A 121,896-nucleotide genomic window follows, 5' to 3' on the forward strand; every position below is an offset into this window, starting at 1 on the left:
TAATTGATGACGGGCTGTTTATTAGAAAATAACCCAATGTAATGCTTCGCTTCATGCTGTTACACCACTGATGTGCATTATTTTTAAATAATTTAAATGATTGGAGTCAATTATTCACCTTATACCACGGTTACTACAGACATTGCTCTGGTGTGCATTTATCGAAAAATAAGAAGTATCATTACACAAGCAGCATCAGGAAATGCACATCCAAAGTGGTAATGCGGTACGATGTCAAGTGGAATTACACTGCGGGTGAGCATTATTTTCAAATAATTCATGGGATCGGGGTCAATTATTCCACTTATACCACAGACATAAGGTGGATAAACATATTTATATCACTGTTATTCAAACCTTTTAAGATATTTTCATGATAATTAAGAATATGTATAATGATTATGTTTGATGGATGAGTGTTGCTTTTTTAAATGCATGTTATAAACGACTCAAATTCACAGTTATTGTTATACCCGTTGTTGCTTACTCAAATGATCATTACACACATAGAGTTTGGAGTTGTTTTTTAATATGAAACTGCTGCAGAGTGCAATATTCCCCTTTAAAATTCTCCTACATTTCAATTAAGATGTTTACGTGATAGTAAAGCACTTTCCGTCTGTTTGCTGAACAATAGGACGTGATGCTTGTGTTTCTCAGAGTGACAGTTTTCTGAAGATACCATAACCACAGCCCAGAGAAAAAAGATTGATCGACTTTACCATTCCTGTCCTCGCTGCTTTCTACCAACTGAATAAGAAGAAACAGTAAAAGGCTCGTGAAGAGATGTGTTAAATCAACAATAGACTAGAAAACAGTAGCTGACAAGAAAGCAGTGAAAAAAACTTAAAGCTGGAGATACATCAGAGCTGCTTTACTTCAACACTGGCATAATGACCAATCACACGTCAGTATTTAAAGAGATTTTAAAAAATTACCAATCAGTGTGCAGTGCACATATAAAAATGATGTCATCGGTTTAGGGGATCTCTGATGATAGTGTACCAGCATCTTCTTCAAAGTATATGATCATTTGACACAAATATCTGTCATGCAGTTAAATGGTTCATAATAATACAATATTCTGGCCAATATTTGTCCTATGCTTTCATTTGAGCATTTAAAATGGTCTGTATTCTCTACAGTCTGTCAAGCATCATTTAACATGTTAAATGTGCATATTGTGTAACGTTTAGGAGGATTTCTTGACAGAAATGCAATATCATCTACATAACTATAATATCAGTGGTGTATAATGTTAGATTAGGTCTCCGCACCACAGATAAAATAATAAACGATCCAGCCCAGACGCCAGATCATAAGTTTACTTGTTTAACAGGCATCAGTCAGTTAAGAGGTGGATCAATCGTTGAAGAGCACAAGCAGAGGACATGAGACGAAGGTTTAGATGATAAAATAGAACATAGTTTTATTGGTGGACATTTTCAGTTGCATATGTCTCAATGTTCAAACCTCGTTCAACCCATATCCAACAAGCATAAATTCAACATGCACTGTTATAGCAAAATACTTAATAGCAACATCCCACAAACCATGAGCTTCCCTAAACATTCTCTTTATCTCTGTTTATAGAGAGACAGGACAGCTCATGAGACTTCACAAATGTGAGACAACTATAAGAGTGAACATTAATGAAATCAATAAGACAAATGAAATATAGAAATATAATGAATGAATGAATGAATGAATAAACAATTATATAATGATAATAATGAAATTGATAATAATAAAAATTATATTAAATAATCAAATAAACAATTATAAGGATAACTAATGATTATAAAATGATTATGTAAATAAATGAGCCAAATAATAATAATATATATATATTTTCCGTGGCCCTGCTACGGACTTTCTTTTCCGTGGCATTCTCATGGATTGGTTACTCAACTGTTTTGTCGTATTTTGTTACCATTGTCGCTTCGGTTTAGGGTTAGATTTACATAAAATTACATCCCTACCCAAACACAACCCCAAAGCCAGGCGACAATTGATTAAAGTTTAGAAAATATAAAAGAATACATCAGAAAAAATAGTATAAACCAATACTTAAAGTGACATCCTAACGCAAACACCAAATCTAACCCTAAACTGAAGCGACAATGGTTTGGAAATAGGAAAAAGCAGTTGAGTAACCAATCCGTGAGAATGCCACGGAAGAGAAAGTCCGTAGCAGGGCCACAGAAAAATACGGAGATCCGTGAGAATGCCACGGAAAAATGAGCAAAAAATTCCGTGACCATACCACGGAACTTTGTGAGATGATGTTGCTATAAGACCTATATGCATCAATGTTTGCGTGCACATATGCGCATGCATCTATATGCACCCCCCCACACACATGCGCGTTCCATAACCACTGCGGTGAATTGGTGATTTCTGATTGCGGTGGTAAATAAAACTCCTCACAGCCAGCATTAATCATCATCTTTTCTCATTATTAATATGACCATGCTGGTTTCTATGGTACATAAGTGTGCTGTTGCCAGTTTACACGGCAAAGTAATCTAATGGCTGTCTCAAGACCTTTTAGGTTGAAATAAAACCTGTTTTCATTACATTACAATGCCTAATATATCTATTTAATGGTTGCGGGTGCAAGGCGGGTTGTAAAAATAGAAACAGTGGTGCAGGGCGGGCCAAATAATTTCATAAAAGCAGGACCTGCAGGTTGGAAAAAACCCTGACCCGCGCATCTCTAGCAGCTAGCATATGTGTTTTGAAATTGAGGGGTGATCTGTTGGTTGCATTTCAAAATGACACACCACCTTTTACACTAATAACAATTTAAACATACCAATAAGCATGATAGATAGAGCATGATAAAGACAATTTTGATTCTGTGTTGGGATACTTCTTGTTGTCCACTATAGAATCTGAGTCTAAGTCATCTGAGCACTGATGTATAGTAATTTACAGCAATATTATGATTGATAAGAGTAAGGAAGACAGGAAACACACATCTCCTGACTTCTCTCTGTGACTCTGGGATTGTCCTTAAGGTATGTAATGAGGTAAAATACTGACATGGCATTACATAACCGATGATGATCTGTCTGATGACAGGGATATCTACAGACAGTGTTGTAAACTGTATGGCCAGGCTAATACATTGCTTCACAAATGTGTTATGTGCACATGATCTGAGAAGACTAGACTATTTAAAGTATATTGTACCCCAATGTATACTGCCCATCTGTGTCGGCAGTACAGTAAGAGAAGCATGCAGAGGCTTAATGTGGCATGCTATTCCTGCTTAAGGTGCAACAATGGAGCAGTGCAAGCCAAATGTTGTCAGTGCTGTTGTGCCAACCTGCGCTGCTGTGATGCGTAATCTCATGTACAGATGTATGTGTAGCTTATCAGAATCTGTTTGTAGTATCATTTTAACATTGATGAACCTGGCATGTGGAATCATGGGCATTTTACTGCAAATGTACAAAGGTGATTGTGGAGTACTGTATGTCCGTCCGTCCGTGTGTGTGTGTGTGTGTGTGTGTGTGTGTGTGTGTGTGTGTGTGTGTGTGTGTGTGTGTGTGTGAGTATTTGTTTGTTACCATTGCTGTGTTATTCTGCTTTGGACCAACAGTGTCCTAATAAATTTTGACTCATTTCTAGGCATAGGCAAACCAGACAGTCGCCTAGGGCACCACCAGCTGCAGGGGGCACCAAAGAGCTCATATACATGTTGATTTCTGCTATACTGACTTCAATAGGTGAAAAAAGAGCACTGCAACAAAATAAAAGATATACTCTGAATGTCACATGTTGAAAACAGAATGGACAGCAATATATTTCACCAGCATCAGACTGAATGTGGTATGTGTGATTTGCTAAAAAGTATTGCAGTTTTTCAGCTTTCCTCTGTTTTTAACACATATGTAATAAGTATCAAGCATTGCATTTAATAGAGCCTGATAAATTAATGCAAGAAAACATGTCAGACGCACTTAAAGGGTTTTTGCATCTGAACTCTTCATGTATTTACAGGTATAAAGTAGACAGAGAAGTGTAGCGTCCTCTGCTGGTAATATGAGCTTAAACATGCTCTTGAACTTATTTACAGCAGGTTACCAGAACTAATCTCACAGCAAATGTAAGACTGCGACATTAGCAGCAGAGATCTCAAAGGACCATGCGTACATCTTAAAATGACTGCATAAACACTGTAAGTGAATGACTAGAGTTTTCAATATTGTTGAGACATGCTTCTTCTAAACTGCTTATGTTATGATTTATATAACTATCATCTCAGTCTCATGTGACCTGTACTGGCAAAATCAGTCAGAACTCAGAATGACATTCTCTATTAAAACAACTCTAAAACAATGTATGATTTGTTGGAATCTAACAAGATCTACACGTGTTTGAAGTTGATCGAGTCAGCAAAGTCATTTAAGAGAAAAATCCAGTTAAAGATTTTTAAAGGTTCAAAAGCAAAATCACCACATTTATACCTCAAAATGACTGTAAAACTAATAGATTTAGTACACAAAGTCAAAATCAATATCTATAGGAAAAATAGATTTTTCTTTCTTTTATTGTTTGATTGACATTGAGAGACAGACAGCTTTAAGTTTTACTGTAATGCAAGGATGTAATATAATCTTACACATCAGATATTTTTACCCAACAGTTAACCAAACATTCACTTAAGACATAACACATTATATCTGTGTGAATTCTTCTCAAAACAGATATTTATAAAACTGTATTTCTGTGTAGATGTGCACATATCGGGCTCGCGTTTCTGTGCACTGGTTGGATCTGTCAGTCAGCGTGAGGAAGATAGTTTTCATGTCTTATCACTCTTAAAAACTCTTTAAACAATCAAACAATCAGGTCCTGAACTTTATCTCTCTTAATAACTGTTTTAACATTAAGCAGTCCTGCACTTTATTTTCTAATTCTTGCATGTTTTAAAACCAAAATGTCAGACGCGTATGTGGATGGAGACACATCTTTGTATTAAATTAAGCATTTACACCTCTCGGAAAACATACAAATAAAGATCTTTTTAGATGTTTAATGACTATTTATAAAACGGTTAGTTCCAATCCTTGATTCTGATTGGTCAATAGCTGTGATTTATTCACGATAAAACACGGCTATGACCGCTTCACCCGATGGTTCTATTTATCACTGCGCCCTTAACAACACCAAGATCAGTTTGATGTTTTTATTTGAGCTTTCATGCATATTACACATTGGAACGTTATTGTTCACAGTCAGGGACTATTTTTTCTAGCGGAAGGAATGCTTTTATTAATTTAACTTCATAAATGTTGCACTTATAAATTTGTGTGGTATTGTGTGGTAACCATTTTATAAAAGCAATAAGGTACTCGAGGCAATAAGTATACTCCGCTTCGCGTCATGCCTAACAACGCCCTTCAGCCGTACTTATTCACGATACTGCACAGCTTCTCGTACCTTATTGCTTACTTAGAGCAGTGGTTCTCAAACTGGGGTCCGGGGGCCCCCAGGGGGGTTGCGAGATGGTGGAAGGGGGGCCCCAGTTTTATGACATTTTATAAAATACATTATTTATCATGAATTCTGTGAAAAAATTAAACCTAAAAAAATAAGGCAGCACTACTTTGTATAAGTTAATGTTTTGTTTAATTAAAATGTGACGTTTTAGAACATTTTTTCTTTGGGGGGGCCGCGAAGGAATGCATCGTACACAAAGTGGGCCGCACGCTGAAAAAGTTTGAGAACCACTGACTTAGAGCATAGAGATCGCTAGACGAGGGTTTAATCTACTTATATTTTATAAAAACCTCAATTTCCACAAAAATCTACATTTATATTTTCTTATGCCTGTAGATCAAAATCAGAGCGAGCACATTCAGACTCATTTAGCCAGCACAGCACTGCACATTTGTTTCTGCTACACTTTCTTTGCACTGTTACTCATTTTGCATGTCATCCTGTATGATTTAATAATATTACCTAGAGACTACTTAATCTATAAATCTTGACAGATTCAAAATATTCCTTGTGTTGAAAATACTAATTTAGACATTTCCTCGACACGAGGCTGAGCAAATAAAAAGAGTTTCTCTGTGAATGTGGTGCAACAGGAGCAGATGGCAGGAGATGCTGAGATCTTAGGAGACCTTTGTAGGCATCGCAGCAGGAGGCAAACATCTGTGCCAGTTTTCAATGAAAAAAATCTTTATTTCTTTGTCCTCCAACAGCCCTGATATCTTAGATGAAACTTTAGGAGACTTTAAAAACTCCCTGTACGAGGATTTCATCTTCCTGTCTCATTATGATGTAAAACAAACTCCGGCCTCATTTGATCTACACGTGCTTCTAAACTAAATTTCCTGTCTGGGTAATAAAATCAACTCTTTCTCTTTATTAAAGACTTCGGGTCCGGGTTTCAGTAAGGTTTGATCTTGACCGGCTGCACTTTTGTCTGTAGTTGATCAATTAACATTCTGATGATGTTGTGACAGATGCAATATTTCAGAGAGTTTTATCGAGTTACCTTTAATTCTGCATATTTAAGCCGTATGTGTCAGGTTGGTTTACTTGTTTATCTCATTTCTTTTCAGTCTGATGCTCCGCCATGACAGTAGTTCATCTGAATGATGAAAATGATTCATGACTACAAATGACTGTAGCGCCAATTCAAACTCAACAATTTTCACTGACGTGTTTTATATTAATTCATTTAAAAAATATAAAAATCAATGACAACACACACAAAAAAATAATAATCATTGATGTAAAAATTTTGTACAACGTCAACAATTATAAAATAAAGCAGTGGGCCCCAAGAGGCGGTGGGTTGCCGGTGCATTTTATAGCGGCTAGGGGGCGTTGTTAGGCACGACGCGAAGCGGAGTGCCTAAAACCCCCTTAGCCGTTATAAAATGCACTGGTAACCCACTGCTTCGCGGGGCTTATTGCGTTTATAAAACGGTTGCTTCAAATTATGTATAGCAGGATTTCATATAATAAAACACAGCAAATAAGTTGTAATTATATTAGTACAGATATTAGTCTTCCGCCAAACAAAGTAGTTCCTCAGACTCAAGTGTGTCTGCAACAGAGCGGTTCCCAAGCAAACCAGACGGAGCAAAGACACAATGAAAATATGATTCATTAAGACTGCGGTGTTTATTTTCATAAATCAACATTCATCTAATTTATACATTAACATTTATACCGTGCAACTGTTGACGTGTGGATCAAATATGCTTGGAAGCATGCTTAACACTTTCCCTGCCAGCGTTTTTTAAAAGAGTTGCCACCCAGCTTTAGTTAAACATTAATGCCTTCCAGAAAAATGTTCTTCTTTAGATATATAAACATACAATATATCAAATGAAAGAACAGACCCTCTGCTTTCAAACAACAAAATAAAAACGTTTCACCCTACCTTCAATTGTTCTTTTATCCTCTCAAATTTTGAGCAAAATGTTGGGATAATTCCATTTCTGTGAATGACTTTTGTTAGAGATCCGATTCAGATCGCTGATCAAAAAATACACTTGAGTTTTAAAGTGTTGAGTGAAAGCATCAGTGTTTATGTTGTGTAAGATCGCCACCACTGATCAGTGATCGCCACCCAGTGGATAATATACGGTACAACTACTCCTCACGGAAGCATTAACAAGAAAACTCAACAATATTTATTGACACTTATCTGGATATCGCCATTAATTGTTCAATTGTTGAGGATTATAATTAATACAATATAATATAATTAGCCCACCCAATAAATCAAAATTGACAACAAAATCCGACATTTTGACAGTTATTTTCTACAGTACACAACAACAGTGGCGCAGTGATACAAGCTATGTAATACGGTTTGAGCCGTGGGTTTACTGGTGAGTTTTATCACAGCTGAGAACGCGTTTCAACCAATCAGAATGAAGAACCAGAACTGGCCGTTTTATAAAATATTATTTATTCTTCGCATAATATCATGTATAATCAGAGTTTACTGTTAAGGGAGTGTCTTGCGTGTATTTGGTGAACGTGAGCGTCTCTTTTATCATAAATGGTTTTGATGCGTGTGCAGCAGACACTTATTTTGACAAAACGCATGATGCACATGGTATTTTGAAAACATTAACCCACATGACACTCCAAACACTAATTTTAAATTAACGCCTCTCGGATGAGCACGAGCCGCCACTGCCGCGAAGTGATTGGAGAATTCATACAGAGTTAAAATTTCTCTCGTGGAACTTAATGACTTCATTCAACATGAATGTGTCTGGCGATAGCAAAAAATTAGGACAAAGTAATATTTTTAATTATTTTAATCATTGATTGCATTCTTTTTTTATTAAACCAAAAGGCTTGTTCGACTTCATATGTCGCCTGACAGAAAGATGAGATCACAGTATCGCGAGAGCTATTCGACAGCAGACTCTTCGAATGACTTATCAAATCGCTCTCGCTGTATTTTGATGTAATTCGTCTGTCGGTTCTTGCGACACCATATGAAGTCGAACAGAAGTTATAAAGAGTGATCATTCCAAACCAATAAGAAGAGAGAGATTCTCATTATTTCATTTGATTAAAAATAAAATCTTAGTGATGTGTGTCATGCTATATGTTTGAAAGCACGGATGATAAGACATTTATGCAGTACATGTAGTAAGTTCACTTACAATGCCTATAATTAATACAATGCCTCTTATTGTTTTATAATGTCGGGGTGAAATGATGTAGATGATCTTCCAGTCATGTATTGTGATATGAGTATTAGTCTCTCACTCCTCCAAACATGACTGTAGGATATAAAACTAATACAACATTTCATTGACATACATGATCTGCTTATATTTAATAGCTGAAGGATTAAACTAATGCTGGCATTCATATTTCTTTCCATTTTGGGAATTGTTTATTGATATCATGAAAGAAAAGAAATGAACTTTAACAAGACTATAAAAATGTCACTCCGTGAACATTCATCATGTTTTTTTTTCTTTATTCCCCCAGCCGGGTCAGTGTTCACCCCGTCCCACTGCTGATTTATAGACACATTACATCAAGCCAAAAACACTTAAATATCAGAACTTCCTAAGCCCTCAAACCATAAAATATGCATGTTTTAAAACACATGGTACTACAGTAAATGAGGCCCAGTGTGATATTTACACTTTTAATGGTGTAGGGTTCCTAAGACCACCCAACACAATCATTTTCCACACTGCATAAAGGAACGGTTTACCTACAGATATAAATTGAGTTTTTTACACTCCCTCGTGTCTCTCCAAACCATATGACTTTCATCATCTGCTGAACACAAACAGAGATTATTTCATGAAGTCTCTTGTGTGCTTTATTAAGACCGAAGTGAGTTATTGACTTTACATTGAATCCACCCAATTGGATTGCCATTAAATCATCATTTTGTGTTCTTAAGAAGAAATTCAAAAAGGTTTCCAGCAACATAAGGAGCAGTAACAGAACTTCTTAATCCTTTATTAACATGACTCTTCCCGGTTTCACAGACAAGTTTTGAAGCAAGTCTTATGTATAATCTCACCTAAAAATAACTTATACAGCTCTTAAAATATACCAGCACCATTGATTTCTGAAACCAGACGTACAGTATGTGTGATGTACACTAATGTGACGAATAAAGAGTGAACTGGATGCTCTGATCTGAGATCAGTACTTTTAACATATCTATTATGAATATCTAATGACATTCTATTCTCTTAAAGAAAAACTCCTTTGAGAATAATGTGGAATAAACTGTTGGAAAAGAGCTGAACGTTTCAAGAATGGGCTAAACTGTGAATGTCTGTGTGGGTTTATATCATATTATTCCTGAATTAACAAAATGTTGAACATATATTGTGACACTGAATATTGAATAAATGATTGCATGAAGTAGTTCAATTTCAATTTTTGTTTTAAAAGATTCACCACCCAACCAACCAATGTATTTATACTCAATCTTAACATTTCCTTGTGAAGATCTGAGATTTGTCTAAATGTTTATGGAAACACTTCTGTGGTCTGAAGATATTTCAAGACTTTTTAGTCAATGTTTTCTTTTGATCAACAGGGGTCAGTGTTTCTACATCTAAAGCAGTACATATCAACATTTTAAATCCCCCTTCATAATTTCTACCCAATTGGCATAACTACAAATTTAAACTGGATATAAAAATAACCAAAACTTGTTAGTTGTTATAGCTTCTTGTGATGCTTGGTTGTTTTATGTTAAATAGTCATTTTGTGTGAGTATGAGTTAACAAAGATAATCTCATCCATTTGATGGTTAAATATAAATATTTGGGTAACACTTTATTTTACGGTGCCTTTGTTACACATGTTACATATAATTATTATAGTAATAACAGTTAATTATGCATAATTACATGCAACTAATCCTAAACCAAACCCTATTCCTAACCCCAACCCTACAGTAAGTACATGTTGTTGATGATTATTACTTGGTACTTAAATATATAATTACAATGTAACAGTGACGCCTTAAAATAAAGTGTAACCAATATTTGTATGTTTTTGATGAATAAACTTGTTACACTGTTAAAATGTCTGTATAAATGACAGTATTACTTGTAGCTGTTTGCAACAGTTTGTTTAAAGTTAAACAGTTGTTAAATGAACATTTAAAAAGTTTTTATCCAACTAAAATAACAGCCTCACGCAAAACATTCTGGAACTAAAATCTGAAGGAAAAAACAGAAAAGGGTTTACGAGGATTTCTGGTTCCCAGATTTAAGATTTGTATATCATCTGAAAGCTGAATAACTCAAACTCTTCCCGACAGGGATTAGACTAGTCCTAGACTAAAATAAATGTAAAAGCTGTTGAAACTGAAAAACACTTGCACTGACATATCTTAAAATACTTTGTTTTGCCTCAAAATTCCCACAAGTAATGTTTTTAGCAAGGCATGTTTGTTATGTTTCAGTGCAGTTTTAAGGATAAGACAATATTTGTTTAAGATACATCTATATGAAAATCTGGAATCTGAGGGTGCAAAAAATCTAAATATTGAGAAAATCCCTTTAAAGATGTCCAAGTTCTTTGTAACACATATTACTAATTATAAATAATTTTTTGATATATTTACATTAGGAAATACACAATATTTTTATGGAATATAATCTTTACTGTATATCCTAATGATTTTGGCATACACAGATAAGCTACAGCTTACGACTGGTTTTGTGCTTACATATTTGTTGTAATTTAAATAGCAGATGTTGTTCTTCGTGAGACTTCTCATCTGTTCATTTATTTATCAACTCTGTTTTCTACAATTTTTTAAACAATGCTTTGAAGAAATAAATAAAGCAAAGCACTGAAATGAATGTGAACAGCTTAGCCCAGATCTTTGTGTTCCTGTGGATGAGCTCGAGTAGATACCATATGACATCAATCATTCTGTTTCAAAATTATTAAGGACTGAGATTCTAAAATACAAAGAATAACTCCAACCTCCAACAGTCCAAACCAATTATGAGGAAGTCAAATTGCTCTCATCTTCCACAAGACAAAATATAGTGTGGATAAAGCCTATCAGATTTCCCTGGAGAGACTATTGAAATATTCTTATATTAAATTATCTGCAGGAGTCAGTAGAGGGAAAGGCAATAATATGGACTACTTCTTGACCTCATGAAGAAGTTAATGTCACGCTACTGAAACCCTGAGATGTTTCTTCTCACTGTGTGGTGGAGCTCAGCTGGTGACCTTTAAGAAATGACTGTGTGATGATCTGAGACCAGCAGCTATGAAAACAACACCTTGTCTGAATGATCAGAGCATTTAAATGTGATCACGATCAAACCACAACTATTTTACATTTCTATTGTAACACTGACTATGAACTCCTCATGCATCTTAAAGGTGCCAAAGAATGCATTGTAATAATTTGTTCAATTGTTCTCTAATATCTACGTAGAAAGTTTGTGGCTTTATTAAGTGCAAAAATATCCGCTTATCTTGTAAAACAGGCTTTACATCAAGGGTCATGAATAATAATGTTGAGCTTTGCTCTGATTGGCTGTTTCTCCTTCAGTAGCTCTGTGTGTGTGTAAACAGATCTTATGTTTGAGTCTGTATCAGATAAAGATATCTGAAGAATAATCAATTGTTTGGAGATTGTTAATGGACGTTTCTGAGTGGTAAGTTTGTGTTTTTTTCAGTATGGACCTCACTGTCATCCGACTACCACTTCTTCTCCTTCTCTCCGCTGACTGATAGCGAAGCTATTAAGCTTCTCTCCATCCACCCCACCACTTTCCCCCTTGACCCAATCCCCTACCATTTGTTACAGGCCATTTCAGATATGCTCACACCAGCACTTGCACATATCATCAACACCTCCCTCCTTACCGGCACATTTCCATCCCCTTTCAAGCTTTAAAAAAGTCACATTAAACCCCTCTCTTACTGACAGTTACAGACCCGTCACGCTTCTTCCGTTCATTGCGAAATTGACTCGAGAGAGCTGTTTTTAACCAAGTATCCTCCTTTCTATCTTAGAATGACCTGCTTAATGACAAACAGTCAGGCTTCAAATGCAACCACTCCACAGAAACAGCGTTGTTAGATCAACAGCTCACCAGTTGGTCACTGGGGTTCCTCAGGGATCAGTGCTTGGTCCACTCCTTTTTTCCATCTACACAACATCCTTAGGACGTATGGCACATGGCTTCTCATACCACTGCTATGCTGATGACACACAGATCTTCTTCTCATTTCACCGTGATGATCCCACCATCGCAGCACATATTACAGCCTGCTTAGAAGACATCTCAGCTTGGATGAAGAAACACCAACTCCAGCTGAATCTCGCTAAGACAGAGTTGCTTATTTTTTCAGAACAACCCACACTACAGCACGACTTATCCATTCAACTTGGCAACACAAACATTTCTCCTTCCAAAATGGCAAGAATCCTCGGTGTAGTCTTTGATGACAAACTGTCCTTCTCTTATAACATTGTAAAGACCGTTTTTCTCTATACAATATTAGAAAGATACGGTCATATCTCACTGAGCAAGCGGCACAACTTCTGTTTCAGGCCCTTGTAATCTCCAGGCTGGACTATTACAAATCTCATCTTGCTGGCCTTCCTGTACAATCTATTAAAGCACTCCAATTAGTTCTGAACGCAGCAGCTCAGCTCATCTTCCAGGAGCCCAAAAGGGTTCATGTAACGCGCTCTTTGTAACAACATTGTACTTAATTTAATGTTGTGGTGTACATGTTGTGGTCTTACAGAGGAGGAGGAAACAATTGTGTTTGAAGATCATGATATCTCATTACAATGTCCACAACTCTTGTTATTCATCTAGGTCTACATAAATACAGTTTTACATTCTACTGCACCTTTAATGTGTCAAGTCAACTATAAGTAAGCATTTATGATGTTAATTCGAATACAATTTTGAGTGGTCTGTCCAACCAAGGACAATATTTCTTTATGTTTAATCATTTGTTACTAACCCACAAAACATTAGAGATGGTTAGGATGGTTATGGATCAAAGGTTTCAGATTAAACAAATCATTTCTTAATCCCGATTCGTTTCACTCAAATAGACTAAAACTAAACGTTCGACTCAAATTGTCCTATTTTTGATCGACTGTTTAGCTACTCCTGTGAGTGCATGTATATAGTGTTTCCAGAAAAGCTCTGGATGATCAGGTCGAGTTATTTAAATTGCCTTTCAGAGGCCAGGACCTGGAATGGAACAATATCTTCTGGCTTGGGCTCCCCGGCCCACTGCTTCTCATTTATTTTAATGTGGAGTTAGGACAGGGCTTTGGCATCTTTCCATGCTGAAGGTAGGCCAGAGGAGATCCAGCTCCTGAGAGCTTAAATGAATCAGTCCATTTCAGTTCAATAAAAGTGCACAATGCTTCTTTCTGCTGTACTTGGCCACATCAGGACACAGGCAGGGGGACACAAGAAAGACGCGGGTAACCGTGAACCAAGCAACTCATTTTTTGGTTGAGACAACAACATAATGAAATAATGAAAATGCTCTACTTAATGTATCGTAGATGCATTATAATCGCAGGTATGTCTCCATATATGTCTTTTTAAAAAGAACTCCACAGGGGAAATATATTGATACCTTAATCAAGATCTTGAATGAGCTCAGGTAAAGCTGACTGAAAGTTCTGTGCAGATTTTGAAAGTTTTAAAGCTTTATTGATATATACTTTGATAGGTGACCATTCACAATACTTTATGTCTTACATGTATGACAGTAGTGGTAGCGGGGCACAAACTAACACGGGGTTAATTGTAAGACGGCTACTTTACATATTTCTACAGGGCCGAACAATCTGTGCTTTTGTTTTTTTTCTCTTACTGTCAGAAGATCTCCTGTGAATGTATGAGATGTTTTGATGTGTTTTGGTGAAGATATTGAATAAAGAGTGTTTTGGAAGTAAATTTCTTCATCTTATGATTTTTTTTATTTCTGAGTTGGGTGTTTAAGTCACCAAATCCAACCCTATATTATTTTAAATGTCTGTCTTGTTACCTAAAACATAACAGCATTTTGAAGACATGTCAGCAAACTCCTAGTAACTGATAGCTGGGATTGAAAACATTTTTACAAAGTGGGGTTAGTTGTCACAGTGTTATAATGGAATAAAAACAATATAAATACTATTCATCAAAATGATAACTACTAATACAATCAGGGGAAATAACTCACTATATTTTTTGTCTTAATATGTAATAATAAAATCTATTTCTATGCATTGCTGCCAAATACAATGATGGTTAGATGAAGGATGATGGATGGATGAATGTGTGGATATCTATCTATTATGTGCAGATATATAAACAATATCCACATTTAGTATATAGACAGAATTTGATTGAATGATTTGTGTTTAAACTGTTAAGCGCCGCCGTCACGAATACGGGACACCTAAGTTTGCATTAATATTGTTGATGTAAATTTTAATCTATCACTACAAACTATATATAGTTGGAAAGGTCTAAGCTAGAGGTTTTCTCAGGTCCAAAGAAATGTACCCGACCCGAAATGACCCGAATCACTTCATACCCGAACCTGACGTGCATAAATAAAAAATTTTTAAAGAAAGACCCGACCCAAGACAAACCAGAGAAAATTAGACCCGAGTCCGACCCGAACTAGTGAAAATTTTTTTTTAACCCGACTGGAACCGAATGTAAACAGCACTGACGTGTGTGCATTCTGCAGACCCACGCGCAGCAGTCAGACAGAAAGAAACTCCGGTGGCCTTGCAACCAATTTGGGAGCTGCTCCATTCGTTTTACTTTGTTATCTGACGACAACACCAACGTAACCACTAAAATGTACATTTATAATTGACTGACATGTTTGTCTCAACGAAAATGAACCTTCCGACAACCACACAATGTCGCAAGCGCTCTTGGCAAACAGATGAGAGGTTTGAAAAGGACATTGACGCACATAGGCGAGAGAGTTCGGGTCTTCTCGGGTCCGTTCAGAAAAAAACAGCCCAGTCTCCTGAAAATGGTTATAAATAGCATGAAGTGTAAAACTCGTGCAATACATACGCCAAATTCCACTTTGGCGTGCATATGATACGCAAGTCCTTCCCATTCACTTAAACGGGACATCTTTTTTTGTCGTTTTATTTATTGGTTAATAAACCATTTTCGCTTGGGTTTAGGGTTAGAACAACTTTTTGTTATTTAAAAATGACATCCTAACCCAAACCCCAACTCTAACCACAACTCCAAGCGACCATGGCTTAAATATGGACAAAAACATTGAGAAACCTGTATATTAAATAACCTTATTAAGCAAATCTGAAATCTAACCCTAAACCCAAGCGAAAATGGTTTAAAAAACAGAAAAAATTGAGAAACCAAAAAAAGATGCACCGTTTAAGTGAATGGGAAGGACTTGCGTATCATATGCACGCCAAAGTGGAATTTGGCGTATGTATTGCATGAGTTTTACACTTCATGCTATTTATATGCAACCTCAGGAGACTGGGTAGCATAAATTACGTACGGATAGTAATTGATTCATTTATGAAGAGAGTGTGCCTCAAAAAATTTATTTTCTGCTAAATGTCACTGTCCCACCAGCAGGACGACTACATTTACTTCAATGTTTGCATATGAATTCTTATCTTACATTTGCACTTCTGTCACCTTCAGTGTAATTGTATGATAACGGTACATCACACAAACAAACTTTAAGTGTTCATTTGTAGGAGTGATCTGTGTGTTGATTGTGTAAAAAATGATTCATCTAACTTAAATATTTTTTAAATGACAGAGCCAAAGACAAACTTCATTATTTTGTGCCCCCTCTCCCCTACTAACTAAGAGTCTAAGTAGTTTTATAATGTTGTCAGATACATGAAAGTTAGATGACAGGTCAGTTTGCTCGTGTGTTTGTTCAGTTTTAAGTCCTCATTCTACAAAACAGAGATGATCAAAGTCTCTCACAGCTGTCAGGTAAACTGAATGAAACTAACATAAGTGAAGAAAGATGCTAAATGAGAATACACACATACATAATTTTAGTGAAGAAAAGCTTCTTAATGTTGAAATATCAGTCTGATAAGATGTGAATAAGTCAGTGAGTTTCAGTCATGAAATAACTGAAGTCTGAACGAACAGCTGGACACAGAAGATTCAGATCTATCTTACATTAGTTGGAGGTGAGCTGGATGTTTGTGAAACTCTTGGGTTTATGCACCTGGACATTATGAATGACTACAGAGATGAGATATGCAAACTAAAGACTAATCACTATCTCATCTTTTCTCTGGATGCTTGGTTTGCGGTAAATCATTTAAGATAGCGTTTATAACCAGTGTGTGTATGTTTTGTACTAGTTGTGAGTTTTGTATGACCCACAGCTCTTAGATGATCACACAAATCTCTACAGACTTCAGCTCATGTTGTGTGAGCTCTGATCAGACTCAACTTTAGTATTATGAGGATCCTTTATGTTTTTAAATGCTTTGATTCTTTATTTTTTCCTTGAACTGTTGTATTTTTCCACCAGATAGATTTCAAATACTTTAAAATGAAAAAGAATCTGTACATTTTATTACTAAACAGGTTGATTTTGTGTTTCAAACTCAATGTTTTATAGTACAGTAAAGTTTAAAGAACTGACAAATCTACTGTACACTGTAACATTTTGCTGATGTTATGCATCTGTTTCCCAGTAACTTACTGTAGATTTAAATTCATGTTATTTACAGTTTGTTTGAAGTTAAATGAGCATTAAACATTAAAGAGTCTTTCTTTACGGAATAAAACTATAAAGTAACTCATGCAAAGCATTCTGGGAACTAAAATCTGAAGGAAAAAACTGAAAAGGTTGATGAGGATTTCTGGTTTCTAGAATGCTTTGCATGAGGCTGTTATTTTAGTTTTATTTGTTAAAGATAAAGACTTGTTAATGTTTAATGATCATTTAAATTTGAACAAACTGTTGACAGTAAATAACATACATTTAAATCTACAGTAAGTTACTGGAAAACAGCTGACAGCAATACTGTCATTTCTACAGACATTTTTAACAGTGTATGTGGATTATTTCTGCGTCTCATTCATTTAGTGTGTACTTGATTTTTCTCATTTTCTAAAAACACAAAATCATCTCTTTGCTTAAATCTGTTATTTGTCCTGTTTATTTCTGTAGATAATAAGTTGATGTCTTTGCATGTTTCCTCTATGCTGTAAGTGTTTTTGATTGATTGGGGAGAGCTGATGGAAGTGATTAGTGTATGACAGCACTGTGTTTTGTTCGGCTGTTGTCATGGGCTAAATACATTTCTCTTGTCAAGAGTCTGTTGGGTCATTTTCATCTGAAAGAAGTTGAAGCATCTGTACGTCTGCAGTGTTGTTAACATCTCTCACAACATTTGTGTGTTGTCACATTAACCTTTACTCATATCTCTGAACAAGAAACATTTCATCACATTATCACCCAAAGCTTCTCTAATAATGTTATAGCTGTTTGTGCTCCTCAGATCTTGTATACATGTAAGATATACTAGTATCTACCCATGCTGTAAACATACATTTCACAAATATTTTGAGTGTTCAGGTGATTCTCACTGGCTGTCGTATGTATAGATGCACATACAGTAATTGTATGTATGAATAATATCTGAATGCTGTTAAATGTTTGTGTGTCACAGTGTCAGAGATGTACTGGGGCTAAAAAACAGCCCTGGACTTTCTCCCAAACAGGCCCATCATCCGGCCATTCGCCTTTAGCCGTGCGCAACAGACACAAGGATGTCCTGATACTATCCCACAATACTGTCAGACTATCAGACAAGGTTATTTAATATTTTGTCAATGTCATATTATACTTTGATTTATATTAAGGCTGTGAAATAATGAAAATGGCTATAGGCCCTATTAATATTGTCTGTAAAGCTTTCACAAACAACCACCAGGTCTTTCCCAATTCCACAATACTAAACACAAATATGAAAGACAAGGAAAAACTGAGTTCTGATGGAAAACAGACAGAAAGTGCAAGCTAGGATTATTTTGGTTAAACTAAAATCCGGTCAATTATTTAGCCCCCTTTCTTGTATATTAGCACGGTTAAACGGCTGTTATGGACTTTTCCAGAACGCACAGATTGCCAATCCGTTCCTGCACACTGCTGTTATGTTGATAAAGTGTTGTGTTGATATACAATAAACATTTGAGAAATAATGTAGTGATCTCAAATCTCCTGCAACGCAGATTGTTTCCACTGTAAGAAAACTTTCCTTTGCGTCTTTGTTTAATAAAGTTGAGTTTATTAGTACAGATGGCTGGCGGCTGATGGAAAACTGTGTGCTGCTGTTATAATCGCAGGTAATTGTGTTTAATGTGGCTGATAAATTCACACAGACTAAAACTCCTGAATTAATATTATACCCATTAAAAACACAAATCACAAGTCTCTCAACAGTGTGATAAACTCTCTGCTATAAACACTCAAACATTAGATTCAATGTTATGTGACAGACACAATGCAATGCAACAAAATCTTTATCTCATAGAAATGCTAAACAATAAGATTTAACTGCTTGCTAAGTTTTTACATTTTCAGATCAAAACTGCAGTGTTGTTTATGTTGTGGGTTCAGACGTTGTGTGTTATTATAAAAGAAAGAGTTTGACATCTGAACCACACGCTGACCTTGTTTCATATAGAGGTCAATTCAAATCCTGCAAATATATTATTACTGATCTGAATTAATTGTGAAGAGTCTCCATTGACCAGGCCGTCTGACCCCAAAATCATTTTAGAGTTTAATTTCAAGCGCTGCAAAGTCAATCTGGCCTCATATTAAATACACAGGAGTCACGCTAATGCGTCAGAGAGATAATTACTCAGATTTACTCTGTTTCTATTGGAACTGATTAATGAAGAAGAGAAGAAAGACAGAAATTTAGTTATTATTTTGTGCTTTGTCAATTTCTCAATGTTCCACACAAACTGATATAAATATTGACAAAATGGAGGAGTAAAGTCATCTGCAAATTTGTTTCAAACAGAGATTGCACCTTTAATTCATTTCAGAGATGGTATCTGTGAAAAATGACTTTTACTTAGTATTTTTGTCTTGTTTTCAGTTAAAATATCTAAAAATCTTAAATTAAGATGCTTCATGAGCAAAATTACTTAAGAAAATATTTTTTAAAAGAAAATAAAAATCAAATTTAAGTGAGTTTGTGCTTAAACAAACTAAAAAAAATTGTCCCGGTATGTGGGTGGAGGATGACGAGGATGACGAGGAGTAGAAAGAATGATAAACTTAAATAATTAATCATAACAGAGAACAGGCAGACTGGTAAAACTAACATGTAACATAAACCTATACAAAATGAGATCTAACCGAGACAAAGGCTTAAATACACAGAGATGATAACAAAGAACAGGTGAAGACAATAATTAAACACATGAGGAACAGGTGATGATGATGAAACTAAATCAAGTCCAGACTACCAATGGGGTAAAAATCTCGAAATAAGTTTACTTTTTCTTAAAAACTTAATTCAAGAAAAATTCAAGAAACATTTTCTTACCCCATTGGCAGATTTTTTTTAATGTTTTAAGCATAAATTCATTTAAATTTGATATTAAAACTAGACTTTGCTCATCAAGAAAATACTTCTTGATTTACATTTTTTTTTTTTTAGATATTTGTATGGAAAACAAGAGAAAAATACTAAGTTATGAAGTTTAATAAACTAAGTTTGGGAGGAGCGTGGTCATTTGATTCAACCAATCAGCATGAAGGGGTGGCTGTAAATAGATGTCCCTCATCTCTGTCCCATGACAGATTTTTGCCACTTTAACGGTCAGGGTGGTAAAATCTGAATTTTTCATAGATTCTGTGAAATCATAATTGAAATGCTGCACTGTAAAAACAAGTCATTTTAACTTACTATTATTTATTTTGACAAGAGGCAAGGTAATTAAATGGCTTGTAAATCTAAGTTGATTCAACCCAAAAATGTAGTGTAAGGCAGCAAATAATTTTTTACAGTGTTATTATTGAATAAATGAACATTTCTGCTATTGTTTTTTTTTCTGTATGGCTAAACACAGAACTGTCTGATGACTGTGATTGGTTGTTTTGTCATTCAGATTATCTTTCTGACGATGTGACTCTTGGTCAGGTTAGTGTCAGGTTACCTGGTCTCAGTCACGTGACCCGTGTGTCGGTCTATCAGTCATGCTCTTGTCTGTTCTGCAGGTGCATCGCATATATTTTTCTGTTATTTCTTTCACGGCACTTAAATAAAACCGTCATTCAGTTGAAAAATGTCAAGGTTTCTTCCTCATTCAATCAGACAGCTGAAATGGGCTCAGACTTTAGTGTAACCAGATGTGCAGGTTGTCAGGACCATCACTTCTTCTCATTTATTCTGAACAAATTGCTTTCATATGTCCAGAACGCTTTTGTCCCAGCAGCAGCATTCTGAGGAGGGTTTTTTTCAGATTTAGTATGAGGAAGATGATGGTTGTCAGTTTGATTTATTAGCATACCTTTGTGATGACTACAAAGACGACCTTTCATTGCTCAATGTCAGCAGACGTCGGTTCGTCGGTTACTTGCAAATTACTTCCAAAAGCGTCAGGTGGTTTCCAGCGAATGGTCAAATGTACCTGTAAAAGTCCAGTTCAAGTTTTGATCAGAAGTATGAGATCACATTTTCATTATTTGTGGTCAAAGGTTTATTTTACTGTCAGTTGTGTTTAAAATCATCGTGTTTTGTTAAAGATGTTACAGAACTTCATCCATTGATGTTGTTTGCTGTACATTAATATTCATCTCAGTATCAGTTACTCAGTCAGTGCAGAAATCAATCACAGCTTACTATGAAAAGACATTCAGCCTCATGCACGTCATCCCTGATAGATAATATAACTTATTTACATGTAACATGTTTTTCACCCTGTTGAAATAATCATCAACTAACTTTAGTTTGTTCATCATGACCACAGTCAAACACATCATAACTGCATTTGATTGGATAAAATGATGGATCCAGCAGTGAAAAGAGGAGTCAGTACCTATAAGACAGAAAAATCCCAGATGAAATCTCTTTATCTAGACATCAGTGAGATTAAATAGAAACTTTTACTGAAGTCTTCAGATATTTCTCCTGAGATAAAGCTCACAAACGTCTCTCTCAGAGTTTTAGAACAGATCTCGACAATCTGCACTGCAAAAAATGACTTTCTTAGTTAGTATTTTTGTCTTGTTTTCAGTAAAAATATCTAAAAAGTCTTAAATTAAGATGTATTTTCTTGATGAGCAAAATGACCCAAGAAAATAAGTCTAGTTTTTAGACAAAAAATTAGCCTTTAACCAAATTTGTGCTTAAAACAAGCTAAAAACTCCAATGGAATAAACATTTCTTGAATTAAGTGTTTATGAAAAATGTTAACTTATTTCAAGAAAAATTTTCTTATTCCATTGACAGATTTTTTTGCTTCTTTTAGGCACAAATTTATCGAGCCTCTAAGGTGACATTGGAGTAAAAAAATCTAAAGTTTAGTTTCACGTGCTTGCGTGAAACTTTCATGTGGTCACACAAAACCTTCATGTGCAGGTGTTTTTTATGAAGTTTAGTTTTAGTTTTATGAAGTTTAGTCACGTGAAACTATGAGGTGTGCACGTGAAACTAAACTTTATTTAATTTGTGCTCCATGTCCCCTTAGGGGCTCCATACTAATTCACTTAAATTGAATACTGTATATGTTTTTACTTTATTTTCTTAATACTTTTTTGATATTTGTACTGAAAACAAGACAAAAATTCTAAATAAGAAAGTCATTTTTTGCAGTGTATAAACATAATGAGGTTTACAGTAACACATGAATGTACAGTACATGTACAGTTGAAAGAAAAAGTATGTGAACCCTTTGGGCTTACTTCGATTTCTTCATAAATTGGTCATAAAATGTGTTCTGATCTTCCTCTAAGTCACAACAATAGAGAAACACAGTCTGCTTAAACTAATACCGCACGAACATTATACGTTTTCATGTTTTTATTGAACACAACATGTAAACATTTATAGTGCAGGGTGGAAAAAGTATGTGAACCTTTGGGTTTAATAACTGGTTGACCCTCCTTTGGCAGCAAAACCTCAACCAAACGTTTCCTATAGTTGCACAATGGTCAGGAGAAATTTTGGACCATTCCTCTTTACAAAAGTGTTTCAGTTCAGCAATATTCTTGGGATGTCTGGTGTGAATCGCTCTCTTGAGGTCATGCCACAGTATCTCAATTGGGTTGAGGTCAGGATTCTGACTGGGCCACTCCAGAACGCGTATTTTCTTCTGTTGAAGCCATTCTGTTGTTGATTTACTTCTATGCTTTGGGTCGTTGTCCTGTTGCATCGTCCATCCTCTGTTAAGCTTCAGTTGGCAGACAAATGGTCTTAAGTTTTCCTGCAAAATGTCTTGATAAACTTTGGAATTTATTTTTCCATCGATGACAGTAATCCGTCCAGGGCCTGAGGCAGCAAAGCAGCCCCAAACCATGATGCCCCTCCACCATATTTCACAGTTGGGATGAGGTTTTGATGTTGGTGTGCTGTGCCTTTTGTTCTCCACACATAGCGTTGTGTGTTCTTTCCAAACAACTCAATTTTGGTTTCATCTGTCCACAGAATGTTTTTTTCCAGTAGTGCTGTGGAACATCCAGGTGCTCTTTTGCAAACTTCAAACGTGCTGCAATGTTTTTTTTTGGACAGCAGTGGCTTCCTCCGTGGTGTCCTCCCATGAAGTCCATTCTTGTTTATTGTTTTCCTTATTGTAGATTATGTCAACAAAAATGTTAGCATGTGCCAGAGATTTCTGTAAGTCTTTAGCTGACACTCTAGGATTCTTCGTCACCTCATTGAGCATTCTGCGCTGTGCTCTTGCAGTCATCTTTACAGGACGACCATGGCTAGGGAGTGTAGCAACAGTGCTGAACTTTCTCCATTTGTAGACAGTCTGTCTTACCGTGGACACGTGGACATCAAGGCTTTTAGATATACTTTTGTAGCCCTTTCAAGCTTTATGTAAGTCAACAATTCTTGATCGTAGGTCTTCTGAGAGCTCTTTTGTGTGAGGCATGGTTCACATCAGACAATGCTTCTTCAGAACAGCAAACTCAAAACTGGTGTGTGTTTTTTATTGGACAGGGCAGCTTTAATCAACACATCCAATCTCATCACATTGATTGGACCCCAGGTTGGCTGATTCCTGGCTCCAATTAGCTCTTGGAGAAGTCATTAGCCTAAGGTTTCACATACTTTTTCCACCCTGCACTATGAATGTTTACATGTTGTGTTCAATAAAAACATGAAAACGTATAATGTTTGTGCGGTATTAGTTTAAGCAGACTGTGTTTCTCTATTGTTGTGACTTAGATGAAGATCAGAACACATTTTATGACCAATTTATGAAGAAATCCAAGTAAGCCCAAAGGGTTCACATACTTTTTCTTTCAACTGTATGAAGTGTTTACAGTTTCTTATGATCTCAGTTCTTGTGTACTGAATGAAGATGTTTCCTTTTAATACCTAAAAGTATCATGAGATGAATGAGATTTAAAGCTCTGGACTCAAGTCTTCAGTATTTTGTGTCTCATGAGACCTGGCTGTTGTCAAATCAATCTGTGGGACCTGTTGCTGAACACAAGCAGAGCTTCTTTCATCGGTGATGAGAGATGAAGTCTGCTAGAGTCATTACGATCTACTCATGTGTTGTAAATGTCAAAGTGTAAAGTGTAGTGAACTCAATGATTCATACAGTTCTAGTGAATCTGGGAGTCGTTGGTTTGACCATCATTTGGTAAAAATGGATAGCATGAGAAGTGATGTGTGTGTGCATTTTGATTGACATTCATTCATTTACTACTGTTAGTAAATCTAACAGTCTGGAGGCATTAGCTGCGTTTACATAGGTTATGTGTTGGCTGTGAGTATCTCGGCATTGCCGATCTTCTCAAATCATACACAACAAACTACTTCTTCTTCTTCATTTGTGGGTTTACTAGCCAAACTGCTTCTTCTTTGTCTGTTGCGCTGCTACTGTGGGTTACATGCGTAGATACTGCTGACTAGTGGTCTGCATGTGTAACTACACGTTGATGGGGACCGCCCCAGCTACGCCATAGGACCTACACACAACTATAATGAGCCCTGAAGTCACATATTTATTATTTAAAGATGACGCGGTATGAACTAAACCCTCTCAAAAACACCTCAATACATGTTTGCTCCAAAGTACAAGAAGCTTTCCTTGCCAATAATGTTTAGATAACAATCCTACACCTCATTCTGTTAAAATAATGGCTTAAAATAACCAACTTCTATCGGCATGATGTTTGGAATGACTTTTTGCGAAAGAAAAAACTATGTTTTAGTTTCATATCATCGGTTAGTGGAAACGGTGTCATTTCACAAAAGTTTTTATCTGCATTTAGAAAATATTGCATTAGTTTTGCGCAAATCTGTAATGGAAATGCAGCCACTGTTACTCTTGGAAAAATGTAGAATTTTACCTACAATTTAAAATGTTAAATTTGAATATCGAAAATAAAACCCTTAATGATTCAAGGTTCCTATGTTTGTATAATAAAACCTGTGGAGAGAGAGAGAGAGAGAGAGAGAGAGAGAGAGAGAGAGAGAGAGAGAGATTAAATAATCATCAGCATTATCATAAAGAAAATTCCCAAATCTCTTTATGTTCACTAAGCAGCTTCATTTTTACGAGCACTTCCGAGTCTGATTCCAGGAAAAGTTTTATTAGAATGTTTTGTCAGTCAATTTTCCTCCTGAAACTCATTTTATATTTCATTAAATGTATTGATATCAGCAGTAAGTTATGAGGAATTGGCAGCAGAAACACGACACATTTCTCTCTTAAAGTTGAAGTTGTTCATCGGGGAAAAGTTTTGTTCTGTGACATTCTCGCTGGTTTCTTTACAAGCTCAATGGGAAAGATAAAACCATGTTTGTGTAGATATGAAGGCTGAGAATAACACAACACAACCACTGAACTCTTAAAGAAATACTCACATGCAGTTAGGAGATTTTCTTTTACTGAAACTCCTTTATTGTAAGACTGAAACTCAAAAATGTCCAATCACAGGACTGACAGAACAGATTAAAGTAATGAAACATGTAGTATGAAAACTTTAAGCACTGAATTAACACTAATAAACATACATATACACACATTTACAAAAACACCACAATCTCTGAATCTCTGACAATCAATTTATCACTTGGTTTGTGGGTTTGTGGCTGTGGTTGTAACTGGTGTGGTTTGTGTTTTTAGACCAAAAGTAATAATAAAGCATTCAACAGCCCTGTAAATAGGATTTAATGGACACATAAACTACTGTATGTGCTGCAATGTGATCTCATGAGAATCTGTGTGTATTTTTACGTAAAGTATGCTTGTACCGCATGCACATTTACTTAAGCTTTAATACACACTAAAAACATAGAATATCAACACGTTCACAAGACTAATAAGTTAATTATTTGCATATTAATAGCTTTATTAATAGCTTTACAGCTGGATTAACATTCTGGTGGATTAATAACTTGAATATCTCTGTACTTCATTATTTTTAAACTTTTTGTATAAAAGGGTTTAGGGTGGTAACATTATCAATAAAATGATTAAATTAATTTATACAGTAATCTTAATGGTATGAAAGATTTGTAAAATTTGTAGCTGTAAAAATGTAATAATGCTACGATTGGTGTTTTGTCAACCATTTTTCTTAGCTGCTCTGGTTAACCCAAAACAATAGGAAAGCGAAAATACAGAAGATACAAATTAAAACGTAATGATCGGAGATTATCTCCTGTCCATACTTTAAATTTCTTTATATTCTATCTTTAAATCATGATCAGTATTGGGTTACAGTGTAATATTAGATTTGTACTGGAATTATATAGGACTGGAAGTCTGCTGGGACCAAGCAAACTAAGCCAGGGACATAACACATATAATAGCCCACATGAGCCAGAATAAACATTTTTTTAGGGTGAATTTAAGGCATGCTGGTTTTAATCTCATAACAAAGCACATTTACAGAGTTCTTCAGATTTGTCTTTATTTACTTTAATTATACACAGAGGACACAAAGAAACTCCCTCCTATCCTCCCCTCCAGTTTTAATCAAAAGAAAATTGGTTTCTTAAAATCTCAAAGCTCCAAACTAATGAAGAAAAACAAATATGATTCAGTAAACACAGAGAAAGTGGGAAATAAAAGAAAGGAAATCTGTTCGCCACAAGAGACGAAACGAATACAGTGGGAAATGATAAGCACCATAAAGAATTTACAAAACACATCTATAGAGAATATAACACAGACAATATCACTAATGTACATCTTCTCATTCTCATTTGCAATGACACCATATATTCTACATAATGACTTCATCATTGCTGTGTGCTTTATGATTTCTTTTTACTTATTTTGATACTATTTTATGTCTTGAGAATGACTTTTCTTTGCAACAATGCACAACATAGTGGGAAAAAATAAAATGTAAACCGTTTCTATAAATAAAAAACAAAACCAGTTAGCTTTCCTGAACATCTCTGAGGTGATCAATCAATCTTACATCGCTAAGACGGAGCTGCTTGTATTTCCGGCACAACCCACGCTCCAGCACGACATATCCATTCAACTTGGCAACACAACCATTTTTCCTTCCAAAACGGCAAAAACATTGGATGTAGTCTTTGATGATGAACTGTCATTCTCTTATAACATTGCAAATCAATCATGTCGATTTGAAAGATACAGCCATACCTACTCCTGATCCAGACCCTGGTAAGGTCTATCAAACCACTTCAACTGGTTCACAACACAGTATCTCATTAAGGGCCAGATTTACTAAACAGTGCAAATTATAGCGAGAGAGCACAATACTAAAAAAGCAAGGATGGGAGTTAATAATAATATCTGTGGGTTATTTACTAAAAAGGTGCAAACTAAATAACAGGCACAACAGCTGATTTCCATAAGGACCAACGCAGTCTAAGAGCAGCGCAAATTAATGAAGAGTTGCAAGTAAGCGGAGCTGATGAGGTGCAGGTGATCTACTAACACCTGATGAGCTTGAGTTCAGCACCACACACTAAAAACACCTGGTATTGTGTGACTTCTCCGGGTGACTCCTCTTTTATTTATTTTTTTATTATTATAATAGCATGGCTTGGCAAACAATATTTTTTAATAATTTGTTCATCTGGCAACTGTTACGTTTTAAACAACCCTTTGCCTTGGACCAGACGATCTCTGAAATGCACATTTCAAGCCCAAAATTATTTAAAGTGCTTCCTTGGTTGTAAATAATGGCACAAATACCAGTAATATCACACTAAACATTAGTAAATTACATTGCGTGAATCATTTAAATAATCTCCTCACATAAATTTTGCAACTGAAAGGGAAACTCCTAGAAACTAGATCACAGCTTTTCAGTGCTTATTCGCTGCTCATCTTTAGTAAATCCTGACAGTTGTTATTTAACGACAAAATGATGGTTTGTGCTGGCGCAAGCTGTCAGTAAATCTGGCCCTGACTCTCTCTTCCTCTCTCTATTGTTTCGATTTGGTGAAAACTTGTGTCTTGTTATAAGCACCTTTAATATCATTGCTATATCGCTTTATTGTTTCCTAATCTTCGTAAGTCGATCTATCCTTCTGATACAGAAATGGCTCATGATATTTACATGTGGAAAACCTCATGTGAAATGTGGTGATGTGTCATCACATTTGTTTTTCACATGTGCACAACATCACCACATTTCACATATGATCCCAAGGGATTCACACAGAAATGTTCTCAAATCATATTTCACATGTGATGACGTGTGTTTCTGTTCTACGTTGTGCAATGTCTGTTTTTGCTTTCCCACTAAAAACAGAAAATACTCTAAATCTAAATAATGTTGGCTTGTTTAACTCACAGTTAGGTCAAATATGGACAAACCCAACTGCTGGGTTATAAATAACTCTATTCTGGGTGGTTTTATACATAACACAGGATTTGGGTTGAAATGAACCCCACTGTTGGGTTTGTCCAAATTTGACCCAGCTTATGTCTTTAAGTTAAATGAAGGATTAAGATTTGGATTAAAGAGAGACAGAACATCTGTGTGAATTTAAGCAGCTGGCCGGTTTCTGTACCCATTTCTGCTAAAGATCTCATGTTTGGAATGAAGAAACATAACAGAGATCAAACATAATAAATCTCTTCTATTGTTCAACTCTTCTCATCCACAGTTTGTTGTCGCCAGAAAACTAAACTTGTTAATAAATGTTTAATGAATGTAATAATTCATCTTGGTTTGCTTTATTATAACTTCTTCAATGTGATGATTCCTTTGGATTTTTCTAAAGTTACAGAAGTTATAATGCAGAAGCTGTAAACGTTACTTAAAAATCAGAGCGCCGAGTTAATTGACTTTATCTGACGTCTAATCTGTCTTCCTGTGGGCACTTACATGCATGAATATTTTAAATAAGATGAGGAACTTCCTTAAAACATCAATCAACCTGCAGTCTATTCAATTAACTCATCTGTAGATCTGAGATGATGTCTTTGCCCTCGGCTGAAGATTTTAACCATGTGGCCTCACGAGGGAAACTTTTAAACGTCCGTGTGCTTAATTCAATTCAACATCTGAATGAAACTCTGTATTGTGCTGACTTCAGTAATATCTTTACTTCAGCAAAGCAACATTAAAGCCATAAAACTATAGTATAATATAGACAACGAACTACTGTAATGACAGTAAAACTAAGAGGTTTTTAAAACATTTCCAGTAAAGCATCAGTGTGTCCTAAACATTTTACAATGATGTCAGTCAATGGCCTCTCTCTGGACTGACACTACGCTACAGTATAGACTCATATATGCATCATTTCAGTGATTTCAAAGATGAATGAAAATAAATAATGAATGTAGACAGATATATTAGACTGTGAAACAGTGTTGGTTAAATTAGTTAAACAGTATGATGAGGATAACACGTGTGTCATGTTATGTGTACATGATGAAGAACAGGTGTTTGTTGTGATGGATGTTGTTTTGTAAAGCGTGTATCACATTATCCTGTAGTTAAAAGTTATAGGGCTTGAGAAATGATGGTTACAACAACTTTAGTCACTTTCAACCGTACGTCATCCATATTTTGTGTTTCACAACAGAGATCTGCCTCTTTAGTTCTGGTAAAGAAAAACAATCATGGCTTCGTTTTTGAAGCTTGTATAAAATTCCTCTACATTTCACTTTTTCATTTAAGCATTTAGCAGATGCTTTTGTCCAAAGTGACAAGTAATAAAAAAGATTTGTTTTTTAATGTTTGAAAGAATGCCGCTGACCAGACCAGTGTTTAAAATATATACGATCACAATACAATCCCCATGCATTACAGCAAGCTCTAGTGAAATTTTATAATATTATACCTCTATTTACATCACCAATTTTAAGACAATTTACAAAATACATTAATTTATCATAAATTCTGTGTAATTAAACCTCTACTAACCACTACTAAACAAACAGCATATGGGGGGGGCATGAAGGGATGCATCATACACAAGGGGGGCCCCATGCTGAAAATGTTTGAGAACCACTGGATTAACCAACCTATTCTCGCCATGAATATAGCCATAAGTGCTGTCTTGTTTCTCTTTCCCTGCCTTATTCTCAAACCCGAGCTATGTCTGTTTCTCTCTCAAGTGTTTTCCCCCCTTAAGGTTTTTCTCTCAGGAGTTTTCAACCCCTGGTCAATCAGCTGACATTGGCTTGACTTTGAACTCTTTTCAATTTGTTACATTATTACTACACTAGCTAGTACACAATCTTAGCCGCTGTATTTTCCTAGTATTGTTGTCCTCTGATATTTCTGTGTTTTTTTTCCTGCTTTTATTAATGTAAAGCTGATTTGAAACAATTAAACAATTATGAAAAGTGCTATATAAATAAAATTGAATTGAATATTAATGGCATGAAGAATAAATAAATAAAGAAGGAAGATTAAATCAGTTTCATCTCTTATTGACACAAACTTCACAATGACTAAAATATTTGTGCTTTAATTCCATCAACCTGAACTTACCATTGTCACTTGGGTTTGCGGTTTTTAGGGCAACGTTTTGTTACATAAATGACATCCTCCTAACCCAAAGGCCAAATCTAACCCCAACTCAATGAGACAATGGTTACAAAAACAGAAACAAATCGAAAAAACCAATACATAAAACAACACGAAAAGATGTGCTGGCGTATGTATTGCACACCTTTTCACACTGCATGCAGGGGCGATTCCAGGATTTTATAAATGGGGGGGCACAGGGGGGACCAAGAACCAGTCAGGGGGGGGGGGGCAATCAGAAAATTAAAATGAAAATAAATACTGGTTTAGAAAATATTAAGCATGGTTCTTGTGCAATGCCACGTGCTCTAATGTAGATGGTATTAATTTTTTTTGTATTTTGCATGGATTAGACAACACAGTTGTGTTCCAGAATAGTTCACTTTAAATAAATTGCCATAATTTACTCATCCTAAAGTTATTTCAAACCTGTATGAGTTTTTCTTCTGCTGAACACAAAATAAAATATTTAGAAGAATCTTAGTAGCCAGAAAGTTGATGAACCCCATTGACTGCATGTTATTTTGTTCCTACATATGAAGTCAATGGGATCAACCTCACCCCATGTCGTCAATATTTGACGACACTTGACCATTCGTCAATATGTGACGCGGAGGGTATACCTTTCACGTCATTTTTTGACGAACTGGGGACTTCAATACTATTACGTCCGTTGCATTATCTTCTCCTATTTTCTTACCATTTTCGCGTCGGTTTAGGGTTAGATTTACATAATGACATCCCTACCCAAACCTAACTCTAACCCCAACGCCAGGTGACAACTGTTTCTAACCCCAACGCCAGGTGACAACTGTTTAATTTCGCGTACACTGTTTAATTTCGCGTACACTGTTTAATTTTGCGTAATCTAACCCTAAACCGACGCGAAAATGGTAAGAAAATAGAAGAAGAGAATGCAACGGACGTAATAGTATTGAAGTCCCCAGTTCGTCAAAAAATGACGCGAAAGGTATACCCTCCGCGTCACACATTGACGAATGGTCAAGTGTCGTAAAAAATTGACGACATGGGGTGAGACTGTGTTAATGGGATCCATGATTTTGGTTACCAACATTCTTAACTCTTTTCTTTTTTGTGTTCAGCATAAGAAAGAAACTCATACATGTTTGAAACAAGTTTAGGTATATGACCATTTAACCATTTAAATTAAGTGAACTATTCCAAATTACACAGAGTTGCATGTAGCTGGTATTAGTTAACGTTATATCAGGACCATTTGGGAAAATATTACTTAAAAATGTGTTTTTCTACTCTGTCTGATCTGACTTTCATTGTTTATTATATTGTATTTTAACACAACTGAATGCTATTTTTACATAATATCTGTTTTGTTTTCAGACATAAAGAAAGAGTTTAAAATAGTGACTAAACACGACCCAATAACACCTCGTGTTTAATCCAACAACCCAGTCTCACGGCATTTCGTGATTTGGTCACGAAATTTAATCTATTTATTCGTGGCAGGAACACGTTTATTTCGTTATTTTCGTAATTCCAGCACGTTTTTTAAACTAATGTATTTCAATTGGATGGATCTTTCGTGCATATAGTACGATTTTTTCTGCCAGTCGGGCTGCAGTAGGGAAGCTAAACATTTATTCACAAGATCTTATCAAGACTGCAATATATAAGAATAAATAGGAATCGGCAACAATTAACGATCTATGCCAGCGCAAGTCAATATTTATCTGGTCATTTTCAACTGTTTTTTAATGTTAAAAGTCCCTCGCAGTCAACAGCTGTTTCCGGTGAGTTCTCAACTGCAGGATCAATAGCATTCAGCAGTGAGTTTAACAACGCTCAAATGTGGGTAAAATAACATTCAGAGAGGAGTTTTATTAAAACAGCGTTCAACTGCATGTAAGACAACCTTTTAGAGGTGAGTTTAACAACGCTCCACGGCGCGTGAGATTAAGTATTTTAAGCGTTTTCTGATCATGTATTGCTTATTAGACGTGATGCATGCTGGGTGTTAAATAATTTTTATCAAATGATCGTTGATGTTAATAAATATAGATCTAAATATACATTTTACTTGTGTTCGATTAATTAATAAGTTGTTTAATTATTAATTTGTTTATTTAAAGTCCTGTAATAACTGTGACGTCATCGAATGAGACGAAGGTCCATGGCTGTTTCAACTCGGAAGTTGAGATGAAGGTAATTCTTACATTTACAGAGCAAAACAATTTTAATCTTAACAATAAGTTGTGTTTGGAACATTATAATGTATACGGTAGCAATCTTAGGATGGTAAATAATAGAAGTCATTAAAAATAACTTCGTTGCACCACATATGCAGTAGGCTAATAGCAAAATAGCTATAATTCATTCTGTCGCAAATAAGGTAACTAATCATGCAAGATTCAGGGAAATGCAAGATTTCAGTAGTGATATGTTACCTATATTACACTAGCTCGCAACTATTAAGCCAATTTTAGCCAACATGATCAGACGAAGAACAGTGTTGCCAGATTGGTTTGTTTTCCAGCCCAGTAATTATTTAAAATCCACACAAAATTATACAATAAACGGTCAGATATGATCTATAATTAAACAATACAACTTAATTCATAACAGCACCTATTGGGAATCATGTTTTAATATGAAATTATGAATAATTTAATTGCTCTTTCAGAGATTACATAGGAGCCTACAATTTACATTGCAACTGTAAAATTATTTTCCATTTCTGTCCTCTCCCTAATAATTTAAAAATTCCACCTGCCCAAACCCTTTTTATTGCACATAGTAGCCTACAACCCAAAACCAACCAAATGGGTGCAAAACTTCCCGTTTTACCAGACTGATGAAGAATACTGGTGAAAATGTAATATGTATTAATCTAAAAAGTTTTTTTCTCTCTCATCAGGTCCTTTTAGTATGTTTACCTTTGTATTTGTTTTGTCTGGTCATCTTTGTCTATCTGTTTGTATTTGTGCATATTTAGTCATGACAAGGCCCATATCTGGTAAGCAGGAAAACTTTCCATGTCTGCTTTGCAAGCTTGTCCACTAAAAAAAGTCAGGTCACTGGATAGCCAGTGGGGGAAATCTGTCCTTAAAAGCAGAAATGCTGGGCGTATAATTAATTCTGCCTGTATTGCAGTAAGTGAAAGTGTTCATATTTTAAATGAAGTGCGCATGTTTTTCACATAATATAAGACTAGCACTAGGGATGCACCGATACCACTTTTTAGGAATATGAGTACGAGTATTTGCATTTTAGTACTTGCTGATACCGATACCGAGTACTTAATAATAATAAAAAAAAAAAAAACATGATTTAAATTTACAGGTAACAGCTTTAGTCATATACTTTAACAAAAAAACAAGGGACTAGTTTTACAGTTTGTTGTAAACTCTGCCTCTTTGGACAACACAAGAGGCATTAACCCCTTACACGCTGCTCAAACATAGACATTTCTCAGACCGTGGTATCGATCCATGGTATGGGGGGACTTTTAACGAGTACTTTAGAAAATGTGGTATTTAGGCCAATACCAGTATTGGTATCGGTGCATCCCTAACCAATATGGTCTGGCTTTTACAAACATAGGCTTATTTCATACATGGAAGAATCCATATTTAGCTAAATTGTGTTGAAGAGTATCAATAAGTTGTGTTCGCTGTCAAGTATTAAGAAGTTATAATGTCAATGGGAGAATGAGTCTGGAATTAACCATTGATTATATCCACCTTATTTTTGATGTAAATGTTTGTGCCGCCATCTTTATGGTATCGTATTGCAAGGGACACGAGTGTGCTGTTTTGACTGTCTTTTTAATGTTTATTATGAAATTCAGGAAGACCGGTATAATTTTTACAGTTAGGGGTTGCCATAATAGCTGATACAATATCCACACATCCATCCAGTAAAACCTTTCATAGTGCTAGTGAACAATAAACACAATAATTGTTCAAAAACAACTTCGAAAATAAGGTTACAGTTCAAAAGTCATATGTTTTATAAAAGAATCTTTTATGGTTACAGCTCATTTACTTTTTCATTTCAGGTGCGGAAACTTGAGGCTGTCGGATACAAGTCAATTGTATTTACTGGGAAACGGGATAAAAAGGACCTGCCGGAGAGCCTCGCCGTGGAGCTGCCAGAGAGCATCGTCATGGAACGGCCGGAGAATCTCAACAAGGAGTCTGAGGCTGTATTTGCATTAAATCTTGTTCCTCTGTCCTCTAGACTCTCTCCAACCTCTCTTGCTCCTATTACTTTTACAACTATTTTCCTCCACTTTCTTTCCCACCTCCTCTGACATGCTCACTATCACGTCTTTGCCTTTTCAAACTATACCATGGCTTCAAACTATACCATAAAGCAGGGTGCCCCGGGTCTGGCCCTGGAGGGCCGGAGCACTGCAGAGTTTGGCTCCAGCCCTGATCAAACACACCTGATCAAGGTCTTTATGATCACTAGAAAATCACAGGTGGGTAAAATTGCTCCGGCCCTCCGGGGTAGGATTTTGGGAACCCTGGAATAAAGGGTAACTTTTTTCCTATTACATCTTACTCCACAATTTGCTCCTAGTCAAATCTATCTTCATGTATATTGAATTCATTTACCTAACCAGGTAATTGTTAGCCAGTTCACAGTGTTTTAGAGGCCATTGTCCAAGGGCTGTGGTCAATATAAATTCCTGACTTAAGCTAAGAGGTCTTTGGGAATACCAACCCAATACATTTTGGTTGATTGACAAAAACAAGCACAAATTCATTTGACACTACTGGAAAGAACTGTATATCACTTGACATAAATAGGGACTCATGTGATTGTTACAAAGCATGGCATTCATGTCTTATTAAAATGTACTTTTTCTCTTCATCATTTCAGGTTGTCGATAAAATAACTGGGGAATTGATAAATAAGGTAAAATATTATTTATTAAGCTGAGTGCTGCTTGTCTCAGTGACTGATTCTGACCTTTCAAAGATAATGTCCAGTAATTGCTTAAAGAGTTAAAATTGTGTGTGTGTGTGTGTGTGTGTGTGTGTGTGTGTGTGTGTGTGTGTGTGTGTGTGTGTGTGGGTGTGTGTGTGTGAAAGCTGAATTGGAAGTTCACTGGTGACCGTGCTCTGTGTGGTAAGTTATGTGTTATTGTCTTGTTACGTTTATTCCATTGCAATGCAGATTAGTGTGGAATGTGGAATGCTTGAAAGACTATTCCAGAATTTTGTAGATAAATGAGAGATTGATCTACCTTATATCTATTTAGAATATTCTTTTAACATCTTGGAATTTGTGATTGAAGTGGATACACTCAGGGTTCTCACGGTTCATGGAATTTCTGGAATATTATGGAATTTTATAGGTCTTTTACAGACATTGAAAGTCAGTCATGGAATATCAGAGATTTTTGTTTGTTGCTTTAAATTTCAGTTTCCATTCATGAAAATGTACTTCGCTTGTTAACTTGTGACGTAAGGAATAACATTTTTCAGGTCCAAGCCTCAGCTGACTACAATTTAGTCTGATCATACATTTTGTTATTTATTAACCTAGCAGGACATCCACCCAATGCATTACAATAGTAGGAGTGATTAATAGGATCAAAATGCAGACACTATCCCGAACTGCCAGATCTGGAACACATGAAAACATGCAGTAATTGTTTAACTTACTCCACTTATATAAAATAGCTTAGTTACCTTAACAAATAGGATAATATCCTTAACTCACTAATGACAACTTAATAATTCAGTTATCAACCACATTTTTGGAGTCATCACTACATTTGGAGGTGCATCCCAGCAAGACCCACATATGTTTTGTTTTGGTGCTGGTTTGCTGGTGACCACCAGCATAAACCAGCATGGAAATGATGCTTGTCTATGCTGTTTTTTTTTCAGCAGTGATGGCTTTCAATATAAAAGAACTGTATGGATATTTTAATTAAAAGTAACTACTACTTTAACAACAGACACCAGAAAATGTGGAGAAAAATCTGCCAGTTAAGTACAAGTACCTCACATTTGTACTATGTGTTCTTATGACATTATCTGCACTTTGATATTACAGTGGCAAAACCTGGGATGACACATGGGAGACTGCCAGCGAATTCCAACACAAGTCCCACATCCCAACCAGCTTTCAGCATGACGGCCTACACCTTTTTATTATCAAGCACCTTTCAATTCTTTTTGATTGTCTTTGCTTGCTGTTCTTTATTAAAGTTTTTGCACAGTACCCAGTCTCTTTTAGTGTTTTTTGTTTTTATGTTTTGAATTTTGTATTTTAAAAACTCTGTATTTGTCATGAACTACACAGCAGACAAGAGGTGTCCCATGCAAGATCATAAGGTAGAGAGTTAGTGCTGTTTGTCATAATGAAATTCCCAAAGGCTTTATATTTAAAGAGTTTTGGAGTGCAGTTTTAGTACAGGTAAGTCTACTTGAACTATGATATGCCAGCCAGGAATAAGTACCACAAAAACTATTTTAAAAAGCTATTTAAATCCCCCTTAAATTTTGTAGTCCTGATTGAAATGTCTTATTAGATAAGAGTAACTTTAACATTTATAATTGTTATTAAAAATTTGTTATTTACTTACATTTATTCAGAGTAAAATAATAAAATTTAGTCATATTCAAACATATTTTATATTTGGCTATACAAAAAGCATCTTTTTTATATCAGCCTGCATGCTACAATAACTTAATTTTATTTTCTAAACAAACGTGAAACATTTTGAAATATTGTATTATTTATTTCATATACAGTATATAGATCTGCAACAATTATATCATATTATTTACCTTCAGGTTTATATCAATGAAACCAATTATTTGCTTAGATTACTGAGAAAACTTTTTGTTGTGTGTGTTTGTGCGTGTATAATAAATATACACATTCATAATCGTACCTACAGTGATTTACAGCCGTGCTGATCATTACATCCAGGAAGGACGTGCACGTGATTACCATATATAGACATGTGTGACGTTTCATTGGCGTTAGCAGTACACGCTGTGATTGGACTAACTATAATTCAAAATTAATAAGTGATCCGTTTTGCAAACTTTGTTTTGCTGTGGTTATGACGTTAGTTATACTGTCAGTTGTTGTTAGGTATTGCTATGTTAAAAGAGATTACCCGTTTATCGAGATCCCAACCCTAACCCTATAGTGTACTACACCCTTCTATGAACTACAATTTTCAGCGCCATGTTTCCCCGTCCCATCGATAGAATGACAATGGCTTATGGGCAATGTAGTTTAAACACGTTTAGTAATGAAACTAAATAAATGCAATCTTTAATGAACAAAATGGCATGTAAATGTGTTCATCATACAAACCCCTATGGCATATTTAAGAGTTAGAATGAAATTTGGTATTTTATTGTGATTACTTTTTAAAATGCTTTTTTAACAGCTTTCCATGCATGTCAGGAATCTCTGTTCAACATTATTTAGTAAACATATCAAAAAAAGTTGTCCTAACAACTTTTCTCTTTAATAAACTAATCAGACTTTGCTTTACAGCCATTTGAAATTTGCATAATTTTTACATTTCCATGGGCTGTTACTGGGCCCCTGGGAGAGGGAGGAAAGTAAAACCTACACAGATCTACCCTCTTCATCATGGATAACAATCTGTGCTGAGTAACATTTTTATCTGAACAATATTTTTATTTCCCACATTTTCCAAATTCATATCTTGATTGTGTTAACTTTTGCTGATAATGTCATTAACATAGGAATTGTTGTAACATCATGTGACAAAGATACATTTAATAAATAACACAGAAAGCAAATTTAATTCTAATTTTGAAAATAATGAGTCCATATCATAATGATTTTCAGGATGAAATTTTTATACAGCACACTACAGTTCAACCCAAACACACAACCCAAAAATATATACCTTGATAAAAGCTGTGAACAGTTGAAAACTCTTTTATAAATATTTATTTATAAAAAAAATAAATGTTTGAACATGACTTTGCATGCAGATGACTTAAATTATCAGCAAATTAGTCAATTCCTTTATTTCTCCCAATCAAATAGTTTCTTCCGAGGCATTTTGTTTATATCAATATTTTATAAGCTTTCGCATGTGAAGTTTTTCCCAATCTTAATGGCAGTGGAATATTAATAGAAAATCGGATGAGAAGAAATACCTAAAATCTCTAATGTAATACAGTGGTTGAGAGTTGGGGACATCCAAGCACTTTTGGCTTTATCATTTAAAAGATATTAAAAGTTAGATTAATCATTTCTTTGCACATTTAACACACACATCTCTTGTTACCCCATAGGTGGTGTTTATTTTATCAAACAGAGGGTTTGATGTAACACCTGCTAAAAATAGTTTAAACAAATAATAAAATACAATTCTGTCTATATACTAAAGGTGGATGTTGTTTATATATATGCCTATAATAGATGAATGTGTGGATATCTATCCATCCATGATCCTTCATCTAACCATAATTGTATTATGCATCAATGCAAATAGATTTTTTTTAAAAGGGCCGCACAATTAAGACAAAAATTATAATTGTGAGTTATTTCCCCTGATATTGTATTAACAGTTATCACTTTGATTTATAGTATTTACATTGTTTTCATTTAATTATCATTGTATACCTGACTTTGTTACAACTAACCCCGCTGTGTAAAAATGTTTTCAATCCCAGCTATCAGTTACTAGGAGTTGCTAAAATGTTTTAGTGATTCAAATAATATAAGGTTGGATTTGGTGACTTACACACCCAACTCAGAAATTGAAAAACCATAAAACACTTACTTCCATGCCTCCAAAACACTCTTTGTTCAATATATTAAACAAATTCATGTTCTGTTAGAAAAAGACCAGAAGCACAGATTGTCTGGCCCTGTATAAAAATATGTAACTGTGTTACAATCAATCCCATGTTTGTTTGTGCCCCGCTCACTTTAATTGTTGCACTTAATTTCCACCACTGACTAGTTGTAGAAGCATATTGTACATGTATACAGTACATGTCTATTATGTGAATAAAGAGGCTACATAAGGTTATGAAAAGTAGATTTTATTAATTGCTTTATATTGACAGTTAGAAATCTTTGTCCAGAATAATGGAAGGTATCACAGTCTTGTGGATTACAGACCATCACCAGAAATGTCAAAGTCACCGTCGTACTCATCAACTTCTATACAAGAAGTTGATGTTCTCGGCTCCCGACAAAACTTGTAGGTTACAGTCTCTTGCTTGGCGAATCTTAAAAGAGGAACACAATAACTTTAATCAGAAACTTAATAAACAGACATCATTGTTGTGTACAGTATATTTATTAGGGCTGCCCCTATAAGACAACAAAATGTTTGCTGGTCAGAAGAGTCATTGTTTGTCATCAATTAGACAATCACAGATAGCAAGAAACAAAAAACAAATGTTTAATGCACAGCTTCAAACACTGCTAACACACAATTTAAAACATCTAAAACAAACTCTACTGACCTCATTACCTTCTGATATCGGCGAGTATTTGAGATGGCTAAATTGTTAAACGTTTGCTGATGTCAGTGCATGGCCATGAGAGTCAGCATGTCTGCGCGTCCTGCAAACAGAAAATATGATGTCAACATATTCCCCCTATTTATTATATAACTAGTGGAGTATTACACCTGCTAGTGCAGTTGTTTTACCTGCTTTTGAAATGTGTTTTGTGGTCACTGGAATCCTAGAGAGGAAGGCATTGCACTGTTCCACCCCCTCTCCTAGTGTTAATCCAGTACCATCCTGATATGCCATACTCCATTTCACCTGGTTAAAATAAATAAAAAGATCCAGATGTTTGCCGATGTTTAATTAGTTTTCTATTGCATAGCAACGTTTTCTTACCTCACATTTAAAATCATGGGCTTTGGCATGAAATACTTCATGTTAAAGGAATGGCTTCATGTTAAAGGAACTTGGGGGGTGTGATTGCTCGCAGCACCTGAGAAGCCCCATGGTGAGGAGCAGCGAGTTCGCTCACCATACATTCACACGAGACAGAAGCGTTAACACTTGACGAAAAGCTTGTTTGAAACGTGGCCAAGACAATCACCGTGGCCGCAACACATGCTCCGGTCTACCATAAACTTAATTGGCTGGCTCTGCCTAGGATATTTGCATAAGACAATCTGATTGGCTGACGCACACTTTGCCGCTTGAAAAGTTGAGAAATGTTCAACTTCTACAGCGAGCATCGTCACCCATTAAAAGTGAATGGTAAGCGTTAACGCTTACGCCCTGTGTGAATGTAAAGTCAGATTGAGCTAATCACTCTGCCCAAGTAGCAGTGCTTCGTCTTCTGAGAATATAGTTCCCAGTATGAATATGGTTAAAAGAACGCTGTGTCTCATATGACCTTGTTATTTGTACACGCTGTAACTATACATATCACAACATATAAATAGGAAAACGTTGGCGATATTTTGTCACTTATTGGGAGCAGTATGCTAGCTGGAGCCATTTCCGTCCAGTCTTTGTGCTAAGCTAAGCTAGCGGTGGGTGCGTCAGACAGAGTTACAGCATGCACAGAAATGAAAAGGGTATGTATGGACTTATCTAACTCTGGGGGATACAGTGAATAATCTAAAATCCCAAAAAGTCTGTGTGTTCCTTTCAAAAAGTGCTGGAGCTCTGAACAGTTTTTTGCAACTCTTTGAAGGTAGGGCCAATATTTGCAGGTTACATCCATAAAAAAGTCATATGTCTTCTGGCAATCTTTTCTTGCAGGTATAGGGGATGGGCAAAAATCTCCACCCTGTACATATTTAAAGCACAGAGCAGCACTCCGTGCCAACATACCACAACTCCAATCCCTCCTCGTCTATCTTGCTTGCAGTTTTTGGGAGGTCTCTCTGGCTGCTGACCACTCCCCTCCACAAACACCTCTTCCACTGACCTACAATATGGAAAATGGTGAAAATAAGACTTTCCTACACAAACTATTCAATAAGAGGATATTGTAGTCCTATAGTGTAATTATCATCTACAATTTTACAAGTTTGGTAATATCCTCATCCTTAGCTATGAAGATGCCTTCAAAGATGTCCGGTTCCTCAGATCTAAAAAAAAAGGGGCAAAACAATTTATGATAGCTTATTGTCTAGGTTTACTTGATGCACATTAAAAAGCTAAGTAAGGTAACTATATACAGTAAGATTGTATTTGTTAACAATTAGTTAATGCATTAGCTAACATGAACTAACAATGAACAATCCTTCTACAGCATTTATTAATCTTTGTTCATGTTAATATCTGCATTTACAATACATTTATAAAATTAAAGGTAACTGTTAACATGAATTAATGCACCATGAACAAACATTAATAACTGTACTGACATAAACTAACATTAACAATAATTTTATTAACAATTAATACATGATGAAAAACGATACTGTTAATTGTTTGTTTATGTTAGTTAATGCATTTACTAATGTTTACTACTTTACTAATGTTTAATGTTTAAACTATTCAATAAGAGGATATTGTAGTCCTATAGTGTAATTATCATCTACAATTTTACAAGTTTGGTAATATCCTCATCCTTAGCTATGAAGATGCCTTCAAAGATGTCCGGTTCCTCAGATCTAAAAAAAAAGGGGCAAAACAATTTATGATAGCTTATTGTCTAGGTTTACTTGATGCACATTAAAAAGCTAAGTAAGGTAACTATATACAGTAAGATTGTATTTGTTAACAATTAGTTAATGCATTAGCTAACATGAACTAACAATGAACAATCCTTCTACAGCATTTATTAATCTTTGTTCATGTTAATATCTGCATTTACAATACATTTATAAAATTAAAGGTAACTGTTAACATGAATTAATGCACCATGAACAAACATTAATAACTGTACTGACATAAACTAACATTAACAATAATTTTATTAACAATTAATACATGATGAAAAACGATACTGTTAATTGTTTGTTTATGTTAGTTAATGCATTTACTAATGTTTACTAATACAACATTATTGTAAAGTGTTACTATTTACTTCTTAATACAAACACTGTTACAAAGTTTGGAGTACCTAACAGCATTCTTTAAACTATATTACTTGTGGTTTCCATCTACTGAAACAACAAGCATATCTGCGGTGCATGCAAATGAAGTCTCTTACTTGAATATATTGTCCACCTTGAATCGCAAAGCCAAAAAACGTTTCTGAAAACTGTCTGCTGAGATCTTGCCAGTCTATTAAAAATAAGGAAATCAACAGCTAATAATGTGCAATAAATACATTAGCACCAAGCAGCATTTCAACCTACAATTTTAATATATTATCAATACTGTAGGATAAATACTCACACAACCAAAGCAGACAGTTCGCTGATCCAGCAATCTTAAAAATGCTTGAAAGGACAGTCCTGGTGCCGCCATCTTCATTTCTTCAAATGAAAACAAGATATCTATTGCATAAATTGTGACAAAATGAAGGGTTGCCGGCCAGTAGCCATTTCTGTTTAGGTATTTTTTACCATTTATACATTACTTTCTACTCTTCATACATTACTAAAATGTTGAAATCAATTATAAAAAGATTTTTAAGATTCTACTATAACAGAACAAAACAAAGTTCTTCAGATTCTTACCATTAATTGTGACCACAGCAACTCTTTCCTGGACAGACCCTTAATGACTCTGGTGAACAACCACAGATTTTGTCAGACATTTTCACAGGTACAAGCCGCATTGAAAAACATCAGTGGAGGACAATTAAGATCATTTTTTTTTGACTGAGTAATATAAGATTGTAATGGTGGTGTAGCACATTGCTGAAAAAGTACATGAGATATGCTTAAAATGCTGAGTGAAACGGAGTATCCACATAAATTCAACACCAAACAATGAGACAAAAAGGTACAATTGAAATAGTAGCATTTTACTGTAGTTTAACTATTCTGAAAATGATATATGTTGTATATACAACAATATGTACATACACAAAACTTACCACAATGGGAAAGAGCCTTATCCACCACAACAGTTGTTGGAGGCAATGGCTGGAAGAATCCAGCAGTCATGGCATCTCTGCTATGGAGGACATGATGACGTCACATTCAGCACAGAAGAAGGGACGAGGTCGTCAGTCACAACACTGGATAACAGCTTGGGCTTCTCCCACACTCTGGCAGATGTGCTGCCACATTTTCTTGTGCCACAGCCGTGTTCAGCAGACGGGGTCTCTTTGTCCTCCACCTCTCTGAAAAGAGAATTTGTGTGTGCTCCAGTTTGAGGAAGCCTGAAGAGGATCTCTTGGGGTTCCAGGAGGTGATGCGTCATTACTTGAGAAATCGTTCAGTGAATACACTCTGTTAAAATAGTATAGAGTATACAAAAACAATACTTTTATATTTTCCTTTATGTTCATATATTTACAGCATTTAATTGTACTTCATGGAATGGCTTTGAGTGTAAAAGGTCCAGCATTCTATCAAATTTAAGAAAAGAAACGTATTTACCTTATAACCCACTGTCATATTCTGTAATTTAAACACATTGAAGTACACACCAACAGTCTCTGGAGCAAAGGCCACCTCACAATGAGTGTCAGGAGCATGGGGAGGATCATTGTTCCGAATGTGATCAGCTTTAGAGGATAAAAACATCACAAAGCAACATTTATCTGTAATATACAATAAAGTATACATACATACAAAATTCCAACTTGTCCCAAGGCTAGCGGCACAGTCTAGTTACCAGTCTGAAATGGTGCAAGCTCTTTGTTTAAATGTCTTGTTTTTACTGTGTTTTGAAGCTTTGATTGTGTTTACAGTGTGCAATATAACATTCAGTGTGTTTATGTTTCACATGTAAATAACATATAATATATTAATATATATATAAAAATATATATTTAAAATATAAACAATGCTTACCTTTCTTTTGTTGATTCCTGCTTGACCTTGGCCTTGCATAGACAATATTTCCATCAATGTCTCTTTTTCTCCAATGCACCCTCGGCTCAGGTGTCTTTATTGGTGCTGCTGCCTTTCTTGCAGTTCACCAAGAAAGTCATCAAGACTTTGGAGCTCATCCTTTAGTTCTTGACCATCAACCAACTTATCCACGATCAAGAGATGTTCTTGGAGTTCTGAATGGATGGACATGGTGATGAGCAGAAACACAAACATATAGAAACACTCAAGACAGAGAGCACTACAGAAAGACTGACAAGTACAGTTTAACAAGACAGACACAGACGTAAAATGTAAGTGTGTGCGTGTGTGTGCACCACTGATCTATATAAATGACTGGACCGCGCATAGAACGCTTAACGTAACAGCGTGAGGTGAAGCCAGCGCAGAGTTCGAGCCGCCATCCTGGTATACCCAACCGGCAGACGGCGTCATTGACTTCCATTTAAAATCATGTTTTAAATTCCCCCGCTTTACAGCGTATCAGTCACGCAAGATTATTTTTAGGATATGTGTACGTAAATTAACTGTTAATTCTGGTGTTATTTTCAATGTTTATGTTTTAATCGGGCAGGAAAATGGATTTATAAAAAACCGTTAAGGTGAGTGTGTCTGCTGCGTTCTGTTAATGACACGGGTATAAATAAAGTTTTTTCTGAAATTCAGCTACACGGTCAGCGTTAATTCTCTAAATAAGTTTAGGTAACGTGTAAGTTTAGATGACATAAAACCAGCAAATTATTGCATGAAAATACGGTACAAAGTATGATTATTTATATAGATTTCAGAATGAGCACGTTTGTCATTAATACTAAATGCTGCGGTCTGTCTGCTGATCTGATACTGTAATGAAGATGAATGTATAATAACTGATTAAAAACTAAAATGTACAACTTTCAGTAAATAACTATGTACACGCTTAGGACGTTTGTGTTGTAATAATGTACAGGGTAACTTCAGATATAAAGACGAAGACTTGTAAAGTGATGTTTTATCATTAAAATCTGATCGCGTCCATTGATTTTATGGAATGTTTGGGTATACCAACATGGCGGCGCGGTGGCTTCACAGTTGTGACGTCATGCGCAATCCAGTCATTTATATAGATCAGTGGTGTGCACATACATTTTACATCAGTATTCTTTTCATCTGTGTGGGAAAATTGAAAATTAAGCTCAAATCTATGTGACATTGATTTTAAACAGTTAAACTTGTATAATGTATACTGATCGTGTTGGCTAAAATTGGCTTTAATTATTTCATATTAAAACATGATGAGCCACAATAGGTGCTGTTATGAATTAAGTTGTATTGTTTAATTATAGATCATATCTGACCGTTTATTGTATAATTTTGTGTGGATTTTAAATAATTACTGGGCTGGAAAACAAACCAATCTGGCAACACTGTTCTTCGTCTGATCATGTTGGCTAAAATTGGCTTAATAGTTGCGAGCTAGTGTAATATAGGTAACATATCACTACTGAAATCTTGCATTTCCCTGAATCTTGCATGATTAGTTACCTTATTTGCGACAGAATGCATTATAGCTATTTTGCTATTAGCCTACTGCATATGTGGTGCAACGAAGTTATTTTTAATGACTTCTATTATTTACCATCCTAAGATTGCTACCGTATACATTATAATGTTCCAAACACAACTTATTGATACGATTAAAATTTTTTTGCTCTGTAAATGTAAGAATTACCTTCATCTCAACTTCCGAGTTGAAACAGCCATGGACCTTCGTCTCATTCGATGACGTCACAGTTATTACAGGACTTTAAATAAACAAATTAATAATTAAACAACTTATTAATTAATCGAACACAAGTAAAATGTATATTTAGATCTATATTTATTAACATCAACGATCATTTGATAAAAATTATTTAACACCCAGCATGCATCACGTCTAATAAGCAATACATGATCAGAAAACGCTTAAAATACTTAATCTCACGCGCCGTGGAGCGTTGTTAAACTCACCTCTAAAAGGTTGTCTTACATGCAGTTGAACGCTGTTTTAATAAAACTCCTCTCTGAATGTTATTTTACCCACATTTGAGCGTTGTTAAACTCACTGCTGAATGCTATTGATCCTGCAGTTGAGAACTCACCGGAAACAGCTGTTGACTGCGAGGGACTTTTAACATTAAAAAACAGTTGAAAATGACCAGATAAATAATAGGTGTGTTCGAGATCATCCGGCGCTGCGCAGACCGATCGGCGAGGTTTGCCGCTTGCAGTCGAGGGAGGAACTGAAGACGGAGCCGTCAAGCCGGACACCTGCTGCTTGCCGTAGTGACGTGTCTGCCGTGTTTCCTTGTTTATAATCGCAAATGAAGTGAATAAGATGCTGAATTTGATAAAAACTAACCTTTTAATAAAAAGTTGCAAAAAGAAACATTTTATATCGAATATTTTAATTGCTGCTTAAACTGTATACCCGAAAATAACGGGAAACAAGCCTATATTATTAAAATACCAATAAAGTTTGTTATTTTCATTTTTATTTTATTACACGACACAATATAACATATTTTAGGGTATTAAAGTGTTTTTTCCTGTTTTAAAACATGAATTTATAATGTTTATTAGTGAAACTAAAGGTTGGATTAAACTTGAAACGCACGTGATCGTTGTCATCAATGAGGCGACCAATCAAGTTAAGCTGTTACGTCATCACAACTCCGGGCAGCCGCTCTGGAGAAGCTGCACCGGCTGAGCCAGCCGGCTACTCTCGATACGCTCTCGCGGTACTTAAAAACCATATGACACAGTCACGTGCCTGCAGCGCCAGCTGAAGTCGGACAAAAGTACTTACCAAAATGCACTGATTCAAGTCAGCCGACGATCGGTCTGCGCAGCGCCGCATGAAGTCGAACACACCTAATGACTTGCGCTGGCATAGATCGTTAATTGTTGCCGATTCCTATTTATTCTTATATATTGCAGTCTTGATAAGATCTTGTGAATAAATGTTTAGCTTCCCTACTGCAGCCCGACTGGCAGAAAAAATCGTGCTATATGCACGAAAGATCCATCCAATTGAAATACATTAGTTTAAAAAACGTGCTGGAATTACGAAAATAACGAAATAAACGTGTTCCTGCCACGAATAAATAGATTAAATTTCGTGACCAAATCACGAAATGCCGTGAGACTGGGTTGAATCCAACCAGCTGTTACTTTATACTGCTAAAATACTGATTTAAATGCGACATTGTCTGATAAAATCATCATACATTTACATTGAAGAGCTGATACGAGGTGATTTCGGATTACCTGTGTGTCTCATGCAGTGCAGAGCTTTACTGATGCTCTTCTCTTGTCTTGTTTATGAGCGCTTTTAATTTTAAATGCGAGTGATAGTTTTATTGTAGATTGCGTACAGCGCAGACAATTCAGCGCAAATTCAAAAATATCAGAGGGGGGGGGGTGCCACCCCATGCCCCCTTCTAGACACGCCCCTGACTGCATGCCATTTATACGCAGAGAATGGGTTATCTTTACACAAAGCAAGCCAAAACTGTACTGTAGTGTATCACATGTCTTTGTCATATGGATTGTTATCATGGTGTTAATAAATTAATAACCATCTTCAACACAAACAAAAACACTCCAACAATCTGCTTTAATGTAATATTGTGTTCCACAGAGATCCATGAATATACAGTCAGGATATAAAAATGAGTTTATGATTACATGATTCATGTCATTTCTAAGAGAAACATCTTCCATCCACTAGACCTTACTGGCTTGACTTATCTTTCTGATAGTGTGTGATGTTCCTCATGAGATGGTGACCTCCCATACTGTGATGATCTGAGCTGGTGAAGCATCTGTGAAGTATTAAAGATTCAGAGCAATGCGGCGTTGGATCAAAAATCCTTTTTTTTTATATTCAGCTGTAAATTGAAAGATTCTGCTTGAAGACACAAAGTTTCAAGAGTCAGAGTTTCATCATCTTCCATGTGGTATGGTATCGGTGTCAAAGCCGACACATTTGAAGTGGAACATTCCAGAGTCGAGAGAGAGAGAGAAAACATCTGAAACATGTGCATCAAACCGCACAATAACTCACTCATTTATTTCTTCCCTCTTTTCTCTTAAACAGCTACGGATGAGCTGCCATGAGCAGAAGGTCATGGAGAAGCTAACGGTAAAACAATATATTAAGAAATGTAAAAGCAGCACATGTGATGTCTTCAGGACAACATTCATTAAAACATCATCATCTGGTTTCACTGGTCATAAAGCCTCTCACATAAACACTTACTGTAAGTTGACTAAAGCAAACAAATCAAACCTTATTTTAGTTCAATCATAAACTCTTCTCTGTCAACTCTGTCAAGTTTGAATTCACATGCATCTCTTCATCAAAATGATCTGCTGTATTCAAACACATTCTCATAATTAGTGTATAAATAGCACGCAGTGTGAAAAGTCATATAACGCATATGCTAAATTACAATTTTGCGTGCATATTATGCGCCAGTCCTTCCCGATCACTTAATACAGTGGTTCCCAAACTTTTTCAGTGTGCGGACCTCCTTGTGTACAGTGCATTTTTCGCGGCCCCCCCAAAGGAAAATTTATGACAAAAACAGTTTTAAACAAATTAAACAAAATATATAAAATTATACCTAGTAGTGCTGTTGGTTAGTTTGTTTAATTACACAGAATTCATGATAAATCAATGCATTTTATAAAACGTCATAAAACTGGGCACCATCTTGCGGCCCCCAGTTTGAAAACCACTGACTTAATACACCGCATCTTTTGTTTTTTAAACCATTGTCCCTGGGTTTGGTGTTAGATTTGGGATTTGCTTTAGGATGTCATTTAATATATAGGTTTTTGTCTATTTTTTTAAACCATTGTCGCTTGGAGTTGGGGTTAGAATTGAGGTTCGAGTTTGGGTTATGATGTCATAACAACATTTTTTTTAACCCCAAACCCAAGCAACAATGTTAAAAAAAAACAGAAAAAAAGAAAAGAGAAACCAATACATAAAACAACAGGAAAAGATGCAGCGTATTAAGTGAACGGGAAGGACTGGCGGACGTACTGTGTGCTATTTATACGCATTCATGAGAATAGACTGTAGAAACATCTGTAGCTGTCAAACAACTGCTGGATAAAAAAGACGAATATATCAAAATCATATCAGATATAATACAAATCGATTAAATAGATCCACCATGAGTACATATGTATTTATTTATTGAATATAAAAACGAATAGCTTTGATATGAAGCTTTGAATGTTGACTTGAATGAAAGTGTTTGTCAGATGAATAAATCTGTTTAGCGCTGCTGCTGGTGATTTACATGAACATGAGGTTAACAGGTGCAGCAGATTTTTAATCAGTCTGTAAGAGATTTGGTTGGATTATAAATGACTGAAGGTGTGAAGTGTCGGAGAGTTTTTGGCAGGTCAATCGTGAGCTGAACTTTTATGACCCGCAGTTTCTCATCTGCTCTCGGTTTCCTCTGGGAGTCTTAAATGAGTTCAGTTCTGATGTCTCCGAGTCTCAGAAGTCATTTCACAAAAACTTCAAGCGGTATGTTCATCACAAATAATTCATTATTTATGTTAAGGGAAATATCTGTGCTTCAGGTTTAGGACGGCGTGTTTTTGGTTCAGATGATTGACTCAAACAAAAGCAGGTGGGTTAAATCACAGGTGAAATTCTTCTCTGCTTTCCTCTCATGCTCAGCAGTAAAGAATGCGACGTTCAATTATTTGCCATTTAATGTTTTGTGCACTACAGAGCATGAGAACAGATCTGCATCCGGTCATTCCTGACAAGCACATTTTTAAATCTGCTTGTGTTGTAATGCAAGAAAATTCTGATTCATTTTAACCTAAAATAATACCACAACATATCACAGGATTCATTATATGCATCTCTTACTGAAGTCTGAGCTCCTGTTGCTGTTGTCTCACCAAAATGATGTCACTTCCTGGACGATGATCTGACCGTTTGTTGTTTTTGTCATTTAAACCGGATGGAATGTGATGCATGAATCTGATTAAAGGAATAAATCAACACACAAGAGAAATATTTCTTCATAATCTGATGAAGCTCCATAAGACGACCGATGAGAAATAATAACACCAACGTACAGTACAGTAGAGTATGTTTGTGTGATTAACAGTAATGAGATGTTGTGTTGCTGCTGTTGTATATCACAGGACACACTGCTGTGTGTGTTAATACAACACAATGTTTAGATTGAACAGCAATCTTTTCCATCAGTATAATTACAGCGTGTACTGTTGTTTTTCCTTTTCTCCTCAGCGGTTACAATCCACCATATTCTGGCATTGACAAATGCTGTCAATTATGGCATCCACATGTTTAAACATCCAATCGGCCATAAGCCATGCGTTTCATCTGCTAAGCATTAAACTATGACTGGCATTTTTATATCAGAGCACAAGAGCTGGAATTGGGAGCAGCGCAAGTGTGACTCTTCTTGGCCCGAAGGTCAAATCGGAAAATCCTGCAGCCGCTTTTAACATTGCATCATTTCTGTCCCGATTCATCGGCCACATCTTACTAACATCATACACATACAGTAAATATCAGTTCATAAACTACAGCTCTATGAGTGTAAACATAGTAACGCTTGAAAAATGAAAGAAGTTGATCATAATAACAAACAGAGAAATACACAGATTCAGATTACCTGTGACCTCACATCATCAGTAAACACATGAACTTTATTATTTCATCTGACTGAAGAATAAACCACTTGAGGTCGGATGTTAGGAAGGTAAGCAGACAATTTATTAATATCAGTATGTGTGTTTCCTCGGATCAAACCCATGACCTCTTGCGCTGCTAATGCAATAATCTACCAGTTAGTAGATCATTGCATTAGCAGCGCAAGAGGTCATTGATCCGAGGAAACACACATACTGATATTAATAATATGCACATTGTCTGCTAAATGCATAAATGAAACACAAGCACATCAGCACAAATCCAAAATAGAGATTTGCTGCATTCTCAAGATTGTTTCATTACTGTTGAATTCACAGTAAAAAATTGCTGTAGTTATGCAGCTGTTTGTCAGTAACTTACTGTAAATTTAAATGTTACTGGAAACAGTTTGTTTAAAGTAAAATAAATATTAAACATTAACAAGTCTTTGCCTTTACAAAATAAAACTTAAATAACATCCTCATGCAAAGCATTTTGGGAACCAGAAATCCTTAACAACCTTTTTCAGTTTTTTTCCTTCAGATTTTGATCCCCAGATTTTTTTGCATCAGGCTGTTATTTTAGTTTTATTTTGTAAAGATAAAGACTTGTTAATGTTGAATGTTTATTTAACTTTAAACAAATTGTTGCTAAATAACATAAATGTAAATCTACAGTAAGTTACTGGCAAACAGCTGACAGTAATAGGGGAGAACAGGGATGAAAGTAACAAAGTGTTTTTTTCCGGTCCCTGACTACATTTGCATTTCAAACTATGACAGCATCTTTAGCACTATTTTGTTATCATTTTGCGCATGTAGGTCCAGAAAGCTGTTTTTGACCATGGTTAGTAAGTCTTTTTTTGTGTTACAGTACTGATCAATCTACACGTTATTAAATGACCTAACACATCCTGAAGTTTGACTTCTCAGAGTTTTTCAATATAAAAGTAAATCAGGTTTAAATGTCAAGAGTTCCTGTCGGGATGAAAGTTTTTACTTTTGTCCCGCTGCTAATACTGTTGCATTATGTTGAAAATTTACATAATTTTTAAGTTGATTTGATTTGATTTTCATAGAGGCAGTTTCCCAGACAGTGATAGCTTAAACCAGGACTAGGCCTTAGTTTAATTAGGAAATATAACTAGTTTTAACAAACATATCTACTAAAAAGATTACTGGTGTGCATTTTGAGGCAAAATAAAGGGCACTGATGTATGTTAGTACATGATGTTTTCACTTTGGACAGCTCTTAAATATATTTTAGTCTAGGACTAGTCTAATCCCTGTTTGGGAAACTGCCCCATAGTGTTCAAACTGTTTTGTTAATTCTTAACAATTCAAGTTTTTACTGTTGAGTTGCTTTTGAAACATTTGATAAATCTGAAATTAATTTTTTTATTACCAATGTCATAGTCATGTTTATTCACAAAAAACAGTGTAACACAAAAATCCATCTTGTTTTGTTGTGTTTCTTTCGTCCCTGCTGTCGGGGTCAAAAGTAACAATGTGCTACTTATGTTCAAAGTGAAATTATACTGAAATCATTTTACATTTCATTCAAATTTCACCTGGTATTGATCGACTACACTTGTGAGTTATTGACCACAGCAAAAATATATCTCAGTCTAAAACATTAGCTTTTAAAATTATGCTTTTCCGAAAAATGGTACTTTCGCCCCTGCTCTCTCCTACTGTTATTTCTACAGACATTTTAAACAGTGAATGGTGTTAACCTCAGTTTGTCTTTCAGATCAGATCACTGTCATGGGGAAGAAATATTCTTATAATAAGATAAAAGTGATACGTTGCTAGTAACTTGTCTGTAGCTACCTGAAGGTTTGTTAGTATGGATGGATGTTTAACATGATCACAGACTTGTGTAAAGTATCTCTGATTGTAGTCATTGATTTTAAGAAGAAAGTCAGCGAGTGAGCGGCTCTGAACTCGTCTTCCAAAGAATTTCCATCTTGTTTTATTTAAGCTTTTCTCTTTCTAATTCAGCGAGTAAAGGAAGAAAACTCTCCGTGACAGAATTGATTACGTCTCTGGTATGGATCTGAGCAGAAGTCGACCCCGCGACCGACCGGCTCGCGTACCGGCAGCAGAGCTCCAACCCTTAGAGGTAAGATGACCTCTGACCCGACTTTAAGCTTCCGCGCTCGTCCTGCCCTGTGATTACAGAGCATCCCGTGTAACCCGATACACGACCATTCTTCTGGATCCTTTCCTAATTTCTTGACTTCCATTTTGCTCTGAGAAACAAACATAAACTGTTTCTAACAGTAGGACAATTGTACTTTAATCTCTGGAACAGAATGAGGAGTAAATGATGGCAATATTTCAGTCATCTGGCACATTAAACGTGAATGGTATTCAAATTCTTGCATGAGAACAGAGCTGGTTTATTTGCCTTTGATAAATGATTTTAGGGAAGATTAACTCTAATAAGCATGAAATGTTTACATACCTGCAATATTTCCAACAAGAAGAGGAAGTTTTTTTGGGAGGGGTTGGTTAAAGAGGTTTAGATGATAATGTGCTCTCAAGGGAAACTCTTCAAACACAAGCAAGCATTTCACTGAAAGCCTTATTGACCTCTGACCTGTAGGGTCATCAAATCTAAGCTGTTTTAATTTGACACAATGACCCTAAAGACCTGCAGTCACCATCTACATCAAGTTTCTTAGACTTTAGTGAGAAAAACTCATCAGAAATAGAGGAGAGTTGGGTAACAAGAGACAATTTTGACACATCTCTGCATGAGTCAAACAAAAACATTAACATTTATTTACGGATGTCAAATGAAATTATAAGAATGCCTTAATAAAAATGTGGCTTCTCAAAAAGAAGTGCTCTTGTGACTAAACTTGCAAGTTGATCAGTGTGAATGAGTAAACTCACCCACTGACTTGTTTAGTTTAAACCTGAACATAGTAAATAAATTATGTTTTTCTTTTAGTAATTTTAAACATAACTTCTTTTTATGCCTAATGAATAAATGACATGAATAAAATTGTAATGTCTTGGCATGACATGTTTTTCTAAAATGTTTAAAAATGAAATTAACTAACCAAATTCAGTGGTTTCAGTGCGTCATTGAACCGTTGGTTGAGTTTACCCACAGCATTTGGTTCAGACACCATTTTGTGAAAACTGCACTGTAAAAAATTCAGTAGAAATTACAGTGTTACTTGCAGCTGGTTGCCAGTAACTTACCGCAGATTTAAATTAATTGAACAACATTTACTAGTCTTTGGGCTCTATCATACACCCGGCGCTATACAGCGCAAAGCGCGACACATGTGTATTTTGTTAGTTTCGACCCGGCGCCATAATAATTTTCACGTATAGCGCCACTGTTTAAATAGCAAATGCATTTCCGCCCCCTTTTGCGCCCATGGGCGTTCTGATCTAAAAACGAGGTGTGTTCAGGCGCATTGTTGGCGTGTTGCTATTTTGAGGCAACTAAAATAGACTACGCCATTGACCAACAAAAACCTGGTCTAAAGTCTAAAGTCAATGGCGCAATATGTTTTTTGTTATTTAAAGAGCGCGTTAGAAATATGCACCTATAAACAGGATGACAACGCAGGTTTGCTTATCACATACATGAATGCGCAGCAGCACAAAAATGCTTTTAAATATAAAAGATTAAAGGATTGAAATGTAAAAGATTATTATTGAGCCTCTTGGGGGAAAACAAGGACAGATTATGAGACGTTAGAAAGCGTAAAGAGCTGCTTCATGTGCAGCCTGGTAAGTAAATAAATGTTTTGCTTTAAACAAATGCATCTATTTTTAAATGTTTTTAAATGCTATCTTACGGATTTATTGTATATGATGACTCTGTACCTGTGGATATGATGAGATGAGAAACATTTTTAAAAATCCCATATGGCGCTGTCCAAGTGCTGAAACACTTCGGCTCTCCGCGCGTTTGTAAATTCTTTATCTCTTCTTTGTTACAAATAAAGTATTTTTAGAGTACAAACCTTTTCTTGTATATTTGCAAATTATTTTATGAGATTACAATGATTATGCAGGATATCAATACATTTACAGCTATTAAAAGCCTGCTATTTGTACTTTTATGACTGAAAGAAAACAACTTTTAAAAGTTTTAATCCAAAAAATTTACATTTTCAATAAAAATTAAAACAACGAAATTTTTTACATTATTCTTAAACTGGTGGTCTTCTTCCACCGCTTAGTTTTTCAGTTTACAAAGTCCGTCATCTAAATAGGGATTAGGCCAACCTGATCTCACGAATTTCCGTGGCATAGTCACGGAATTTTGTGCTCATTTTTCCGTGGCATTCTCACGGATCTCCGCATTTTTCCGTGGCCCTGCTACGGACTGTCTTTTTCCGTGGCATTCTCATGGATTGGTTACTCAACTGTTTTGTCCTATTTTCTTACCATTTTGGCTTCGGTTTAGGGTTAGATTTACATGAAATGACATCCCTACCCAAACACAACTCTAACCCCAACGCCAGGCGACAATTGTTTAAAGTTTAGAAAATATAAAAGATTCAGATGTAAATTTGTGTGTATAATATGTACAGTATGAGTGTGACCTTATGAAATGTAGTTTTCACAGAGCTGTGTGTTTCTCTAGTTTTCTTGCTGAACAAACGAATTAATTGGTTTGTTTAGTTAATATTAACACAATTATCAGCACACTAAAGTTTAAAAAAAATATCCGGCCCTCACATCATGGCGTTATTTACCATCCGGCCCTCAGCCTAAAATGAGTTTGACACCCCTGATTTAGACCATACGCCGTGCGCTTTAGACAATGCGCTTAGATCGTTAAAATAGGGCCCAATGTCTTTACAAAGTCAAACTAAAATAACAGCATCAAGCAAAGCATTCTGGGAAACAAAATCTGAAGCAAAAAACAGAAAAGGTTGATGATGATTTCTAGTTCACAAAATGCTTTGCATGATGCTGTTATTTTAGTTTTACTCTGTAAAGACAAAGACTTGTAAATGTTTAATGTTCATTTTACTTTGAACAAAATGTTGAATAACATACATTTAAATCTACGGTAAGTTACCGGCAACCAGCTGCAAGTAACACCTGTAATTTCTACAGAATTTTTTTACAGTGTTCCTAGTTTTTAATAATTCAGAATAAAGTTTAGCTAAATTATTTACATGGTTTTATATATGAGCCTTTCACCAATATGAATGGTATAAATATTTAGACCCGGATAAATGCTTTGACATAACAGCCATTATACCTGACATGTATAAACTTTAATTTGATAGGATAAAAAATCATCCTCATCTCTTTAACATGCACTTCTCTTCACCACAGCTAAATAAAAAATGATGTTTGCTTCCTGGATTCGTGGTCACATGGCTAGAAATCTGTATGGTTGCCTAGATACAGAGGATGGGTTAACTTACCCATTGGCTCACTCTCCCCTATACTGTATATGAATGGAAATAAATCAGGAGAGTATGTGCCGCGTGATAAGAGATTTTAATGCTTCGGGCCAATTTAATCATCCGCCTGTTCAATATTTCATCATCTGTGGAGACTCCAAACAGACCTAGAACAGGATGTTATAAAATGTATGAAGGCTTAGAAAACATCACCATCACTTTTGCTTCAAGCTCTGGTTCATTTCTGTCATCAGGTGTGATTTGTTTCACAAAGACCTTCATGGTTTATCTCACACATAAACAGTTCAGTGAGACTTCAGTCCATATAAACCCAGCAGGTATTTTTCATTCAGTCAATGTTTATGGACGACTCTCTATTCCATTAATTTTGAAGGTTTCTGTTCATATGACAAAAGCTGATTTGAATTTTTCTCTTTATGAATATTTGTACTAGAACTGTGCCTGTGATGATATCATGAGCAAAGCTGTTTAAGTCAAGAGGATTAGTTTTATCATTTATTCTGTGTTTTTATAGCTTTCATACTTTTCAAACGATACTTGAGAGAATATCTCTGGCCGGCCGGAGGTTTTAAGACACAGCGGTGAGTTAGATCGTGTTATAAGTCAATGTGTTTGTGTGGTTTCACTTACATTCTTTCAATCCCATAGCAGGTTAGAGATAAATAGAGGTCAATGTGCACAGCATTAATAAATAAACACGAGTGAAAACAGAGAAACACCACAGAACCGCATCAGAAATCGCAATAAGCTTTCTGAACTTTACATTTAGAATAAAATCTGCTCATTACATTTTTCAATAGATTCAATTACTGCAGTGAAAACAGGATAGTTGTATTATTCCTATGGTGATTATTTGTATTATTTTAATCTATGCATACATGCATGTGTGCGCGCTAGAGATGAAACAGAGCAGCTATACGCTGACGCTCTGTTCTTCATTATAAACAGATGAAGTTTCTTGAGTCTAACCAGAAACACTCTCCAGTCCGTCTGTAAGAAGTTTAAATAAAAAACAAACTGTACAATCTGAAATTGCATTTCAAAGGAAAGATAAATTACAAAATAGGAATTACATGCTTTAATACAATTTTAAAGGGATTCTGGGAGATGCAATGGAATAAATAAAAATAAAATTGAATTAAAAGACAGAAAAACTAAAAACAAGGTGACAGATTTACTCAACGGGAGAACCAATATAAAAAAACGCAAATTAGTTCAGGATCAGAAATAATCAGAGCTGATGAGGTGCGGGTGATCTACCAACACCTGATGCGCTTGAGTTCAGCACCACACACATCTCAGCTAAACATTCAGGGTGTGAAATCCAAACTAACAAAGCCTTAAGACACTGAAAAGAACTGGAGGACAAAAAAATTAAAGTTTGTGCGTCAGTCACGAGATACAACAGAGAAACGCAAAACTAAAAGAGGTGGGATTATTTTATTACTTAAAAGTATGTACAGTATGGAAATAACACAAGACTATATGTACAATTCATGTTTTTACATTATGACTTTACAAGAAAAAATAAAAACACTGACCTGCCAATGCAGAAGAACAAACAAATAAACAAACACACAATACAAACAAATGAAGTGTTGAAATACACACACATAAATAAATATCAACATTCACTGACTGCACCACAACAAATATCTCTAGTGGAGAACATATAGACTTTACATCATTTCATTGAGTATTAATAAACACAACTGTTAATCTTTGCTAACGCTTTCATACCAAACAACAAACCTGAACTGAACGGCAAATTAAAGAAACTGGGAGAAAGCAAACAATCATTTGTCTGAAACAGAAATCATAACAGTGGTTCAATTGAAATGAGGTTGAATGAATCAGTTTGTTTTACATCAATCTCAATTCTCCAAATTCAGTTCCTGTACGACTCCAACAAGAGTCACACAAATCACTGAATCATCGTGACGTTTAACTTCATCCTCTACAGCGTTTAAGAGAATAAATTCACAAAGCAACCCGACTGTCTGAGATGATTTCTAAATCAATGAAGCTGAGATCTTTACAGTGTTGTCTCCATGATAAAACATCCATGTAAAGTTTTGATGCGTGACATGACGTGCTATCTTCAATGTTTCTCCACTGCAGATCTCTGATGGTTCTGCTTATGTCGAGCTTTCTGTGAGGAATAAAAACATCTTAAATCAATCTCAATATCGCACGAGAAGAATCATTCATTGATCTATAAATGAGTAACACGTTGTGTTTGCGTACTCTGTTGAAGTTGTGGTGGTTCGGGTGTCTGGAAGATCTTCATGGTTGCAGGTCCTTCACCTGCTGTAGTAATCACCTGTACTTCTAATCTGTAAAGCGATGCTGCTCTGAGGTTTGACACCACCAGGAAATTATGATCCTGAACACAAAATCACAAAACAAAAGCACAAAGTCAGTCTTACCGCATTTCTACCACTGACCTGCCCAGCAAAATATGTAATTAAAGGAGATGATGGAAGATCTTCAGCAGATGTTCTGACAGGCGTCTTTCATCATTTTTACTCCGTGTTTGTTATTAGTTCATTGGACGTGCGTGGTGCAGTTTTACTGAATAATCACAGAGGCATTTATAAACATGTCACAGAAATAATAAATGAATCCAATCTGATAATGATGACGCTGACTAACATTAAGCAAACAGGCTTTAATATCCTCTCACAGGAGATGAGTAAGGAAATGATCTGGCTGGACTCTGCGATGGAGTCTGATTTATCTCAGTCTGATTGGAGGTTCTGCCGCTGGACACAAAGATGTAAATAGAAAAACATTATAATGTGATTTTGGTTTCTGCTGTTGTAAATGGAGTGTGAGGACAGTCTGTTCTTGGAGGAGTGTTTGTGATGGACGACTTCTCCTGTGTGTTTGACAGCACTGATGTATGAACGGAGACCAGCTCCAGATTTCATCACAGACAGCAGGGAGATTACATTAATACCTCTAATACTCACAATAGCATCAGTGAAGATCCTAAGAGCAAACGCTGGACAACAGCGAGCTCAGCTGCTCAGGTCAATGATGATGCTCATGTGTTTGTGTAGTAACACACGCTCGCTTCAATATATGAGTGTCTTAGGACTCATTTGTGTCGTGTGTGGTGTCTGACTGATGAACAAAAACTAAAACTGCTCTTAGTTACTTTCTATCTTTAAATGGTTTTGTGTAAACTGAAGAATTACTGGAGTGACTGGAGTTGATCCTCAAACAGTATCTACTCAGAGAAAACTAGTGGACTAGTCAGTCTGTGAATCTGTTTACATCATATCTCACCCTGAACCACAAAACCAGTCATATGTAGCATGGGTATATTTGTAGCAATAACCAAAAGCGAGAGCTGTCAAAGAGTAATTGCGATTAATCAAAATACAAAATACAGCCCTATACTATTTTATGGGTCAAAATGATCATTTTAATAAGTCAAATTATTATTTTTATGCCAAAAATCATTAGGATATTAAATAAAGATCATGTTCCATGAAGATATTTTGTACATTTCCTACCATAAATATATAAAAATTGATTTATCATTAGTAATGTGTGTTGCTAAAAAATCTTAAGGACCATTTGGATTTCAATATTTAAATTTTTTGCACTCAGATTTTAGATTTTCAAGTAGTTGTATCTCAGCCAAGTATGTCAGCTTATTTATTTAGCTTTCAGGTGATGTATGAATCTTAATAAAAAAAAATTACCTTTGTGACTGGTTTTGTGGTACAGGGTCACATATAAATCAGACACTACACAGAGTGCTGCATCAGGGATCTGATTTGTGCAAGCACCGCAGTTTTTTGTGATGTAAAGTGAATCTCTAGTGAGTTTTAGTTATGCTGACTAAACTTTGTGAGAAAAGGACCATATTTCAAAGTTTTGGGCTGTTATTATTAGGGTTGGAAAATTCCAGAAATTTTCAAGGCTGGAAACTTCCCATGGGAATTAACTGGAAAATATGGAAATTAACAGGAATATGTGGGAATTAATGGGAATATATGGGAATTAACGGGAATATATGGGAATTAACTGGAATTACCTGGAATATATAGGAATCAATGGGACTATATGGGAATTAACAGAAATATATGGGAATTAACAAGAATATATGGGAATTAATTGAAATATATGGGAATTAACGGAAGTTAATGGGAATAAACTGAAAGTTGCCTACATCAACTTCAACTTTATTTGTATAGCACATTTAACATGTCAAGAGTCAAGTACTGCACAGATTCACATCAGCTAACACATAACAACACTGTCAAAATACCTCAACACTCAATTCACATTAAAAGCCAAAGAATAAAAATATATCTTGAGCAAAGTCTTTAAACACTTAAGCCTTTGGCTCTTTTTATATGAAATGGTAAACCATTCCATAATTTAGGTGCAGCTACTGAAAATGCTCAGTCTCCTCTATTCTTACGCCTAGACCGGGGAACATCAAGAAGCATCTGATTAGATGACCTCAATGATCTAGCCAGAGTATGGACATGTAGCAGTTCTGATAAATAAGAAGATGCCATACCATTAAAAATCTTAAACACAAACAGTAAAATTTTAAATTAAATTCTAAAACAAACCGGAAGTCAATGCAGCGAAGCCAAAACTGGGGTAATATGCTCCTGTTTCTTTGTCCTGGTTAAAAGCCAAGCCGCTGCATTTTCAACCAACTGCAAACGTTGAAGAGATTACTGATCTAAACCTACATAAAGTACATTACAGTTATCCGATCGAGGCATTATAAAAGCATGGATTACCTTCTCAAACTCTTTGTGTGCCAAGTAAGGCTTAACCTCTGCTAGCAATGTCAATTGAAAGAAACTAGATTTTACAACAGAACTTATCTGTTTCTCAAATTTAAAAACACTATCAAAAATCACCCCAAGGTTCTTTGTAAATGGACAAATATGTGAACTTAAGTCACCAAGTACATCAACACCAGCACCAAGGTGAACAGATTACTGTACCACCCAAAAGTTTGGACACATTACTATTTTTTTATGTTTTTAAAAGAAGGCTCTTATGCTCATCAAGCCTGCAATCATTAATATTAAAATGATTTCTGAAGGATTTTTGATCCAATAAATCCAGGCTTGATTAGTGTAAGTATCAGGATACTTCAGAGTTTGTATTACCTTGCATGCATGTCTGCTTATAACCAAACAAAATGTTTATGTATGTTTGAATAAGATATTTTATATAAATTTCCCAAAATGTCCAAATAATTCCAATAAATTACCATTAAATTCCAATTTGGAATATTTCCAAAATAAGCTACCATGGAAATTTACCAGAAACTTTCCACCCCTTTTTGTCATATGTTTTGAGATGACAGTGTTATATATTCTTATCTGTGAGACTTACAGGAGGCAGAATCTGAGACTGAGAGATGATGCTATTGGGCAGTCCGTCCTGTCGGCTCTCTGTGGTAACCTCTGCCCACGTGACCTGGAAACCTGTGATCGGTTGATGCGTCTGGGGACGCGACACCCTCCAAAGAAAATGAGCTGTGACGTTGCCGCCGCGGAAGGTGAAGGCCGCAGTCAGGTTTACAGGTTTAGCTAAAACCTTCGATGGTGCTAGAGGATCAAAACCAGAAAAACATGATGTCAAAACAAGAGAAAGTGAAACATGAAATGTCACTGTAATGAGAGATGCTGGTGCCAAGTGATCGTGCGTGTAAAACGAAACATTTATTTTGGCACAATGATTGAGTGTTAGATTCAATCCAGAATACAAATGCGATGAGGTCAGTTGATCAAAACACAAAAGGCTTTAAAATCAATCACAAGTGTCTGATCAGAGCATGAGACGTGAAGTTTGGCTTACTCGTGTCTCCGGGACAAGCGATGGGTTTGTGGCTTTTGCTCTGGAGCGTAGCACAGGAGGGTGTCAGGAAACTGATGCTCTCGTCTTTGGATCGTTTCTTAGCGTTCAGCGTGTGGACTGTGACTCTGTACTTACAGGAGAAGAGCAGGTTGGGAAGATTGATGTAGTTCTCCTGTGAGACAGACACATTCATCAAACACTCACAGAAATGCCAACAGATAGAGGTGGGCGGTACCACCAAAAATCCATTTCACGGAATGAGTCATATTATTTCACAGTAACGCTATATTTCACGGTTTCACTGTGTCTTAGGCCACCACCACCAGACTTGTTGTTTTAGAGATTTTAATGTCCATCCATATTTATTTTTCAATCTATTTCATTAAGATACAAACAGAAAATACAGAAAACATGTACAAAAAAAATTAAAAATTAATTTTCAGTAAATGTCTTCTTTAGGCATCGTCTGTGTTTAGTGTGACCTCTCTTGGCACTAAACACATCTTGAGCGTTTTCAAGCAGAATAAAGTAGCCTAAAAAGATTTTTAATTTAGATTTAAGAGATCCTGTAGTTTCCTGCTATTACTCAAGCGGAAGGGGAGTTTACCCTTAAAACTTCAGTTTTTTATTTTTATACAGTTTTTAATACTATATAGACATTTCCTGTATTTTCTGGATGTACTCTATAAAAAACAATTATATATGATCACTATAACATTGCAAAAACAACAAATCTAATTCTGGCATGGTGGCCTAAGATTTTGCACAGTTCTGTACGGTATTTTGTCAGCTTTATTGTTTATATTGTTTTTGAAATATAAAAAATTGCCATTCACTTATTAACTAAATGCTCACCCCAGTTTTAAAAGTATAATTAGTATTAAAGTAAAAATGCACTAAAGATAACAAAAGATAAGTCTTAATAGACACAATCTTGTTTTTAAACCAGTTATTTATTATAGGCTATTGAAGATATAGTATGCATTGTATTTTGTATTTATGCATACATTACATTAAAAAGTATGAATATGCACAAACCAGACAGGGAAATAGCTATACTGTACATGAGATCTTAAGATATGTTGTTTTATTCAAAAATGTCCAGAAGCAGTAACGCAGCTCTATCCAAATGCAAACACATCTATTAAACAGATGTCACTTTTGGTTAAATTGCACTAGTTTAACATCATTCCAGTTAACGACGAACTTGTTATGACGACGTCTGTCACGTGATGTATCAACATGGCGGATGTAGTACGTACAAATTCATTCATACTATCTATATTTGATACTATATAGTATCTACTGTATTAACAGTCGATGAGTAGATTTAAATGAGATTTAAGATGCAGCCTCAGTCCCACACTCACTTATTTACATTACGCAGAATGTACAGAATAGAAAAATCTGTTATGTCTCACATTTTATTTCACAGTAAAGTAATATACTCCCATACCAGCCCTACCAACAAGTCATGTGACCTGGAGGAGTTCAACTACAACTAGACTTTCACATTTTATATAGAAAATGATGCTATGGTGTTGCTTACTGGTCCAAGTCTCTGCTCTGTATAAGTGACTCTTTTGTGTTTTTGTAACATTTGTGTGTTTTATTGTCCAGTAAGAGTGGTAATGCTCACATTAAACATGATGTCTGTGAACAGAAGTGGGGCTGTGATGTCATGAGACTGACAGAATATCATAGATTTAGGTCACCACCCAAAACACCCTAGCAACCTCATATTTTCTGTAATTTAAAGAATGTCAATTGAAATAAAGCGTGAAGAAGTATAAAAGCATCCAAACTTTGACAAGCGTACGGAGACATTAGGACTGAAGTATAGAGGAACGCCTCTGGAATCTCTTGTGTTTCCCAGTCGTCTATTGAAGCAGTAATGAACGTGTGGACGCTCTGAGCTCCAGCGGACGGTCTGATGAATTTAATCTGCTTCCTGGAAATGTTGTTTTAACGCATGTGTTTTATTAGGCACCGGACCACATTTTCACCACATCATTTGAAACAACACTCCCTAATTTGCTTGCAGTAATGATGAGGAATAACTCTTTAAAGACTTTACAGAGCCAGAGGATCTTGGCTTATACAGCGGTGAACGTTAAAGACACATGGAGGATTTGTAGGATTTGGTGTATGACTGATGAAGGTTAACAATCTACCTGAGTGATGGATTTCTGGGTTTCTCTGCTCTGGTTGTGACTGCAGTGTTCAGGCGTCCATTGAACGTGATAACGCTTCACAAATGAATCTGGAAAAATCAAACATGAACAAACACTCAACACATCAGACATTTAGTCTGTAAAGTATTAAACGGCATCATTTACAGATATTTTCATGACAAACTTCTTCTTTTGTGTCCTGTTAAGTTTACAGCATCATACGGTACACAGCTCGAGTCTGTCTGTGTGTTATTATACAGTAGATCTGTTAATCAGTGCTGTTTATGCAGCGCTGTGAGTTTATTATTCATCACGCTGTGCCGCTTGGACGTGAAATGAAACTTTTCAAATTAATAATTAAGTTACGCTGGCTGATCAGAGAGACACGACTGCGGTCAGAGAGATAAAAGAGCCTTTGAAGACTCCGACCCGAAAGCTCACGAGCCTGGAAACACTTCTGGAAGAAGAAGAAAGGAATTGCAGCCGGAGAGAAGAAGGAAACTATACTGTCTAGAATAAACAAAGAGCTGCGTACCAAACCTAAACATGCTGACTTCTCAGGGCACATACAGGCTGGCATTCATGCAATATTAAGAGGGGGGGTAATGCTATTTCATGCATTCTGACTTATTAACACAGTTTAAGAGTTGTAATCCTCATGCTAAACAAATGCAAAGTGTTAAAAAGCAGTATTTCTGGGCAAAACTCACGCCTCCTCTTTCCTTTTCGGAAAGTTTTTTTTTAACATGGGTACTTGTTACGCATCAGTGACCCCATATTCCTTTTATGGGCACTTCCCCCGGAAAAGCACGCCCACATGTCAATCAGAGTGAGAGCAAGAACAACGAGAACGCTCAAACACTCATTAGCTTTGTTTTATATCAAGACTCAAAAATGACATGAAAAAAGAAGAAAAAAAGAAGTGTGTTTTTGGATGTAAGGAGAAAAAAGTCTTGTTCAGCTTTCCAAGTAAGTCAGCATTATGGAAACAATGGATATAGTTTGTTTATCCGGGGTAACAGCGGAGTTTTGCGTGTGTGTTTGTTTAACAGTCCCAACCGGGTCTTGAGTCGCAAGCGGTAAGTAAAACTGCATCAAATGTCTGTGTTTTGTTGGCAATCGGCTTATAAATGACACAAACATGAAGTGAATCATAAGTTATCCAGAAATAATGTTTTGTATGTCGCTCTTCCCGCTGGATGCCAACATTTGCTAGAGCTGATCTGTCTTTTATCAATCTGATAAAACTAAAAACTCTTTAAAGATATGAAGGATGTAATAATACCAACACAGTCTCAAGGCAAGTCGCGTTATAGTAACGAAAATTTTGATTAATTTATTCGTGTTTGATGACACGAATTTCCGCTGTTTTTCTTGTCTCTGGGGACAAATGTCTTTTTCGTCCTTCCCAGCATGAATTTCTATCAATGGCTGTTCGTGTCTGTGGCACGACTTTCTTTATCGTGTCATTTTATATTTTGTTTTCTCATTGTTCTTTTCTATTTTTAAATCATTGTCGCTTTATAAAATATAAAATGACACGATAAAGAAAGTCGTGCCACAGACACGAACAGCCATTGATAGAAAATCGTGCTGGGAAGGACGAAAAAGACATTCGTCTCCAGAGACACAAAAAACAGCGGAAATTTGTGTCATCAAACACGAATAAATTAATCAAAATTTTCGTTACTATAACACGACTTGCCTTGAGACTGGGCTGAATAATACTCTATATGTACTCAAGATTAACATGAGATGAGCAGAAACAGTGTGTCTTATGTGAGCTTTAAGATTCATTTAACAGGTTTGTTTGTTACATGTGTGCTTCAATGATATCCCACAAGTCTGTGCGTGCAGTTTAGCAATTAGTAACAAGAATAAAAATGAGATTAAAATATGCTAAACCACAGAATAATACATGAATACTAAGCCAGTTATTGGTTGAGAGTTATTGAAATCTGGACTTTATAAGCTCCAGTGTGCTGTATGATTTTAGGTCAGGTAAGGTGTGGTGTTTTGAAAGATGGTCTGAATATAGTTTAAATATGAAAATTCACTGTCATCATTCACTGGCGATCATGTTGTTTCAATAATGATGTAACTTCTGGTCTCTTTCTCACACAGCTGATGTTGGACTCAAGGGAAATATAGTGCACGCTCATGATTTCTCATTGTAAAGAAACGAGTGAGGAGAATTAAAAACATACGTGTGAGTACACGATGACTACATGTTCTTTTGAATGAAGCGTTTCTTTAAGATGAAGAACAGAAGTGAGATTACATCTCTGACATAGACGACTGTAACAGACCCAGTCAAAACTCCTCAATCAACAGAGCCAATCAGAAACCAGCACGAGCCACCACAAACCAGCAGTATCACACTGGGCTTTATGCATCACAGATTGTGAAAGTGCCACAGTAATTCACCGTTGATTACATGAATGTGAGACCAGCAGGATTTTCACGGCCCTGTCAAATTACATAAAGCTCTTATAAAAATAAACTTCAACACATGAACACATTAAGGATCAATGTTTGTGTATCTATGAAATGTGTTACAACATACTGTGTTTGATTTCTAGAAACATTAGATTATATACGCCCTTTTTATAGTCTGCCGCCATGTTGATTCCAAACTGAGGCAGTGAGGGATGGAGGTCCAGAGCGTTAACTTTAAACCTATTGTTTTGTATCACCCTTACGAAAATTAACCATGTTTTTTTTGTGGTAAAAGTGTAGTAACAATGGTTGTTTTTTGGTGTATTGATTACTATTAGCAAAATTATGGTTTTACTACTGTAACCATATTTTTTGTTTTAACTGTAGTAAAACCATGGTTAATTTTCATAAGGGCAGGATGCTGCTCATTCAGAAATACATCTACACATTTACAAATTTCCACAGGACAAAGAACCTTTAAAAAAATGTATGTTTTAAAGAAAAGTGTGCATGCTTACAACAATAGAAGTTAGAGATTAGCCAACAAAACAGTTATTATGCACACATTGCCCTGCTCTTCTCTCAAAATAAGGTCATATGTCCTTCCCATTTTAATAATCCATGATTCTGAGGTTCTTTGTCATGTGGAAATTTGTAAAATGGTGTATTTTCTGTGTTTTATTGGCTGAATGAGCAGCATCCTGATACAAAACAATAGGTTTAAAGTGCATGATTTGGACGTCCGTCCCTCACAGCCTTAATGATTATTAAACGGCGCTGTGGAGTTCTTCATACTTATTGGTCGGTGATAATATTCCGAATTGTATTATTCTGCTTCACATCCTGATCAGCCTGTTGGGATTGGCTCAACCTTATCCCTTACTTAAATGCCATAAAAATAAGAATTTATGAAATACACATGTATATTTAATATATGTTTGCTGCACATGGGTGTAGTGTTTTTACAGGTTTATATTTCTAGTACCTGCACGCTTCTTCCAGTAGATTCGTAGCTGTAGTTGTCCATCTTGATAATAAGGTGTGCCGACCTCCAGAGCACCTGCGACTCTCTTTCCCAAAACAGAACTGAGACCGGGAATCTTCCTCCCCTTAGACACGGGATCTACAGAAACATAATAAACGAAACATTAGTTTGTGTGTAAACTCTCAATCGATCTAATTCTCATTGCTTTAGTTTGTCTGTCTGTAGTGAATATTTAACACAAGCATCCTAAAGCTCCACTACAGCTGTGCAATCTATTATCATTATACATTTATGAACATTTTGATGAAAAAATGAAACATATTGCGATGATATTTCTGAGTGTATAAGTAATGAGATGATGATTTGATCGTACTGGAGCGGTTGTGTTCTTGTGGGCTGAAGCTGATGAATGCTTTAGGGCTCTTCAGTCGTATTTGACCCCAGTAAGTCACCGCCTGAATCTCTACATTATAACTGTGATTGGCCAGAAGTCCATCGAGTTCAACCGAGTGTTCAGCCTGAAATAAAGAAAGAGAGAGAAAAGAATCAAACACTGAACTTTAATATCACATTAAATCAGCTGTTAAATCTGAATCATCTGCAGGCTTGTATTTATACTTTAGCACTTTATTTCTAAAAAAAAAGAATGTATTTATAAATATAGTAAGTGTGAAATGGTTGCTATTAATTTAATTCATGTTATATTTTCTAGAGATGCACCGATATATCGGCCAATAATCGGTATCGGACATTAAAAGCAATTTTTCACACTATTGGCCGATAGTTTCTTTCTATCTCTCTTTCCTTTTAAACGCCATGCCAGCTTCTAAGGCTATATTCATTGTTAGAATAAAGTCTAATTATATAAAGTAAGACTAGAATAGATGTTTAAAATTCATTTTATCTAAAAATCCTAGAACTATGTTTGAATTAACTTGATTAAAACTTTCTCAAAAGTATCAACAGAATAAAAAAGGTTTCCCTGAAGCAAAAAAAATATTTATAAATATAGTAAGTGTGAAGTGATTGCTATAAATTTCATTCATTATATATTTTCTAGAGATGCAATGATATGTCAGTCTATAATCGGTATCGGCCGATAAAAGCAACTTTTCATACTATCGGTGATAGTCATGGCTGATATATTCTGTCAATCAAAAGAGAACAGAAAAATGCAATGAATTTAAGCTCTGTGTATAGAAAATTTAATGAAACATTACTTGTTTAATCATTAGTGTAATGTAAGAAATTAATATTCCTAATTCAGTTAATGCAAATTAATATAACCCCTAAACTATCGGTAACAGCATATATCCGTCTGGAATATCGGCTGTTGGTATTGGTAGAAATTTTTTTATTAGTGCATTTCTAATATTTTCATAACTTCTTAAGGTGTTTCACAGCATATAAAAGCAACAATATCTTATTATTATTATCTTTAAAACAAGTTCAACGTTTCAGTTTGTAGACATAAAGACTTTTTTATAAATCAAATTAGGATCAGACTTCAGAGTCTCAGCTAAAGTTCAAAATCAATGTCAGATAAGCGCATTGGAAACACATGTCTTCTCATCACATGAACTCATGATATCAGGCACCCAGCTTCTGTTTTTTGAGTTTCTATCTAAAGCACATTCCTCCAGCAGCGTGCCATTGATTTGATTTAGTTAGTATTACTCCAGCTAGTTTTGACATTCCAGCCTCTGCAGGTTACTAAAGTAAACCCTGAGGTGATGAAGTGAAAACCAGCGGTCTATGTGTCAACAGACAGATCGTGTGTCTGAGAGTTTATGAACACCTTCACTTTGGGTTTGGTTTGAAACTGCACGTGTCGCTGTCAACAATCTTCTCAACTACATGAAGTCATTATGTTAAACTGATCAGTAGTAGATGCTTTCATGGGTTCCTGCTGTGGGGTTTACGAAATAAAACACTGCCAGAACTTTCTACAGCAGCTCACAGTTCTCACAGGTGATGGGAAAAAACACTTTTGCCAAAACACAATCATAGTGTTGAATCTGACCTACAGAGAAATATAAAAAAATCTAGAATAAAAGTCTGGACACATTTATGCCTCAATCTCTACAAACGTACAAAGTCTGAAATGAGATAAGCACACAATAAATTGTCTATATGGGCCAATCCACTGAAGCGGTGACATTTGGGTTCCCAGTCAGGACATTATATGTATAAAACTAACTCTTAAATACATTTTATTAAGCAAAGTGTCCTGCATGTTAATCCAACACCAAATTTAAATGATACCATTTATTACATAGAAAAACAGCATTTTTATTTGCCCCTGCTCTCTCTCTATATACTTTACCTTTAAATATAAAGCATACAATTCATTAGATATCTGTATTTTTTTTTCATTTTTGTGTGGTTTCATATCCCATCTTTGCTTTAAATGTTTTTTCATTTTAAAAAATCATAATATTTTAGATAAAATGCACATTTTAGTTATGTCATCAGGATTTGACTCAGTCCTGTTATCTATCACGTTCCCCCCTCTAAAAACCTGTGAATATCCCACAAGTCACATTTTCAAGAGGAAGTGACATCATCTAGATCTTCTGAAGACCAAAAGTCACTTTCTCTTTTTTATTTACGTATATTTTATGATATTGATGCTGTGACTGGGAATATCAATCTTAATTCTTTAATGTTATTGGTTTATTTTAAAATAAAACATTTTGGTCAATCACAAGAATCTGCTCAGCATCGTCATGCTATTAGGAAATAGTCCTGTTACCAAAATGCCTTCATCCTCCATTAAGAAACCATGTTAAAAATAAACTAGTTAACTGAGATTGACCAATAGTAAAATATGTGTATTATTAGATATAGGGCCAGTTTTACTAAACGGGGCAAATTGCTGCGAGAGCACAATTCCAAAAAAAGCACCTATAGGAGTGGTAATATCTGCAGGTTATTTACTAAAAAGGCACAAATTAAATAACACAGACGTAACAGCTGATTTCCATAATGATCAACGCAATCTACTAAGAGCAGTGCAGATTAGTTCAGGGTTGGAAATAATCAGAGCTGATGACGTGCTGGTGATCTACTAACACCTGATGAGATTGAGTTCAGCACCACAGACATCACAGATAACAAAGACATAATATACTGAAAAGAACTGGAAGACAAAAAGATGAAGGTTTACAAGAGGTTTTGAAACACCTGCTATTGTTTGACTTCTCCTAGTGACTCATTTATTTACTTCAGCAAATAATACATGGCTTGGCAAACAATATTCCTGAATAAAATGTTCCTCTGGCATTCCAAATAAACTGTTACGTGTTAAAAAATCCTCTGCCTTGTATACCAGATGCTCTCTGATCTCTCTTATCAGTAACAATTGCAGCCATTTAAATCGCAAAATGATTTAAGACATGCTTTTTTGGTGTTAAATTATGGCGCAAATATCAGTAATATCACACGCGCAAACATAAGTAAATTGCATTGTTTGAATCATTCAAATAATCTCTTCCCATAAATGTTGCATCTGAAAGGGAAACTCCTAGAAATGCATATGCAATAAGATCATTTGCAAAATTAACCAGGCCACACCTTTTCAGCACTAATGATCCACTGCGCGTCTTTAGTAAATCCTTACAGTCGTAATTTAACAGCAAAATGATATTAGTAAATCTGGCCCTTAAGTGTTAAAAAAGATCTACTTCAGTAGCTGCAAATGGCACTGATTCGGTGAATTAAAGTATAATAAGTTCTATAATATTTTATATTTCATTCATTTATAGTTTGGTGACTTTTCTAGTGTTCTTAAATACTAATAGATATTGTGTGTCCAGACACTTACTGCTCGTGTAGGAAAACTTTGAGCAAAAATCTTCCAGTGTCTGTTTCACAAATGGCAGATATACAGCAGTTTACATCAGATGTCTCTCTGTGTGTTTATATCTCTGGTTGTGATTTGCTGTGTTGGATCGGCGGATCCTTCTGTCCTCATAACAGCCACCGGCCACACATTAGCAAACATTAGAAAACCACATTTACCCCATCTGTGGTCTTTCTTCTCTTTCTTTTAGACGGCACTGGTGACTTTCCAGGAACACTCCAACTCCAGAAGACTTTGAAGTGGTGGACAGGGATGTCAGACTCTGCAGGAAGAGTCCAGTTCAGTCGGACCGTCGTCAGGCCATCTTGGTTCACGGTGATGTTAGTTACTCTCAGTCCAGATGGAGTTGGAGGAGGAGATGGGTCTGATCACAACACAACATTTGACATCATCAGAAACTAAACATACAGATACATAATCCACACTATCAGCTGAAAGAGATCATCAGACCAGCGAGAACATTTCACAACAGATAAAAACACACCAAACCAATTACAGAACAAGCACAGGTCTTCTTGAGTCCAAAGAAATGTACCCGACCCGAAAGGACCCAAATCACTTTTTATCCGAACCCGATGTGCATAAATATATTTTTTAAAGAAAGATCTGACCCGAGTCCAACCCAACCCAACCCCTTGGCAATTTTTTGAACCCGGCTGAACCCGAATGTAAACAGCACCGATGTGTGTGCAGTCTGCAGCCATGCATGAACAAGTCAGACAGTTTGTAAACAATTTGGCCCACTGCTCCATTTATTTTCATTTGTTATCTGACGATGACACCACAAACCTCTTTGTGCATTCAAAATTGATTGACATGTCTGGCCATTCAGCAAAAGTGCATTTTTTTTTAATTACCCAAGACGCTATGCCGCTAATATTATACGCGACCCGTGTCCGAGGCAAACATGAAACTTTTAGACCAGAATCCACTCTGGTCTTGAGTCAGACCTCAGGTTTTTGGATCTATGTGAACCCGTGAACACACGGCGGCACACGGAAACAGACGGCGGCCGAGTAACACATCTGTTCTGCGCCTGCGTGAGATAAAATTACTTTCTGAAAAGCAGGTGGCAGTAGTTGGTGTTCAATACTCAAAACGGGAAATAGGAAGAGCAAGTGACCGCAGTGATTCACCACAAACAGATTCATGATATTTCTGTAATGTCTTATGAGCCGTATCTATTCACGTATTTAAATGAGATACCAAAATTTGTTTAACATTCAGTGCGTTCCCTCTCGACTTCATCATTTGGTTGTTTGTCACTATCTTATTATGCGCTGGTTGGCTATGCCGAACAGCCAATTAGAATGATCAAACTCCCAGACCAGTGCCACTGCCGATTCAACGGCCGATAAAGGCGAAGATGACCGACTTTAGCGAATGGTGCAGAGAAATGAAGTCAGATGATGCTCAAAACAACCATCGGCTTAGAGTTTACCGGGCTTAACGCGGTTTAAAATGACATGACAGGACAGAAGAGAACATTACACAATACACCAATGATACACTGGTAACAATTTAACTGACACTTTATTAAAAATTAATCTAGCTGTGCTGAAGGATATCCTGTTTTCATCATAGTAATCATGCCAGCATGAAATAAAAAACTGACTCTTTTTCCTTTCTTATTATGTTTCTGTTGTATAATGATGGCTAAGATCCTGACTGTCATTGAGAACACCAGACGGTTAAATGAATGGTGTACATCTGAGGGTTATGATGTCATTCAGTGTGCTATCCAATGGGATTTCAATATGAAAACAGTCCAGACAGACGACAAATCACTGCCTGTTATGCACCTGAGAGTCACATGATAGAACCAAAACAACAACTGAGCACTAATACAGAAATATTTTATACAAATGATGATTTAATCAACACAGAATCAGCTTTGTTACTCATATCAGATTGAGGTTATGACATCACAACCCCTTTCATTTCATATTCAACACCCACAACATACAACTGTTTTAAACCTAGACTTCTGAGTAGAGCTGTGACTAACGATTATTCTGTTTTCAATTAAACGACTAATAAAAAAAAACTAAATATTTACTCATTTAGATTTTTCACTTATAATAGCTAAATAAGGCACGTGTAGAAGTGTACTTTTAAAAATGTAAAAGCCACGCAGCGTTTTACTAGTCTGTTTGATTTTGATATTTTAAGCCCTAAAGACATTCTTCTTTAACAAAGCATTCACATAAAATGTCAAGTATATGTACTTATCCCGCAATAGCTAGTTTGTCCAGAACAAAGCATTCACATAACTCATCTGGGTAATATACTTATGCCGCAATAGTTAGCCTGTCTGGAACCGAGCGGATTTTAAACCACAATACTGTATAACCACATGCGAACGGCCCCTACGCTAATAGGCTGTTTTTCTCTCCCTGTCTCGTCCTCGACCCTGAGGACAATGAGACAAACAGACCCAGTTCTTGCTGCTTTGAAGGTCATCACACCACTGATCTATACTGGCTGCCCTTCACCGTGATGCCCAGCCGATACGCGATACCCATTTCCTATCCCTATCATGTTTATATATAAATTTATATTAATCTCTCTCAAGGGTTTTTGTCCTCCTAGGAGTTTTCCCACAGGATTTTTCTCCTAGGGGGGGTTTTTCATCCCTGGGAGAGTCAGCCAACATTGGCTTAACTTAGCACTTTCCTGTATACGTTACATTATTACTACGCTCGCTTGTACGGTTTATTATTAGCCGCTGTTCTCTTCATCTTATATTATCTATAGATTATTCTGTGTTTTTCCCTACATCTACTCATGTAAAGCTGCTTTGAAACAATTAACAACTGTGAAAAGCGCTATATAAATAAAATTGAATTGAATTGAATTGAATTGAATTAAAGGTGTTGAAGAATGTAAAACTGACTGTTGTTGAGTTAGCGCTATATGCTAGTTAATGCTATATGCACTTAATTAAAGGACGAAATTGCGCCTTTACTAACAAGCGCTCGTTTGTGCTTTTGCTTTTGTCATTGTCCTGTCAGGGTTGCCAGATCTGCATAACAAAACCATCCCAATGGCCATTCAAAATCTAGTGATTATTCACAGCAAAATACCAACAACTAATGAACCAAATCCTTTCATCTCTAACCCAAAGACAAACATCAACCTACAAAAAGCACAATTTAGAACCAAAAGACAGAGGACCTGGCAACACTGCTTTGCTTTTAACCTAGCTGGTCATGGAGTGAGAAGAATATGCGCCTGATAAACGTGCAGCTGGCGTTGTATGAAGCAAAAGTGCCTGACTTTAATTATACGGTAAGTGCACAGCTCGCGCTGTATGAAGCAGACGCGTGTCCGCTGTCTGACGGTGGTGCGGGAGCATGTGACGTCACAGACCAACTAATCGATAATGAAATTGGTTGTCATCGATTATTATCGATTAGTTGTTGCAGCCCTACTTCTCAGTGAAGAAAACATGTGATGCTGTCTCATGAGAAGTCATCTTAGATGCCCTACAATGTTGTCTACGTAGTCGGTTGACTGTGTAATGGAACAGAGCTATAATGAAACGCATACAGTCAGTAGAGATCTCATTTGTTCTCACCATATGAGCTTCTCAATGATGGCATAGATTTCACACAGTCTGGCTTTACCTCATTCCTCCTGGCAAGCAAACAGTCCTGACACGCTGTTTTACAGCCTCACACCAGTCAAGGTTACTTATACACCATGTGTGAGAGATTGTGCTCTTATTACTACTATTATTCTCATCTCAACAGCAGAAGTAAATCTCTGAGCGAAGAGCAATAAAAGGTTTATTAAAGGAATAGTTCAGCCAAAAACAAACATTTCTGAAAGAAAGAAAATGCAGTCCTTGACATTTCTGTCCTTGACTAAAACAGATCAAAGGTGCCACCTGTTTTAACTGTAAACTGTGGAGGGATATCAGGTGTCGGGCCACCAATGAAGAGACTCACCTCTGGATGAGCGGAAGTGTTTACTGGGAGCCGTGAACCCGCGGGTGCCGTGAACGTTGACCGCCGCCACGCGGAACTGATACCACCTGCTCGGTCTGATGTCGGACAATGTGACACGCTCTTCGGCAATCTGAGGGTCATAAAGGTCACAACCAGAGGTTAGGGGTCGCGTACATTTAGTGCTGAATATGAGCTTGGAATCGGATCTATTTTAAAACTTGAAAGAGAGGACGCTTATTAAAAGCTGAGGTGTTGCGAGAGACATTTCTGCATCCTCCTTGTGTTTCACGTGGTGTCGTTTGAAGGAACAGAAGGAGATCCTTTCTGGGTTTAGTACAATGGTAGCTCATTCTGACTCACAGTTAGTAAAGCATGAAAGGACAGATGGCTTGCTGATTATTCTCCACATGATGAAATACATAAAGATGAGAATTTCAGGCCAAGCTGGCTTTTATTGTCATTTCAACCATGTACAGCTAATACGCAGTGAAACAAAACAGTGTTTTCATCGAGGACCAAGGTTATACGCTACATACAACAACTCAAGACCTGGAGCAAAAGTGTAGGTGGTCTGCCAAAATCAAACATTTACAAACTATTGCAGGAGTCATGTTTTTATATCATCATCACTCTCTGGTATTGTGTCTCATGTCATGAGCACTGCATTTTTACTACTCTGTGTGAACGAGTTAATTTACTTGTGTATTATGTTGATCTAGCAGGTGATGATGATGACTGACCTGTGCCACATCCTGCCACTGGGTGCCATCATCTTCACTGGGGTGAATGCCAAAGTTCCACCGGCGCTGGAGAACATACAGAACCGGTTCTACTGAGATATTGAACCGAGATGACCAGCGTATCTCAAGTTCTCCTGACGGCTGCTCTTGGAACATCAACTCCTTCCTGGGCTTCAGAGGAGCTCCTGACAGACAGACAGACAGACATTTATTTCATGATATGTGTCCTAATACTCCACTGATGCCAGTATGCAGACATATCCATCCATTTCAAGAGAAAATAATTCAATGAGATATCTGTGTGAAGAATTAATCAAAAACAATTCAATTCAATTTTATTTATATAGCGCTTTTTACAATTGCTCAATTGTTCCAAAGCAAACATTAACAAAAACCAGAGAAAGCACAGAAAAATCAAAGGACAACAAAAATAGAAAAATACAGCAGCTAAGATTAAACCGTACAAGTGAGCATTAATGTAACGTATAGAAGAAAGATCTAAGTTAAGCCAATGATTTCAGCTGACTCCTCTGTGGGGAAAAAGTCCTAGGAAGAAAAAACAGATATTACCATTCTGGTTATGTAGAATATAAATAAAATCAGCGTTTCTGCTGTACATTAACAGACTCTGAAACCACATAAAACTTCTGCCTCCACATTCTGCTCACTTCAATTTAACCTTCAAAGCCATTATAAACTCCTCCATATGTCATAAATTAAAGATTTATTGAGTACAATGCTTTGGGAGAAAGGAGAGAATGTTCTGCCCTGTGATTGGTTACGGCTGTGACGAAGAGTTCACTGTTCTGCTCAGTGATTGGTTACGGCTGTGAAGAAGAGCTCACCGTTTTGCTCTGCAATTGGTTACGGCTGTGAAGAAGAGTTCACCGTTCTGCTCTGCGATTGGTTACGGCTGTGACGAAGAGTTCACCGTTCTGCTCAGTGATTGGTTACGGCTGTGAAGAAGAGTTCACCGTTCTGCTCTGCGATTGGTTACGGCTGTGACGAAGGATAGTTCACTGTTCTGCTCAGTGATTGGTTATGGCTGTGACAAAGAGTTCACTGTTCTGCTCAGTGATTGGTTACGGCTGTGAAGAAGAGTTCACCGTTCTGCTCTGCGATTGGTTACGGCTGTGAAGAAGAGTTCACCGTTTTGCTTAGTGATTGGTTATGGCTGTGACGAAGAGTTCACCGTTCTGCTCTGCGATTGGTTATGGCTGTGACAAAGAGTTCACTGTTCTGCTCAGCGATTGGTTACGGCTGTGAAGAAGAGTTCACCGTTCTGCTCTGCGATTGGTTACAGCTGTGAAGAAGAGTTCACCGTTCTGCTCTGCGATTGGTTACAGCTGTGAAGAAGAGTTCACCGTTTTGCTTAGTGATTGGTTATGGCTGTGACGAAGAGTTCACCGTTCTGCTCTGCGATTGGTTACGGCTGTGACAAAGAGTTCACTGTTCTGCTCAGCGATTGGTTACGGCTGTGAAGAAGAGTTCACCGTTCTGCTCTGCGATTGGTTACGGTTGTGACGAAGGAAAGTTCACTGTTCTGCTCAGTGATTGGTTACGGCTGTGAAGAAGAGTTCACCGTTCTGCTCTGCGATTGGTTACGGCTGTGAAGAAGAGTTCACCGTTTTGCTTAGTGATTGGTTACGGCTGTGAAGAAGAGTTCACCGTTCTGCTCTGCGATTGGTTACGGCTGTGACGAAGGAAAGTTCACTGTTCTGCTCAGTGATTGGTTATGGCTGTGACAAAGAGTTCACTGTTCTGCTCAGTGATTGGTTACGGCTGTGAAGAAGAGTTCACCGTTCTGCTCTGCGATTGGTTACGGCTGTGAAGAAGAGTTCACCGTTTTGCTTAGTGATTGGTTATGGCTGTGATGAAGAGTTCACCGTTCTGCTCTGCGATTGGTTATGGCTGTGACAAAGAGTTCACTGTTCTGCTCAGCGATTGGTTACGGCTGTGAAGAAGAGTTCACCGTTCTGCTCTGCGATTGGTTACAGCTGTGAAGAAGAGTTCACCGTTTTGCTTAGTGATTGGTTATGGCTGTGACGAAGAGTTCACTGTTCTGCTCTGCGATTGGTTACGGCTGTGACAAAGAGTTCACTGTTCTGCTCAGCGATTGGTTACGGCTGTGAAGAAGAGTTCACCGTTCTGCTCTGCGATTGGTTACGGCTGTGAAGAAGAGTTCACCGTTTTGCTTAGTGATTGGTTATGGCTGTGACGAAGAGTTCACCGTTCTGCTCTGCGATTGGTTATGGCTGTGACAAAGAGTTCACTGTTCTGCTCAGCGATTGGTTACGGCTGTGAAGAAGAGTTCACCGTTCTGCTCTGCGATTGGTTACAGCTGTGAAGAAGAGTTCACCGTTTTGCTTAGTGATTGGTTATGGCTGTGACGAAGAGTTCACCGTTCTGCTCTGCGATTGGTTACGGCTGTGACAAAGAGTTCACTGTTCTGCTCAGCGATTGGTTACGGCTGTGAAGAAGCGTTCACCGTTCTGCTCAGTGATTGGTTACGGCTGTGAAGAAGAGCTCACCGTTTTGCTCTGCGATTGGTTACGGCTGTGAAGAAGAGTTCACCGTTCTGCTCTGCGATTGGTTACGGCTGTGACGAAGGAAAGTTCACTGTTCTGCTCAGTGATTGGTTATGGCTGTGACGAAGAGTTCACCGTTCTGCGCTGCGATTGGTTATGGCTGTGATGAAGAGTTCACCGTTCTGCTCAGTGATTGGTTATGGCTGTGATGAAGAGTTCACCGTTCTGCTTAGTGATTGGTTACGGCTGTGACAAAGAGTTCACTGTTCTGCGCTGCGATTGATTACGGCTGTGACGAAGAGTGAAACCAGTCTACACACATACTGTGGTTGTACTTATGAAGAGCGGAACAGTGAAGTGTGCAGGTGTAAAGTGTGTAAAATATGTTTGTGGCCTGTGTGTGAATATAACAAGATCTGTTTGTGTGTGAACTGATCTCTGACATCTGAATACACTGACAAACGTGGATAAGTTTAAAAGAAGTCAATTCTCAACAGGGAATGATGGCTGCAGATACAACAGCTGTAGTGGATTGTGTTGTGGTTTCACATTTAGATCATGTGTGTGTGTTACGCCTGTTCAAACCCCAGACCTCTGTTACAATCCCAAATCACTCCTTCAGTAACCACCTTCAGTACTGGAAATAATAAACTCACTCCAATCACAACCATACACACATCTACAGATCAGGAGAAAGTGTTCATCATCTTCCAATAAACACACTTACGCACACACGTGCGCACACACACGCACGCGCGCACACACACAGGTGCAAATCATCTTCTCCAAAACAAACAGCAAAGGCTCTGCTGCTAAACTGACAGATCTGCCTGTGGAAAAGTATTTAAGACATCAGAAAAGCACTCTTAAATTGAGGGTTTGAAAAAATTTGGCCAAAAGAAGTTTTCTTAAAAGGCAAAACATGCTTTCACAAAGCTTCTCTGGACGCTCTTCAAGTCCTTTTCATTAATGTTTTAAAACATCTCTTCTCACTTAGTAGCCTACTGTGAATAATTCTGTGAGAACTATAATTCTTCAACAGACTCCTGATCTTCTGCAATCTTTAACTCAGTCGGAACAGAAACGATTCTTTCGTAACGCAAGGCCGTGGATGAAGAAACGCTGTCAGCGATGATCTTTGAACATTGAGAAATCAAGAGGCGCAGCTGTGTCACAAAGCTGCTCTGTATTTCAGATGAAATGAACGAAGCCCAGAGACGTCAGGGACCAATCCTCAACATCTGTCTCTCTGTCCTCGCATCTCACAGTAAAACGAAGGACAAACGGAAACGTGCAAAGTTACGACTGCCCACCTGCGAGAACATCTGAGAGCGATCGGAGCCGCGAGCGACCGTCGATGCTCAATTTCTCCTTTTAATAGCTTCCAGCATCATCAACGATCATCAACTCAATTGAATCTGGGCCTCACCGATGCAACAGCGAGAAACAATTACACTTTTGACACAGCGATCATAATACAAATTTTTCTCTCGAAGAGTGCTGATTGGGTTTGGATTTTAATAAAAGGCTTTGCCCGATGAAGAGAAACCAGCAAATCTGAGATTAATAAAGATTCCCAAAGACGAATCACAAAGTGTCCTTTATTTGACCGGCAATGTTAAGAAAGCAGAAAGCATTTCGGCTTATTGCACAATTATGCAAAACCTTTTGAAAAACAGATTGAAGTGGTTTAACTGGAGTCACTATAAGTGGTTAAGCACTGAATGCGGAGTTTGTACCTTTATAGAGATTCTTTGGCACCTGGCACGTGTGTCCACATCCATTAGGGCAGCATTTCTTCAGTGAAGAGCATTCAGCATCTGACTCACAGCTCTCCACGCATGCCGCTGCGAATCCGCTGGCACGATCTGGTGCCGGACAGTCGCCTTGTTTCTGAGTCTCTACAGAACGCAAAAACTCACAACTCGTGAGACACTCGTAGTGCTTCTTTGGAAAATGTGTCTGAAAAACAGAACAGAACAGATTGCGTTATTCAAACATACTGTATATAAGCACTGCTAGTCGCAGCACTTAACTTTGGGAACACAGCAGCTCATAAATCATCTGACGTTGTGTCTTTGAGATTTTCCATTGATGCAGAGGCTGCTGGGAAACACCGGTGACGTACCTCACACAGATCCTGACACTGGTTCTCCTGAATGTCCCATGATGCCATGCAAGGTTCCAGACACTAAGAGACAAATGAGAGGAGTCAGTCAGGCTCTTGGTTTATTAAAGGCGTTCTAAGCAAATCTGTGTGTTGATTTTTGAAATGTGTTTTCAAACAAACTGAGCGTAGTTAACTCCGCCCCGTCCCCCTCCCTTCCGTGCTTTCATGAACGCGCCCAAACCCAACACCAAAAATCCTTCTTGGCGTTTTTTGGTTAGTATACTTTGTTATGGTTTCTGGTGTAGGTTTGGCCAGTTTGTTATTATTGCAGTTTGTGGAGGCTGGGCTGTCTACAGAGATCGCGTTTTTTTACAGTTTGATCAGCGGACAGGAAGCAAGCAGATAGTGAGGAGATGTTTGCTGTATGTAACAAAAAATGTTTTATGGTCTAAAACACGTGAATTCGCTTAGAGCACCTTTAAACAGGGACAACATACAGGGTCATTCCTAATGATGTTTGGACGTTACATTTCTTCCAAGAAAGCCATTTGCTTATGTTGTTATTGCTGAAACCGTCTATAATATACAAAGTTTTCAAAGGACCTTTAAAGTAATGTTGCTCAGAGGTGGCACATGCATTTATACAGCATTCAGTTGCATTTGTATAATGTGTAATGAGATTTAAAACTCTAAAATGATGAATATTACACTTAAAAAAAATGTGTTCATTCAACTTAATTAAATCAAGGAAAACTCTTCCACGAAATTAGTTTAGGCTTGTACAACAAGAATATAATAAGTTTAATAAAAAAAAATATCTTTTGTTGCGCCAACTTAATAAATACTTTTTATGGTCATAAAATATCTTGTTCAATAAACGTAGTTCAGTTAAGGAAAACTTTTTCACGCAATTAGTTCTGGTCTGTTCAACAAGGAGAAAACAAGTTAATTCAAACAAAAAATGTCTTGTTAAACCAACTGTCAGTGTCTATATCATGCTAATTAGCATAAGCACATGTTAGCATGCTGCTAATAATAATAATAACATATGATAGATTAGATGAGCATCTGAGAATAGACTGATCTCCAGACAGTCATTAACACAGTAAGTATGTCACATCCACAACTTAACCACAATCACCACTCTTCTGCATTATGGTAACCAAACAATTAAAAAATATATAACACAAACTCTTCTAAATCAATAAGATAAATGACATTAAACACTATAAAGTCTTTCTCTTACCGAGCCCCTAAGATGATATTGGAGTAAAAAAATCTAAAGGTTAGTTTCATGTGCTCACGGGAAACCTTCATGTGCAGAATTTTATTTTTAAGTTTAGTTTCGCGTGCACACGTGAAACTATCGCGTGCGCACATGAAACTATGGCGTGCGCAGGTGAAACTAACGTGAAACTTAATTTTTGCTCCATGTCCCATTAGGGGCTCCATATTCTCTTTACCTAAAAATTTATAAAATAACACTTAATTCTAAAAATGACTCTCCAAAGGCAGTTGCCTGCAAAGCATGCTGGGAAATACAGATCCACGGCCCAGTTAATAATATCAACAAAAATCTTTCATGTGGTCCCAACATAAAATTATTAAGTTAATGTTATTTTTTATTTTAAATTTAAATTTGAGTTTCAACTTATGCCGTCGGGAAGACGTTACAGGCAACCACGAGTAATTAGGAAGGTTTACCAATTATCCTTTGTGCCAAATGCTGTCAAGATTTTAAATTGCAATGATTGATGTGTATTTTTTATATTCACCCTTTTTATTGTATTTTATGTGTTATGTGTTGTTGTATTGATGTATTGTGAAGCCAGAGACAAATTTCCAATATGTGGACAAGAAAGTAAAGGAAAGTAAAAGTTGATTGTACATGATAAAATTGTGACAAAAAATGTGTTGTATTAACTTGTTTCATTTAAGTAAATTGGGCAAAGTGTAAAAATATTTTTGAGTGTAATATTAATATTAATTAAAATATTATTTGGGCCTGGTTTTACAGACAAGGTTTAGCTAAAGCCAGGACTAGGCCTTAGTTCAAATAAGATGTTTAAGCATCTTTCATAAACATGCCTTAAAAAAGACGCCACCGGTGTGTATCTTGAGATAAATCAGTTGGACGGGTATATTTTAAGAGCCGTCAGCACAAGTTATTTTCAGTTGAGACAGCTCAAACATGTGTTTTAGTCTAGGACTAGCCTTAAAGGGTTAGTTTACCCCAAAATGAAAATGTTATCATAATTCACTTACCTCTGTGTCACCCAAGGAGGAGGACAAATTGTTGAATAAAATCATTTGTTTTGTTTTCTTTGAGCACAAAAGTGTTTTCGTCACTTCATTTTATTATTATTGAACTACTGATGGCACATGGACCTTTTGGGCGATGTCTTACTTTCTTTTATAGGCTTGATTGTGTAAATCAAACTGCAGTCTGTGGGACAAACATGGCTTATATCTAAAAATGTGTTCTGAAGACAATCAAAGGACGACACAGGGGTAATGATTTATGATCAAATTGTTATTTTTGGGGTGAATTAACCCTTAAGCCTTGTCTGTGAATTGATCCTCTTTATGACAGTATCCTCTATACTATAAGGTGGATCATTAACTTGGTCTGTTTTTTATGCAGCATCATTGAGACTTCAATGAAAGACTTTCTGAGACGTCTCTATAGTAACATGAACTTCTTCGTCCGGCTGACACACGACTACAGCATCTCATACTGAATTACACTCAAACACTTCACTGTCACTTAAAATCACCGCTCACCTTTCTCAGCCGAATAAAAACACGAGATTAGTTTGTTCTCTCTTGGAATTTGTGGCACAGATGTTGCGTATCATGACAAATCATTCCTTACAGATGCATTAATGTAAGAGAGAGCCGCAGAAAAACGTCCATCAGCGCACAGCTCGGTTTCTGTACCGCTGCTACTGGGTCGAACCCAAACCACACCGTCACAGCCAAACCAAAACCACTCAGACCTTTTCAATTTCAATCCGCTCATATATGAGAGATTCAGTGAGCGATGTAGCACATTAACTGCAGGACAGACGTTTATAAATGAAACCACATAATAGAGAAAAGAACCTGTGACACATGCCACGATAACAATGATTCGATGAATATTCACATGAAGAAATACAAATTAATTTACTCAATGTTACATGTAAGTGCAAAGCGGTGAAGAGCTATTGCTTGAGTTTCAATAAAAACACACATCAGCTGTTTGCAAGCATTTACATTCACGGTACAGAAGAAACATCTCACAATGTGTTTCACGAGAAGATGCAAACACTTGAGTCATCTGTGAAAACATTACTGATATAAAAACAAACGGATCTGACAGAAAGTGCTGATCCAGAGATTTGAGGACTTTATGAGATTATAATGAGATCATTAGGGAGTGTTATCAATATTCAGCCTTTGGCAGTCAAACATTTATTTGCTGTTAAATGAAGTGTAAGGACTCAACACATGTTGGGATCTCAACACATTCACTGCCGGTCTGTAACTAAAGCAGGTTAGTTTGAGAGCTTCTGGACTTCATTCTCTGAGTAAAATCATCTTTGTCACATCACAGACTACACAACAATACTATGCATTCTGAAGTGAAATCTTTACATATTGTAAAAGCGCAAAAGAACTGGTTAATAAAGGTTTAATTTCATCCTTTAATATAAGTGAATATGTATTTGTTTATTTGTTGTTGGGTTTTCAAAAAAATAGCATGATCCAGGTTTTTATTACAGTAACTACCACTTTCATATCATGGCTTATTTATTTTGAAAATAATGAATAATGTTAATTCTCATCAAGATCTAATGTTGAAGATGAAAATGACTTTATTAATCTGTTAATTTATTTTTATCCGATTAGTTGATTAATTGAAAAAAAATAGGCTGATTAATTCGATTATGAAAATAATCATTAGTTGCAGCCCTAATCCTATCTCATAGAATCTATTCTATCTATAAACATTTTTCACATATTACAGTAAAATGACTGACATGAAAGCGTATTATTTTTAAAAGCTAAAAGAGTTTACATTAGGGATGCACCAATGCATCAGCCCAGGTAATCAGGTCACAATATGTCCTGATAAGTTTTAGGATTTCACAACATAATAATTTAAAACAATAACTAAAAAGCAAAACTATCTGTATCAATCAATATCTGTAAGTAATTGAATATCTGTATCAGCGTTCGGCACAAACATTTTGTATCTGTACATCTCTAGTTGACATCATAAAGGTAAAAAACTATCCAGTAATATGATTATAAGGTATAAAATAAAGTTTATTTACCTAGAGAAACTAAAAGAAAAGGTGTTTTCTTGTTTAAACAGAATTGTTTTCATTGTAAGTAACAATAGATCAGACGTGAAGCCCACAAACATCACAACATTCAGTAGCAGAAACATCAACTCAAAACTCTCTGTATAACAAACAATACAATTAAAATCCCACAGACATTTAAATGTTTACCACATCTGAGTCTGGATTTGTATGGTTTAGGTTTTGTGTGAGATGTGTTTAAAACACCAGAACCACAGCAGCAGTAACAGATACACATCACCGATTAATAAACCTTTTCATTCATCACATCTGTCTCAAACACTGTGATGATTTATGCCTTCAATCTCAAATGTAAAAGATTTCAGTCCGACACAGAGATATTTAAATGTACAATATGGCTAAAAAGATGTTTCTATATTTACACAATATTAAAATGGCTTTTAAAATGCACTTTTCAATCATCAGTTTCAGGTTAGGGTTGTGGAAACATTGAGCTTTTAAAAATATGAAATGAATAATGTTTGTTTTTGTTCGATGTGTTTTTTCCTCTGTTGCCATGTGGCTGTTTTATTGGACTTATCTGACTTCAGATCAGACAGACATTTCAAAATGTGTGAACCTCAAGAAATGTTTTGTGAGAAACGAAAGGAATTGCCGAGCCTGATTGGTTTATTTTACAAAAACAGTTTGGTGTTGCTTTTCATGTAAGAGGAAGATTGTATAAATATGTGGTCAAATAAATATGAGGAAGGCGACAGCTGAGGTAACACAACCAAGAGAGAGAAAGTGTGTGTGGAAAAAACATCGCTTGAGTTAATGGAGCGTGAGACGCTGAAAATACTGCCTGAGGCGGCTTTATAATACAAAACTAGAGAATCAAACTCTGTCAGATGAATGAAAAGACAGAAAGACTCCAGGTGTGTTTACTCAATAGGGTGCGTGCGCTGTGAAGAAAGACATAAGACATTTTTAAGAAGTCTATTATCTCATAAGATTACACACATCACCATCTGTATTTTCACATTACTGTGTCTCTTCACTCTTAAATCACGTAAAGCAGTCCTGAGATCTCAGAAAGAGATTTACCACGGTAAAAACAGTAAGGGTGAGCAGGGCACAAACTAATGCGGGGTTAAGACGGCTACTTTACATATTTCTACAAGGCTGAGCAATCTGTGCTTTTTGGTCATTTTCTCTTATACAAGGATGTTTAGATGAAGGATGATGGATGGATGAATGTGTGGATATCTATCTATTATAAGCAGATATATAAACAATATCCACCTTTAGTATATAGACAGAATTTGATTGAATTATTTGTGTTTAAACTAAATTTTCTAGCAGGTGTTACAACAAACCCTCTGTTTGTTACAATGAAGCCCACCTATTGGTAACGTCTGCACTCCTGTCACTTTCAGTGTAATTGTATGATAACAGTGTCACCCAAACTTTAAGTGTTCATTTGTAGCAGAGATGTGTGTGTTGATTGTGTAAAAAATTATGAATCTAACTTAAATATTTTTTGAACGATAGAGACAAAGTCAAAAAGCGTTACTTTCTGCCCCGCTCTCTCCTACAACTGAATCTTAACCAGTTGGCACACAAGTTCAAGACAGTCAAAGGTTAGTCACACCCATTTAGTCTGACACAAAACACACAAACCCATCCATCATCACCAGTCTTGAATCGGTTTGACTTGACTTGCCAGCAAACTTCAAAGCAGTGTAGTTGGTTTGTGAGCGTGGTAATGTTTACACTGAAGTGTGGTGATGAGGTCATGGTGACTTCACAGAGCTCCAGCAGATCTCCTAATGATGATCACAGAGAAACTTTCTTCTGAAGAAACACGAGCCGGCTCTGCTTAGTGTTGCGTATGACTGAGCGCATATGTGTGTCATTGATCAGACTCTGAAGGATTTACACACGTGTTCGTATGCATATCAAACATGATCACGTCCACATATATACACATTTACCGCAAAATCATAAACTACCCACAATTTGAGAAGATGAATCTTAACATCAAACAGCCACTGTGCAGACGATGCTGAAGAATCAAATAATGTGGAGAACCTGAAGGATTTTTCTGAGGAACTCATGATACACAAAATATTGAACACAAATAGCATTTATCTTCTGCACTACAGCTGATATAGTGAACTAAGGTTGGGTGATAAACCGGTAGAAATTTGTCAAGCTGTAGAGATTTTGGACTATCGTCTTTATTGAGGTTACACGCTCACTTCACATTGCTGTGCATGTGGTCATGAAAACATAATGTTTGCATGCAAATTTAAGCACCGTAATTTTAAAACAAATGATTTTAGGCCATTGAAACACAAACAACTGTGCTACATGCGCGACGCGTGCTATTTATGCTGCCTACACACCAAACACAAAGCATCGCGTTCCTTGCACTCAATTACTCACGGGATTAAACTTTGTGTCATGCTAATTTTTTGCTCAAGTTAAAGGAGCGGTGAATCAAAAACTCAATTTTAACTTGATAATTTGTTATATAAGAGGTCATCATACTTGAATGAACATCCTGCAAGTTTCAGAACTGAAAACGTCTGTGCTACTGAAATATAACCGTTTTTGGCACCAAGCCAGCTAAACACTCCAGTCTAAAATTCGGAAATCTATGACGTCAAAGTAGAATTGGAACACCTCCCCATAACCAAAAGGACACGTCTACTTTTGTAGCCCCGCCCACAGCTTCGCGTGACACACGTGTGTCTCAGTAAGTAAACATGTCTTTAAAGATTGACAAATTTAACCAAAATGACTTTTTAAATACATTTTTTCTGAGCGACTTTTATTTTGACGCGGTGATCTGTTATGATACCATGGAAACGCATTTTCTGTTGTGGAAGAACCGCGTGGGAACAACACAGAAGCTAAATACTTCAATTCGGAGGCTTGGAACATAACATTAGCAATATGCGTGGATAAAGTTTGCTTTTGAAGAAGTTCCAGCTCGTGTGGGGAGCGTTTGTTAACGTTGTGTACACGGATTCATTTGTAAAGAAGTCGATGCTGGATTTGCAGAGAGACTGTGATTGAAGCACCACTTATATTGGATCTGACAACAATGACACAGCAGTATAATACACAGTAAGACATTTTACTTTATTTAAGTTACTGCGTTTCACTATTGCTTAAGAGATCGCTTGATATGTCCTGTTGTAACATCCGTGTCTAAACATGTTTGTTTGACTGTTTTAATTTACTAAAAACATTAAACGATTAATAAAGGTACAACACTTAACAATATGACTGTAATTTAAAGGTAGAAATATACAAAGGTAGTGATAAGGAAGGATTTATCAGCCGCAGTTTAGATTCTGATGCCCGTTGACTGTGTTGTATACGGTAATTTAGGCAAGTTCTGTTTGAAAGGTCAAACACTCAACAAAGCTTATTTTTTTATCATATAACTGTGGTATGTAACATTATGTGAATGTAAAAGCAACCTCACAAGCACAATAGAAATATACAAAGTTATTGATAAGGATTTATTAGCCGCAGTTTAGATTCTGATGCACGCTTACAGTGTTTTATACGGTAATTTAGTTACGTCGAGTTTTGTTTCTACTTTAATATACGCATTGTCATTTATGTGTATCATGTTTAGCACCCAGAATCTTTTGTGGCTCAAACATATTTGTGTTCGGCTGCTATTTTTATCACATTAATGTTTTTAAAACATTTCCCCACATGTAATGACTGGGAATGAAACTGTCCAATCATAGCAGTGGGTGTTTACGTTCAGGTCTTCAATGCGGCCCGCCCCTTCAAACGAACAATTTCTCCAGAGAGCCACTAATCCATGTTACAAAATAGCCTATTACTTATTGCTTTTGATGTTTTTGAATGTAAAAACCATGCGAACATCATAAGTAGACATCAGACAACAGTATAAAACAATAAAATCGACAAATTCACCGCCCCTTTAAATATTTCAACTTGCGCAAAGACGCGGTGGAGGCGAATACAGTAGCATGTAATTGCGCTACCCAATTTGTGTCATTTGGATCGCCCCGCACAAGTTCGCATCTATTTGTGTCTTTGCATTGACTTTGTATGTAATCTACTCGTGCAAATCGTTGAATTCGCGTTTGGTGTGTACGCCCCATTAGAAGAGCTCACAAACCACACATCCACTGCTCAATGACCTCGTGAGCATTTTTGTAACTTTATTGGCCCTAAATACGCCTCAAAATGCCCACCTTAGCAAGTATCCTCAGAAACACGACCTTTTAGGTCTTTGGTTTTAAAGAGCAAGTTACCTACTTTTGCTGAATAGTCTAGAGATGGAATTTGAGACCGAGTTTTATAGCATGTACTCATTATCCAAACACCATAAAAATCATTAGATTCAAATGTGTTATCATCAAATCTTCTGCAGCGATGTCTAGAGTCAAATCAAAGTGTAATATTGACTCCCAGCAGAGAGAGAAGAGACCCAGCAGAGAGATATTTAGTGAATTATTGATATAAATACACAACAAAAGAGTCATAGATGTGTCCATGCATTATACATGTGCTATACAAACACCAGCATGTTTAATTCATGAGCTGAAGAAAGACGGAGCGGATTGAGTTTTGTCTGCACTGGAATGTAACAGAGATCCACTTTAATACTTCATAACACGCTGACACACGTCACTATTAACATATGAAGAAAACCTAAGCCCATTCCTAAAATACTATACACGATTTTCTCACCAATGATTGTGTTTGATGAAGAAGAGGAAGATCTACTACAGACTAATAAATAAAGCAGTAATGTTAAATCATAATATTTCATATCATTCTCTCAGTCGTTCAGTTTGATGACTAAATATAAATATATATAATAGATAAAAGAGCATTATTTGTGTTCTGAAGACAATCGGAGGACTTGTTGGTTTAGAACGACACAGACGTACGTGATTTATGATCAAAATGTCATTTTGGGGTGAACTAACCCTTTAACTAAGCAGCAGTTGTACTGTGCATAGACTATGTTTGTATTTTTAATGATTTATTTAAATGAATTATTTCAAACATGTCAAATGAACTGGTGAAAAACACAGAAGAGAAACACAGATCAGCTAGGCAAAACTCTTGACGTTAAGAAAACATTCCCATCCACACACATCCATCACTGACTCAAACCCCTGTTAATAAGACGAGGGCTGATATTTTCGGCCTGAAACACAAAAGCTCAATTAATCTTCTTTCCACTCTGGGATCGGTTTACAATTCATGACACAACACCTCAACAGGATGTATCCATCAAAACAGGGTCAGATTTAAGATAAGGGTCCAGGCTTAGAGTCCCTGGGAAATGAAGGACCTATTTAGGGTGTCTCCTGTCGTCGGGCGATATATCTGATTTACTGTATATGAATACCCCTCTTAATGGACCCCAATATTTTAGAGGCGCTGACTGAGAAGACTGCTGACAGGTGCTGGGAAAACAGAAACCCTCTGGATTTCCCAAGATATGAAACAATGCTGAGTACAACAACACAATGTTTGCTTGAAGACTTTATGCCATGGGTTTTATTTAAATCAATCTTACAACCGGTTGGTAACCCATATTACTTTCCTAATCATGCAAAACAACTCATGAATGATTAGTAAAGACAAACACCTTTTGCAGGGCCTGATCATTTATTTCATACATTAGCTGGGTTTCCCTTTAAATTGCACAAATTGACATTGCAAATTGAAAATATGGACAAAACCTATATATCACAAAAAAGTTTTTACGCTTGTATGAGGTGGTTTTTCAGGCAATTCAGAAATGATGTACTTTACAAAACTGCAATGGAAACAGTTTATTGGCATTTTAAGGTCACTTGATGCAAGTAAGTCACATAATTATTATTTGAAGAAATCACGGTATGTACTAAAACCTCTCAGAAACACCTCAATACTAGGGGTCTAAATCAGTTCATTACTATATGAGATACAATATTGATTTTCTCCCCCAGCGGTGCAATATTTACCAATACATCAAACACTTCTTCAATGCGATTACGATTCGATGGACTTCTGTTAATTTGTCAATATTTTCATATTATGTGGCTAGTTAATCAGTTACACTTACTTAATGTAACCAAAATATATAACATGAACATTTAGGGGCGGTTTCCCGGAAAGAGTTAGACTAGTCCTAGACTAAAACATTTTTAAAAGCTGTCCAAAATGAAAACAACTTGCACTAACATATCTTAAAATACATCAGTGCCCTTTGTTTTGCATCAAAATGCACACAGGTAATGTTTTTAGTAAGGCATATTTGTTAAAACGAGTTATATTTCCTAATTAAACTAAAGCCTAGTCCTGGATTAAGCTAATCCCTGTCCGGGAAACCGCCCCTTAATTAAACTCTTTGAAAATGGCACAATTTACAGCAACAAACTACAACAAAAATCAATAAAGAATAAATTAAGAAAAAAAATATCACATAAAATCAAGCTTATGATGGCAACAGTCAAAATCTTTCAGTATTTTCTACCAAAATATGCAATAGTGACAATCACTGAGGTAGTTGTAGAAAAAAATAAACACTTGCTGACGCTAGCAAACGAAAATAAACGAAAATGTGCGCTATGGCAAAAATGCGTATATGGACGTTACATCAAGGAATGAGGATGCTGATAGAGTCAAAATAATACCTCATATTGATATTTTATGTGTGGCATCAAAGCATCATATCATTAGAATTTTGATGTTTTTAAGACATTTGAAAAGATAGGTGTGCGGTTTACAGAAAAATAATCAACACCCATAGAACATTTCTCAGCCAATCAGAACGCAGCATTCAACAGACCCGTGGTATAAGATTTAGTAAACCTACCAACATCATTTGATGTGATGTTTGGGATGACTTATCACGAAGAAGAAAAACGATGTCTCAGTCGCATATCATCAATTAATGGAAACCCCGTCATTTTGCAAAAAAATGTTGTCGACATTTAGAAAATAACGCTAACGTTTCGCGCAAATCTTTAATGGAAAAGCAGCTACTATAACCATAAGTTAGTACTCTAAATCACGTGACCCAGCAGAGATATGAGACCTGAGAGTTGATTCTTTACTCTGTGTAATGCTGTTTTTACACAGGATGGTCTGCTCTCGTGTTAAAGGGTTAGTTCACCCCAGAATAAACATTTTATTCTGAACACATTAATTACTCACCCTCATGTCGTCCAACACCTTCGTTCATCTTCAGAACACAAATTAAGATATTTTGTATACATAGATGCCTCATTTGAACACTCCATACATGCATCAGCCAAACAGCTAATACTGAGGCATCTATGCATACATATGTCTATGTTTAACACTTTCTTTACAGTACGTGTCAAAGACTTGCTGTCTATGGGTGTCTTGGATTTCATCAAACATTTCTTCATTTATGTTCTGACAGTGTGACCAAACTGAAATAATCAAGCAATTTAATTTGTTTAATCAGGTCTCTTGTTAACAAAAGCGACATTAATAAACAAACAGCAGACTTCTGTCTTACCCCGTCGAACAACACTTCTCTGTTTATTGCTTTGAGAAGATTGTACAAGCAGCTCTCATTATAATAATCCCTTAAGATAAATGAAGGAGCTGAGCTGCTATCTGACACTGAGGTCAAAACTGATCAGTCACAGTCATACAGACAATGAACTCAAGAAAAACTTTAACAAGCATAGCACATAATGTTATGGACATAAACCAAATGAATTTGATAATCTCTCAGGGGCAGTTTCCCAGACAGGGTTAAGATTAATCCAGGACTAAACCTTAGGACATTTTAGGACATGTAGGTAACCTACTTTTCAAAAACAACACTGGTGTGCATCTTGAGACAATGGCACTGATATATGTTAAGATATCTCAATGCAAGCTGTTTTCAATTAAGACCGCTCAAACATGCATTTTAGTCCTGGACTAGACTTAAGCCCTGTCTGGAAAACCACCCCAGTATGTTTAGTATATATTACCGCTGCAATAACAAAACTCCAAAGTAAAAACTTTTAAAATCTCCTTTATTTAACTTTGTTTAAATGTTTTCAAATCCTACTCCATCTACATTTCAGACAGTCCCAGCCTTTAAGTACGTGACTTTTCCTAAGTCGTGCTCCGTCCCGTACACTTCCTCAAGCGTGTGTGATATAACACCGTGTACGTCTGTGGACACATATTCTCTTCTTCACCCCATGCCTCCTTCTTCTGGCTGCTATGTTTGCCACCCACCATGATGAGTAATGAATGGAGCAGATAGCAGACAGAAGCTCAGGTCGCCCACCAGCACCCCTCCCCTCTATAGCCCATCAAAGTTAACAGGCATGTCCCATCAGAACATCACCCGCTGGGTTCTGACCGGCCCTCCACTGCAGATCGCTACCACACACATACAACAGCACTACGTCATATCAGGAAGCAAATAAATGCACTCATTTACTCACAACAGGAGAGCAGAGCGACCGTTTCTGCCCTGAGTCAAATGAGTGAATTGGAAAGTATTATCTAAAGTTTACAAGAACTTTCCAGAACGCTGATGTCTTTAACAGTTACGCCGAGTAAGGTGTTGCTAACTCATCTGGTTTACACGTCCACCAAAAGGGACTTTGAAGTTTTTCCTGGTGGACCCAATGTAAAACCAACACCAAACACTTGTGTGGACCCGAGAACATCTGAGATGAAGAACTGTAATGTGTGGATAAATGTTATCTTCATAGATATATTATTTAAAGAAATAGTTCACCCAAAAATGTTCTGTCATCATTTACACACCCTGTTGTTACAAACCTTTATACATTTCTTTGTTTTGCTGAAGACAAATAAAGTTATTTTAAACAATGTTTGTAATGTTTTTGAGCACCATTGACTTCCTGATTACAAACTATCTTCCTTTGTGTTCAACGAAACAAAGAAATTAATACAGGTTTGTAACAACTTGAGGATGCGTAAATGATGACAGGATTTAGATTTTTGGGCGCACACACATCATTTTCAAACAGCATGTGAGTAAATCGGTTTCGCGCCTTCTTGTGCATAAAAATGTAAATTGGCAATAAAGCATGTGAAATGATCGCTTGCGCCGAAGCAGCACTGCGTTTGAGATGATGGACTGACACGTCTACGCTGTTCCCACTCCAATTTCGAAGCTTAACCAGACGTGCACGCGGGTCGAAAGATGATTTGAGTTATAACGCTCACTTGTGATTGGCTATATTTTACTTTACTCAAATCTAAGTAACAAACCCAAAACATTGTACGTGTCCTCCATGTATTATATGCATATGCTTCACTATATACAATCTAGCCACATGTAGGTTAACTCTTAAAAGAGTTTATGTTCAAAAATATGGAAAAAACACAAACAAGGAAATGACTAGAAATATATCTCTGATATCAATCTGTTTCGACAGAAATAAAATACATAAAATAATAATGCAGAACTAGTTGTTATGTTCTCTATATGGTTGTTGATTTCCAGTCTTACATTTCATACATTTTATTTCTCTTTTTTTATCAGTTTTGTTAAAGAACACCTATTTCTTTGCCAAAAACAACATTATTTTGTTTATTTGGTGTAACACAAAGTTATGTTTTAAAACCTCATTATTTTCCACATACAGTACATTATTGTTGCTCCTCTGTGCCCTGCCTCCCTAAAACACATTGATATTGTAGAAAGCTCATCTTTCTAAAAAGCGTTGTGTCCTCTTATTGGCCAGCTAATCTGTACATTGTGATTGGCCTAAATACCTCTGACGTCAGCCATAAATCTGATGCCCCTTACCATGTTTGAATGATTAGCTCACAATGCAATACTATCAGGAGTTAATATCATCTTTACTACCTTATCAATACAAGCCAGTGATGTGTGGGTTGATCCAAAATGAGCTTGTGTGTGCAGTCACCCATGGTTACGAGTCATCCAAAAATATTTTCAATGATATCCGGGTCGCGGTCAGTCGGGTCGTTTGAAATAAAGATGGCAATTAAGTATTTAAAACAATTACTTCTTTTAAAAAATGCGGGCCAGGAAGCGGGTCGGGTACGGGTCGGGCAGAATTATGATAATGACCGTCGTGTCCACGTCAACAGGCTGAAGAAGTAAACTGTTGCCTACAATCCATGTGTTTGTTGTAGTCCATTGTTTACTTTGGGATTTGTACCTTTTGCATATTGTTAACATGTACTAATACACACCAAAAGGAAATGGGAGATAATAGATGCTCTTTATGCTCAATTTGGTGAAGTGCCGCCTATCTTACAGGCATAAAATGGCTGAAGTTGAACAATCGTTTCGTCCTAGATGTAAAAGCTCGGCTCGTTAGCGATTCGCATCGCTTTATCGCATCGCAGACAAACTGAAAGGGCCTTTTACACATGAAAGTACAGATTATAGATGATGTCCATTAAACTCCTGACTCAATCTGAACCTCTATGGAAAAACAACTGACCTGGAAAAGCACTTGATTCTCATGCCACTAAAGTCAGAGTCATTTAAGGGGGAGGTCTGGGAGCGGAGAATCACCACATCATTTTCCCATGAATGATTCCTGTAGTTCAAATCTTAATAAAGGCAACACATTCACAGGATTTAAAAAACTTTACTCACTAATTTTGATATGAAAAGAGATTTGTGCATATGCAACACTTACGAATCATTGCAATCTTTCTTTAAACACAGAAACACCAGCATTAAATCAATATTTAACAATGTGTTTATTCCGAAGACCTGAGCAGTCCTGTAAGTCGAGTCCATCTCTGAGAGTCCGTCTGCCGTTGATGCTTATTTGCAAAGCAAATCAACTCGACCTTTAGGGCTTCTTGGAAGTCTGACCCCTCTAAGCAACAGAAACTGCTTTTCAGCTCCTTGTTTTTCTCTTCAACACCCGCTTTCGCTTGAACAAGCACCCAGAAGTTGTCAAACTTTCCTGCCGTGTGAAGGCCGAGCTGAAGAAGTGCTCACAAGAGAGAAAGAAAGAGGAGACAAAAAGCCCTGACAAAGCCCAAACATTCAGGCCTCCTAGCGTGATGGTGTGTGAATGGAGGGTGATGGTTGTGCTATGGCATGCTAATGAAGTTCTAATACTCACAAATGCCCTCTCTCTTTCCTCCGGCAACAGGGTTAATTATCATAACAACGGGGTGCTGGAGAAACACTGGACGTTTCGCAGGAGAAACCAAGACCAAGAGCAAAACGCAGATGGATAAGAGAGGTCGCTCGCCCTGTCTCGGTTTAATGAGTACCATCGGCGGACGGAAACTACGGCATCGGTATGTTTCGCCGTGTCTCTGGAAGTAGGGGGCTTGTTTAAACCATCGCTTTCTTTGCTTTTGTTTGACTTCTGTGCTGACTCGCTTCAATCTTCAGTGAAAGAGCTATTCACGAACACAAAAACACACAAACTGTACAGGAGAACACTGCTGGGATACTCTTTATAAACCATCTCAGTGTGCTTCTTGCTTTGTAATGTAAAGACTTTACAAACAAATCACTTCATTAAGAGCGGATCACTGGCATGAAGATACACAAACTCTACCAGCAGAAACCTGCTTCAACAAAACACAGCCGCTAACATTACAAAAAAAACAAACAAGGTTGAATGATTTCACTACTTCAGTAATATTCATAGTGATAACTGTTGTCATGTGCCACTTTTTGCCAGAACCATGCTGTCGTATTTAATTTAATTCAATTCAATTTTATTTTATTTATATAACGCTTTTCACAATTTTTAATTGTTTCAAAGCAGCTTTACATGAGTAGATGTAGCGTAGTAATAATGTAACGTATACAGTAAAGTGCTAAGCCAAAGTTGGTTGACTCTTGAGGGGATGAAAACCCCCCCTAGGAAAAAAACCCAGCGGGAAAACTCCTAGAAGGACAAAAACCCTTGTGAGAGATTAATATATTTATATATATATATAAACATGGTAGAGATAGGATGCGGGTAAGCGGATAAAACTGGTTCAGCTGGTTCAGCCGGTGGTAAAGTTGTGATTGAATACTGAAAAGTGATTCCATGCATAAAAAATAAAGCTTTTACCAAATGTTTTTAACAAAATATGGATATCTCACGTGTCAATATATGGGGGTTTAAATAACAATGTGAAGTCTCTGTTTATTAAGTTGGATATTATTGCTTTTGCTTTGTGTATTTTTAATTCACAGAATTCTCACAAAATATAATAGCTGCGTCCGAAATCAAGCGCAGCTGACTTGTTGCCTGCTGCCTCATGAGGCTATAAGTGTTCTTGAGTTCATGCAACCCTGCGCAGACCGATCAGCGAGGTTTGCCACTTGCAGTCGAGGGAGGAGTTGAAGATGGAGCGGTCAAGTCGGACACCTGCTGCTTGTTGTAGTGACGTGTGTGCTGTGTTGCCTTTTTTAATCGCAAATTGTATGAAATTTGCAACCAGAAACCCTTTATATTTAATATTACCTAAAAATAACGGAAAACATAAACCTACATTATTAAAATACCTATGGGCGGTTTCCCAGGTAAGTCCCAGACTAAAATGCATGTCTGAACTGCTTTAATTTAAAAACACCTTGTCCAGTTTAATTTTAACATATTTTGTTGACATTGTTTTGTCTTAAGATGCACACCTGTAGAGTTGTTTGTAAGGTTTGTAAAAACTATTTAAATGACCTAATATTAATAAGGCCTAGTCCTGGATTAATCTAAACCCTGTCCGGGAAACCGCTCCATAAAGTTTGGTCTTTTACCTGTTATAAAAACATAAATTTATAATGTTTATTAGTGTAACTGGATATTGGATTAAACATGAAACGCATCGTTGCCATCAGTGAGGTGACCAATCACAGAGAGCTGTTTCATCACCAGAACTCCATGCACCTGCTCTGGAGAGGCCAGCCGGCTACTCTCGAAAAGCTCTTGTGGTACTTTGATACCATACGTCACAGTCATATGCCTTCAGCGCCAGCTCAAGTCGGACAACATGTCTAACCAGGATTCACTGCTTCAAGTCAGCCGCCAATCGGTCTGTGCAGCACCGCATAAAGTCAAACACACCCAATGACTTCAGCGGCATGAAGGCAGTTCCGGGAAACACATTCAGACAGCCTTCATAGGCAGCGTAATGTAATTGTGTTCGAAATATAAACAGAGAGCACCTTTGTGATAACTAATCCCATATTTGAAAAGGTGTACAAAATTATAAAACTTTATTTACATTAAATTTGTGATCCAGCCACTTTCTTGGCTGCCATTTTATTTTTTCAAACTCAACCAGGCTCGACCCATCACATTCCCCGCGCACACACATGCATAGAATTGTGGGACAAGACGATGAAGGTATCTCAAGAGACAAGAAGTAAACCAAACATTGGATTCGGACGTGCCTTGATGCCTTGGAATGTGGCCCCCAAACGCAGCTTTTGGCCGCAGCCACTGTCTCCATAAAGCTTGTGTCCTTATTTTTCATATCCATAACACGTTTATTTACAGAAAATATGAGTACAGACTGATATTTTTCTGAGGTCTGGACTCTCTTATAAAGGATTTAGAAAAATTAAAACAGATGGTTTTAGGGTTGCCAGATATTTAAAAATTATTGGAATATTGCAAATGTCACGTCACAATGTTTTGCAATAACTGAATGTTTTTAATTCTTGTAAAAGTTATGAGTTTTAGGTTGATACTGATGGCAGACAGATTGGTAAGACAAAGAGTGTGATGGTTTCTTTTTCTAGAAAAAATGTGAAACATGTATGCTGTTATATAATTTCAGTTATTTTATTCAAACTGATTTTACAAAATTAAAGATTATTGTATCATATACTAGTGCTGTGTTTAAAATAGCAATATGGAGATACATTGTCATGAACTCCTGATCAATACAGCACCTTCTGATGCACTTTTGAAGGTAGCATAATGGATCATAGTTGATCTGTGATCATACGAAAGAGACGCATGTGACACATGGAGAATTTTGAGTGATATTTAAAGGGTAAACCTTTCCCGCTGCACCTTTCCTTAATGCATACTCTCTCTCTTTATATGCAGATATCTTAACTTTTACTTTGCAACAGTTTAAGAAGCTTGTATTGGGATTCACACCGCACCATACCATAGCGTACTGTATACTGCATCATATAGCAAGCTGTCATATTTGTCCTTTCAATATGCAGCCCTAGATGGTTCAATATATTGGTAATAACATCATTCTCTGAGAAATTATATTTTTATTTTTGTCTGAAAATGTGACCATACTGCTGGAATTGCACAGATACTGCATCAGTCCAACGCTCAACACAGCCACACACACACATACACAAATCATGTTCTTGTGTTTAGTGAGAGCTAGACAAAGCAGAACTAATGGACAAGAACACATCTTTAAAAGCAGATTTATTTAACTTGACATGCTTTCTAAAGCGAGACGCTTGTGGTGAGAGATGATGAAAAACTAGCAAGACATAATGCGCTGACGTCCATCTGACACACATTTACACACACACACAGACACACACACACACCAACAATTAAAAAAAAAACTTCATCTAACAGCACATCTCCAATGACCATCATAAACACATGACCTTAGATTACATATGACACTAGAAACAGAAACACTGAACTGAACTCCATACATGGCACAACGCTCTTACAGGCATCAAGTCCTTTATAGTTTTTGATCCATACATGAAGAAGGCCAGTTTCAATGGGAACGCCCAACGTTCAGACACGCAAACAGCCAAATCCTTCTTTAACATAACAGCTCTTGATGGATGACTAGGGACAAGACCGTTGCCAGGAACCAATACTGGCCAACTTCACGGAAAAGGAAAAGAAAACAGGTCTTTTGTTGCATTTTAACACCAAAACAAAGCGTCTTTGCTTTTAAAGCACACTTTAGCTCTTCTTTGAAGCCCTGACATCCTCATTAACTCGCGTGAAGGAATATGAAGTTTTGTTTTTGCCCGGTTCTTCGTCTGCTCCGCTTGGCTGAACTTCACTCGACTGGTGCTGCACCAGCGTGACAGGCGTTCAGTTTTCATAATCGTACGACAGAAAGCTTCAAACATACAGTCCTCTAAAACATGCAGATAGCTGAATAACTTTACAGCAGTGCAATGTTTTACTTATTATTCAAATAAATCTATTACACATCATATAAACACGCTGCTCTAAAATCTATTATAGACCCAACTACATCATACACGAAGTCTAGATCTGCATTTGTACTGTTTTGTCATTGCTAAGACGTTCAATAAGAAGATAATAATAATAATAATAATTAACCAGAAAAACCATTGGGATGCAAGAGAGATATTTAAACGGGAAATTTCACAAGGCTTTTTTAAAATGTCAAATACATCTTTGGTGTCCCCAGAGTACACAAAATAGCTCAAAACACCCCACAAATAATTTATTATAACATGTTGTAGGTGTGAGCAAAAATGTGCCATTTTTGGGTGTGTCCTTTAATATGCAAAGGAGCTGAAATTTCAACAAGTTATTTTTTCACATGCTTGCAGAGATTGGTTTACCAAAACTAAGTTACTGGGTTGATCTTTTTACATTTTCTAGGTTGATAAAAGCTCTGGGGACCCAATTATAGCACTTAAACATAAAAAAAGTCAGATCCATGATTTTCATGACATGTCCCCTTTAAATGACCGGTTCACATCTGAGAGTTTAGGAGAAACGTGAATGAGTTTTACCTTTGAGCATTGCTTGTGATTCTGACACCAAACCAACGATCCATTACTCTGTGAACAGAAAGAGAAACAACATCACATCATGAAATGATGGTTAATCTGAAGTACACAGAAACATAGATTGGCCCAATACACTCAAATACAAGGTAAAATAGTCTTCTTTACTATTTACACTGAACTTTATCAACACTGTTTGGCGTTGCCTATTGTCGCTTTTCCATGGCTCAGGTCATGTCAGCTCACTTTACTTTGGCTCAATTAGCTCTTCCATTGAGTTTAGTACCACTTCAGAGTGGGAGGGATTTAGGCGCGTCGTTATATTTGCATATCATACAAATGTGGGAGCGAGCATCTTGTAATGCAATGTTTCCCATACATTCATTCATTTATTTGTCAGTCTGCCACAAAAACAAAATTGACCACCACAAATAGATGTTTGCACATCGCATTAATCACTACCTCTGACAGTTTCTGTACAAACATCCATGGCATCAGTCGACAAACTCCGCTGAGCCTCATTTAAAGGCGGAGTCCACGATGTTTGAAAGCCAATGTTGATATTTGAAATCACCTAAACAAACACGCCCCTACCCCAATAGAATCTGGACCTTCTGTTGATAGACCCGCCCCACACATACGCAACCCAGCAAGGATGTCGGTAAGTAGACACGCTCCTTACTGCTGATTGGCTATAAGTGTGTTTTGGTAGTCAACCCGTCTCCTTTCCCAAAGCGTTTTTCAAACATCGTGGACTCCGCCTTTAAGTCACAAAAATGCCGTGCATACATGTGGATGTGTGCCTCGTGGATGTGCCGCCGCAAAATGCAAGTCTGAAAAACACTGGTATGGTGTTTCTGATTGTCAGATTGTGAATGTATTTCACTGCTAAAGGGAACTTACAACTGGGTGTGCCAGCTGTGCCTCATAAGTCTTGAAAAGTGAAGCCGCTGGCTCTTTGATCGCCCCCTGGTGGCTGCCTGCAGCACAAGTCATAAACCCCACCCTCTCCATTCAAACGAATGGGACTCTGCAAAAAAAAACTATTTACACTTCCAATAAAAGTTTCCGAAAGATAGTTTTGGTCCTTTAAAATAGTTGATATCAAGCTGATATATTTTCAAGTGTTCATTTTTGTGATAAGTTTCATTTTAGCTAGTAATTTGATGCTATAGAAACGGGGCATGTTGTTATGATTGGCTTGATAGTTGAATTGGTCGTGTTTGGGCGGAAGTTTGATACCGTGTCTCCACCTCTGGCTCCACGGACGATTCCTTCTGCGCATGCCTTGGCGTCAAACTGACGTTTTTACGTAACATGGCGGCGACCATGGTCAAACATTTTTGGCTTCAATTCATTACAATGGAGGGAGGCGACGTCGCATCATCCATCTTTTTTTACAGTCTATGCTTACAAAAAAGCAGATATGACAACAGGTTTGCTCGAGTGCACGCACGAAGGTAAAGCTAATCTTGTGATGACGCTGGCAGTGACTATTCTCTCAGACCAATCAGTGATCTACAGTGTTTTCACCTCATAACACATCAGCTCAACTGGTACTAAAAAAACATTGGGTACTACATACTGTACCCAGTGGAAAAGCCTCCAAAAGTAACCAGAGCGGAGCTGACCCGACCCGTGGGGTACTATGTAATGGAAGAGTGCCATATGTAGACAGCTTACTAGGTTTAAGCACAGAGCCCACGAGTTACAGTTTTGGCCTTCATTTGTGTGCAAACATCACAATGAGAACTGACAGACTGCTTTTAGTAGAGAAAGATGCTTTAAGGACCCATCCAAATACTCCATTAACAACCGTTTCAAATTAAGAAATATAAAATGGACCTTTGTTTCGATTTCCAAGACATTTTGGAGTATTTGAACGGCTAAACTTTACGGGTCTAGGAAAGACCAAAAGTCTGCTTAAGTTCAATGTCAAGTTCAAAGGGTTCTGGAACAATGTTATCCAGTGGAAATTCCCAGCGAAACCTTGGGAAAAAACGTATCATTAAAGGACTTCATTTGCCATGCAGTACCACAGGGTGTTGTACATTTGATGTCAATGTTAATGGTCAAAGAGAGGAAGACAAGACAGCACACACAGTTTCTAATTCAAACACAAAATCATTCTTAAAAGCAAAGCCAGGAGATTTGAATGGTCTGGTTATGGGTTTATATATATAACACTCTTAACTAAAACTTATTTCAAAACTTTAACATTTAACCACCATAATCTCACACTTCATTTTGTACTAGAAATGTAGTGGACATGGTGCAGACGTGTTCTTTTTAAACATGAAACCTACATTGAACCTGTTTACTTTGTGCCCAATTCCTGATGTTTCAAATAAAAAAAATCATAAAAATAAAATGACTTCCCTTTTATAGCTATGATGTTACACACATCTTTACCAACTTGTTTACATATCACTAAAGTAAAAATAATTAAGAAGTGATTATATTATATGAAATGAAATGATTTAGTCATGATTATATTTATAATACAGCACAGCCTTCATTGCCAAATTGCATAAACATTTCTGCCTAAAGCAACATCACACAAAGTCATTTCATGACCCTGTCAGCATCCCCACAGAAGACTGCTGCTGTTCCTCCTCCTCATCATCATCATCATCACCATCACTGAACTCAGTAGCAGGGTATCCATCACACTGATTTTATGCGCATTTTGAAGTATCGCATAAGAAACGAGCGATGGAAATGGCGAATTTTGAATAAAAAACCCTTGATGGTTTTACGATGGTTTTACGCTGGCTTGAGGTGGTTTTTGATTTATGCAAAAAGAGTAAATGCGAATCATGTGAGATGGAAACGTATTTGCTGACGTAGCGAACATTAAACCCACGTGGCTGATCATCTAACTGTTTCAGGTGACATTGTCTTTATCATATATGGGGCTTGATGTCGTCGCAATGCCCTTGCATTACGAGAGTATTACGTTAGTGACTGCATCAAAAATGTTGCATTCCTTCTTCTGTGCACAGCATTTAGTTTAGTAATTACAAGCTGCAAGTTTATAACTTGCCTAATCATAACTAAATGCAGTCTTGTCTCCATTTCCTAAGCTTTCCTTGTTTTATTTACTGTTGGTTACTAGGTTACCAATACCAGCGTCATTGGCTTGAATAACTTGATGGAAACGCAGCTAATTCGCATTTCTCCGTTTTTCTTTTTTTTTGCGAATTTTGAAAAGATGTTTTGATGGAAGCCCAGCTAGTGAGTCCATTATAGATCAACTCTATACTCTCAGACTAACCTAACCCCTAACCCTTACACATGAGGAGCAGATGTAAAATATATAGAAAAAGGTACTACACATTTGTAAAATCAGTTACAGTAATATCTGTAAGCTGTGCTTTTGGCCCAGGTGATGTCTTTCTTTCTTCAAAGTTTCATTTCTCTGTCTTATATTTAAACTGCAAGCTTTGGTGGAAATGTTTAACACAACACTGAGGTCCGAACGCTTCACAAACTATGATAACTTATGTTTCAGAGATCTCCTTGTTTGTTTAAGGTTGTTTCATACATCTTACATTAGGTAGACATCACAGACACAAGAGCATCGTCCATTATTTTCAATCTTTCCAATTCTCTTTTGATACTGAAGCGCTCAATGCTTTTGGTGTTTGATGATCATAACACTCCTTAAATATCAGCACAAATTAGTTTTAGCTGGTTTAGCTGTGTTTTGGTTACCTAACTGGTCAACCTGGACTTAGCTGCTCTGGCTAGAAGACAAGCTGACCACCAGCTTTGCCAGGCTGGGAGAACCATCTTAAATCAGCTACTAACACCTTAAACCAGCTAAACCCAGCTAACTTCTTATCCTGGTCTTAACTGGATTTTTGAGTAGGGAAAGACTTCTTATCAACCGTACAGAAGGTGCAAAACATCTACAGCTGCCACATTCCTGAGATAAAGCGGCTGTAAAGTGTCACGGTCAATGAAAAAACTGGGATACCAAAGCTGTAGACGGATTTTAGGGGACGCAGGCAGATAGACTCCTTGTTTAAAGAGTTAGTATTGCTCAGTAGTTAAGATAAGTCTCATAACACACCCAACATTCAAACAACCCAACCATTATTATACAAGACAAAGGTGCAGAAATAACACAGTTTGTCATTCCCGTGAACTCATACATTATAAAAGATCACCAAATGACATGAATGTGAATGCACAGTTGTCAGATGGTTATTTTTCAAGCATCTAACAATGAAGTGTGTGACATCATTTTAATTAACAGAGAAAAATAATAGACTTCTACCAAATAATAAAAGCACAAAAGTAAAGCTCATATTTTTGAATAAAGACCATAAAGCAGTGGTTCACAAACTTTTCATTTTGCGACACACTCAAATAACTCTATAATAACAAATATAATCTATCCCAGCACACATCCAACATATTTTAAATGGAAATATGAGAAAAATACACATTTGACCTTTTTTAATAATTGAGTTGTTTTTATTTCCATTGTCATTTTATTAATAAAAACGTAAGTTTTATTGAAAAATCGAAATATCTATATTTATGGTATCAAAATCATTGTCATTGCAAGGACTAAACAGTTTTTTGTGTCATTCACCTAAAAAGCAAAGCGACTTTGCACGACCCTCCTCATCCCAATGTGCGACCCACAACTGAGTCCCAACCCACAGTTTGAAAACCTCTGCATTAAAGGAATGATTCAGAGAAAACCTGTCTATTATTTGACCTTAAATGTGTTTTCTGAAGTAATAATCCAGTGTCATGATCGCTTCAGACAATATCTCAGTACTGGTTTTGAGTTTAGACGCTTTGACAGACACAGTAATGTTTTAACGGCACCACAGAGCCACAGTGTTTACACTTTGGCATTTGTAAGTAAACCTTTTATAATCAGACTAACAAATGGCTTTTTATAGCCGTCTACATAGACAAAATAAATACTAACACACGTCTTCCAGCTATTTTGTTTTTTTTTCTGTTTTTTCTTTAGATTTTGGTCTCCAGAATGCTTGACATGATGCTGTTATTTTATAGTTTTATTCAGTAAAGATAAAGACTTGTTTATTTATCTTTGAACAAACTGTTGCTGGTAAATAAGTAAGGAATAATTGACAACAGGCCGTTGAATTATAAGAAAATAATTAAAAAAACAATGCATTATTTTTTTTTAATTCAAAGGAGTCAATTATTCCACTAATACCACGGTTACCAAATATATTGCTCCAGTGCCTATTATTAAGACATTTTAAAGGTTAGGTGTGCGATTATTGAAAAATAATCAACACCCATGGAACATTTCTCAGCCAATCAGAATCAAGCATTCAACAGCCCGTGGTATAACATAAATGTAAATCTACAGTAAGTTGTCATTTCTATAGACATTTTTTATGGAGAAGTCCAGTCATTGTAAGTGCATTACTATATCGCCATGCTTCGCTTTCTTTTTATATTAAAGTGTAAATTATTTTCTGTCACAATTAGCATCATCACAAACATGCGCAACTTTCTTTTAAAACTAAGAAAATGTTTCATGGGGTACATGACAGTACCAGCAGATACAGATGATCTGATTACAGCAATTATCAAGTCTCAGTGTATTTCAATCAGCACAAGACTCCGTTCATGTTTGTCATAACTGAGAAACCACAGACACGCACATGCACAAACGCACACACATGCACACACGCGCGCACACACAAACATACACACACACAAGCTGCTGGTGCGGTTCAATTCCACTTCCAAGTTATTTCATATCAAAGGCCCGTGACAAAGGGACATGGCAAAACCGCTTTCCAATGTTTGTCTTTCCTTTGGATCAGAACACGCGTCCCTCGGGCTCAGCACATTAACTATAAGAGCCAAATGCAGAGAACGACGGGTTTAATTTAAAACATCATAACTTTTACGATGTCAAACGCACTAGCAGGACCTCTCTGACACACCTTTGGCTTAATACATTCACACATAAATAATTCCACACACAGCAGACGCTTTCCAAGAGCACACGGCCGAACACAGGCACTCTTTCAGTGCAAACGCAGACGTTAAATTTACAGCTGGGTGTTTCCATTCAGACTATTATGGGATGGGGGAGAGAAATACCTCTTTGATGCTATTTAGACATTAAATAAGAAAATTAAAACTCCAGAAAGATGTCACATGTAATTTCACTGGACAGTAAACCGTGTGTTTTGATAACCTCTCTCGACACACAATTTTGGACATAAACTTTATAAGTTGCCTACACGAAAATTTCTTGGCTTTAATGATAACACACAGTTGAGCAAAATTAAAGGTGCCAAAGAATGCATTGTAATAATCTGTGTAATTGTTCTCTGATATCTACATGGAAGGTTTGTGGCTTTACTAAGTGCATAAAAGATCCAGAGACGGTTTATCTTGTAAATCTGGTTTTACATCAAGGGTCATGAATAATAATGTTGAGCTCTGCTCTGATTGGCTGTTTCTCAGAGCAGCTCCTTCAGTAGCTCTGTGTGTGTGTGAGAACAGATCTTATGTTTGAGTTCATCTGATACAGATTTTAAGGAATAATCAATTGTTTGGAGATTGTTAATGGACGTTTTTGAGTGGTAAGCTTGTTTTCTTTTTTCAGAATGGACCTCCAAATCGTAACTGTAACGTCAATAGTAGAACTAAACACTAGCATATATCATTAACTAGCATATAGCATTACCTAACATATAGCGCTAACTCAACAGTCACAACTTTATTTTTAGCATTGTAATAACAATGTAATTAATTTAAGTTTTTTTAAACATCTGGACTGTGACGTCATAGTTGGTGTTATGTTAAAATTGGTCTGTTTCCAGCTGTCTTTTTTATCCAAGACATTTACATAACATAGAGGAAACAATTGTGTTTGGGGCTCATGATATCTCATTACCATGAACTCTTATTATTCATCTATAAATACATAAATACAGTTTTATATTCTATGGCACCTTTAACAAAACCAGATGATCTATCTTATACCAACTTGATCTGACATGCATTCATAGATCTATTTCAATGAAAACTAGAAATTTAATCTTCAATACAATGCCGTTAACAAACACAAATTTCACAAATGACCTTACAATAAATTATTGATGGTTTAAAGTCAGCGTTGATTATGGTTTCTAAAGATAAGCATATATATAAAACACATTCAAAAATTCCTTGACAAAGCAAACAGTGGACTTTGAACCTGAAGTGACCAGCCAAGTAAAGATGGTTTAAAGCTAAATAAAATCCCACTTAGACCCGACTGTACATTTAAAGTCTCGTTCGACTGCTTCGGTCAACACAAACAACACTTGTGTCTATGAAATCCCTTTATATAGGAATGTATTCACCTCCAGCAGGAACTGACCCGGTGTAAGAGGTTCATTGTGGAGTGTGACACTAGCATTTGGTCAACCGGCTAGTTTAGGCTGGGGGGTGGATGTTTTTGCAGCTGACCAGACCTCCCATCTTCACATGAAAGAAGCATGAACACACACACGCACGCACACACACACACACACGGCCTCTGGACAGTCTTTATGGAGCTCTCGCAACAATCGCTTACTATTCCTGGAGCTTCTCGGCCAGCTCGACCAGCTCTTTATCAAGCTCAGCCTGTCACGGCACTTCCTCTAGAGACAAAAGCCATGGAGATTCAGAAAGAGAGCTTCTCCATATTTCTCTTTTGATGTTCAGACCTCCCCTATATCGACTCTCGCTCCACTTTATGTTTGCCAAAGGCTGCATTTCTTTTCAAACAGATACATATAGAATCGTGCGCTTCTAGAAACGCATTTCTATGTGGGGGATTCAAGGATTAGCTTGGATTTCAAAAGCAAACCTGTCAGAAACATGTCAACGTTAGATTAAAATAAACAATTTTTAGCCATTTTAAAGGGATAGTTCACCCAAAAAATGAATATTCTGCCATTATTTTCTCATTCTCATGTTGTTGTAAACCTGTAGGAGTTCATTTATTCTGATGAACACAAAAGAAGATATTTTAATAAATGATGGTAAGCACACAGCTGATGGTAACCATTGACTTCCATAGTAGGGAAAACAAATATTATGGAAGTATCGTGATAAACGATGATGAAGACATTTTGATAAATGATGGTAAGCACACAGTAAAATAACCATTGACTTCCTTAGAAGGAAAAAACAAATATCATGAAAGTATTGTTATAAATGATGAAGAAGATATTTTATATTTTAATAAATGAAGATAAGCGCACATATGATTGTAACCATTGACTGCCATAGTAGGGAAAACAAATATGATGTAATTCAATCAATGGTTACGGCAGCTGTGTGCTTACCATCATTTTCTCAAAATATCATCATCAACGTTTATCAAAATATCTTCTTCATCATTTATCACAATGCTTCCATAATATTTGTTTATCCTACTATGGAAGTCAATGGTTACAGTCAGCTGTGTGCTTACCATCATTATTCAAAATATCTTCTTTCGTGTTTGTCAGATAAAAGAAATTTAAACAGGTTTAGAAAAATATGAGGATGAGAAAATGATGGCAGAATTTAAATTTTGGGGTGATTATCCCTTTGAGCAATACATTATTTTGCCCCAGCATTTTCAAGACTTTACTGCAAAAAATCTGCTTGTCATTACTGTACTGCCAAAAACATTTAATTCCATTATTTATAGCATTCCTGTCATACTTACTTTGATTTATGCTCATTTAAATTAAAATGTTGTCATGATTTTTTACAGCAGAAGAATTGTGTTAAGATAAAACATGTTTGTATCATAGTAACGAAACTACTGAGAATCTAAACACAACAACTCTTGAGAATAAACACATTCCTGAAATAAGCTCCATATGAAAAACATCTTTCCCAAAAAATGATAACAGATTCAGGGATAAGATCCAACATAAGACATTTCTCCTCTCTGGAGATTATTATGAAAAATATAATAATAGTACTAATGTTTTCTTTATATAACACCTGTTCATGGTCTTTGATGCATTAGATTATCAATGCAGTAAATGATCTCAGTCTATTTATCTTCTTTAACAAGCGCTGACACAGAAACAGTTTTAAGCTTTCAAAGATGAACATTCAGCATTCATGTTTCTGCACTAACCAAACCAGACGAGATGAACAAACTGCTTCATTTAATAAAAAACAGTGATGAACATAAACATAAGTGTCAAATCTACAGGAAATAGACACAACAATTCATCTTCAATCAATTTTACATTTAACAATTAAGTAGAAGTAATAACTAGCCTATAATATGTAGTGAATGAATAATGAATGAACAATTTGACCTAGCAAACGGATTAGAAAGTGAAAATAAACGCATACCTGTTTAAACACAGCAGAGATGCGCGTGATGTGCAGGCTGAGGCATCGCGACGCGCACCTCGCGCGGTAAACGCTTTCGCTGAAGTGATCGTCGGGTTTCCTCGCGTCTACAGTCGCGCTTAGTATAATCCAGAGGCTCAACACGAACGCGCTTTTCAGATACATCTTTCAGGGTGCGAGCTCACGCACTGTCTGTGTTGCCTCTGCTGATGCGACTGACAAAAAGTTTGACGCAGCCGGGGGAGGCGTCAGCGCGAGCGAGGGGAGGAGCTTGATGCTCGCCCCGCCTCTCTAGGCGCAGGTAGAGATGCTGGAGAAGAAACAGCCATAGCCGTCAGGCCAGAAAGGTCCGGACCTCAGGCAATTTTTGATATTAAGAAATAAAATGCAAGTTCTCTGAATGAATAATTAGTAATTTAAAACGAATCACATTGGCATCCGCGTATATAACTAAGTTTGAGATTGGCTGAAGCAGCTGTTAGACGCTGGCGGCCGCGGGTGCAGTATTCGCAGTGTTGCCAGATCCGATTGTGAAAAATCCTCTTTAATGTTTTAGCATTTAATGTGACACTTTGGGAAATGTATAAAGTGAAAATGTCCAGGTTAGTGTTAGCGATGTCTCTGGTTCATTTGAGACAAGGACTGAACTTATTTTTTTCTTTATGGCTTATTTTGTTTGTTTTTGTGCTAATTTCTGGCAACACCGTGTGACAGCACGTAATCAAATGGCACATCATTCAGGCATGGGCAGGTTATTGCTGACATGGTACTACATTAGGTAAGAGCTATCTTTTACAGTCTATGGGTAATAGAGTATGTAAGAAACACTTTCAACGCTAAACATCAGTAGAAAATAACACAGGTAGCCTACAATGATGTAAAACAACTGGGTTTAAATGAAATAGGCCAAATATGCAAACATTGGCCAGGAAGAAGGCTGTTATTTCATTCAGTGGAGGAGTTATCATTTAACAAAGTCATGCTAAAAATATTAAAACCCCTAAACAAAGTTCTTGTTTATATTTCCTAATATTGCTTATTAAAACAATTAATATAATTTTAGAATAAGCATTGTTGCATGGAAAGAAAGAAATTATCCACCCTAACAGTAAAGTATTTACAAATTGTGATCTAATAAATAGGAAATAATATAATAACCCCCCCCCCCCAAAAAAAAACATATACTGCAGACATGAGTTTGGTTCCAAAATAAGTCAACTCAGTTTGTTTAATTTTTCATAAATGTGTTTTTTTTGATTGTGCATTCCAATTGATATAAATCAAACTGCAGTTGGTTTGTTTTGATGTAAGTCTTAGTAACTTAAAAAATATAGCTAAGTCGCACAATAAAAACATAATAATAAACATGTTTTGACAAAAGTTTTAAAAACAAAGTTATTAGTATTATGTAAACAGTATTGATATAAACAGTTAGTGTATTGAAATAAATGGTGTGTCAAAAAAGCACAGTTAAAGGTGCAGTGTGTAATTTTTAGAAAGATCTCTTGACAGAAATGCAAAATAATAAACAAAACTATATTATCAGGGGTGTACAAAGACCTTTCATAATTAACCGTTATGTGTTTATTGCCTTAGAATGAGACCTATTTATCTACATACAAAGAGGGTCCCCTAACATGGAAGTTGCCATTTTGTGCCACCATGTTTCTACAGAAGCCCTTAACAGACGATTTTTTTACTAAGTTGTCTCTGTCGATGACATGTTTGTCCGGCGGCAGCTACCATAGCTTCCCTATGTGTTTCAAAAGCAAGGGGTGAGGTAAAATTTACATACTCCACCTTTAAGTACACTAAGATGTCCTTTAGTTTATCTTAAGAAGTACTAAAGACACATTTTTAGTATATTAACTACAAGTGCACAAAATAGTACATTTACTAAGTGTACTTTTTTCTCCTGGGATAGCATTTGTTAACTTTTAACCTCCCGGGACCTCACTCATTTTCAAACCCTGGCTACGGTCATGGAAACATCATATTTATGTTAAAACACTGGTGTCAGATCAGGGCTGGTTGTCCCACTCTTTGTCAAACTTACAGTAACGTTACAGGACATTTTTACAGACACACAGTGTCCCTTAAGGGAGACATCTGCAGGACATCTCTGGAATAAGTTGTCTTAATGGGATCCTGTCATTGAACAGCATATAATAAACTTTAGGTCAGTATTTAAAGAATTAAGTAACACAAAACAATTTATGAAAAATTTCAAATAGGAAAAGCAACAAAATGACATGAAAAGATGTTATAACCATAAAAACACACACAGTTTATCTTCTTATCTGTTTTCCTTATCTATTCAATTCATAATGTGTGTCTGTGTATTATGTGCGTGCGTGCGTGCGTGCGTGCGTTTCAACTTGTTTTTATAAGTTATATTAAGTTATCACATGTCAAAACTTAAAATAATAGGTTGAATTGACTTGCAAAACCAATTTGTTTTAATTGGCTTTGTGCTGCAATTATTTACATTGTATATGAGAGTATATATTAAGAGTCTTTATACACAGAGGGTTCAGTTTAAATAAACATTCACTATATATGCAATAATCCCACTTGAGATTCCCATCATGTAGTGGAAACTTCTCATGTCTGAACTTTACAAGCATTTAAACATGTCTAGCATTATTTAACTTTACAAACATCTGTAACCATAGCACGGAAAAAATGACTATAAGCGTAATTAAACGGATCACGCAACACTGTCTCTCAAAACTTGACAACTCGCAGGGACGGAGATAAGAAAGTTCTCATCATTAAAAAAGATCTAGTTGAAAAAGTTCCCGGAAGGGTTTATAAAATGTTATGACTTCACTCTCTTCTGCTCTCGCTCACCGTTACAGCGGCAGAAGGAGTATTCGGCTCTAATGAGTTTTTATGGCTTTGCCTCCTGAACAGCACAAGACAGACTCTGGAGCTCATAATCAGTAGATTTGGCCTAACGTAACACTTCGCCCTGGGCCAACCGCTGCCCGTGCCAAATATTTCAGCTCGTACCTCTCTAATAAAAGCAGTCAGGCTTAAACAGACTAGATCTATCTCACGGAGAAGAATCGGAGGCCAAGAGCTGCTTGAATTCATACGCTTAGATTTTCAAGGGCAGAGCGATGTTGACCACACACATCTGGTCACGGTCTTCTTACTCCATTTCGCCTGTGTTTTTCTCAGTAACATGTGTGGTCAACAGCCTGTACTCATTTCATATTTGCTATGCCCCGTGTGACCAAGAAGGCCACATCCCAGCTGTTTGGTTTGTAGCGGCGGTGCGTGAGAGATCCCTGGCCACTCTTAAAGCCCTTTAAACACGGATGTCTGTGTACCTTAAACGTGTCTGTAATGGCTTAATTTGTTGGCTTATTGCAGCCATGTGTTGTCGAGGTGAGTTTGGGGGGATTTATGGTGTGTGCTTTGAGTGGAGTGTGAATGGTGCGCGGTCGCAACGTCTCCTACAGACCTAATGACACCTTTATACCCAATTTTAAGAGACGACGGCGCAGACGGCGTGCACACCTCAGATCGCGGCGCCTAGGTGGTAATGCTCTTTACATTTTCCGACGTCATTTTTCTTTCACAGCCATTATGCTTTTAAATCGTGCTTCCTTACATTCACTGGATTAACATCACCAGTTTTGGTGCTACTCTCATTTCTAGACCTCTGTGTGCGAGTCCAGACCAGCCACAACATTTAATAATGTAGAAACCCTTTCTGAACCTGCAGTTCGTCGCATGTCGCCATCGCGGCTTTTTAAGGCAGAAACTGATTCATGGACATTTTTTATACACGATACGTGACAACGGCGGAATCAGTGTCGACCCTTCATACGCAAATTGCATAGGCCCCCCATAACACTAGTGGGCCCCCTCGATCTCAAAATAATTTAAATATCATTATACCAAATCAAAATGATTATTATGTTTAATATAAGAAAGACGCTAAAATTTTTATGATTTGCAAACATGCAGATTTATGCAAATTTAAAAAAATATGATTATTTCATTACTGATATGTACTCAGACAACATGCAGTATGTGACATCACCCAAGAGAGTGATGTGGTAAGGAGGCCCATATCATAATTATGCCCCGTGGCATCTAAGACTGGCACTGGGTGAAATTGTTGTGCGGCTGCCACTTTTCTTGTCACTTGAACTGCTGCAAAGAGCCATATCGGAGGAAACGGCAGGATTTTTGGATGCACAAGCACCACGTGCGGTCTACGCTCCGCCTGTGAAACTGACACTCTTCTATTGAAAATGAACTAGACACTCACAACTGCCACATCGTGTCTGAAAGGGATTTAAAAATATGAATTTAATATTTAATAAACTGTATGGGACGGTTTCCCGGACAGGGATTAGACTAGTCCTAGACTAAAATAAATGTAAGAGCTGTCCAAACTGAAAAACACTTGCACTGATATATCTTAAAATACATCAGTGCCCTTTGTTTTCCCCTTAAACTGCACACAAGTAATGTTTTTAGGAAGGCGTGTTTGTTAAAACTAGTTATATTTCCTAATTAAACTAAGGTCTAGTCCTGGCTTAAAGGGACAATAAGTAGGATTTACCCCCATCTAGTGGTGAAATTGTATTTTGCATTCAAAGGAATAGTGCTCTGTAGCGCCTCGCTCTTCCAAATGCGTGTTTCAACTACGGTAGCCGTTATCTAATCGTTGATCTCCTCGTCCGTTTCAGCTGGTTCATGTGAAACGTTTTGGTAGGCTAGTGCTTTTTGTCCCTCTCTGCTATTATATTTTATCAATACGGCGGAACGACATGGAAGCCTCCTTGGACTTACCCGTTCAATGTAAATAAAGAGAATAAATTCTTAGCTTACAAAGAAAAGTCAGATCACCGGCAGAGGTCATTTCACACCAACAAGGACATATTTATGAATAAAGACATGGATTTCCATTAATAAAACACTTAAAACCCTACTTACTGTCCCTTTAAGTTAATCTCTGTCTGGGAAACCACCCCTATAAATCATCATGTGGGGCGGATTGGGCTGTTTTCGTATGTTTAACACCACTGCTGTAGGGCATCAACATGGTAAATTTAATATTGAAAATCATTTTATGCCATCCAGTAAATGGTTAAAATGCATTCTTCATCCTCATACCTGTGTTGTAAGCTGTTGTTCAAGTGAACTGGCCTGGACTTCAAATCTCTGGTTCTCGACCCATACGGTCCTACATGCTTTTACTGCACAAACTGATTAATTATCTTCACAATGTTTAAAATACACAAAAGCTCTACAAAGAAAAACTAGATTAAAATCCAGAATATTATTTTATAGTTTACTTTATAGTGTAAAAAAGGCACAAAATAACATGTCTGTTTTTACAGATGTGTATTTAAAACCCCAGGGTTTTAAAATGTCCCTGTAACGTATGCTCTTGATCCAAGGACTCGCACCTTCACCATCTCACAGCTACAGGTCTGCCAAAACTAAACACTTAAGTTAAAATAATGTTTATATAGACAAAGGTGAAGATCTGGCTTCTTTCTCCAGCAATGACCCTGAGGCTCACCTGACAGCTATTGTTTACATCTCTAAATAATATAACGGTTTGTCAAATGACATTTATGAGCCAGTTCTATAGAATAAATCAGTCTTGAAATCATAAGTTTAAACTGTTTTGAGGTGCAAAACGCCTCATCTTTAAACATAAAGGAGAGCCGAACAGAGAAGATCTATCGGTCCAGATTAATTCTTCTCATACATCTATAGGCAAACACAAGCAGATTTCATGTTTGAACAAATGGTGAATGCATTTGAAATACAGTAATCCAATGGATCTGGTTCTTAATTCTTTAAAAATCTCATGAAATATGTATAAAATCACATACGGATTAAGCACTATTGGAGCACAGGAAATGTTCAAATTCACAGATAATAACAAAAAGACATTTAAAACCAAAGGAAAAAATTGTGCTTGTTCCCTAATCATGTTGTATTGTTTAAAGCTGGATGATTGGATCAAAACAGCTCATTTCAAACAGAAATTTTATTGGTTTTGAGTTAGAATGTCTGCTGAATTAACACAAGAGTAAGTTACTAAACTCTCATGTTTGACTCAAACTATTTTTGGGGTTTTTAATACTTATTCATTTGTTGTTATGTTGACTCAACATTTAAAGAGTTTTCACACAACATCATCATCATCATCATCATATGACCTAAAATCAGTCCAAAATTACTGACAAAGTATAGTTAAAGATAAACAGAACAAAAACTGTGTATGTTTTCTTTATACTAAAAACAACATCAGTGGTATTAAATGTGTCTGTTAAGTGGAGCTGTACTGGAACCTGCTATTTTTTTACTTTAAGACCAGAATAATTTTCAATAACCTGCAAATTGTCAATTGGTGAAAAATGACATGTGGGAATAACAGCCATGTGCACAACAAATGAAAGAATGGGCAGAAAAAATCATAGCATATATTTGAAATCCTCAAAAGGCATAAATCAAACCCTGATGTCCACGCTGACCCCATTTCTGTGGCGGTTTTCCCTAAACTTCTCCAGGACGGTTAACCTATCCCCCTTCACTCGCTGTCAGACATTTTAACCATCTGGAATTCATCTCACTGAAGTCAGTGAATTTTTTCATTCATATTTTAACAATAATTTAGGCCTCATACTTTGTGTTTAAACATAAACTGCTACTATCATTCTGAAGAAGTTAACTTGGATAAGTTGAATTTACTTGTCATAAAAATATGTCAAACTGTTTTCCCCTGTAGAAAAACAATAGACTTTCAAATCAGAGGACTAAACATGTCTAGATTACAGTATTGAAATTCCCCCACCGCACCCTCATCTTTACTCTTTTGTGTGGTTCAGCGGTCTGCAGGCATCAGATTCCCGGCACCCATATTTAGACAGAAGAGCCTTTGATCACGTGACCTTCACCTGCAGGTGGGCTCATTGTTTCTCACCTGTACAGAGACGCCCGGGTCCAATTCATCATCACCGCAGTCATAAGAGACTGAAAAAACAACACAACGTCATGTAAAAGGAAAACTGCTGTTAGCAAATGGTTCTTTCTGTACATCTACTAAAGAAGGGCACTTATTCTGTTTGTATAAAAGCAGAAGAGAGGAACAAACACATTTCCTCAGTGAGCATGACATTCAATTCAACATTCAAAAACTATTGTTGTAGTCCTTTTGTAATGCAGTTTATTTGTTGGAAAGAGTAGATCAAGAGTGATATAAAGAGATGACAACCTGTCAATCAGTATTATTAGGGAAAGAAGAATGTTGTCATGTATGAAATAAAACAGCCTCTTATCTCGTGTCCATGCTTGTGTTGTTTTCCTAAACTTGGAGGCTCCACCTAGAGGACGGGCTGGGATTTAACATTTTAACTCTGTTTGATCAGACATTTATACATTTTAACACTAAATTAACTCAAAATAATAATTTGTATGTCCAAGACAAAAGCTGCACTGTAAAACATGCTACTCATGCTTTTATGCTACTCTAACTTAAGAAAATGGTTTAAAACTCTTTTTAATAAGTTATGTCAACTATTCACAGATCAAAACTTAAAATAATATGTTGAATTGATTAGCAAATCCAAGTTGTGTTAACTAACTGCTTTTAAAGTCATGTGGCAAACTTCTGCCATGTTACATCAAGTTTAAATACTGTTGATTTTAGTTAAGCAGCACCTCGTCATTTACAAAGTGTGTTATAAAAACAAACAATTTTCATTGCCAAATTATTGTGTCAAAATCTTGCTATCACTGAAAAAAATGATTCATTGAATTTAATCAATTTTAATTGGTTGCAATCAATTTATTTAAGCTACAAAGATTAGTAAAGTAAAATAAAATATACAACTTTTGTTTAAATGTAGCTTAAATAAATTGATTGCAACCACTTACCTTGAAAAAATTGATTAAATTCAAGTGTATGACCTTCCTGTCTTTGTTTCAGAATGGTGTCACTTTTTTAACATTAATCATTATTCTTGTAATTTTCTTTCACCGTCCACTTTATAAATATTTACTCTCAAAATGAGACCAAAAGGGAAAAATTCTTAACATTTGAAAACCAAATAAAATCAATGCAGCTTTGTGAAGTGGTAAAGGAAATATAATCTTTCTATTTCTGGCCATGAAGTTTAATAAAACGAGTTTCCTTTCTCTGACTGAAACCACAACATCTCTTTAGATGGAGGAATTCCCAGCGCTATTTCAAATATTAGCTATTTTAAGATTGTGGTGATCACAGACACATTGAGGCAATCAATCATCTGTACATTGTTGTGATAACAGCGGTTAACTCCAACAAGATTTTCCTAACATAAACTCTGTTTTATTTTTAAAGCAACACTATGTAGTTTTTTTTACCTTTAAATAATGTCTCTAAAATTATTTCAGTGATAGAACAACTTTTAACTAGACAAATTGTACTGTTGCTGCAACCTGAGCAGCCTCCTAGCTGCTACAAGACTACTCTGATGGAGGGTTGTTTGCTCTACCCTCGGCGGAGGGTAGGAAACACAGTCCCGCCCCTCCCTGCAGAAGAGTGTCTGATATCAGGCACTGTTGCGCTTTTCAACCACATGGGGGAGCTGTAAGTCATTTTTACATGGAAATTACATAGTGTTGCTTTAAGGTCTTTCCAGTTAACTCTTTATCATGCATTATACATTAGCTGTCAAAAAGTTTGGACAGACTTTACTTGACTGAATGTTGCTAATGATCGTAAAGGGGACATGTGATGAAAATCTGTTTTTTTTCATGTTTAAATGCTATAATTGGGTCCCCATTGCTTCTATTAACCTACAAAATGTGTAAAAGATCAACCTAGTAACTTAGTTATGATAAACCATTCTATCCAAGCATGTGAAAAAACAGGTCATTGATATTTGGCTCCCCTTGTGATGTCAGAAGGGGATCTTATTAAAATAATACTGCCCCTTAATCTGCACTATCCAACCACATCACTCACATTTAGTGAGATCAGCTCATTTGCATTTTAAAGGACACACCCAAAAACATCACATACTTGCTCACACCTACAAAATGGCAATTTTAACATCTTATTATAAATGATCTGTGGGGTATTTTGAGCTAAAACTTCACATATGTATACTCTGGGGACACCAGATTTATTTTACATCTTGAAAAAAGTCTTGTGAAATGTCCTCTTTAAATAGCTTTGGATCTAAAGGCGTCTTTTAGAAATAGACGATATCCAAATTTCTCTATATACCAACATTAAACTTCATTATGTGATTTTCCTGGATAGTTAAGAAAGAGAGGTCAAGAAGTGAGAACTTGTTGAGAATTTTTTTATTGTAAAAATAAAAATATATGCATAGGTGTGTTTATACTTATTTGACAGCGTACAAAATCACATTTAATTTAGTTTGTCAGTGTTGTATGTGTTTATATGTCCTATATGTGTAGTGTGATTAATCCATGCAGGAGATATCCTGACCACTAGATGGAGATGTACCACATACTTTAATAGATTAAGAAAAACCTTAACTTTACTATTTAAGTCATTTACCAAGATTACAGTCAAATACAGACAACATAATGGAAAGAAAAACTTCATTGTAAAAGTAGACATATTATAAAGCAGCATGTATTATAAACCAGGATACTGTCTGAGTATTATAAATGCTTAAATGCACCACGCTTGCTGGTATGAAAACACACAGAGAAAGAGGTAATATTTCAGCTCTATAGCAAGATCTCTAAGCAGTGAGTAATATAATAACAGGATTTTCAGAGTCAGTCAGGGTCTCATCCCAGATGATAAACTGTTGATCATTGTGACACGTCTCTGAAAACAACAGCTTCATGCTACAGATATAAGCTATGCTTCAGATTACTACATCATGAAATCTTCATCTTAATTTGAAGACAAGGCCTAATCCTGGATTAATCTAAGAAACCAGGTCATAAATCATTTATTATTAAGAAACACACATTTATGCTGAGCAAAAACCATCAACATCACAAAGACAGATAAATGTCTAAATATGTGTAGACTCCAATTGACAATGTTCATTTAGCATGAGGATTTAAACATGTATGTGTATATGTGTTTACTCTCATCCTATGAGCTCTCAAAAAATCACATTCATATATATTGTAACTTATGCTTTTTAAATTTAGCAATATATTCATTTGTGATAAAACTTTGTGATTCATTGTGATCAATTCATTGAAGAGACCTGACTCAAAATATAAATTGCTCTTCTGTTTGCACTCACTGTGAATTTGTGCAAAATAAAATTTTTTGATTTGTAGACCTGGATATGTTTATTATAAAAGTATTACAATTTCACTAAAGACAGCACAGATATACAATAAAAAGGTTTTTAATATAAAAAGCATGTACTATTTAGTGCATGAATGTTTTCATTTCAATGTCAGTAGTTTGTTTAAAAACAGCATCTTATATTTATGCCACCTGACAGGTGAAAACCCCTAAAGACACAAGCTTGACCTTTGAACCTCTGACAGCTGTCTGTGAGCTTCTTTTTGTAATGGGAACTATATTTGTTTAACCATAAACAAGTGTACACTACAGTGGCAAAGTTCAACAATCTCCTCCGGTGAGTTTTCTGCATGCTAATATTGAAAAACATTATCTAAAATTACACTTAAAGTCAATTGACAAATACTGCCATTTATTATTATTGGCCTAACTTAACACAAGGCTCAGGCCCATGACTGATACAGTCATAAAAAAAAAAATTACAATTAATGCCAGGGTAGGACAATAGCGCAAATATACAAATTAAAAGCACATAAAGGAGGAATAGAGAGATCTAGTTTCTTAGATCTAGTTGTTGCTTTAGGATTAATAGAGCTTTGTATAATATCCATATACTTGTCTAGATCATCTTTAAATATAGAAAATAGAGGTTTGGATCCAGTACATTTTTGCCTTTGTATTTAAAATTTAGCTAGCAGGGAACATAAATTAATTATATTTATACCATGGGTCTGTTGAATACTCTATTCTGATTGGTTGAAAAATGTTCAATGGGTGTTGATTATTTTTCAATAACCACATACACAACCTTTAAAATGTCTTTAAAAAAGACAC

The 121,896-nt window shown here is 36.5% G+C and overlaps 1 protein-coding gene across 1 annotated transcript; it reads right to left on the reverse strand.

The window, feature by feature from the left end:
- Positions 1-58,210: 58,210 nt before the first annotated feature.
- LOC129451983 (anosmin-1) lies at positions 58,211-111,018 on the reverse strand. The gene is made up of 14 exons (XM_073854731.1): positions 110,790-111,018; positions 101,442-101,489; positions 81,444-81,506; positions 81,055-81,277; positions 76,788-76,972; positions 76,048-76,177; positions 72,253-72,458; positions 68,603-68,747; positions 68,230-68,367; positions 64,806-64,894; positions 62,632-62,803; positions 62,167-62,381; positions 59,032-59,170; positions 58,211-58,935 (listed from the first exon to the last, which is right to left on the reverse strand). Exons 1-14 carry the CDS (start codon positions 110,952-110,954, stop codon positions 58,886-58,888), a joined length of 1,968 nt encoding a protein of 655 aa, XP_073710832.1. The 5' UTR covers positions 110,955-111,018; the 3' UTR covers positions 58,211-58,885.
- Positions 111,019-121,896: the final 10,878 nt, after the last annotated feature.

Source organism: Misgurnus anguillicaudatus, chromosome 17 (assembly GCF_027580225.2).
Source record: "Misgurnus anguillicaudatus chromosome 17, ASM2758022v2, whole genome shotgun sequence".
Lineage (NCBI taxonomy): Eukaryota > Metazoa > Chordata > Actinopteri > Cypriniformes > Cobitidae > Misgurnus > Misgurnus anguillicaudatus.

Bases quoted from the DNA above. Each gene is read 5' to 3' on its own strand.
- LOC129451983 (XM_073854731.1), bottom strand. From the start codon at position 110,954: ATGTATCTGAAAAGCGCGTTCGTGTTGAGCCTCTGGATTATACTAAGC. The intron at 81,507-101,441 runs GTAAAACTCATT...TTTGTCTCTTAG, and splicing joins ATCACAAGCAATGCTCAAAG to TGTCTGGAACCTTGCATGGC. The intron at 58,936-59,031 runs GTACGCAAACAC...ATTCCTCACAGA, and splicing joins ACCACCACAACTTCAACAGA to AAGCTCGACATAAGCAGAAC.